The sequence below is a fragment of the Cinclus cinclus genome, chromosome 2 (genome assembly GCF_963662255.1).
Source record: "Cinclus cinclus chromosome 2, bCinCin1.1, whole genome shotgun sequence".
In the NCBI taxonomy this organism is placed as follows: domain Eukaryota; kingdom Metazoa; phylum Chordata; class Aves; order Passeriformes; family Cinclidae; genus Cinclus; species Cinclus cinclus.
This window is the reverse complement of record NC_085047.1, coordinates 30,961,510-31,105,688: the sequence shown is the minus strand read 5'-3', so window position 1 is coordinate 31,105,688 and position 144,179 is coordinate 30,961,510. Positions and strand designations below refer to the sequence as shown.

The window sequence follows — 144,179 nt, the reverse complement described above, 5'->3', positions numbered from 1 at the left end:
TTGAAAAAAATATGTAATTTCTTAATGACAGAAAAAATATAAGAAAGTGGCACATTCTCTCTCACCTAATATGTTCTGGAAATACATAAAAATTATGATTTATAGGTAGTAAATCCATGTGTGTACGTCTTATGAAGAATTACCAGCTTGGTGAGGAGGAAAAGGGAAATTACAGCAATCTAAACTACTGAAGATTTAAATTATAAGCAAATGTAAGGCATGTTTTTAAAATGGCATATGAAAGGTCATGTTCATTTTGTAGGAGTATGAGTTCAGGATGAATTTGAGCTCTTCTGTCTTTTTGATGCCAGGATTAAAAAAAATGAACACCAGCTACCTTAAAGCACAATGAACCCTGTAATATTTCCTGCAAATTATGGTGAAATAGGAGCATAAACCTTGAAGAACATTTTTAATGAGAAAGCATATTGAAGTTTCAAATGCCTAAGTTAGAAATACACACATGGTTAGAAGTAATAGATTTTCATCTTTTCTCTATCCCAAAACACTAGATGATTTTATCTTCAGGTTTTGTGATCTATTATATTAATATTTAAGTTAATCTATAATATTACTCTGCATTTCGGGGTGTGGATGATCAGCTGGCTGTACATGCCTTGTGTTGTATGTGTTTAGAGACAATATAAAAGTCTCCCTAAATGCAATGCATTATTTAAAGCTCTTCTATGTGGCACAAGAATGGGATAGACCACCCATATTACTTCATGGAGTAGCTTTGGACATAGGTTTTACAATAATATTTGTAATATTATTGTATCATATTACAGTGATATTTGGAATACCATTACAAGCTCACATAGACTTCAAATTAATAATCTAATAATGATAAACTGTAACTAATAATAATAATAATAATAATAATAATAATAAACTAATAATCTAATGCACTGCAGACCAAAATGTTTCATTATCCAGTACAATCTTAAAATTTACAGTAACAAAGGACAAGAAGTCCCCAAATTGTGGTTTGCAAGAGGAAGAGAACTGAAGAGATTGAAGATATGGTCAAGTCCAGGTAGCCTAATCATGATTACTCCATAGGGATGACTGTATTTCATAGAGATATTTTAAAAATTATTTTTTCTCTCTGAGTGATTGTTTTGCCTCTCTGCTACATTTAATAGCTATTTTATCTTCAGTACAAATACAGTAGTGAAAGACCAAAAACTTGGCACATCTGAGAGTACCCCAAAAGAAAAGCATTCATGAATTCTCTTCATGGCAAGAATTATGGATTTTAAGTTTTAATTGTGATGTAAGATTGAACTTTGCATTTGACCTGTAAGTTTGGACTGTTGCAGAGACCTTTGAAAACTATAACATAATTGTACTAATCAGGATATTCCAAAATGGCTTGTACTGCTCTCTCAATCCTAGTCATCCTGGCCTCTGACCCATCAGGCCCATGTCCACTCACAGGAGTTTAAAATATGATTGTTAAAGACTAAGAGTTCTGTGTATGAAGTGATGATGATCAGTGTAGCAGAAGCACTGACTGTTGCCAAGAAGTGCGTTGCTGATGGATGAATTTAGGAAAAAATGCACTTTTCTTGTTTGAAACTGAAACTTCTTGTCCTGATCTCTGAGTTTTCTAAACATTGCCATGCCAGCAATTCCCTAACTGATATATAACATCCAGATATAGTAATTTGTGACAAGTTGCAGTCACAGTGTAGCTGTGTATCCTGGCTGTGCATACTCAGCACAATCACTAATTCCCTGGATGGCTGAGGAGCTCTACAGCCTGATCCTGCTGGCTGAGACAACTCATTTGAGATAATGGACTGACACGACATGAGGGGCCAACCGAACTCCTAGTTGGCTTCACAACAAAGTGACAAACCATTGCAGAAGCTCTCCAAGAGAGAATTTCAGCCAGTCCTGGGCGTTTTCTCAGGCGGTTCCTGATGTTTATAAGCTGATTGATGGCAACATTGTCTCAGAGATGCTCCCAGGTAATGGATGCTGCAGAATTGCCCAAACCATATATAGAGACTTGTAACTAGGTGTTAGAACCATTCCTGTAGTTACAGAAAAGATCAAACATAACACTTGAGACATTCAGACTAGATTTGCACATAAGACTGTTCACCAGATGTATTATAAAGATTCAGCAGAGAAGCAGATAATCTAGTGAGTCTCACTAGAGTCAGCTGAAGATGCTTTAACAAGGACACTTGCAACAGAGACTACAGGGTCACTGTTCAGATTCCAGTTGACCAACCTGTTTGAGAGATTTGATTTCCTATGTGAGTATTATCTTACGCAAAAAATGAAAATAATTTTTTTTAGCATGATTTTAAAGATTGTCTGTGCAGCCGTTCTCACGTACATCACTTCTGATGGAACCATTGGGGGGGGGGATTGACAGAGGAGGGAATGTGGGGCACTGAAACCCCATGAGAAACTGGGACTTTGTCTCAAAAGTGACCTTTCTTATGGAGAGATAAATCCCTACTGAGCTGACATAACTAGAATAATGAGATTGGTGTTGAAGGCCCAGAATTTGACCTTTGATATGCTGCTGTGTAGTTGTTAAGGATATAACTTTTACTAGTTAAATTGTAATTAGGTATTATGAAAACACATGTAAGTGGCAAAAATAATGGAACTTAACTATTAATATTTGCCTGGCAACTTGCTGCATTGATCAGCATGTCACACCTCAGAGCAGCCCATCAATAATAATGTTAAAAGTCCAGAATTTGCTCATCCACCTCTGTCTGAAGAGGAGAATTTCACCTTCTGGAATGCCTAACTCTGGATCCACTCCAGGGATACCTGGGACCAAGCTTATGTGGTCAGAATCTACTCTTAACAGCCCAGTCCTCCAGGACACTGACAGTCAGCTGCTGTCCTTGTCAACAAGGAAAGGGGAGATAGAAATAACCATAGCTCTGCAATGTTGTAGTGTTTTATGCATCAATAACCACTCTTTCACAAAGGCAGTTAAGTACCCAAACTCCTTCATGTGGATACAATTATTGCATAAGAATTAAAGAATGCTTTAGTCTGTCCTGACCTAAAGAGCAGCAAAATCCCATGCTCTGTGTTCTGAAGAAAGTGACAAGTTGGGCTTTTCTGTTTTGTTTTTGCAAAATATGCAGAAATTTTGGAGCAGCTCCATACTGATTTTTTTGGGGAAGATCTGTTTTCTGGAAAGATAAGAAATTACTTCCATTGAGACTCCTACTTCAACATTACAAGGATCAATTTGAGAGTGCATGTCAGAACAGAGGAGTGGCACAAGGAGTTATTAGAGGAACACAGTTTTAATCCCAGATCACAGACCTAGAAATTTCCTGAAGCGGGTAGTTGTAGAAGTAATCGTCCTCTAATGAGCATTTATGTGTACCAGTTTATGAAATTATTTGGTGAGTTAAAGATGCAGTTCAAGAGGGCAATTTTCTCAAAGCAGGATCTGTTGCCCATTGTTGCTGTTTTTTTGTTTGCAAACCCACTTGACTGTGTGGATGCAAGTTGATCCAGATCAGGGCACTGATTAAAATTACAAACCAATTTTTTTTAGGGAGTATGACACTGTTCTTTTGGAGGTTTTACTTTTATTCCACTTTTATTATTTCATTTACTAAACTAATTCATTGCATAGCTGAAAAAAAGAGCTGAACTAGCACAGTATTGAGGCTCTTGGAGGGTAAGCCCAATGAGAAAGGGACAGACATTTTGCCTTCAGTGCTAAAAAAAATATGATTAAAGACACAGCTTCAGTCCTGTGTTTATGGTGGAAGTAGTGATTCATGCCTGTATCAGCAATTTTGGTATCACAGACCAATCTGTGGTCTGACTCCAGTTGCTGCTCTCAGGGTTTCATACCAGTGGGGCTAATGGCCTGCCCCAGGAGAGGGTGTCCATTTCAGAGGAGTGTCATTTGTAGAGAAGAACCTTTGAAGGACTGCTGGCTCTCCCTGCCAGAGAGGCCACAGGCTGTAGTGAACACCCTTAATACTCGATGAAAGCTTTGGTGACTAGCTCCATCAGACTAGCTCTAATGTCACTGCTAGTCTACACTTGCTCTCACAAGCGACTCCTGTTTTACTTACAATTATTCCTTTATTACTAATTGTAATCACTTATTGGACTGCAATGTGCAATTATTTTGAAGGGATAATCAAGAGGTCAAGATCATGTAAAGATTCCAGGTGAAAAGATACTGAGCTTGGATGCTGGGCATGGAGGCAGCACAGCATCAAGGAGCATGGAGCACAGTGCTGGCCTGTAAGGTGTAGGAGTTGAGGGGGTCTGGGGCACCACACCATGCCCTGAAGACAAGGCAGTCTCAAAGGGAACTAGCCCACCTGCTAGGCCAAGGACACTGGGCAGCTTCCCCTAAAAGGAATTGATCCAGGAACAGAGCAGCCTTGAGGGAGGCAGTCCTTCTTGCTACAGCCTGGAGGCAGGGCAGCCTGGAGAACCCTGGAGGATAACGGGGCTCTCTGATGGAACTCAAGGCAGTGCATCCTGAATGGGAGCAGCACACCCCTCCAGCCTACCAGACCCAGAAGCAGGACAGCTAGGAGGAGAAGGGAACCACAGTGGGATTAGAGCACAATGCTAGCCCAAAATGCTCAGCCTTGAGGGGAGAGGGGCACCACTGGGTCTCAGAGGCAAGGTCCCCTGAGGGGCAGCAGAGCCCCATGCCAAGTTTCCCTGGCCAGGAGGGACTCTGAGGGGAGCAGTGCATCACGCCAGCCTTCCTGGTCCCACGGGTGGGAGCTGATCTTAAAGCTGGACCTCAGTTTGTTCATAATTACATGAAGGACTGTTTAGAAGATTGACAGAGCAAAACTCTTCAGCTGGGGTAGATGATACAAGGGCCAAGGGGTGGCTATTGGGAATTCCCAAAAACTTTGGGAAAGCAGTTTTTATCTTAGAAGAAATGAAAGCATTCACTGAGTAGGGCAGCACTAGAAGATGTCTCCCGGAGAGACTGGGTAATCTTCATGTCTGAGCACTTCCAAGATTCATCTCATAGTGTTGGCAACAGTCCCACTCCAATAATGAAATTTGGATGGAGGCAGGTTCATTCCATTCACTGCTTCTCTGGTTCTATAATTCTTGAATCATTAGCTGCTGTCTAAGTGCTTCTTTATTTCACTGATTCTTCTTGTTATATAACATTTATTATTAGTAGCTTTGAGCTTACTATTTTCTTATTTTGCATCACAAATTCTTGACAGAAGAATACTAGTCCGCTGAGCTTAGTGTGGCATGAAAAAATCATATTTGGTAGGCAGTGGTATAGACAAATTTTGCTTATGAAACAGAAATAAACAGAAAAATAAGGGGAAATAATTTTTGTAGTGTGAATGTGAGTGAATTACTAAATACCTTTGAGTATTAGGAAGATCTGGGCTACAAAGTGACCACTATTTACACATTTTAACATCAGGGTCTGGTGATATTTAACTTGTGTGCCTAAGCATTCTTCCTGATGCTTTAAAAAACAGTTTAAGGGTTATGGACTTAATCTCATCTTACCCTATTATGAATTTAACAGGTTTGTAAATGAGACACTAGTAGGCATCAGATCCACTGACCGTGAGGCCAATTTCATAAATCACCTTGGTCTTATTGTCCACATACAGTAAATTGAGGAACGTGGACTAAAATAAAAGTTTGGACACTGTAATGGGACATCTCTTTCAAACTGTTCTAGTCAGCTAACAAATTATTATGGAATACCATGGAGAGTAGCTACTAAAATATGGCTAATAAAGCAAGATATTCCAATACAATTTTAAATTGTATTATATCTACTTTGATTTCTTAATGCAAAACATTTTAAAATTTGGCTTTTTGTTATAGAACGTTTCAAAGGTTTTTAAGTGAAAAGAGTAATCAGCTCCTATGGCAGAATAAAAAATCTGCCAATCTCGCTACTTTCAATTTAGGAGTTTTCTTTGGCCAGGTTGCAGTTTATATTTCATATTGGTATCTTAGAACTCGGGATTCACATTTTCTTAATTAGGCACACTCTGCTGCTAATGTATATTAAATAATGTCAGTGTATATTTACCCCAAGAAATAATACCAGACCACTAAAACTGAATTCCCAGAAGTGATGACAAGTCAGTTTGCACCTTAACAAGAGAACATCACATTCCCAAAAGCAATGAAAAAATAACTCTGCTCATCGTGCCACATGCACTGCAAAGTAGAGCTATGTCATGGCAAATCTTATATATATTATCATACTATTTAATTGTATCACTATGATATTTTTCTTGATTCAGTCCAAGCCAGTAAGATATGTTTTTATTGCTAAATTTTGATGCAGACCCAATTTCACTCCCTTCAGCCCTGCCTCTTCTCTGTAAGACCTGCTAGGTATTTTCTGCTTGGGTGTCAGCCTCTGCTCCCTTCCTTTCTCCAAGCTGCCCTTGTTCCATGCAAAAACTCTACCACTTCCTAGTTTCTGTTCCAAAGGTAAAAGAATGCAGGTAGGCTGAACTTGAGCAGAAATTGAATTACTTCAAAGAAAAACAAATGTCAATTTACAGTCGATTTTAAATCTAAAAAGAGATAAATACAGCAATCCTAGTTAAACAAAAAGGGCCTGATTCTCAGATCCATTGACCTAAAGATCCAAAGTAGAGGTCAGACAGGACCAGAATTTTTCAAAGACAGCCCTCCTGAGGAAATGCTATCACTGAAGCTGATGAGAGGTAGGGCTACAAAAGCCTTCAACTAGAGGATGGTGAGAAAGCTTACTCTGTTTCAGAATTACCCATTTTAATGCAATATTTTAAACACTGACTACTGATTGCAAAAGGCCTTTTGCTTCATAGGGAGGATGAGGGCCCTTCTAGGTATCTTAAAAATTATAAACTACTATTTCTTTCTTATTTTGACTTTTTCATATTTTTGACTTACAGCTTATAAATCCTAAGAAATCTCTTTTTTTCAATTTATAAAGCATGATATTAAAATCTATGCTAGATAATGCAGACTAATTGATAGTTTCAGACATAGTAGATCTCTGTTTTGCTGATATGAAAGTTTAGTTCCGGGAAATTTTTTTTTTTTCCCCTAGGAAACTTCAATGGGAATATGTGTTTGAACAGAAAAAAAGGTCTAAAACTTAAGACTTGTTTACTCTTTGAAAAAAATGTAGGTACTTCTGTTCCTTCTTTTTAATCGTTTCTCAGACAAGCAAGGCATATTTATATCCTTCTTCATAAATTCTTTCTTCATAAATTAATCCCTCCAAACAAACCCATCAGATTTTTTTCCTTTCTTTTCCTTTAAACTCATCCTTTATGGGATTATCTGTCTCTAAGGACATGCCTAGAACTGCCCAGAGGAGTATTTTGTCAGCTTCAGGGAAAGTGAGACTACTGCTGTGTGTTATCAAAATTCAACACCACAGGCCTTTTTCACTGGCATACTCCTTTTAAAAAACTGCCTCACCTCTAATTCTTGACTGTAATATTCCCAAATTTAATAGTGTTAAACATTTTTTTATCTGAGTATTTCTTACCAATCAAGCATCTGCCTCTAAACTGAGGTTTTTTGAAACCTATTCCTTATCATAGTTCTAACAACTGTAATTCCCTTTAAAATATTTTAGTTTTATCAGTATCTCACAGCACATCATAAAGCAGATCTACTTTTAAATTTGACCAAACACATTGACCCCTTTCATATAAACATAATCAAGGATAATGAAGAATATAATCACAGTAATGAAAACAAAGTCACTCTGAGACTCTCTTGGCGATCCTTATCATCTTTCCTTTCAGAGCCTCTTATGTTTCCTTCCCACATTATTACAGTGCTTCCTTTCTATATTTTAATCTCCATTTGAATGGAGATCTGCTTCTTAAATAAGAACAGTGCAGAAGAATATACCTCAGAAGGAAAACACAAACATGGCAGAGAAAAATTCTAGCGTCTTAAGGGTTCTACATGCTGCTGCTAACGATAAAGCTTTGACAACCAAAGCTCATCCAATGAGCTGGGAAGATATACATTAAATTTCTCTCAATGTCTATGCTTTCATGGGAGTGAGATGACATATCAATGGTTGATCTTCCCAGGTCTTTGAAATTTGTGACTTGTACTCCTGACTTTATGATTTCAGCAGGGGAAGTTCAGCCATACTTCCAGTCTCTAATAGGTGCTGAGGAGAGTTTTTTCTTCCCACAATTTGAATACCTGTGTCGCAGTGCAATTAAAAGGCTCTGACTGCTATCTCACCTTAAACACAGCAAATGCTCTAGGTTGGGACAATTTCCAATCTGATCCCTTTTTTCATGTCAGAAATCATCACTTGCTGCAGGTGAGTGAGCAAACATGAATTTTAAAGAAATTAATATGCAGTTCTGCTCTAGAAATGGATATTGGAATATTGCTTTTCCCCAGCATATTCTTTTTGAGGATGTCACAGGAAAGAATGGGACTGTGATACTTTTGGCACAGATTTAAAATATAAAGCATGAAAAAGACTATAGATTCTCAATTCCTAAGACCCTTCAAGCCCTAAGTCAGAATCATTAGTCCCTTGGGGTATTTTAAACCCTTAAAGAAACCCCAACATAGCTTCAGCATTTTTGTAAATTTGCATATTTGACTACAAGATGAAATTTGAATTCTTGGTTCTGAAAGAAAAAGAGGGCTAATCCAAAAAAAGCTGAGTTAGTCCTTAAACTAAGCCAGTATGCGAAATAATACCTGAGACAGAGCATTTTTGTTCCTCAGTAGCATCATGGTACTGTGGTCTGTGTGAGGATTTTGAATACAATCATGGTTTGTGTATCACTGTCAGTGGGATGACTGCTGCAGATGATGATTGAACAAAACTTGCTTTTGCAGATGGAATTTACTATGTTTTTTTGAGAGTATGGGTTTCCATCATATTGTTCCATGAAAGAAAGCACATGACCCCAAAGGAATATAAATTTCTTAACGCAGCAAATGAGCTAATCAAATTAGACACACACCCACTTTGACATACTCAAGTGAATCTCAGAAAATTTTACGAGCACTTTGCTTGTTCCTAATGCAAATATGTGCATCTTTGCTTCCAAAAGCACTGTGAGTTCTGTTCAAAGAACAGAAGTACAATCTGCATTATTAAATATCTAACAAATAAACAAACAATAAAATTAACCTATGTGCCATAAAAATCATCAGCTGAAAAAAAGGAGAAGCTGGACAACCATAATGGAATACTTTATTTTTTCAAGTTACTACAAATGCAAAGTGACACATGGTTACAACTTAGTTAAAAACCTGGGTCTACATAAGCAAGTTCTGGTATTCCCTTTCTAAAGGAGCTTACAGTGTTACCCAGCTGCCTTTTGTCCTTGCTTCTAGAAACTTTCCATTCAACCACAGAACAGAAAGAAAACAACATGTCTGTTTTTCAAACTCTTCAGCCCACGGTGTGGTATTTCAGAACAAAACACTTTTCCTGGCAAAATGTGTTAAGTGATGAGATTTTTCTGCTGCAGTGGGTAATGTGAAGGCTTGTGCTCCCTGTCATCACCCTTACTCCCAGGACAGATGCAAGCAGCACAGTGGCCAAGAGGGAGAGACACAAGCTGCAAAACACTTAGCAGCAGATTGTTCTGTTGTAGACCTTAGTCTCCCCAGTGACTCATTTCTGGAGTTTTTCAGCTCATGTAATGCCACGTTCAGTGCAGCTTCAAATGCATTAACCTTTTCACTTGCATGTACTCCTTTGTTTTAAAAAGTCTGTTCCCAGGATATACTACCAGACATAAATTTAAGCGGTTTCTACCTGGAGAGTTATTAGGAGCTGTTCGTGACTCCAAACGTGTAAGAATTAACTAATGTGAATCGGAGAAATCTATTTCCTTTGTGAAAACAATTTAATCAATTAAAAATCACCTTTCTTGGGGAAATATGTCGGGAGGGGCTCTCTTTTTGACAAAAGGAAATTTTGCTTTTGACTATGTGTGTATCCCTGAGTATGTAACTCTTTCAAATGTTAAAGGAAAACAATTTCACAAAAGTGAAAGTCAGAAGCTAAATATTAAGATTCTGTCAGGAAAAAGAGCATTGAGATTATGTAAGCTAAATAATGTTTTGCTTACAATGTCATTAGAAAATGCATTTTCTTTTCAGGTGCAACCAGGCAAATTAAGCATTGATCCTAAAAATTTGCCCATGGCAGGGGGATTGGAACTAGATGGTGTTTAAAGTCTCTTCCAACACAAACCATTCTATGACCCTGTGATACTTTTTCCAGATTTACTCTTTGAATATGTCCCTAAAAATTAACTATGAAACAAAATCATTCTTCATGAGTGTTATGTTCTGCTTGTAACCATTTCAAAATGAGATAGATTTTCTCATAATCTCATAAAAATCCATCAAAGCCAGTGATGATTAGATTTTGTGTAGAATGCTTAAATGACAATGCACTATTCATGTGTCTCACTGTTTTTTTTCAGGTTTCTCCTTTTCCCATCAATCCACCAGTTGCCTTTAGCAACTAATTCCGTATCTTCTGGATACAGAAAGAACAGTCACTTCATTTGGGTTGATTTATCTGTGACTGCTTGATATTTGATTTATCAAAAATGGAAAAACTGACTGATGTTCCAAAAGAACAACAAAAATGATCTCCAAACCTAGTTTTTCTTTTCTGTAAGATCAGGCATGGTGATCCAAAACAATATATTTCTATCCTGTAACTGCAGCTAATAGTTATTTTTCTCACTAGAAGGATTCTGTTTCAGTGCAGGAAATTTGATAAGCTACTTTATTCTTGTATAGCCAACATCTTTACAGCAGCTTCACTAAAGAATAAAATCAATTAAAATATTTTTGAGTTTTGAGTTGAACTCCATTTCTTTACAAAAGGCTGCTTAACCTACACGATGAATGTGAAAGCTTTTCATCTACCAAATAGGAAAGTCACCATTTCTAAAGACAATAAAAGTGACAAAAGTAAGAATTTGATTTTTGTGCTTCATTAGTCATATTTTAATACACAATTGATTCAGCAAATTTATAAAGGCAATGTCTCATTTTTTCTAGTGAAAGGTCTGTATTATACAAATCTAGAAAGAAATCATCTTTATAAAAGAAAGTGGCTAAACAGTACAAAATGAATAATAAGATCATGTGAATCAAGCTTTCCCTCTTCCAGGTATTTCAGAGATACTCAAAATGAGTTGTTTGATTTTCCTGGATTTAATTTATTCTACTCTGCAAAATGAGATGAAACTGTCTTCTTTACAGGTCTCACTAAAGTGTTCTCAAATTTACTTATATGAGCCTGTTTATGCTGATGTTGCAATTCTTACATTAAGCAAATTTGACCATTTGTAGCTATGGATCAGCAACACTGTTAGATAGAAAAAAGCATGTTAAAATTGGTTGAACCTCTTCAAAGAACTGCTTTAAGGTTTCTTTGAGAGGCTGGGAAAAGGCCAACAAAGTTCCATGTGCAGACTCCTGATAAATATGTGGAACTGACACGGTGGAGGTGAGAGTTTGAACAGGAGTAGGGACTGAATTAAAATTTAAGTCTTGATTCTTATTAAAGTTTTAACCAGTAATCACTCGCAGGGTAAAGACAGATAGAAATCCATTTGTGTGTTCTCAGAAATTGCATATCGCTTTATTTACAAGAACATGATTATCTCAGCAGCAAACTTAGCACTCCCTACTCCCTCCTTAAGTCACATGCTTAAGCACAGCAGGAATCCTTGTGGTGACAGGACTAGACCTTGAGCAGTTCTCAAAAAAACCTGGTATGAAACAGGCTTGAAGAATGAATGGAGGTATCTTGGGAGAGCTCTGAGAGGATAGAAACAAAACAATTTTGCAGGAGGGAAGTAAGAAAATCTGCACAGTTGCTTACTTGTTTACTGTTGAGTGATTTCAGTCTCCAGAGCTGTCAGGCCAATACACGGCACAAATCCTAAATCCACTTAAAACAGCCAGCTGATTTTGATACAAGCATGCTTTTCCTTGACTTGCCAAAAGTGCTGAGAGAGTCACTTAATTAAGAGGCACAGTTCATTTGTTATACAAAGACTTCTGTGGTTTTTTAACACCTGCTTTGTAAAGTGTCTCTCTCTAGGGAAAATCCAGCCAAAGCATTTTGTTCATTTTGGGTTCTACTATAACAGTTTATGTATCACCTTGCAACATGCTGCAAAGTAACTTTTTTTAAGACATAAAAGTCTTCTTTCCACTCCATTCAATAAACTCCATTACAATATACTTGTTGGGGTAGTCATTAGCTAGTGGCTATATACTAGCTAGAGATCTTATCTTGGCATTTAACATTCCTACTTCGTTTGCTCATATTTTTTTTTTCTTTCTCATGCATTGAGTCTCTACTGTCATATGCATGCTTGATATAAGCATGAGAACAGGAAAGAAAATGAGGCTAAGGACATCAGTTTTCTCTTTTGATAGTTCCTCCAGATTTGCAAGGAATGTGAAAGCCATGAAGAAGTGAGCAACAGTTTAACTGAGAACACTCTCTGCTGTGAGAAACCTCCCATGTTATCTTCATTAGTAGAACCTCTTCCACATATTTGAGGATTTTGGGGGTTTATTATTACCTATTTTTTGCATATTCAATTCTGACGCTTTTAGGAATTCTGAAGTCATTATCATTTAAAACTTATTTTTGAGATGCACCAAAATTTCTCTCCCAAGGGCTATAAAATTTTGGATTAAGAGTCAAGAATCTTCTGCTTTAAGGACTCTCATCATTATCTAGGAACAAGAAGTAGTAGAAAGATGCTAACATTGATATCCAGAAGTAAAACCATCTGATTGTTGTGCTAAATGATCTTAGCTAGAAAATTAATACAATCTAAGTCTTTCATTCAACACTTCTGTTTGGAAATTCTCAGATATTTGGTCTTAGTACACTAATAAATTAATAAAAAACTTGTAATCATGCATAACTAATCATCTTAAAAAGTTACAGAATGGCATATAAAACTTGTTTTTTGTAATATAGCAAAATTTCCATGCTTATGTAGAAGGATATTCTGTCTCTATGTAAAAGAAAAAATCCCACTGGTTATTTAGGTCTCAATGCCTTTGAATGAGGCTTTGTGGACTGCCTTGAGAGTTCTGGAAAGTGTCTGAATTTATACAGTCTTTGCTATTTCAAAGAACATTTTTATGCAAGGTCTGGAAGCAAACATCTCTTGTCATCAACAGAATTTAAACTGGACTGATTTAGGCCAAAGTCAGGTTTCACAAAAGAGAGCAGAACAATTAAATACAAAAGGCAAGTACTTTTTCTTATGTCTTTGACTGATAATATGAGAGGGACATGAGAGGCAGAACTTTACTGTTAGAGACTGAACACGTGGTAAGATTTCAAATAAACATCACACAAAAGATCTATGAAGTATTTCTGCAATGTCTGATTAGCAATTCTATTTATTATGTCTAAACCTTTTTTATTTGCTCCCCAAAGTTTTTTAGAAACAACTGAAATTGGATGACTGATGTTATTTGTTGTGTACTCTGCTGGTGGATACTCCAGTAAGAAAGTGATGTCACAAAGACAAAGCTAATTAATGTTTAGAGAACCCCTAAAATTCTAAAAGCATAATTCTGCAAGATATTTCTGCAAATACACACTCCTCTCAGAAGGTGCAACTGTTGGAGGGTACTTTTAGTCACCTGTATGTCCCACAGACTTTCACTGAGGTCATAAAAATATCTGAAACATAAAATAAAAATAAAATAAACCTTGCTCCCTAATCTTTTGGGGTTCTCCCATAAGAACTTCTTGTGTACAGTTAGATGATATTAAGATATGTTCACCTGAGGTTATCTCCTACTTAAATTTATGTCTCTTCAATTGCAAACACATTTTTGTATAGCCTGAATTATCTTAATCACATTTTACTTGCATTTCCCTCCTAGTTTTGACTCTTCATAGTGCATCAATAAATATGTGTTGTTTCATTCTTAAAGTTACTTCTGTTCTAACATCTGGCTGCTCAACTGAAGTTAAGCACCAGTCATTTCGCAAGTAGCTCTACTTGGAAAGGAGAAATTTCCTCCTTCTTCAAAGGCTAAGGTTTTATCAGAGATAGATTGTCTGATTTGGATGTATACTGAGTTCCCTTTACAACACTTGTACTGTGAAGGAAAAACTGAAGAACTGCAGATACAAGAGATTTTTTTTACACTGCACAAAATCATAAGAATCAAAGGATGGTTCTTACTCCCCACTGGCCTGATGAGTAAAAAAAAAAAAATTGGAAAAGGGACAGGGAATAGAAAGAGCATAAAGCAAAAACTGCATTCATGAGCAAATAAAAAATAAGGAATTAATTCATTAATTCCAGTCAACAGGCAGACATTTTGACACTTAGAGGAAAGCAGGGTTTAATGACACAGAATGGTTATCAGAAAGACAAACACAGTAAATCTGAATCTCCACCCTGCCTCCTTTTCCCTGCATTGTTACACTGAGCATGATACCATATGTATGGAACATCCCTTTGGTCAATGGGGTCAGCTGTCATGGCTGTGTCATCTCCCAACTTCTTGCACACCCCCAAACTACTTGTTGGCAGGGGCTGTGTGAGAAACAGAAAAGGTCTTGATGTTGCATAAGTGCTGCTCAGCAGTAACAGAAGTTTCATGTATTATTGATGCTGTTTTGGTCACAAATACAAAGCACAGCACCACATAAGCTATTATGAAGAAAATTAGCTGTGTCTCAGCCCAAACCAGCACAGTGTGCCAACAGGTACCTGCATGTCCTTTCCATGGTCCTCACAGTGACTTGGACTGAGAAGGTAAAGGCCAACTTGTTCCCAGAAAAGACTCTATCAAGGTGCTGTCAATCATGGCCATGTGGTCTTCAGTTACAGATTGAGTGCTTTCATGTGTTTCAATGGAGCCTGTGTAATTTCTCCAGACTGCTAGGGTCACTTTGGCAGGCAGTTCTATCCACCATCAATCATAATGCTCTAGATAATCCTTGTCTAGGTTACCCACTCATGGAAGCAGAACTACTGCACAGAATTTTTTACAAAAAACACATCTAAATAAGAAACAAATAATTGCATTTACAATTTTAATTTATGTGTGTTTCACAGTGATTCTATGTTGTAACCTGGATAGCTGCTGAGATGGTAGGAAGTAAAGAAGCAGGAAGGGTCTTTGCATGGGTTCCACAGAGATGTTTATTTCAGCCACACACATGGACAGTCCAGGGTCAGAAGCAAGGGCAAAGGGCCACTCCTGCTGAGGGTCCAGGTTTAAGTACATGGGATGAGCGAGGCTGGGGGAGCATCAGAGACCAATTAATTACCAGGGGATATGGGGGTGGCACAAGGGTGGGGTTAGGGCATGGGAGCCATCAGGGGCACAGGGTGGGAGTGACCGAGAGACTGAGGGACAGGGAAGGGAGATGGGGCTGACCTAGGGAACAGAATGAGGCTACATTGGATGACAGAACAGGGTTTGCTATGAGAGAAGCCGCTTGTGTCTCCCTAACCAGGGAATGCCTTTCAGGGTTTCCACAATTCTAATACTCTTTGGCTACACAGAGTGATTTTAAACTGTATCAATAATTTAATTTTTCCCTCCAGAGAATTGTAGATTCCTTTGAGTAGACAGCAGGATAGATCAAAAGTATTTGGAATGTTTCATCTGGTAAAGGCACATCGAGAAAGGAATGGTATAAGCCTTGTTCACTTAAAAAAGCCTGAAAAACAAGAAGAAAAAGCCCGAAAAACAAGAAGAAGAAGAAGAAGAAGAAGAAGAAGAAGAAGAAAAAGAAGAAGAAGAAGGAGGAGGAGGAGGAGGAGGAGGAGAACAAGGAGAACAAGAAGAACAAGAACAAGATGCAGTAGAAGAGGAAGAAGATGCAGAAGGAGAAAAAGGAGCAGAAATGCATTAGAAGCAGATGCAGAATTAGCAAGAGGAGAAGAAAAAGAAGAGGCAGAATAAATAAAATAAGTAGAAGTAGAAACAAAAGAAGCAGGAGCAGATGAAGAAGAACCAGGTGCAGAAGCAGAAGCAGAAGCAGTGCATGAAGCACCATCAGAAGATGAAGAAGTGGAAGCAGAAGAAAAAGTAAAAGGAAAAAGAAAAAACAAAAGAAAAAGAAAAAATGAAAAACAGATATTGGAAATACTCCTGGAGATTGTTACATACTGGTTTTCATGTTCCCTTTACCAGACTAAATATGTATTTTGCTGATCATGTGCTCTAAGTCCTACACCATTTTAGCATCCCTCTGCCAGACCCTTTCAAAGTTTTTCTGCATCCTTCACTTATGAGTTCTTCAGCTCAAAACTGATTGAAGTTTCCCCAAGTAATTTCTCTATTTAGATATATTTTAAGTTGTTAGGAAAGCTAGGCAAGATCCTAGGGACCTAGCCTTCCAAGAGATGGATCTGGGTGCTGTACTTCATCCAAAGTAGTATGAGAAAAAGAAGTGGCTTAGCTCTGATAGGAGGGTTCTAGCTCATAGATCAAGATGGCATTTTCATAGGCTGATAGTAGCTAAAAAATGCAAGTGCCTAGCAGGGCTGTCACAGTTTCTTACAGACAGATCTACATGTTTTAACATAGAAGAGGCTTCACTTTCAAGATGGTTTTCTGGAACCAATATATGCTCCAGCAGTTAAAAGACTCTGTGATAGTAACATATATTTGTTTTTGTCAAATGAGAGAATTCTCATTGGATTTTCATGCTTTCCTAGCTTAACTAACCATCAAAGTAGAAGGTTTTGCATCATTTTCCCTTTGAAAAGCAGCATGTACAGGAAACATGGACCCCAAGTTTGGGGTTTTATCCATGTTGTGAATTTTTGATGCTTCTGCATTTTGCAATCAAACTGGACCTCTCCCCAGTTTGTACTGTTCCTGTGAAATGAAAATAATTTTATCTACAAACCTCAGTCACAAACTTAATGCACTGAAATAATCCACACTGCAAAAGCATTCCCCTTTTTTGTCAGGATCTGTTTTGTCCTGACACAAAATAGCTTATTACAGCCACAGAGTTGTCACCTAATTAAGCAAACAAGTGTCTGTAAGATAATGGTGAAATCTTTACCTTGGTTGATGCATGATTTTGTGTTCAGAGCAATGATGGCACTGTCACAGATTAACACATGTGACACACTATGAGTTGTACAAAGTAAGAGAAGGAGGTGGACATGTGGACCTCGTAGGAGGATTTTTGTGCTCACATTCAAAAAGAGTTCTGTTCCCCACCCTGGTTTGTCTATTTTGACTGTAAATTCTTCAGAGCTTGGGCTTTCTCTTACCTGGGGACAGTGTGCACTAGTATCATCTGATCTTCCTCAATAATGATTTAGAATGAATAATAAGCATAAGGAAGTATGCTTATGCAAAGTGTAGCTTGCTCAGGTAACCATACAGTGAGTGTTTTGTACAGCATGTGCTACTCCTTCAATGACTACTCTAAAGATGTGCATGATAGACACGAAGAGAATCCAAAGACAGACTTGCTGGTAGAGGAGAGAGATTCCTTCCATACTTAGCAGTGTGAGGGAGAACCTTGGAAGTTATTGGAGTACGTATGGTCTTTCTCATCTACACTGAGGAATGTTAGTGGGAAGCATCTCTTCAGGGGTAGCAAAGTTTTGGTGTCAAGCTCTGCTTCATTTATTACATTTGCTACTGATGTCAAAAAGTGAGTTTAGAACTTTTACATCAAAATTCCTCCAGGACATGGCTTGAAAAATCAAACAAGAGGACTTCACTTGTTGAAAAATAAGGATGTTACAGTAAAGAAGAAAAAGCAGAAAGGGGAAAATGGGGAACACTACCCAACCTGGAGAACATCTAGCTAATCTTAACAACATGAATTTTAATTAGAATATGATTTATTGCATTCTGTATTATTTAATTCTCAGAACAAATCCGGGGCACTTTAAAAAAATATCATTACTCCTTACAAATACTCCATGGACACAGAAACCAGGCACATGATTTACAAGTGATGCCTAAAAAATTTTGTGGACAGAAAATTGATTGTATGGTCAAAGTATAATGTAAGAGGAAAGAGGTGAAAGAATGTAATACTGAACAGCATTTTTCAAAGTATTATTTCTTACACAATTATGGACTATTTGTCTGCAAAGTTCATAAATATATGCTTAGTCTCCAGGCCCAACATAGCTTTGGCTAGAGTGGTATGTTAAAGTTTATCTGCAGTACTGAGTGCTGCAGTTTGTTTAAGAAGCAAGGAATCTTATGAGATTGAAACTCAACCACACAAAGCAAATAAACAAAATAAATATTTCATAGTGAGTGTAAGATCAGAACCCAGGCCATCACACAACCAGATAGACACTTCATGAGTAAGTTGGCTTCATTCTTGTATAATTTTGTAGAACACATAAGGGGAATTTTTTTTTGTAGAATACAGAAGAGAAAAGTGAAGCTAGAAGCATCACTGATATCACACGATAGTGATCATACCTGTCCTAAAGCTGTTAGCTATCTCCTGATTCCTGTTTCAAATGAAAAACTAAATAAGATAAACCAAACGAGAAACCCAATACAGATGAAACCAACAAAACCAACACCCAGACACATAGATACTCTCCTTGAAAACATGAATGTCACAATAACTTGAGGTTCAGAGATTCATTTTGCAATGCTCATACCACATGAACAGAGAAACAAATGATGTGATATAATCTGGTTACTATATTTTAAAGCAATGAGACTCATGACATTGGTTGAAAGAAATATGAAAAACTTGACAACTGAGAGAAGGTGGGACTTTGAAAAGATGCAAATTATCTGTCATGAAATATTAAATGTGGTTATCATCTTTTGAAAACCTCTGCATCAGTCAAGAGAAGTGCAGAGAATGTGAATTTTGATTCTACAAAAAGCTAATAGTCTAATGTTTTTAATTAAAACATTAAGATGGGCAGATATCCCCCAGTCATACGTCAGTATGTCAAGATGTTTAACGTAAGATTTCTTCTTGGCAGTTGTTTGTCACAAATTATAATGGTGAACAGCTCTTGCAGTTTACTGCAGGAAAATAGGGGCAGGCATACATGGGTGTCAGTATTTTTCCAGTCACAGTAAATGTTCACAACAACACTGTTCAGTGAGAGGAAATTCCATAGGACGTAGTGGCAAATTTGCATTTAAATGAATGCCTTCTATTTTTGCATTCTAAATAAAATGAACCATCTGCAGCTAGACAATATATCTAAAGTTAGCATGATCCAAAGAGCTCCAAGGTACAGGATAACAGCTCCCTTTGATAAAAACAAGCAGCAGACTAGGTTTGGTCAATAGTTAATATCTCTGATAGAAATGCAAAATCTGTTTGTCTGTTTCTCCTTTCTGAATGGGAGAAGAATTTTGCTCTTGAGGAACTGCTAGAAAAAAAGTCCATGAGTTTTGTAGAATATTCATAATTTGCAGATTCTCCACTAACAGCTAATAAGATTAAAACTTTGTAAGTACTGATTATATGGGATAAGGGAGAGTTAATTTTCTTCATAATAGGTTATGGTGCCATGCTTTGTATTTGTGACCAAAACAGTGTCAATAATACACCAAAATTTTCAATGCTGCTGAGTACTAATTGCACAATATTGACAATTTTTTTTGTTTCTCATATGGCCTTGCCCATGAGTAGGTAAAGAGTGTAGAAGTTGGGAGAGGACAGAGCCAGGACAGCTGACCCCAATGACCAAAGGGATGTCCATACCAAGTGGCATCATGCATGAGCAATAAGAGCTGGGGAAAGAAGGACAAATGGGAAAAGATCAGAGTGTTGGCATTTGTCTTCCCGTTATGTGTGATGGAGCACTGCTTGCCTGGAGATGGCAAAATATTTGCCTGTTGATAGGAAGTAATGAATGAACTCATTTTCACTGTGCATGCAGCCTTTGCTTTACCTATCAAGCCGTCTTTATCTCAACCTATGAGTTTTCACACTTCTACCCTTCCGTTCATCTCCCCCATCCCACTGCAGGGGATTGAGCGTGTGGCTGGGTGGTGCTTAGCTGCCTACCCAGGTTACACCACTACACTACATTTTTAGTTATCTCTTCCCCCTCAACACCAATATTTCTTTCATAACTGTTCCCAATCCTGAATTGTGTTCTTGCACCAAATATTCTTGGTATGCCACATATGCTTGGATAAGGACACTCATAAATACTGATTTATCAGATGTGCTACTGAAATTTTATCATGAAAACAAGAATCCTTCCAAATCCTCCTTCCAAGTTTATTGTATTAAGCACTGTGATTTCACAACTCCTTCTATAACTCTCTCTTCTAAGCCAAGTGGGTCTAGCAGGTTAACTGCTCCTCATAAAGGAATAATTAGCCTGTGGTTCTCAACACTCATTGTTTTTATTGCATGCCTCTAGATACTGTATATATGTTATTTTGGGGTGACTAAATAATTCCTGAGAAATGTACACCATCATACTCCAAAGAAACACTGTTGTCTCAAAGATGATCTTACAGATCAGTCCTGATTTTATGTCCCTTTGAGAGGGCAGAAGTAGAATATAACTTGAAATGCTGTGTGATCCTACATCTCCTATCTTACCAATTCCAAACCTTTACATCACATATTTTACACCTAAATAGAAATCCAAATCCATGTTCCTATCACTGCCACTCAACTCACCCAAAAGAAGAATTAACCTTATTCCCTTCTTTTATCCTGTGCTCCCCTGCTTCCATGACTGGAATACATGTTTCAATTCCATTCAGTATCACACAGTCACATGCTGCCCCCTCTTCTCTCAGCAGGATGGGGAGGGGATATGGAAAAAGGTAAAATTCACAGGTTAAGAACACTAATTACTGAAACAAAGTAAAAGTTGACAATGACGATTATAGTGAAAAATAATTTTAAAAGGGGAAAAGGAAAACAAGTGATGCACAGTACAGTCAGTCACCACCCACTGACCAATACCCTGCCCATTCCTGAGCAGCAACCAGTGGCTTGCAGCCAACTCCTTTCCATTTAAATACTGAGAATAACATTGCATAGTATGGAATGTGTCTTTGGCCAGTTTAGGTCAGCTGTTCTGGCCATGCTCCCTCCCAGCTTCTTCTGCACCTGCTTTCTGGCAGAGAATGAGAAATTGAAATGGTCTTGATTTAGAGTAAGCAATACTTAGCAACAACTGAAACATCAGTGTGTTATCAACATTATTTCACACTAAATCTGAGACACGGCACTGTGCCAGCTGCTAAGAAGGAAATTAATTCTTTCCCAGCTAAAACCTGTACTACATCACTTGTTCCATACAATGTATGTCATGCCACACTTTCAATACCCAATCATCTTCCCTGTTTTTTGCACACAGATGTATTCTCTTAGTGTATGGACCATTTATTGAGTTCATTTAGTCCATGAAATTGGGCTCCATCTGTCATAACAATCTTTCAAGGCAGCAAAGATGTTGTGTGAATTGTTGCATGTTGAAGTCAGTTCTGATTCCATCACTGCTGCGCTTGTCCAGTTTCATCAAATTTCAATTTTCAATAATGTGGCAATCAAAAGGAAGTGGGGTTCAGATCCCAGTGTGATGAGCATATAGCCACTGCACAGGTCATAATATATAGTGTTATCTACCAATTAACAACATACATTTTAATTGATCGGCTCTTCTTACCCCAGATCAAATCCCCCTGAGGCACACACCAGACCTCCTCATCCTCCCACTTCACCAAGGGCACTCAGGCTCCTGAGTAAAAGCAATCCTATACATGGGTCAGCCTTTGCCTGAGGCATGAATAACCCAGACTGTTTTCCCTGGAGTATTTTTTATGTACACTACAGGATCTTCATCTCATTCTACAGTCATAAAAGTTCCATCAGGGCCAGACAAATTGCCAGATTGTCTGGTGTTGACTAACCAGGTTGCCTTTGCCAAACGTGTAACCCAAGTTTGAAGGTTCCACCATCCATTGCTTTCAGTGTAGTCTTTAACACTCTGCTCCATTGTTCAATTTTTCCAGAGTCTGGTGCATGGGAGGGGATGTGATACACCCACTCAATGGATCATGGACCATGGATCCATAAGGTTCTGTCAGAAGTGAGTCCATTGTCTGGAGTTCTTTCTGGAGTATCGTAACACAGACATTTGCTTAACCCTAAATAGAGTCTGAACTGAATTCAACAGTATTTGAACAACAATTCAGCAGAAGGACCAGGTTTGTTTTGAGGTAATTCAAAGGATATTCAATACCTTTAAAAATCTTACACACTACTGTAAACAGCCTGGAGGGGGGGAAGGCAGAAGGACAGGTGTGAGGGATGGAGGGAGGAAGGAAGGAAGGAAGGAAGGAAGGAAGGAAGGAAGGAAGGAAGGAAGGAAGGAAGGAAGGAAGGAAGGAAGGAAGGAAGGAAGGAAGGAAGGAAGGAAGGGAAAGGTGGAAAGTGTAGTTATTACTAGTTCCCAGTAGATGGCTCCCGAAACACAGAAGTGACAGCAATGCTGAGCACATGGATCACACACCAGATTAGTTTCACAAGCAATGATCCTATCGAATCATAAGCCAGTATTTCATAGAACAACAAAATGACAACCTTAGCCCAGTCCTCAAGAAGGATAGACAGCACAACAGGGAACACATACATCAAGTGGAGTATTATATGAACACACATGCAGAAACTCTGAGAGCAAATAAATCAGCAGTGTAACCAGTGGCTATTGAACTAATAAAATGAACGCTTAAAACAATTTTGTTTTAACATGCTCTGGTCAGATCTGTTGTTTTGTCAACTCTTTTTGCCCCACACTGGGCACCAAGAAGGACTTTCATGGTTTAAGCCCTGCTGGCAACTAAGTACTACACAGCCACATGCTCATGCTTCTCCCACCCACAATGGAATAAGGAAGGGAATTGAAAAAACATAAAATTCGAGGGTTGAGAAAAGAACAATTTAATAATAGGCATGGCAAAAATAATTTAAAAAGGAAAAGGAGAAGGCAAGTTAAAACCCAAGAAAAACAAGTGATGCACAATACTCACCACCCACTGACTCCCCAGCCTACACCTGTGCAGCATTTGGTGGCTTCTGGCAAAACTCTTCCCAGTGCATGTACTGGGCATGATGTTCTCTAGTACAGAATATCCCTCGGGCCAGTTTGTGTCAGCTGTCCTGGCCATGCTCCCTCCCAACCTCTTGTGCATCTGCTCACTGACAGAGCACGGGAAAATGAAAAGTCCTTGATTTAGTGTAAGCTCTTCTCAGCAACGACAACACCAGTGTGTTATCAATATTATTCTCACACTAAATTCAAAACACAGCACTGTGCCACCTACTAAGAATATAACTCCGTCCCAGCTGAAATGAGGACAAATATCTCTCTGCCTGAACATGACCACTCTTTCCTTGCCTGGATGTTTAACACCACCTGAATTCCTGCAGAAACTTTTATGGATTTAGAGATATCAGCTCACATTGTGAAAGATTAACAATGACCAGAGACACTTCGTCTCTGAACAAGGCAACCCCTACACTTCAACAGCTGAGACAAGACCAGGTGATGGGGGACCAGGTTTGGGGGTTTTGGGACTTTTTGGACTTTTCCAGGAAAAATACCCTTGAAACAAACCAGAATTTACTTATTGCAATATTCTAACATTTTCCCTTCCTTTCCACTGACACTGTTACCCTGCACATGGGAGACATCAGTTAAAAACAAATTCACTGCATATCTTTGAAATTTCACACCAAAAACTAAACTAAAACCAACTCAATCAAACCTTTGTGAGAATTTTCTGGAATATAAATACTGGGAAAATGTAAATATTTTTGCTAACTAAGCCACTGACTAATTTTTTAGGATTTAAAAAAAAATGCCTGATTTGATATTTGGTCCAATAAAGTTTTGGGCTGTTTATAGTGAAGGTAGGAGGTGTTAAAATTAGTTTCTGCGCTGAAATTCACCAACTACAGAACAAAGGATCTTTGAATTCCTAGTAAGAGTTACATTGTCAGAAAACTAGAGAAAATTCTAGCAGGAATCCCTGCATGTATTGGCAAAGTTAGGAGTGAGGAAATTTATTTGGGTCCACAGGAAAGCCTAAAAACAGACTAGAAGTTACGGACAAGAGTTTTACGTTGAATTTTGTGAGGGGAAAGCTAGAATTCCACTGACAGTTTGTTCAAATTAGACCATACAAAATCAGTTAACGTTGCAATTAATAGAAAACAGGTGAAGTCAACAAAGTGCAGAGAAATGAGGCAGACAAGCAGATTCCAAAGAGGAATATCGTATGTCTTTGAGAGTTGTATCCTTGAACAAAATAAATGCTCAAAGTTAAATATGAACAGTTTCTACCTGTCAAAAGTAGTGGGAAAGAGGAAGAATTGCATGCAGCGGTGCACTCAGGTTTTTAACTTCTGATCTAAGGCACGCAGATCAGAGAAGGCAAGTGCAAAGAGTACTTTAAGAACAAAATGCTCTCAATCTCAATGGCAATTTGTTGTTCTGCATGATTTACGTGTTATTTGAAAGAAAAAGTGCACCTTCAGTGGGCAAACAAAAACCAGAGAGCAAGCCAAACAGAGGGATAAAGAAAGAAGAGAGATACACATTTATGTTAAACTCAAGAGATGCAGAGTCTTGAGAAGTGTTCAGGGAGAGATGACAGTGCTGAAGCTGTGAAACCCTAAAAAAGTTGACAGTAAAATTGAAATTGCTACTGTAAGAACAAGGAGATATGAGGAGAGCACTCATGTTTATACTGAAAATTCAAGTGAGAATGTTGAATGTATTATTTTACATAAAAGACTTTAAATGGACATTAGGAACTTAAAGTGAGATTGTACTCACTTAACTAAAAATTGGATAACTGGATAGAATATTGGAAGTTCTATTCCAAAAGTGATTACATAAAAATTGCACCTTCCTACTCAACAGATTTGATTGCTGTGTTTATTCAGAGTCAGATCTATTTACCTCAAGAACAAAAATATGCCTTTGCCACTTTTATTCCTGTCCTGTCTCCTTGCAGAACCCACATAATTCAGCCACAGCTCTAGATGTTTTTCATTCTTGTGCAACAGCTAAATTACTTCACAAGTTTCCACCAAATACACATGTAAGAGCAATCAGAACAGATTCAGTGCACATATCAGTAAAATAATTTTACATTCTGCATTTTGGAGTAGACCACAAAAAATTTTATTGGTTCCTTCTGGTATTAAAAATCTGAGTAATTTGACTAAATATTATTTTAAAATACTGACTTCCCTAAAAGTCATGTGGTTTTCCACTGACTTCATTCAAACCTAAGTCTGTGCAGACATAAACTAATTCTCAATAATTTTCTGTCTTTTGTTGGCGTGAATACAATTGACATCTAGGAAACAAAATTCTTTGGTTGGTGCTGTTGCTGTTAAAGAGGTTTCATCCAAATTCTCAAACATCCTTCATTTTATAATGTTATAGAAAGGAATATATACATTTATATACATTTGTTATACAAATGTATTTACAGAAAATACCTAGAACTGACATCTCAGCAAGCAATTCTTAAATTCAGATTGTACTCTCATATTTAAGTTAAAACTGGATAAGATGTAAGTACTCCAACTATTTATGCAATGTGAACTATAGAGAATTAGCCCTTGATTCTCTCCATTATTCTCTGTTCAGTCTTTTAATCTTCCCAAAATCAAAAGTGAAGTCTTTCAATTCAACTTACACAAACTTCTGGTAGCATGATATAAGCTGAAATTAAAGGTGAAGAAATTTTGGCTCTTTCAGAGAAAAACTTTGGCTTAAGTCAGAACAGGTCAAAGAGAGCAAATAGAGTATCTCAAAATATTCTCCCAAGAGCTAAAAAAAAAAGCTAATAGAAAAGCAAATCTAAAAGGCAAACAGACTGTTCTCCCTCAACAGTACAGTAGAATTGTGTGCTTAAATGTAATCTATAGCCAAAGATATTATAATTTTAATGAAAAAGGAAGTTTAAGAAAATTTCAGTGAGTTTCCAGAAACAGGCATCTTTAAAGCAAAGTGAAGAAAAAACCTGTATTAAAAAGCTGTCATATAAAATAGATCTGAATTTACCTTTAAAGATATCTGAAAAGACCCTTGGTCACTGCTTCAGTGATGCAAACTGGTACAGTACTACTAGGAAGCCAATCCGTTGCTATTTTTAAATATATCCTATGTAGCGTGGTATGATCTATCACTGCTAAAGGTTTTAGGCTGTGTATAGAGAGCATATGTATGAAGGGACCACGATGACCATAATACATTTAAATGAAAATATCTTATAGCTGATAACATCTAGGCTTTAAAATACATACATATATATATATATATATATATATATATATAAATTATGAACTCAGAGAATATTCTAGTTAAAGAAGAATAGACACAAGTTCTACAGGATGGTGCAAATACACATCACAGCTAAACAGTAAACTCTGCCAGCAACATGTAGGGACACTAAATATTGTTTAATGGAAACTTTACAGTAGTAGGGCAGGAATAACAAATACCATTGTGATGTCATAGTCAAAATGGAATCTCAAAATTTTAATAATACCCTAAGATGAATTTGGGGCAAATAAAAAGGGTGATGATTTTAAACACTGTTTTAATGTCAGCACCAAGCATTTACTATTTTATAGCACTCAGTTTAGACAATAAAATCAGGGCAGTGACTCAGTCTTCTTTATCTTCAGCCATTCAATGGTGCAAAAGTTCTGTTCAAAATGCCTACAGAAAAAGGCTGAAATTGAACAAAACAGTGCTTTTTAGCTTGATTACATGCATCTCTGAAGATATATACCTTTTCAGAAAATCAAAACCAGATGAAGGAAATGAAGAGATAAAGAAAAGGAAAAAAACCTAAAAACATTCCTGTCCTAAAAATGCTATATTCTCCTTTTTAAAGCTTCTTTTTAACTGACTGCCTTAGCAACTGTTTTCATTTCATAGGGACTGAACTGGGAAACATCAGGGCTTATAGTCACCACGGATGGTATGAAAGCAGGATGTGTTTAACAAACAAAATTATTGTGGTTTAACCCCAGCCACACAGATAGATGAGGTACCACACAGCTGCCCTCTCACACCCCAGATGCCTTGGCCCCACCGTTCCCCTGGGGGAAGAAGATAAAGAAAAAATGAGATAAGAAAAGTTTTATAACTGAAACACAATGAAATTTAAACATACTACACGTGATGCACAGTACAGTCATTCACCTTGCTGATGGATGCCCAGCTCATCCCATTGGTCAGCAATCAACAGCTCCTGGCCAGCACTCCCCAGTTTGAAGGCTGAGCATGACATTCTATGGTGTGGAATATCCCTCTGGCTAATTCTGGTCAGCTGTCCTGGTCGTGCTCCTTCCAGCCTCTTGTGCATCTCCTTGTGGGCAGAGCATGGGAAGAAGAAAAGTTCTTGATTTAGAATAAACACCACATAGCAACAACTGAAACATCAGTGTGGTATTAATGCTTTTCTTATATAAATCTAAAACACAGCACTGTGCCAGCTACTGAGGGGAAAATGAACTCTTTCCCATAGGAAACCAGGACAAGAATTCATTTACAAAATGTTATACACTACTGTGGTGTTGCTGAGTAACTGAAGACATTTAATTAATAACATAATAAAGCTGAACTCTGCACATCGTTGGAATAATTTAAAGGAATTTAAAAAGAGCATAGCTTCAATCAGCAGCCTTTGGGATTGGGCAGAGATGAGTAAAAACCAGCAATTTAATCTAATACTTAAAATCCTCTCAAGTCAATAAATAATGGTCAGCGTACTGAAAAGAGTAATAGGAAGTATACTGTAGAGAAAAATGCTGTAACATTGAAGAACGGAGTAATCCTCATGGTTTTGAGTTTTTCTACATATGATTTGTGTTATTCTATATCAAATGGAATAGTGGATTCTGGATTCTTGGCCTAGAGCTGCAGCTCCTTGTAGACAATTCACTGACGCAATACAACTTCTTTGTCTCAACACATTCAACTTCCAGTACTGACCAGAAGGCATCTAAGATGCCAGGAAAGCTCAGTCTTTCTGGAGTCAGCCTGTTGCCATCTTCACACAGTAGCTCATCCAATAAGGATGAGAAGAACACGTATGCATTTTTTTTAATTATGAGGGTGGCACCAAGCTGAATATCACACACTAAGAGTGGTCAGTTGCTCATTGTTGACCTTGTGAGAAGCTACAGGTGATGTTCCAGCTACCTGTCAGAAGCAGTTCTGATGCAAACTTACACAGAAACCTTGGTTAGAAATATGTTTTCCCTGAAGACAGGTCACAGGGAAGACTGCTGTTCCTTGCTGCTGTCCCATATTCTGCAATCACCTCAAATTGTCAGTCATCATGCTCAAAATCCTGGTTCTTAGAATCATGGAGCTGTAGAACCACAAAGGTTGAAAAAGACCTTTAAGTCCATCAAGTCCAAGCCTGCACCACCACCATACTGACTATTAAAATGTGTTCTCAAGTGCCATATTCACACATTTTTGAACCCTTCCAGGAGTGGTGACTTCACCACTTCCATGGGAAGTCTGTTCCAGTGCTTTAAATCTTTTTGGTAAGGTTTTTTTTTTTTGTCACTAATATCTAGTCTAAGCCTCCCCTGATGCAACTTAAGGCCATCTCCAATAGTGGCAACACTTGCCAGTATTGCTCTTTTTCTTTTTTTAGTTCTGCTGATTTAGTATCTCGTTCTTTTGTTGGCCATAGATAAGCAAACTGCAAAAACACTCCTTGGAGGGCTCAGAGACCCTTATAATCTACACTGCCAACAGTGACAGTAAACAGATAGCTACTTCCTGTCAGCACTCTCCCTGTGCTCTCTCACAGATGGAGCACTGTTTTCACCACAAGGTATAGAAAATTCACCATATGTGAGAAAGTTTTCAGGCATGAATCATGAAGTCAGAACAAAACAAACAAACAAACAAACAAACAAAAAAGAACTTTTGCTCTTCTTTTTGTCTATTAGAAGCTTGTATGGGCAGGAACAAAATGAGTAATTTCCACTACTAGATGTGTCCAAGAGTGAGCTGTCTGCAGAGGAAGTTCCACCTGAACATGAGGAGGAACAGCTTTGCTGTGCAGGTGATCAACTGCTGGAACAGATTGCACAGAGAGATTGTGGAGTCTCTCTCACTCAAGATATTCCTGATCCATCTGGGAGCAATCCTGTGCCATGCTCTCTAGGATGACTCTGCTTAAGCAGAGTTTTGACCAGATGACCCATTCTGTTGTCCCTACCAAATTGACCCATTCTGTGATTCTGTGGTTCTTTGATTCTGTGAACCTGTGTCATTCTTGTGAAGTGACTTGTAGAATGTTCTTCTTTTGCTTTTCCATTGCCAGGCAGAATGGGTGGGAAAAGTACAGACTTCTCTCCTGGACTCTATAAAGGGCTATATGTATTGGTAATACGATACATTAACCAATATTAAAAACTACTGATTGTTTGAACTATTGTTCATAAAGCTTTGTTGTGTTCTAATTGCACAAAAAATGGATGAAGTACCAAGCTTAAGCTTTAGGTGAAAGAATAGTCAAAATAGCTTTTGCTTATAGTTTAAGTGTCACCCCCTGAAATACAATCTGGAGTGTAAGCCAAACAGAATTTCCTTTCTATTGATGCAAACAACAAAATTCTGCAGAATAAATTAGGATGCTCACTGGCATCTATGTAAATGTATTAAAGAAATGTCTTCGCTGTAAGTTTCCCACAGCAGAGTCTCAGATGTCTGATACCAGGAAGAAATAATTTAATATATGAGTGGTACAACAGTAGGGTTGGCTCAAGCTGAGTACCCCAAACAAAGGAATCCATAGGAATTAAGCTGTTACAAACTAAGTTTCCCACCCCTCATGTGACAGTTTGGTCCAATATTTGTATTAGGATCTGGGGTCTTCTTGTTCTCTGCTGGTTGTCTTCACTGCCTCTAGGCAGACCATTTTTCCTCCTATCTCTAAGGCTGCAGCCTCTGCTGATGGAGGTAGTGACCTTCCTTGCTTCCTTATCTTCCACTGTAGACTAGCTGTGGAGCCTCCCTTTACCTAAGTAGACAAAAAGCTCAGCATATTTAGGAAAAAGTTTGCAACTTGTGGCCTGAGGCTTCAGCAAGTCCACCTACTAAAGTTAATAAAATTAACTAATTAACTAAAGTTAATAAGTCATGGGAAGAGACTAATTCCCTTTCTTCCTTTACAAATGTACCGCCTCAGTCCCATTCTTGTAACAGCTCCCAGGGAATTCTATTTAGCTTCTGCAGTAATTTTCTACTAGGTCAAAAAGATTGATAACATGAAAGAAAGCATGTCATCATTCTTTCCAAGTCTTCTCATTGCTCTCTTCAGGCTTTGAAAGAAAAACAGAGATAAAAACTAGCAGTAAGCGATGTTTTAGTAAAAACAGGGAGGAAAGGAATATACACAGGGAACAAGTCTATTCAACAAGAAATCACCATCTCCACATAGACATTTATCATTTAACTGAGGGACTCTTACAATGATACAATATAATGAGGCTGGTGGGAGGTAATGATTTGTAGAGCAACCAGGATAGATATGAGCCTCAGACACCCATGTCCATGGTCTGGTATAATAGCAAAATTCCATTTTAGGCTATATTTTAGGACGACATGCTAGACCATGAGACAAAGTGACTAAAATTGTGCTCATTCATTTTTACAGACTCTGTCAGAGAATGTTAATGTCAGTCAGAGAAGCATCCTGTGTAACAATTGGCATGTCACAGCTTGTTCATGAGAATTAGGAAAGGATGTTTCAGTCCTTGTCAGATGCTTATCTTGACAAGGTAGTAATTTTAGGTAGATTACACTTGATGGGTGAAGCCAAAGTAGTGATAATTAGTCAGAAAATTACTTCTGGAACCACTTAATTTAAAAATTATCAATGATGTCTGGACTTTTAGCTGCTATGTGCCATGAAAACTGGGCATAGATTAAGAACTAAATAGGATAATAAATAAGGAACCTGGAAGGTACACTGACAAGTGATGAACAGCCATAGAGCCAACATTTTGTTGCAAACTCTTTCAACAAAAACCTTATAGTGAACTTCTTTTTCACCATTAACACATCTTCTAGATAGCTCTTTATGCAGAGATTACCACTGATTTTTTATAAACTATCTCGTATTACTCTTAAATTTCATGAATACACAACAAACCCCTTTCCCAATCCTTTGAAAAGGTTTTTAAAACTTGTATACTGATTTTGTAAATTCTTGTAGGATCTTAAGGAATGTTTCTCTCAATATCAGTCAGGCCAGAGTACTTTTCTCTCTGACAGTAGTCACTGAAATTAATCTCCTCTGAGAAGACACTTGGCACTACCAGCCCCTCAAATGGCATATGAAGTTTTTCAGAAGACTCCCCTGCCACTGTCTTGATACTCTGCTGTGCTGGGCATTGCAAGGTTGGTCCAGGGTCCCAGCAAGATTTCATAAATGGGAACACCAGTCTCCAATTTACTGTTGATTTCATAATCATCCTTAGCATAAACACTTCACATAATGAACCTCTTTACAAAAAACTTAAATATAAGCACTATGATTGCAAAGCTGTCATGTTCCTGGAATACTGACTGCCCCCCATCTCTTTAAAAATAGTAAGGGAAGCCAGATGCAGTCACATTCCTCTCTGAATTTAGTGCTTGATTTAATCATAAGCAAATCATCAGACCATGATGAGCAAACCACCCTCTATACCAAATGATGTTATAATCATCAAAGCAATGTGAAAAATTAAAATCTCAAAGCAAAGACTGACTTATTCTAGTATTTTCTAAACATGCAGGGATTGTTGATTAATGTATCTTATACAACCACCAAAAGTAGACCAAAGCATATGATTCATTAAAGTCTGCTGGCTGGAACTGCTGAGTGATTGCACTCACATTCTGAGGATCACAAACATTCTGAGGATTTATGGCAGCTGACTAACTCATTTTTTAAGTGATAATATGACAACTTTATTGGGTCAAGGAATGAATACTCGATAGGCAGGAATACCAAAACACAGGCACTGACATCCAAGTATAATGAACACATATCAGCATCAATAAAGGTACATAAAAAGATTTTTAAGCAACTGAAGTACATAAAGGGTGTAAAAAAAGCTAGACAATTGCTGGTAGAAAGTATCAGTTATATGGCATTATGACAGCTGCCTTTCAGTCACTAGACCTTCAAGATGTTGCATTGGAATAATATATATTCAGACCTATATTTGGTGTATTTCAATTGCTGCAAAATTCAAATGCAGTGTAATCAAACTATGCTTTCCAAAAAGAAATAATTCAGTAAAGTTTTATTATGATTCAAGCTATTAGGAATGATGTGCATAAAGATCTCTGGAAAAGGAAAGATTAGAAACAAAAATTTGTCAGAACTCAATGTATGAGTAGACTGCCACTTTATTGGTCAGGCTAGCCAGGTTTGATGCAAAGCTAACCAATAAAAGGGCATCACAATGTGCAGAAATATTATATATGCAAATTTTTACAGATGGACAGACCTAGGAACTCTGCAGTTTTGTAATGGCTGTAGACCAAACAAGCAAGTGACCAGAGCAGAAATATAATGCAAGATTTCTTGCACTCCATTTTTTAGAAGCCTAACCTTCAGATTACTTTATTGTTGCTTATTTTTCTTCTCAAACAAACTCTTCTTTTGGTCTTTCATCACAGATTCATGTAACAAGCATATATTCATGTATCACAGCATTCTGCACAACTGTGTTTGGGCACCAGCACTTTCATGCACTACAAGAAAGCAGTGGTTGGTTGAGAAGATCTTTTCCAGAGAAGCTTGTGTTTTCATTTTGGTTGTTTGGAACACTCCTGCTAAGGAACAATCACTAGAACTTACCACAAAAATGATGAATACTCTACATTAATTTAAGCCTGCAGTCTGAATTAATTCTTTGTATTAATTTATATTAATACCTGATATTAATTAATGCCTGCATCAGATTCCCAACAATGCTGACTATGTAACATTCTTATATTCATAGGACACCCATGCTGTCCCCCCTTGTCTCTTGCTTTTAATACTTTTTGGAACCCACTGCTGCGAACTTAATTTTATCAATGCTAGTATTTTATCAATGCTTCACCATTTCATTAAAATGCTACTTCTCTGATCCCCTGTCTCTTTGCACCTCACTCTGCCCTGATTAGGAATTGCCCAAGTGTAAAAAGTAATAGGCTGCCCACAGGTCTTGGAAGTTAGGGCTGGCTTCTGGTTTCTGCTGAGCTATAAAGAGCAATCAAGCAAGGCGAAAAATTAAGCTTGGGACCTTCTCAGACTTTTTTTCAGATGAGCATGTGGCAAAAATCTTTCTGCTTGCTGTGCATCCCTCTTTTACCCTGTTGAGGCTGGAAAATGCTACCAAACAAAAAGAAAGGGGAGTATGGGGATACAGTACTGTTCTTTCCTGATTCTTCTGAATTACAGCACAAGGGGAGTATGGGAATCAGTCACATGGCACTTTCTGTCTAGTTGATATGCTGCAGGGGTTAGAGGGAATAAACAGCTGTTCTCAAATTTTTGTTTTTAAGCATACCATCCTGAATGAAGAAAGTAGAAGCATGGAATAAAGAGCTACATGAATACACATGGAGAAACATAGTTTGCCAAAGATATGGAAGCACAGTCTCCTCAATGCACAACCCCACTTAAAAAGTATGATAGTTCTCTTGGCTCCAGAAAGTAGCTATTAAGAAAACAACTATTGAAGCTACCAGGAGAATATCCCATTAGTGATGTGCTTAAAATTAATTTCAAGTAAGGTCTCTCTGTTTCATGTGGCAAGAAAACCTAAGGCACCAAATTATCCTTTTGTTTCTGATGAATGCCTTGAATCTCATATGGCCAGGCAATTGCAAACTGCCTATGCTAGAGAGCATGGAGTTCTGGAAGTCATAAAATATTCCTAGCAGTGGTGTCTGGAGCTTTGAAGAGGATCAAAATACAGGTGTTTTCTAAACATCCCCTGGGTTAATGGATCTGAAGCACAACATAATGGTTTTCATCTGCCTTCACTGCAAACTGAACATGGGCTACCCAGATAAATGCAGCAAGAATGAATGCAATTTTGCAGCAAAATATGTTTGGTCTTTATTTGTCTTTAACTCATACTTTGATACATGAAGTGTCAGTAAAGACAGTATATTTTTTTCTGTAATTAGGATGGTAAAGGAAGTAAATGCATGTTTCTTCCACTTCTTTTCAAACCTACAGCCAACCAGAAAGAGTTCATCACATTCTAAGGATAACAGAGGAGTGATAGACTGGCCTTGAGGCCAGTACCTGGTGATTCAGAAGGAGATGCAAGAAGTCTCAGATTAAACAGCTAAAGAGTAACTTTCTCAAAGGGAAAGTTACTAGATGCCCTGCAATTTTTCTCTCATCCTGGATTAAAGATAACTTTCATCCAGAAACACATTGTTTTAAAATTCTTTTTAGTTCTGTTTCTCAAACCCTTCACATGTGTTAATCAAAGCCACTGCTTATCAAAGAAACAAATTTAGAAATCCTGTAACTCTACGTTTTAGTTTGGTGGTTTGGGGCTTTTTGGTTGTTTAGGTTTGTGGGGGTTTTTTTGCTCTTTATAGTTAAAATCTGTTTCTGCTGGTCACTCTTGGCTGCAAATCTTGTGCCTTGACACAGCCAATTTTTTGTCCCCTGAGACACAATTCCTCTGACAGTTCCCTAGAACAGCTGCAGCTGTGCATACATACCTGTGAACAGGTATGTGAATATGTAAGTACATTGGCTCTGAAGACTGTGATCTGTTTCTGTAAACATGGATATTGTCTTTGAAATATTTTCATGCTTTAAAAATAATGAAACATGGAAAGAAATTCTGAATTCACTATCAGTGTTTGTGTTCTGCACTGGTATTAATCAGCTTATCCAGACTGCTTACCTGAACTAAGAAGAGTATATTCAGCCAAGGCAGGAGACTCAATAATCCTATCTGTCTGACTGCCAGATCCTCTTGCCAGAGACGTCTGACTGAGACGCATAATAGGTTGTTTCATTATATTCTAGTTTTCCAAATTAAAGTGAGAATTACTACTATTATTATTATTAATAATACTTTTTTTTTAATTGGCACAGGCTTGGGAAAAAACACCTCCCATAACTGGAGAAATTTATGAAAACTTCTCATTTGATGCCTGAAAAAGATACCAGTCATACCTGAGCTCTAAAAAACTGAGCCAGCATACAGTGGGCTTTGATTTTGCTGCTACTTGGTCCAAGGCAGCTTCTCTTCTATATTTGTCCAGGAGAAGACAAATTCTCCATTTGTAATGGAAATCAATGGCATCAAAAGAATGATTTTTAAGTAACATCAGTGACAAGATAAATACAAATCTATTTGATGTCCGCTTCCATGAACTTTAGCCCTGTTTTAGTTTTCTTTGTCAGCCAGACAATTCAGAAGGTACACAGAGCACATGTGTGACATGACTGTAAGATTTACAGGCATGAATGTCAGATAGCTAACTGAGCAAAAACCAAAGCAAAGATTTTCTTGGCTTCTTGAATTCATTCCTCTCTGGGGCTAGCTCGCAGCAGAAGTTTCTAGTGGCTCATTAGTATAATTCAGTACATATTAATAATTTCATAAGTCTCAGGTTTCTGTGAATTCTCTGAATGAGCCCATCTTGTTTAAAATCTCCGGAAGTCATTGAGTCAGCAAGGGAAAGATCAAAGACCGTGTTCTGAGAAAAAAAAAAATGAAATGCAGTTATAAACTAGCAGGAAACTGAGAAAAGAGAAGGGAAAGCCGTTCTTAAAGAATATTTGTCAATTCTCAGTAGGAACATATAAAGAGTGTCAGTGACCACTGTCAAAATCTGCATAGCGTTCCTTAGTTACATTAAAGGACTCTGTACTCCGCCAATTTCTGGTCTCAGTTTGACAAATGTAAAATGCATGCTATGAATGCAAGACGTTGCAAACCACCTATCAAAGCATGCTCTACCTGTAACTACTAATAACAAGTTGTGGTGCTAAGTGGTAAGTTCCGCCAAAAAATCATTGGCCATGCACTTTGCCATGGAGATGCATTTTATTGGGAGAGGTGGAAATATGATTATGCAAAATAAATTACTCTAAAATAAAGATATAGTAGCAAGACAAAGTTTTCATAATCAGATGGTTTTGAGTTAAGTCCCCTCTAGCTATGGACTGCCTCTGGATCAGAAGGCTTTTGCTGCAGCCTTGAGACTAAGAGTTTCTGTGATCAGGCTCAGTCCTATGTTAACATGTGTAAATGGCTCTGGGAACAGATTTTGTTTCATGTCCTGCCAAGAGTATGGGCAAGCCAAGATAATTTTTGACCACTTACATCCAGCTGTGCAGGAAGTCCACGTGAGTTTTTGTTTCAGTAAATCACCCTCCTACTCAGAGATCATCCAGAATCAATCACTATTCAATTTTTGTTTGGTTTTCAGTTACAAACAGATCCATTTTAGCATCCAGGAATGGGGAAATAAGTAGGGTAACAGAATGTAAAGGGAACACTCCAAAGACAAGTACACCCAAAATACTACCACATTAATTTTCAAATGCAATAAAACATCATAGCAGTGGCCTTGAGCTTGCCCTGAAGCTGCAGTGTGATGCACAATAAAATATTAAGTAATCATCGCACTTAATTTAAAAAAGGCTAGAATAACATCAAGTGAAAACCCAGTGAGAGCAACTCAAATAAGAAAAGGCTCTGAAATGACAGGATGTGATCCAGAGAGTATTTTTATTCCAAAGACACTGGTGTGTTGGTCAAACTGATTAAAGTATCATCTTCCTGCCACTGGCTTCCTATGGACCTCATATAACAAAAGTTCTGCCCAATGTGTTGGGTTACAATACCATATAAATCCAATTATAGAACCTTGAAATCAATACAGAGCTGTACAGAACTGTGTTGTCCAATAAGAATGATATTTCCAAGTCCCATGAGCTCTAGCTCTTAATATAGCAATAGAAAGAGATAGGAATAATAAATACCTTTGAGCTCGTTTCCACTGTTAACTGACCTGCACTTGCAGGACTGCAAATGGATGCTTTGCCCCCTTCACAAACTGGTTCTGCCAAAGCATTGTCTTTCTGTATCTTTTTTTGTCTGACTTCTGAGAGTGTTACCCACAACCTACCTGTTGAGAATATAGACTAGCTCTAAATATTAGCCTTGCAACTCAGGATGCATGCTAGGGCTGATACAGCTTTTATACATTAAGATTACTCTTATCTTGAAGACTGAAATTGCACTGAATTTAAACTATGGTCTTATTTAAGAAAATATGCATTCCTTTGGAGGACAGGGAAAAATGTCAAAAACTGTGTCAATCTTTCTTTTTCGGTGAAATTCATAGCATCAATCTGTGTCTGTAAGACTATGTATCAACCAGACTTTTTGACTGGGATATTCTCCTTATGTGGGGTGCAGATCATGAGATGTATCCCAAAGGGGAAGGATTTATTTCGCTGAGTTCAGTAGATGCAGAGGAGTTCTAGTCCCTTAATCAATTAGGTCTAATGAACAACCTTCACTGTGCTCCTGTTGACCAAGTCATGGAGCTTGAAATAATCTCATAAACACACTCTGGGGCTTGGAGTTGTGTGGACTAGGATAAATATGACTTGAATAAGATTGTGTAAAACATTTGGTCTGTGACACAGCTGTTGAAGCCATTATCATTTAGCAATTATATCATCATAAAACTGTCAACTGTGCAGGGCTTATGGGTAGCATTCCAGATTCTGGAAGCCCATGCCAAATACTTATCTTGCTCGCTTTTCCTCCGCAACGAAAATAATTTTGTGAGACTGTTTTCATGCAGTAGTTCATGTGGGAACTGCCCAAAGATACTTTTTGAAGAGACAGTGAAAAAATAGGGAATAGAAAGGATCAGAATGGTTGAGCTAGGATTTTCATATCTATTCCCACAGAATCTTTCCTTCAAACCCATCCTGGTTTCCTATGCTGTCTTCAGGAAACAGTGAGATGAATTCTTCTCAGCTCTGTTCCCTATGGGAAAACACGTTCAACTGTTTTTATTTTCCTCAGGAATTTTGACAAGATTAAAGAGGGAAAAAATGCAGAAGAGAAACAGAAAGGTGAAGGAAGAGAGAGTTGCTTAGTGAATTAATGGTGGCCCACAGGATAACTCCTCTGTCTGTTTAGAATTCATTTAGCTTTAATGGTTGTTAAGTGGGATTTGTATAATAGGTTGTGTCTTTTAAAGCAATTGATTTACACAAGCTTACAAATTTCAGAAGTAACCATTACAGACTTAGCTGTCTCTTCTGTTTAGCTTCTTCAAGAGAAAGTAAGCAGTAAATCAGCATTAGGATTTGAGGGGGACCTATAACTTGAAGTAGTTCTGGGCTGGGATAGGCATAGGTTCCAAAATTTGATGATATCTTGTATGTCTACAGGGTCAAGGATAAGTGAAGTTTTTATTTTGCAGTGCTCTATGTCATTTTTTTATAGGAATAATGGTGACAGAAATGGCAGTCTTGCAACTAAAATGGCACATAAACTCTCTCCTAGTTGACTTCAAAGTCAGTAAATGGAATATATATTCCTGGTAGTTTCAGCAAGTAACATAACTATTCCTATGAGACTAGGACTAGGATTTGCTTCTTCCAACTTAATAGGAGTACTAGAAGAGCAAGACCTCAATCATAAACCCATATAGTTTAATGGAACAATTTTATTGTTTTAAATGTATCTTCCTTTAGTGCACTGCAGGAAGCATAACAGCAACCTCCAAAAGGAAAGTTGAAATGTAGTGCAGATACAAAGAATAAACTTATTTGATGCAGAAAAACATATCTTCCTTTTTCTTGGGTGTGTGGGAGTCAATTTAGAAATTATCATATATTTATGCAAACATCTCAAAACTTAAAAGAATATTTAAGACTCTTCAGCTTTGAGATACCATTTTTGGAATCACAGTGAATATCTTGAGTTTGGAAGGGATCTCTGGAAATCATCTAGGCTGACCTTTGCTCTTGAACAATAGTCAGCTAGAGCAGCTTGTTCAGTATTCAATCAGGTTTGAAACATCTCCAAAGGTATTCAATATCCAAAGATATTCAAGAGTCGTACAACATAGCTGGGCAACTTGTTCCTGTGTTTGACTACCCTTACAGTAAGAAAATGAGGGGGGTATGTTTAAACAGAATTTTCTGGAATTGAATTTATGTCTCTTAACACAACTGAGAATAGCTGATGTTGTTTTCTTTATTCAGACATTCATACCCATCAATAAGGTTCTTCCTGAACCTTCTTTTTTAAGGCTAAATAATCCCAGATCTCTCACCCTCTCCTAGGAAAGGTGCTCCAGTCCCTTCATGATCTTAGTGGCCCTTTGTTGGACTTGCTCCAGCATGTCCATATAATTCTTGTGCAGAACTGAATACGTATCTCAGATGTGATCTTGCTGGTGCATAATAGGGGTAATAACTTCCTTGACCTGGGAATACTTTTCTTAGTGCAGACAGAAATGCTGTCGGCCTTACTTGCTGCAAGGGCATGCTGCTGACTTCAACTTTTCCTTGAGGACTCCTACATCCTTTTTTTTTTGTGCAAAGCTGCTTTCCAACTTTGGTACATGAGGTTATTCTTTCCCACCTACAGGATGATCCCTTTCTCTCAACAAGTGTATCAATCAGTCATCCCAGTTTTGTATCATCTGCAAAGTAGCTGAGGGTGCACTCTGTCCAACTGCCCAACTCATTATTGAAAATGTTAACTTGTGCTGTACAAGAGATGGATGGCATCAATCATCATTTTCAGCCACTGCAGTGAAGAATGATAGGTAACAATGGCAAAGGTTTTCCATAACAGAGTATTTTAGCAAATCTATCACCTATTTTACTGGCAAACATGTCTTCCACAGTGACAGAATTCTCTTGGGAACAGTCTTATTTATAAGGACATGTTCCTCTCAGGAAAAAAAAAATAAAGCAAAAAAAAATCCACAAAGCAAATAGGTGGGTGCAAAATAAAGAAACTGTGATAAAGAATTTACTTTGCAGAAAACTAGGAGTCAGCAACAACTCTTCCAGGCACTGATGCCCTGTGCCTACTTATGTTATCTACACCAAAAAGGTATAAAAATTAACTAATGCTTACTCAAAATGAACTTCTCTGCAAGAGCTTCATTGCGTGAGATCGAGACAAGACTGGACTGCTGCTGGGGAAGCCTGGCTGACTCCAGACTCTGTGACATTGGTAATCTTTAAAGTGAGAGTTCTGTTCTTGATTAGCCTCACTCCTGAGAGTGTCTTGAGTGTCATACTAGTAACACCTCATATAATATATAGTAAGTAGAAAGCAATCGTCTGAGTCTTTAATTCATAGGCCTTAGAAAGTTAATAACGCATTTGGGTAGGGGGAAGAAAATAGTGAAAAGCTCTCACAAAGCCAGAATAGTTTTCTGAATTAATTAAAAGCTTAGGAAATTTGTCCTGCCGGAATTCTTCCTAACCTCTCTGCAGATTTACACGCTATAATAAATTATGAGCTGCATCTGAAAAGTCCCCTCTACAATTGTAAAATGCCATGTTATAGTTTTACTAGAACTGAGACATCAATGTTAAGTGCAAGGTCCACAAAACCCTTGAAGTTTCACCTCTAATTTATGTTGAAACCCAGAACATTTCAATGCCACATTCATTTGCTGGTCTATAGCAAGACAACTGGCTAATGAAGAGGGATCAGTCATGGGCATAAGAAGAGGCTGCGTGAATAGCATGAGAACTAAAGTGCTAAACTAGTGACCTAGAGATATGATGGGGGATGAAAAGGGGTTGGGACTACATGGTCTTTAAGGTCCATTCCAGTCCCTTAATATTCTATGATTGTATTATTCCATAATTCTATGATTCTGTGTTATGTTTCACTGGAATTTATCTGGTCCTTGATTTCAGTCAAGAACCGTACTTCCAGGCCATAATTTTTTTCACTAGAGTGAAAACTCTAGTTTTCACTTGCCCTAAGTGAGCTGGTGGCTTACTTACATTTTCCTTCAGAGACAGAGGTTCCCCTGAAGCACCTGCAGGGAAAATGCATGTGTGCTCCTCTCATTCAGATGCAGGTGTATCCAAGAGGATGGATTTTTAAATCAGCACAATACATTTCAATGAAAATCTCCTGGGCATGGTACTTGATGTGCATTTCAAGGAATGATTTAGTTTTGTGTGTGAGTAACAGTAACAACAGACTTTAGTAAATTATTTGACTCTTACCATATTGGCTAATGAAAATGATCGTACAACTGTCAAAGAATTGGGACTTGGACCTGCCCATTCTCTCATGCATTCCAAACACCAATGTTACTGGTCAACAAGCACACACTACAGAAATAATCTAATATGCTAAGATGCTGTAATTATTACTTGAAGATAAAAACCTCACATGTTCCAGGACGCTTTTACTCTACAACAATTTAAGTTTCTGGGAAAAATGCAAAATTATTCTTACCTTGCTTCCTAGGCTAAGAAAAATAGTTAAATTTCTCTTGAAACACATAAAACTAGTGAAAAGATTATCTGTCTCTTTGATAATTAAGGGCAAGATGGATCATAGACTCTTTATCATTGCTAGGTCAATAGTACATCTATTATGCCATTAGCAAAAAGTATTTTTTATCCATTTGCTGCTTGATCTGTGTTACTGACTATGATGACTAACCCCTTCTCCTCCTTATGGACAGCTGATTATTGTAAAGGGCTGAATAAAGTCCACTTTTGTTCACACTTTCCCCTCCATGCAAAAGAAGTGTCAAATACCTGAGAATTTCCAACAGATGGCCAACAAGTTGATTAGTTTCCAAGATGATTAGGTGGCACGTGACATACTAGAATAAAGAAGAGACCTGCTATTCTTCGGCTTGGAGAGAAAAAAGTTAAGGGCAGGTGGGGATAGGGGAGGTGTAATTCCAACCTTTCACTACCAAAAAAGGCAGCTTTAGAGAAATTGGGACAGTGCATGCTATAATGACAAGATGAAATGGTTACTGGTTGCAGGAATTAAATGAAAAGAATTTGCCCTTAAGGTTCCTGCTGTACCAGAACAGAGAGTGGCCAGAAAGATTGCAGAAACTCCCTCCTTGGAGGTTTCCAATTGTCAAACAGCTAAGCCCCTAAGCAACCTCTGCTAGGTTATAAACTGGAATTGCTTTAAGTTGGAGGTTGGACCACAGACCTCCACCTCCTGGATGTTCCTTCAGGCAAAAAGTATTCTGTGATTCTATGAAATCATCTCCTGATTGTCAAAGAGCACAATGCATATAGACACTAAAACTGGATATGACACTTCAGTACCACTTTTTGCTATAAACATCCCATTGTATTTCTTTCATGAAATGAAAAGTGAAATAAATATAAGTGAAAATAACTAATGTAAAATGTCCCTTGTCTTAAGACCTCCAGTATGTATAGCTAAGACACACAAAAACATCAGGAAGATAAATAGATAGAATGGTGAAGTTATTTACTCAAAGATCAGTGAAACAGTACAAGATTACTGTCAGAGGCAGAGTTAGGACCTGTACCACTGAGCAATATTCTAGGGGGAAAAAACTTTTTTCTTTATGCTGTTAAAAGACAACACTTCTCTCATAATTATAATTAAAAATACAAGTTTTCCAATGTAATCATTTGCCAATGAGTTGACACAGACGTTCCTATACAGTCATTAACACCTACAGTTACGATTATTGGACTTGCCAATTACAGTTTCTCTAGGATGTATTGGAAATGTAGAAGAAAATGAGGAAATTATGGAAGAGCTGGCAGAAGCAAGGAGTGGCAGCAGACAGCAGAAGGCCATGGAGGTGCAGAAGGAGGAGGCAATGGAGAAGGTGGCAAAAGAAGTTGCAAAGGGCTGCAGCAGAAGCAGACATGGAGGAGGTGACAAGAGGAAGTGATGTAAGAGAGGAGGTAGAAAAAGGTGGGAAGAGAAGAAGATGGTGAATGAGATGACAGAGTAGGTGACAGAAGAATCTGGAAGAAGGTGGTGAATAAAGGAAGGTGGAAGGAATGGAAAGTGGAGGAGGCCAAAGGTGGCAGGATACATTGGCTAAAGGGTGGAATGGTATGGTGGTGAAATGCAGAGGTAAAGGCAGTGAGACAGAAGGCAGCTTTGGCATATGGAGGCAGTGACTGATTAATTCAGCAGTGGAAGGTGGCAGTAGTAGGAGGTGGCAGAAGACAGCAACAGGAGGCAGTGACGGAATGTGACAGCAGACTGCATTGACAGGAGCTGGTGGCAACAGAAAGCAGTGGAGAAAGACAGCAGAGACAGGCAGTGCATGAAGGCAGTAGTGGTGGAAGGAGACATCGAAAAATGGTGGTGGAAGAAGACAGAAGAAGGTGGAGGTGGTAGAAGGAATGCATTTGTGTTGGAAGGTGGCTGTGGCAGATGAAGGCGACAGAACCAGGCAGAAAAATAGAAGGAGGAGGCAATGGTGGAGGGAACAATAAAAGGCAGAGAAAGAAAATCACAGAATAAAAAAGAAGGAAATAGAAGAGGTGGAAAAAAATGTAAGAAGAGAAGGAGAAGGCTACAGACAAGGCAATAAAGGAAGGTGGCAGAAGACATTGGAAGAAGAGAAAAAGGAGGCTATGCAAGAAGACAGTGAAGGAGAGGAAGGAGGAGGCTGTGAAAGTAAGGAAGGAAGAAACAACTAATGAGGAAATAGAAGACAGTGGTGCTATAGGCAATGGAAGAAGAAGCAAGAGACAACAAAGGAGGTGAAGGAAAAAGGTTACAGAAGAAGTGGAGGAGGCAATGGCAGTGGTGAAAAAATGCAGTGAAGGAAGAAAGGGCAGATGTAACAGAATGCAGCAAAAGTTTGTGATGGAAGAAGAAAAGGAGGATGTGAGAGAAGGCAATGGAAGAAGATGCTGGAATTAGGAAAGAATGAAGTGATGAAGAATGTGATGAGGTAAGTGATGGAAGAAAACACCAGAAAAAGGTGGTAGAAGAAAAGGAGGATGTGGTGGTGCAGGTGACAGAAGAAGATGGCAGAGGAAAAGAAGGTAGAGGGAACAGAGAAGGTGGTAGAATAAAGCATCGGAAGAAGACAGCAAAAAAAAAAGTGGAAAACTTGATGGAAGATGTTGGTAAAAGAGCCAGAGGCAAGGGAAGAAGCCAGCATGAGGAGAAGGCCACAGAAGAAAGCAGAGGATGAAAGTGGCAGAAGATGGTGGTGTAAGAAGAAAAGGAAGAGGAGACAGAAGAGGTAGAATAGAATAAGTCAGTGGAAGAAGATAGCAGCAGAAAGGAAGGAAGAGGCAATGGAAGAAAATGCTGGAAGATTAGGAGAAGATGAAGGAGGAGACGGAGTAGGTGACTGTCCTTATTTTGGCTGGCAGAGGTAATTTTCTTCTTAGTATCTGGTACAGCACTATGTTCTTAATATGAGAATAATATTGATAACACACTGATGTTTTGTTTGTTCCTATGTAGTGCTTATTCCAAGTAAAGGACTTTTCAGCTTTCCATGCTCTACCAGCAAGGAGGTGAATAAGAAGCCGTGGGGACTACTGACACTAACTGGCCAACAGGATATCCCACACCACAGAACATCATCCTTAGAATATAAACTGGGTGGAGTTGGACAAACAGAACTAATCACTGCCCAGGGACAGGCTGAGCAATGCTCAGCAGGTGGTAAGCAACTGCACATTGTGTTTCTTGTGTTTTCTTTTTCTGTTACTGTTATACTTCGTTTTAAGAATTAAAGAATTCTTACCTAAACCTACAAAGGTTTTTCACCTTAAAGCCTAATGATACTTATTTGGTGCCAGTGTGGGAATGAAGGGTTGAAATAACTACAGATCTGACCAAAGTGTGATGCAACAAAATAATTATTGCGTATTTTCAAAACAAAAGAGAAAAGCATCCATTTTTATCAGCTTATGATCTGATAGAATCACTAGTCTTGAAATTAATCTGATCTGTATGCTCAGCATTGCTGTCACCTCTGTGTTTTGAGAGCCATCTATTGGGAACTATTAATAATTACATGTTTTGCCTTTTCTTCTTGCAGAGCAAACATGGGGGGAAACTCCCTTCCTTCCTTCCTTCCTTCCCTTCCTTCCTTCCTTCCTTCCTTCCTTCCTTCCTTCCTTCCTTCCTTCCTTCCTTCCTTCCTTCCTTCCTTCCTTCCTTCCTTCCTTCCTTCCTTCCTTCCTTCCTCCCTCCCTCCCTCCCTCCCTCCCTCCCTCTCCCTGCCAATTACAGAAGCATTTGAGGCTCCTATCTGAAGCCTCTTCCAGAGCCTCTAGCAGACCCTCTTGCAGAAAGCATTAAGGGACACTCAAAGTTGATCTCTAGGCTTTTGGATTCAGGGATACTGATATAGCCTGTGTGCTCCACCCAAAAAAGATATACTGGCAGTAGAATAATATGAAGGAGTTACAGTGGAAGAAAGTGGCAAAAGAAGGGTAAGGAAGATGGAAGCAGTAGAAGACAACGAGAAGGGGATGAAGAACAGAGTGGAATAAGGTAGCAGAAGAACATGTCAGAAGATAGTACTGGAAGAATAGGAGGAGGAACAAGGCTGTGGATGATGTGCTGTAGAAGATGACAGAGGAAGGGACAGAAAGAGGCAGCAAAAGGAGGCAGTGGAAGAAGAAAAAGAGGAGGCAGCTGAAGAAAGTGGCAAAAGAATATGGCAGAAGAATAGAACATGGCAATGGAAAAGTTGACAGAGGATGTCAGCCAAAGGGCTGACAGTGGTGAAGAAAAGAAGCCTAACTAGGGAAGGAAGAGACAGAAAAGAAGACAGTGGAAGAAGGTAGCAGAATTTTAAAAAGAGGAGTCAATGGAATAGGTAGTGGAAGAAGATGACAGAAGAAGAAAAGGATGATTACATGACTTAAGGAGACAATAACAGGTTGTGACAGTAAATGGTAGTGCAAGAAGACAAGGAGCTCTCCTTGGGGAATGTTTCTAACCATCCCAGAGCCTCTCTTTTCTCTATGACTCTGCCCTTCCCTCTCCTATTTTCCCAATTCCTTTTCCGCCAAAACTGGACACTGTATCTTGGTCACCGCAGACTTGCTTGGCCACACTCCTCTCTAGATGCCTGGTTTCTCTGCCTTGGAGAAGGAAGCAAGAAGAGGACAGTAACAAATTACACCAAGGGAACTGGAGAATTTCCAGGACACAGGGAAATTTTCTCAAAGGCTGGAGAAGAAAATGCGCATCACCACGAGTTGCTTTCTGGATCAGATTTAAATCATGATGCAAGCAGTACAAGAACAAGCTTTAGGGGAAGGAAGACATAAGCATCTTTATCTAGGTATCCTTTCTGAGAGACAGAGAGAAGAGAAGTTGTACGGAAAGCAGTGTTCTCAGTAGCCTTTATGTTTCCCAGGAAAGACAGGTATTTTACTCCCTCAGCAAACCCTTTATAACTCAGAATCACTAGGGCAAGTGTTCCCATCATTTAAGCCCTATCTCTACTTCCATATCTGCCTGAACAAGAACAGCCCAGCAGCACTGTCAGATAAATCTGCCTTCTAACACACATCTTTGTCAGGTCAGACCTGAACTGTGTCCTCCCATCCTGCTCAAAATGGGCTCCCAAGAGATCTTCTATGCTGCAAATGTAGGCATTAATTTGGGTAACTCTCCAAACCTTTCCAGGACTTAAGCAGCTCTGACTGTCCTTCTTTGGGTGACTGGTGACACACTGGCAGAAGGGTGAGAGTCCAGAGAGAGATGTAATAATCTTTGGTCTCTTGCTGAGCTGTAGTAGCAGGGAACATTCCAACACCAGGCCATTCCTGGGAGATTGGATCAATGTCCTTCAACCTCATAGCCCACCAAGGATTTTTATTCCATGTATCCTTTCTATTTTTGAGGCCATGTAAATATTGTGCATCCACAATAACCTGTGGAAAGAACTTCATAGCTTTCCTAAAGTAGAGGAAATAGCCTTTGCTTACTCTGAACAAGCCACCCCCACCAAGTTTTGGATGCTATTCCCTAAGGGACAATAAGCAATCTATTGCTCCCCAGGCAATCCAGGCCACTCATAATTTTATAAATCCCTGTCACGTCCTACATCCTCTTTCTCTCTAGGACACTAAGAATCCATGTCTTTGGCAAGGAAAGAAATAGAAGAGAAGCATTGTGGCCATCAGTGAAAGAGAAATACAGGCATAGAGAACAAGGCAATAGGCTGTGACAGCAGTTTTGTTCAGGTGTGGAGAACTGGAGAATAAGAAGCTTAGGAAAATGTACCAGCTTCTCCCAGAAAAGAGGCAGGTGGGAAGAGAGAATCAATGCCATCCCCACCACCAAGTTCTGTGAGGTATAAAAGGACTACCCTAAGAAACTCCTCCTGATTTATGTTCCTAGGAAGCTTTATCTCTGTCAGCCCAACGTTTTAACAGGTTTCTTTTTCCCAGGATCTTGCATCAGCCTGGACAAATGTATTTCCTTTATCTGAGTCCAGTGTTGATACACCTGACTGAAATATTTGAACTAGGAACACGAAGTTCTAGAAGTATAAGCTGCCATTGCTTGTTCATAAATAATACCTAACACAGCTGCCCTTCACTCATCAGACCTCCCAATTCCTGTGCCCCTGGGGCCACCAGCTATCTACTGCAGCAACAATACATGAAAAGAGAAATTCATATCCTTAATAGTATTCTTTGAAAGACCTGGCAAAAAACATTACAATGGGTCTACTTAACGTTGAGCAGCATTCATCAACATCTGATGATATCCATTTGCCTGTGCCAATGGTAAGTTTTGGAAAAATAAATTAGAAATTTCAAACTAAACACTGTTGTAAACTGGAAAATTATCTTGCTCCACTTACTTACAATGAGATGGGACAGCTTTGGCAATTTTTGACCCTCTTAGTCCTATTATGGACATTTTCCTTTCCCACAGGAAGCTTCTAATCCTTCTTTCTTTCACAGGATAAAACGTGCTTGTAAGAAAGCTGTGCACTAATACCAATTTAAAGGCCACAGAATTCACGCATCCATTTGGAGGAGTCCCCAGCCTTGGACTTGAACTTCAACATGAACAAAAATTTCCATCTGGACAGTCACACAGTGCATATCAGTCATCCAGAGCCCACAAAAAAATTTAATCAAGAAATGGAGTAGGAAGAGTATTCCTATTTAGTCTCTCAAGTTATTCCAGCATCTCCAAACTTATGGCTTCTCTTTATGTCTCTGGAGAGAATCCTGTGTCCTTCAGGCGCTAACATGATGAAGTTGGCAGCTGCTTGGGGAAGGAACATGATTATTCAGCAAAGCATTAGGCTTTAGTATACTTTGTGTCATGACAGAAATCCCCACTCCTGCAGAAAGAGATTTCAGAAGATCTCACTATTTGTGTTCACAGGATTATTGCTCATCTACATTACACTCATAAACATCAGCACCGTACTAAAACACTTGTGCAGTAAAAGTGAGTCTCTGTAGAACATTCCAAAGATGAATAAGTCATGGTTTGGTACTTAGGCAGATATTTTAATACAGGGTAGGAGAGAGAAATTAGAAAAGGGAGATGCTGAGCATTCTCACATTGGAATTATTTTAACTTGCGAAGCAATGATGGGGAGGTACAAGATAGCTTTATTATCCACCCCTTTGAAATTACAGTGGAGGAAAATATTTATTTAGGAAAACACATGATAAAACCACACATTATTCAGGTAAAGGGATTTGCTAAAATAAACTTAACAAAGTTAACCACTGGGTTTGCTGGATTTTCATTTATTTGTCAAATAAGTGCATTGTATAATTTTGTCCACTACCTACAGTATGCAACTTCAGGTAAAAACATGCATTTTTAAGAAAGATGCAATCAGCACAGAGGAATCTGAAAGAGGCCTGAGAGTTGAGGTGCTGGGTATAAGAATGACACAAACAACTACACATCTTCCAAAGCCAAAATGTATTTTTAGGTTGAAGGCTACCTGATGGAATAATTAAAATAGCTCTCTATCTTAGCAGAGGTTTATGATTAACGAGTATGTTATTTGTACATTCTACCAATGCCTGCTAATGCCCACATTTGGATCTTCAAATTTTCCACTGTGTACTTTTTGTCTGGAGAAAACCTTGGACTAGAGATAAGGCCATTACCAAAAACGTATTTCTAGCAGCTCCCACATCCAGTCATCCACTCTGTGCTTGAGGCTGAATCAAGACCATGAAGTGTCTGCTGCTTCTCGCCTTCATTGGGGTGGCTGGTGAGTATACTTTTATTTCTATTTCTCTCATTTAATAGGAAGCTGATTTTCTGAGCAAAACTGCAAGGTAGCCTAATGAGGGAAAACCAAGTCCAGTGTCAACTTGCAGAAGATTGAAGGCAGAGCCTTGCAACTTCCATTTTCTGTCCGTTCATAATGCCTTGTGCCACAAGGTGGGGAATGAATGCCTTCACAGGGGGTCCTGACCCAGCTGTAGAGATGGGGCCATAGCTTCAGAAAAAGGCTGCCTCCATCTTCAGGACTAAGGAGTGCACAGGGAATACTTCTGGCCTAGGAAGTCCTAAAGCAACTGCAAAATTTTGGACCCTGGGTAGGTGCTCCAAGGAAATATCACTGCACACTTGCTCTTACTTTTTCCCTCAGTCAAGCCGTGACTGTTTCAGTGGACAGGATCCTGGGAAAGACACACCCGTGATCCGATCCAACAAGGACATTTCTACGTCCTTATGTTCCCTCGGCGAGTAGCCAGCAGGGCTTCAGTTACAGAAACCCGAGGCACCAGTGTAACTCTGATCCCTTCTTTCAGGCTGCAGCAAATGCACGTGCCTTAGTCCTGCCCACCACTGCTGCCCTGAGTGTCCATAGCGGGGGAACCTACAAGTGAGGGACTTCTGACAGGCAGTCACAGGGCACGGGACAGGCCACATTACCTTAGGCCAGCTGTTGACACATGGCACTGCTTGTCTCCCAGTTGCCTTCCCCACCTTTGCTGAAGAGGATGATGACAAGATTGTGGGAGGTTACCCCTGTGCAAAGAACGCTGCGCCCTATCAGGTGTCCCTGAATGCTGGATATCACTTCTGTGGAGGCTCCCTCATCAGCAACCAGTGGGTCGTGTCGGCTGCTCACTGCTACAAATCGTGAGTGCAAGAATTACATCCCTCTATAACCCACTTCACTTCTAGCAGGAATTCTGAGCTACGAGATAGAAATATGTTAAGTGCCTCCATTCTGACCGGAGACAGCCAAGGGATGGGTGGATCACTCAGGATGCTGGGACAAGGCATCCTGAGGGGTTTGCCACTTCTGCAAATGTTTCTGTGAAAGCAGAACACTTCTGAAATAACAATGGGATAATCAAGCAGCGAGTTCTGGGCTGTGATTTCTTATCAATTGCATGAATCTTGCTAAAGCATTGTCCCTGGAGAACAGGAAGAGGAATGAGGTCAGGCTAGAGCAGTTTGCCTGGTCCCAGAACATTTGAATAAAGTGCTGCTCTGTATTCAACTGCTGTCATGCATTCACAAACCTGCAGAAATTCACCACCTGTACTGGGAGTGGGTTAAAATCTCGGTGTGGATCCCCAGGGCTCCCTGCAGGACAAGAAAGATCCCCTGCCCCAGAAGGCTTCTGTGGCAGTGATGTTGGAGCGAGTGCACTCTGTGACTGGGAGCTTTCTCTCAACCTGCCAGTAGCAGTAAAGAACACGCTGTGCCTTCTCTTTTCCAGTCGCATCCAAGTGCAGCTCGGGAAATACAACCTGGGACTCACCGAATCCACCCAGCAGTTCATCAACTCTGCTAAAGTCATCCGCCACTCTGGCTACAGCCCCTACACCCTGGACAATGACATCATGCTCATCAAGCTGTCCACCCCAGCTGTGCTCAACAGTGCTGTCCAAACCATTCCTCTGCCTACCAGCTGCGCAGCCACCGGCACCACCTGCCTGATCTCCGGCTGGGGCAACACTCTCAGCAGTGGCTGTGAGTACTCTGGGGGAATGTGCAGACCCTTGGGGGTGCGGGACAGTCTCCAAGACATCGCCATTTATCCCCAGCAGGACAGGCTAAACACAGGGTAGTGCTGCGGGACAGGTTTATGAGCGATGGGTCAGTGTAGGGACTGCACAGTGGATTCAGCTAATGTCAACAGAGTTCTCCCCTCTCTGAGAATAAGGGGGAAACCCGGGACTGTGTGTGGATCTACAGTTCCTACTAGAGACCTCCATTCTCTCACACCAAAGATCAGGGATGTGCGTGGTGAGTGGTGTCTATTCCACTGAGGAGATCTAAACCTAGACAAGAGGAGAGGAAGCTTCTCCCGAGGCTCAGGTTTCTTCCAGTGTATGTATGACAAGAGTGACCCCACTCTTGCCAATTGATGAGCTTCCAGGTGCCAGGAAAGTTAAGGTGGCTGCAGTGTAGAATGGTAGGCCCATGGGTAGAATTTGTTCCATCTTTACAGAAGGAATCCATGCCATGCTTACTGTTGAGAGGAAGCAGGATGGCTGCTAGAGCAGGGTGTCCAGCATTTGCTTTTCTGCCGAGATCTTCTGCAAGCTCTGAAAAGGACTCAGCAATGCCATCAACCATCTCTCTCTATTTCCTTGTAGCTAACTACCCAGACAAATTGCAGTGCCTGAAGGCTCCAATCCTCTCTGCCTCCGACTGCTCTAATGCCTACCCTGGGCAAATTACCAAGAACATGATCTGTCTGGGATTCCTGGAGGGAGGAAAAGACTCCTGCCAGGTAAATCATCTGCCCTTCCTTTCCCAGTCATTTCTCTCCTGCCTTTTCCCAGCTGAAGCGGCCTTCACATTACAGAGTCAGCTCTACTCACTGCACTGGCAAATCTGAGTTTTTGAATGACAGCAGAGGCTTCAGGCACACATATCCGGAATGTTTGCCAAGCTCCGCATCCGGCAAAAACAGGCAGCTGGCTCACCCTTAGCTGTGCTGCCCTTGGAGCTCAAGTCAGGCCTGGTAGCATCAGGTGGAGAGTGTGAATCACAAACAGCCTTGGTAGAACTTGTGTGCACAGGAACCTGACAGGGCTTCTTCCAAAGTCAGCGATCTCCGGGATCTCTGGCTCATTGCTTAGGCTGATGCCATTGGCTGAATGTCCATATCCTTTGTGTGCACAGGGAGATTCCGGCGGTCCTGTGGTCTGCAATGGACAGCTCCAGGGCATTGTTTCCTGGGGTATTGGATGTGCCCAGAAGGGCTATCCCGGAGTTTACACCAAGGTTTGCAACTACGTCTCCTGGATCCAGTCCACCATGGCTGCCAACTGAGACGCTCGTTTGGTGTGACCTGTATTTTATCATAATTGTTTCTGTTATTTTGGATTTGGATAAGCAAAAATTATGAAAAATTAATAAAGGCTTTCAGGTACCCCTACTTGGTGCACTGTTTCTTTCGGAACTTCCATAGGCTGTGATATGGAGCACAGCAGCAGTGAACATCACTCATGGGAAAACATTTGTTTTTAGTGCCCCTCAGTTGACAGGGCCTTGGAACACTTTGCAGAGTCTTTTTTAGAAGTCCTTTATTCATTTATGTCAGCTCCTGCAAATTTCTCACAATGAAACGGCTACTTCAGGTTTCTGCCACCTCCTAGTAGCTGTCCACTCCCCCCACTACAGAGGATTGTGCTTGCTGCAAGACACAAGGCCGGCCCTAACTCACCTACACTTTATTATTCTCAGTATAAAATAGATTGAAAGACCCCATTGGAATCTAATGCTTTCATAAATTTTCGTAAAAGAACAGAAACTTTAAATCCATTCCTGCAGTGAAAAGTGCAGTCTTGGTCAGGGGAGCTGCAGCCCATGCCATAGCTGTGGGGACACAGAGATGTTGTCTGCTGCTCAGGTGGTTGTGGTTTAAGCCCAGTCAGTCACAAGCTGTTACAGCCACTCACTCAAGACCCCTTTTCCCTGGTGGGATGGGAAAAAGGGTAAAACTTACAGGTTGAGATACAAACTGAGCCATAACAGGAGTAAATAAAAAAGGAGAAGAGAGAGCTGTAAAAGTCAAGTAAATCCTTGTGAGGCACACTCCTGTCACTCACCAGCCACTGAAATGGTGCCCAGCCCGTCTCTGAGCTGTGATAGGCAGCACCTGGGCAGCTCCCCTCAGTTTCCATACTGAGCATGAGGCTGAGTGTTAGGAAATACCCTTCTAGCCAGTTTGGGTCAGCTGTCCTGGAAATGCTCCCTTCCAGCTGCTTGTGCACCTGCTCACTGACAGAGCATGAGACACTGTCAAGTCCTGGATTTGGGGTAAGCAGTGCTTAACTGCATCTAAAACACTGTTATCAACATCATTCTCTTAGTGTATTCAGAACACAGCACTGTGCCACAGTTCCACCTCGTAATCCTGCCTCCTGCTTGGCACCTGCATACCGTTCTTCTCAAGACTTCCACTGAAATTTCTCCTTCAGAGAAAGACTGAGTTGAGTGAAACCCCACAAGCGTTCTCCTCCCCAGCAGTATGAGGCAGAAGTTCCACCAGGGATCCTAGGCCATTTCCACTTGTTTCTCCTTCCCTATTGTCAGGCAGAGCTCTAGGCACAGGAAGGAGAAGGATGAGGGAAATGTGCTGCCAGCAGTCCTTGGCAGAATGGCCTGTCCCTCCTTCCCTGTGTTCCTTTCACCCTTTGCCACTGTCCCAGATGTTATCCCTGTGCTCATCGGGTTCCCCAGCTATCCCGAGCAGATTTTGTCCCATGCAGGAGAGCACACAGGGATGTTCTTGAGAGCAGAAACACCTGAGGGCGCAGTGGAGAGGCTGTGGTGGTCTGGGTCTCCTCAGCCTGTGAGCAGAGCAGCAGAAAGGTGTCACTGGCAGAGCATGAGTGAATGAAATTGCAAGGTACAGCTCCTTTTAGACGCCAGTGCTCTCACTGGCTGAATCCCAGTGGCAGCATCCATGCCCCACTGGAGGACAAGCTCAGTCCAGCCAGGAATGCAAGTCTCCTTGTAGAGGTCATTTCTCAGGGCAATGGCACAGATGCTCCCTGTCCCTGAGCAATTCCCAGATTTGCCACATGAAGTGTGTTCCTGAAGCCAAACCTCCAGAAGCACTTGTGCCACAGGCAGCACCAGCCTGAGCCACTCTGGGCTCCCCTGCTAGGTCCCAGGGAGAAGCCATCTCTGGAGGTACTTAGCCTATTTCCTGTCACCAAGGAGAGCTCACCCTGACCCCCATGCTCAGCACCTTGTCACCCTCATGGCTGTCCCGGTGGGTAACACCCTATCCCTTCTCTCCTCCCATGCCAGGCCCTGGCTGTCCCTCAGCTCTTCACAGGTATTTACCTTCCTCTCCTACAGCAACGTCCATGAGCGCCCTCACAAGTCTGAGTGCTTGGGCTGCTGTGGTGGTGTCTTTTGGAGTTCTGCCTTCTTCTCACTGATGTTATTTGCTCTGCTCCCAGTGCTGCATAGACAAAAGAGCTGTAACACAGCTGGGTGGGACATGGGGTGGCCAGGCAGGATCTGAAGCAGCCATGTCTGGGGAAGACGGGGAAAGTGCATGGGAAAATTCAAGGGACAGCTGTGTGGCCTTTATCCCTCATTGCTCCATCTCCCAAGGACTTCAGAAGCAGCAGGGGAGCAGCCAGCATTCCTCTGCCTTGGCCCCACTCAGCCTCCCGTGCAACCTCAGCACAGTTGTGTCCATACAACCCCATCCTTCCCTCCTCACCCACACACGCCCTGTCCTCCCCTTCCACCTGCTGCATCTCTGCAGGCTTTCTGCTTCCCTGCCACCGTTTGTGTCATTCCCCAGGGTTCCCAGCCAGCCAATGCCTTCTCACATTTCTTGGCCGGCCCCACCCCAAGACGTCTCACCCTCCCTCACTGCTCTCTCTTCACACATCTTTGGGCAGCTACAAGAGGCAGGTTGCTGAGAGGGTGGGGCCTTTTCTTCATGGTTCCCTGCTGTTTCTTTGTGGCCATGCTGGCCCCTCTGGGTAAGTGAACTTCACTCAGCCCTGAGCACCTCCATCCATCCCCTGACTGCCCTCCCAGCTGTGTTGCCATTTCCTGGCACTGCTTCCTTCTGCGGAGCTTCCTGGGTTGAGGATAGGCAGGGAATATGGTGGGAAGGAATCCATGAATCTTCTGCAATGGCTGTCTATTTGTCATTCTTTGTGCAGCCCACAGATGGTTCCCTGGTTTTGGACACAATCTGCCCAGGACTGCATCTTGCCTATTGAAGAGAGATTGGAAAGTCACTTGTTGGTCTAAAGAGCTTCTTTCCCAGGCCTTGAACTCCTCCCTTGGCTGTCCTATGTCTTCTCAGCCTTTCCCTACCAACCCACAGTGCCTACTTCAAAGTTTTCCCATTTTTTCCTTCTCCTCACTGCTCCTGTTTTCCTTCCCAGCGTTAGCCCTGGAACAGTCTCCAGACATGGTGATAAAGGAAGGCCAGTCCGTGAATCTGGAGTGTTCCAAAAAGAAATCCACCAGCACAGCTATGTACTGGTTCATTCTGCCTACAGAGAAGAATTCCAGCCTGACCCTACTGGCTTCTGCATTACAAGGTGGTAACGCAGCAGTGGAGAAGGGTTTTGAGAGCCATTTCAAGAGCAGCAAGATAAAAGGAGACAGTATCACCCTCTCAATAGAACATGCCTTTCTCAATCACTCTGGCACATACTACTGTGCTGAGGGCGAGCACAGTGGTGAGACTGCTGAGAGATCTGAGCACAAACTTCTCCCTGTGCATACAGGACGTGCTTTCCACTTGTTGGTTGCTGAACAAGGCAGGGTGATCACTTCTCAGTCATTAGCTCCTCTGCTTCCTAGCCCTGCCTTCCTCCTCTTCTCAGATGCTGACACTTTATTTGTCCATCTGTGTTCTCCTTGCCACTCCAGGCCTCCCTCTGCATTTAAGTCTTACTTGCACTACACTTACTTCTGCCAGCCCTTCTTCTCCTCTCTGTCTCCCTTCCCTTCCCCACCTTCTTCTTTCTGTCTTCAATCTGCACTCCACTGACTTCCACTTACTTAACTCCAGTCACCCTTGCCCATGATTCTCACTGTCAAACAGAACGAGTGCTTGTGTGGGAAGTTCTTGGTGCACCTGTAGATAAAGGCAAGGCCAGGCAGGTGTTTGAGTAGCCAGTACCATGTGGGAGCTGCCCACACGCTCCTGAGTTCCAACGACTTGGCTGTGGTTGTTCTGTGGCCAAGGAATACGTAGAGCACAGCACAAGCCTGTGCTTGCTCAGGTAAAGTGTTATGTGGATCACTAAGTCCTCCATGTGGAGTGCTCTCTGGGGCAGGATCCACCTGCCTTCCACCCTTTGATCCACATACAATTCATCTTCAGCAAACATCTTAACAAAAAATTGCAGGTGACGTGAGCAAGCTGAGCAGCTAATAGAGACTTCCCATAGGTTCCAGTGTTCTGCTCATCAGTGACTCAGATGAAAGGGGTAGAGAGTCTCCTCATCAAGTTCATTGATAACACCAAGTTGGGAAGAATTGCTGATAATGAAGAGGGCTGTGCAGCTCTTCAGAGGGACCTCAAGAGGCTGGAGAGATGGCCAGAGAGGAACCTTCTGAAATTCAGCAAAGGCAAATGCAGGGTTTGGGAGAGAACTAACCTGGGGAGAACTAACCCCATGCAGCACCAGGACCCCATGCAGCAGCAAGGGATGGGGACTGGCCCACTGGGAAGCAGCTCTTCAGAGAAGGAGCTGGGGGTCCTGGTGGACAAGAAGCTCCCCATGAGCCAGCAGTGTGTCCTGGTGGGCAAGAAGGCAGTGGTGTCCTGGGGTGCATTAGGAAGAGCATTGCCAGCAGGGCAAGGGAGGTGATCCTGCTGCTCCACTCAGCCCTGGTGAGGCACATGTGGAGTGCAGTGTCCAATTCTGGGCTCCTTGGTACAAAAGAGACATGGAGCTCCTGGAGAATGTCCAGGAGAGAAGAAAGATGAAGAGAGGAGAGCACCTCTTTTGTCAGCAAAGGCTGAGGGAGCTGGGCCTGTTTGGCCTTGAGAAGAAACAACTAAGTGGCCACCTCAACAATGTCTGCAAGTATCTGAAGGGAGCATTCCAAGATGTGGATCCAGGTTCTTCACTGTGATGCCAAGCACTAGGACAAGAGGCAGTGGGCAGAACAGGATGCACGGGAAGTTGCACCTGAATCTGAGGGAAGAGCTTTGCAGTGTTGGTGACCGTGCACTGGAAGAGATTGCCCGAAGAGTGTCTCTCTCTGGAGATCTTCCAGAACCACCTGGATACAGTCCTGTGCCATGTGCTCTGGGATGTCTCTGCTTGAGCAGGGAGGTTGTAGCAGTGACCCGCTGAGGTCCCTTCGTAGCTCACCCATTGCGTGATTCCGTCCTGCATAACACACACCTGTGTACAGCACAGGCCTGCACAGGGCACTCCAGGTGATTCCCAACCTGCAGATTCCCATGCTAATGTACAAGCTTCTCAGGACCTAAACACAGGGCCCCTACAGAGCAGCCATGCCTGTTCAACATCACTAACTCCTCAAATACCGTGTCTTCTGCAGGGCTCCCTATGCACTGCCCTGCCCTCTGCACACCCCAGGGAATTGGACAGCATTTCCAGGGATACATCAGGGCCAGCCTCCTCTGTGCTGAAGTTCTGCTGGTCTTGCAACGATTTGGGGTTTAAACGACATAGCCCACTGTCTTTGCTTTTTTCCTCCTACTTCTTTAGAAGGAATCTAGGGTCTTTGCTGAACCTGCTCTGGGCTGCTGTTGAAATGAATCCAATAGGACCTACTCAGACCTGCAGCAGCGGATTTGGGAGCTGGAGGTAGTGCTGCTCTCCTCTGCTGACAGGATACAGGGAAATATCTTCAGTGCAAAGCCCATGACAGCCTTGAGCAGATGGATCACTTGGTGCCTTGAATGGGCCAGCCTTACACTGCCGTGCATTGGAGGGCACAGAGCACAGCACGGATGTGCAGAGTCTCTGTCAGACCTCTGTACCCAAACTCGGAGCACGCAAACCACGAGTTTCTCTTTGTGCACACAGGGATTTCCCACTGCCTTGGGCAGATCAACAAGGCTGTGTGCAGAGAAGAAGAAGAAGAAGATACGATTTTCTCCAGCTTTGTCCATTTGTGTCCTGGAGCTGTTTTGCAGAGTGCCGCAATAAAGAGGCGAGGAGAGTATCCGTTCTTCTGTGACATGGAGAAGGTCAGTGTGTAGCTGCACATCCTGTGGGGCACACCCTTCTCCTCAGAAATCTCTCTGAGCTGCAGTCTCTCAAGGGGCAGTCCCAGTGCAGAGCCAAAACCAGCCAGTTCTCTCCTTAAGATCCCACCTTGGAGTTAGAGAAATACAGTTACAGAACTCTTCTCTGTCATGCTGCAAGAGGCACCAGGTTGGCAGGTCAGCAGCTTTTCCTATACCTGGCCAACACGCCAGGCCAGACTGGGATAAGCAGAGATTCCACACTGCAGCTTGCAGGGTTGAGAGTCTCTGAGCGTGAGGGTGGCTAGAGAGGAGACAAACAGGGGGACACAGACACTAGCATGCATCCCTGAGATCTCCTTCTCTTCCCACGATTTTCTGCCATTTTGTGCATTGCCGTGCACACGCTCAGGCTGCCACACAGCCCCATCCTGCTCCATGACAGCACTGAACTATGGCACCTACTGAACTCCTGCCTCCTCATGCTCGCCCACACTCACACACAGCAGGAAGCCAGAGGAGCAGAGTACAAGCACCTCATGACTGCCTGCAGGTGTCATTCCCCACCGTTCCTGGACAGCCAACTGCCTTGTGACATTTCAGACTCCCTCTCACTCCCCTGCCCACCCACAGAGAGACGTGGCTCTTCCTCTGCACCTCTCCTCTTTACACATCTCTGTGTCTGTGCTGTGCCCAGGGGCAGCTTGCTGGAAGGAGGGAGCCTTTCTCTATGGATTCCCACGGGTTCCTTGTGGCCATCCTGCTCCCTGTGGGTAAGTGGCCTTCCCTTCCTCTTGAGCAGCTGCACTGGACCTGCTGCTGCCTCCTCAGCTGCGCTCCCAGTTGCTGGGAGTGCCCTTCCCCATGGCTTCCAGAGGGAGGATGGGCAATGAACCAGGTGAGCTTTTCCACCACCTATTCAATCAGAAAACTCTGCAAAGCTGCAAATCCGTTTTTTTCCTGTCCCATTTTAATACTTCACTTGAGAGTTACAAACTTGCTCACTTCCCAAAACAGATTAACTCTGGCATTTGAAGCTGGTTTGTTTGGGGTTTTTTGATCCCATGTGTCTTTTTCAGAGAAGCAGGACACTGTCCCAAAGCTTTCGGATATCATGGTGGTATTCCATGCCATGAGATACTTCAAGGATGTGTATTTTTGTCCTCTTCAATGCATTTCACTTCCCACATTTCATCTCCTGTCTTTCCAGGCTGGGCCCTTCAGCAATCACCACATACAGTTGTCCGGGAGGGAGACCCTGTGACTCTGGAATGTTCTGCATCTGGAAAAGATTTCATATACATGTACTGGTACAAGTTAGGTGTGGAGAAGAATGCCAGTATGCAGTTGGTTGTATATTCAATGGAAGGTAGCAAAGCAGATATTGAGAAGGAATTCAAAAATCGCTTCCAGAGTAATGGGACCAAGAACAACCATTTATCTGTGAAGATAGAGCATGCCCTGCTCAATGACACAGGCACCTATTTCTGTGCTGAACAAGATCCACAGCCACTCAAAGGCTGGTGCAGCATAGCACAAACCTTTCCAGGCCAACAGGGAGCTGCCACCAGCACATACTGAGCCCTGTGTTTGACAGAAACTTGTTTCCTTCTCTTGCCCTCCAGCTCTTCAGGAAAGATGTATGGAATGATATGTCTGTCCATCAGTTCATCTGTCTGCCTTTTGCAAGGTCTCTAGCTGCTTTTCTATTCTTTCCCATTACTGAATCACCTTATGACTCTCATTTCTTAATGTTCTCAGTCTCTCACCTGATTTCTCTGCCATTCAGAGACTGCTCCTCACTTTCTTCCTTTCATGTCTTTCTGTCTGGTCCCCTGGCTTTTCTTCTCTGTCCTCTTACTCCTAGTCCTTTCCTATTTCCTCTTGCCTTCCTCATCCATCTCTCCTTCCTTTCAATCTGTTGCATCAGTCCATGCCATGGGAAGCACAACGTGGGACAGTTCACACAGCGCTTTCTCTCTCCACCTGCTGGAAAGACAAGCCCCACTAGTCCTTGGTCCCACTGGTCTCCAGGGAGTGGGCACACTGCTGTGCACCAGGGACCCCAAGTTACGCCACTACCCTGTGACCTGGACACTCTGATGTTTGAGAATTGTCCCTGCTCAGAGCAGGAGACTGCCCAGGTTGGCATCAAAATGTCCCTGGGGACCAGGACAAGGACCGGGAGGAAGAAGTCTGAGTGGAGTTTTCAGCAGGGCTTGTTGGTATTTCCGAGCATCTTGTCTGTCCCATCCACTACAACCTCTGCTGCTTGCTGCAAGACATGGAGGCTGCCTTGACTTGCTTGTTCCTCTTTATCTCCTTTAAAACAGAGTTCAGAGGCCCTGAGATTTCATAACTTTCATAATCCATCAAGAACTGTAGCTGGAAATTCCTTACTGGAGTGTGAATTGCAGGCTTGGTCAGGGGAGCTGCAGCCCATGCCATAGCTGTGGGGACACAGAGATGTTGTCTGCTGCTCAGGTGGTTGTGGTTTAAGCCCAGTCAGCCACTAGCTGTTACAGCCACTCACTCAAGACCCCTTTTCCCTGGTGGGATGGGAAAAAGGGTAAAACTTACAGGTTGAGATACAAACTGAGCCATAACAGGAGTAAATAAAAAAGGAGAAGAGAGAGCTGTAAAAGTCAAGTAAATCCTTGTGAGGCACACTCCTGTCACTCACCAGCCACTGAAATGGTGCCCAGCCCGTCTCTGAGCTGTGATAGGCAGCACCTGGGCAGCTCCCCTCAGTTTCCATACTGAGCATGAGGCTGAGTGTTAGGAAATACCCTTCTGGCCAGTTTGGGTCAGCTGTCCTGGAAATGCTCCCTTCCAGCTGCTTGTGCACCTGCTCACTGACAGAGCATGAGACGCTGTCAAGTCCTGGATTTGGGGTAAGCAGTGCTTAACTGCAACTAAAACACTGTTATCAACATCATTCTCTTAGTGTATTCAGAACACAGCACTGTGCCACAGTTCCACCTCGTAATCCTGCCTCCTGCTTGGCACCTGCATACCGTTCTTCTCAAGACTTCCACTGAAATTTCTCCTTCAGAGAAAGACTGAGTTGAGTGAAACCCCACAAGCGTTCTCCTCCCCAGCAGTATGAGGCAGAAGTTCCACCAGGGATCCTAGGCCATTTCCACTTGTTTCTCCTTCCCTATTGTCAGGCAGAGCTCTAGGCACAGGAAGGAGAAGGATGAGGGAAATGTGCTGCCAGCAGTCCTTGGCAGAATGGCCTGTCCCTCCTTCCCTGTGTTCCTTTCACCCTTTGCCACTGTCCCAGATGTTATCCCTGTGCTCATCGGGTTCCCCAGCTATCCCGAGCAGATTTTGTCCCATGCAGGAGAGCACACAGGGATGTTCTTGAGAGCAGAAACACCTGAGGGCGCAGTGGAGAGGCTGTGGTGGTTTGGGTCTCCTCAGCCTGTGAGCAGAGCAGCAGAAAGGTGTCACTGGCAGAGCATGAGTGAATGAAATTGCAAGGTACAGCTCCTTTTAGACGCCAGTGCTCTCACTGGCTGAATCCCAGTGGCAGCATCCATGCCCCACTGGAGGACAAGCTCAGTCCAGCCAGGAAAGCAAGTCTCCTTGTAGAGGTCATTTCTCAGGGCAATGGCACAGATGCTCCCTGTCCCTGAGCAATTCCCAGATTTGCCACATGAAGTGTGTTCCTGAAGCCAAACCTCCAGAAGCACTTGTGCCACAGGCAGCACCAGCCTGAGCCACTCTGGGCTCCCCTGCTAGGTCCCAGGGAGAAGCCATCTCTGGAGGTACTTAGCCTATTTCCTGTCACCAAGGAGAGCTCACCCTGACCCCCATGCTCAGCACCTTGTCACCCTCATGGCTGTCCCGGTGGGTAACACCCTATCCCTTCTCTCCTCCCATGCCAGGCCCTGGCTGTCCCTCAGCTCTTCACAGGTATTTACCTTCCTCTCCTACAGCAACGTCCATGAGCGCCCTCACAAGTCTGAGTGCTTGGGCTGCTGTGGTGGTGTCTTTTGGAGTTCTGCCTTCTTCTCACTGATGTTATTTGCTCTGCTCCCAGTGCTGCATAGACAAAAGAGCTGTAACACAGCTGGGTGGGACATGGGGTGGCCAGGCAGGATCTGAAGCAGCCATGTCTGGGGAAGACGGGGAAAGTGCATGGGAAAATTCAAGGGACAGCTGTGTGGCCTTTATCCCTCATTGCTCCATCTCCCAAGGACTTCAGAAGCAGCAGGGGAGCAGCCAGCATTCCTCTGCCTTGGCCCCACTCAGCCTCCCGTGCAACCTCAGCACAGTTGTGTCCATACAACCCCATCCTTCCCTCCTCACCCACACACGCCCTGTCCTCCCCTTCCACCTGCTGCATCTCTGCAGGCTTTCTGCTTCCCTGCCACCGTTTGTGTCATTCCCCAGGGTTCCCAGCCAGCCAATGCCTTCTCACATTTCTTGGCCGGCCCCACCCCAAGACGTCTCACCCTCCCTCACTGCTCTCTCTTCACACATCTTTGGGCAGCTACAAGAGGCAGGTTGCTGAGAGGGTGGGGCCTTTTCTTCATGGTTCCCTGCTGTTTCTTTGTGGCCATGCTGGCCCCTCTGGGTAAGTGAACTTCACTCAGCCCTGAGCACCTCCATCCATCCCCTGACTGCCCTCCCAGCTGTGTTGCCATTTCCTGGCACTGCTTCCTTCTGCGGAGCTTCCTGGGTTGAGGATAGGCAGGGAATATGGTGGGAAGGAATCCATGAATCTTCTGCAATGGCTGTCTATTTGTCATTCTTTGTGCAGCCCACAGATGGTTCCCTGGTTTTGGACACAATCTGCCCAGGACTGCATCTTGCCTATTGAAGAGAGATTGGAAATTCACTTGTTGGTCTAAAGAGCTTCTTTCCCAGGCCTTGAACTCCTCCCTTGGCTGTCCTATGTCTTCTCAGCCTTTCCCTACCAACCCACAGTGCCTACTTCAAAGTTTTCCCATTTTTTCCTTCTCCTCACTGCTCCTGTTTTCCTTCCCAGCGTTAGCCCTGGAACAGTCTCCAGACATGGTGATAAAGGAAGGCCAGTCCGTGAATCTGGAGTGTTCCAAAAAGAAATCCACCAGCACAGCTATGTACTGGTACATGCTGCCTACAGAGAAGAATTCCAGCCTGACCCTACTGGCTTCTGCATTTGAAGGTGGTAACGCAGCAGTGGAGAAGGGTTTTGAGAGCCATTTCAAGAGCAGCAAGATAAAAGGAGACAGTATCACCCTCTCAATAGAACATGCCTTTCTCAATCACTCTGGCACATACTACTGTGCTGAGAATGATCACAGTGGTGAGACTGCTGAGAGATCTGAGCACAAACTTCTCCCTGTGCATACAGGACGTGCTTTCCACTTGTTAGTTGCTGAACAAGGCAAGGTGATCACTTCTCAGTCATTAGCTCCTCTGCTTCCTAGCCCTGCCTTCTTCCACTTCTCAGATGCTGACATTTTATTTGTCCATCTGTGTTCTCCTTGCCACTCCAGGCCTCCCTCTGCATTTAAGTCTTACTTGCACTACACTTACTTCTGCCAGCCCTTCTTCTCCTCTCTGTCTCCCTTCCCTTCCCCACCTTCTTCTTTCTGTCTTCAATCTGCACTCCACTGACTTCCACTTACTTAACTCCAGTCACCCTTGCCCATGATTCTCACTGTCAAACAGAACGAGTGCTTGTGTGGGAAGTTCTTGGTGCACCTGTAGATAAAGGCAAGGCCAGGCAGGTGTTTGAGTAGCCAGTACCATGTGGGAGCTGCCCACACGCTCCTGAGTTCCAACGACTTGGCTGTGGTTGTTCTGTGGCCAAGGAATACGTAGAGCACAGCACAAGCCTGTGCTTGCTCAGGTAAAGTGTTATGTGGATCACTAAGTCCTCCATGTGGAGTGCTCTCTGGGGCAGGATCCACCTGCCTTCCACCCTTTGATCCACATACAATTCATCTTCAGCAAACATCTTAACAAAAAATTGCAGGTGACGTGAGCAAGCTGAGCAGGTAATAGAGACTTCCCATAGGTTCCAATGTTCTGTTTATCAGTGACTCAGATGAACGGGGTAGAGAGTCTCCTCATCAAGTTCATTGATAACACCAAGTTGGGAAGAATTGCTGATAATGAAGAGGGCTGTGCAGCTCTTCAGAGGGACCTCAAGAGGCTGGAGAGATGGCCAGAGAGGAACCTTCTGAAATTCAGCAAAGGCAAATGCAGGGTTTGGGAGAGAACTAACCTGGGGAGAACTAACCCCATGCAGCACCAGGACCCCATGCAGCAGCAAGGGATGGGGACTGGCCCACTGGGAAGCAGCTCTTCAGAGAAGGAGCTGGGGGTCCTGGTGGACAAGAAGCTCCCCATGAGCCAGCAGTGTGTCCTGGTGGGCAAGAAGGCAGTGGTGTCCTGGGGTGCATTAGGAAGAGCATTGCCAGCAGGGGAAGGGAGATGATCCTGCTGCTCCACTCAGCCCTGGTGAGGCACATGTGGAGTGCAGTGTCCAGTTCTGGGCTCCTTGGTACAAAAGAGACATGGAGCTCCTGGAGAAGGTCCAGGAGAGAAGAAAGATGAAGAGAGGAGAGCACCACTTTTGTCAGCAAAGGCTGAGGGAGCTGGGCCTGTTTGGCCTTGAGAAGAAACAACTAAGTGGCCACCTCAACAATGTCTGCAAGTATCTGAAGGGAGCATTCCAAGATGTGGATCCAGGTTCTTCACTGTGATGCCAAGCACTAGGACAAGAGGCAGTGGGCAGAACAGGATGCACGGGAAGTTGCACCTGAATCTGAGGGAAGAGCTTTGCAGTGTTGGTGACCGTGCACTGGAAGAGATTGCCCGAAGAGTGTCTCTCTCTGGAGATCTTCCAGAACCACCTGGATACAGTCCTGTGCCATGTGCTCTGGGATGTCTCTGCTTGAGCAGGGAGGTTGCAGCAGTGACCCGCTGAGGTCCCTTCGTAGCTCACCCATTGCGTGATTCCGTCCTGCATAACACACACCTGTGTACAGCACAGGCCTGCACAGGGCACTCCAGGTGATTCCCAACCTGCAGATTCCCATGCTAATGTACAAGCTTCTCAGGACCTAAACACAGGGCCCCTACAGAGCAGCCATGCCTGTTCAACATCACTAACTCCTCAAATACCGTGTCTTCTGCAGGGCTCCCTATGCACTGCCCTGCCCTCTGCACACCCCAGGGAATTGGACAGCATTTCCAGGGATACATCAGGGCCAGCCTCCTCTGTGCTGAAGTTCTGCTGGTCTTGCAACGATTTGGGGTTTAAACGACATAGCCCACTGTCTTTGCTTTTTTTCCCCTACTTCTTTAGAAGGAATCTAGGGTCTTTGCTGAACCTGCTCTGGGCTGCTGTTGAAATGAATCCAATAGGACCTACTCAGACCTGCAGCAGCGGATTTGGGAGCTGGAGGTAGTGCTGCTCTCCTCTGCTGACAGGATACAGGGAAATATCTTCAGTGCAAAGCCCATGACAGCCTTGAGCAGATGGATCACTTGGTGCCTTGAATGGGCCAGCCTTACACTGCCGTGCATTGGAGGGCACAGAGCACAGCATGGATGTGCAGAGTCTCTGTCAGACCTCTGTACCCAAACTCGGAGCACGCAAACCACGAGTTTCTCTTTGTGCACACAGGGATTTCCCACTGCCTTGGGCAGATCAACAAGGCTGTGTGCAGAGAAGAAGAAGAAGAAGATACGATTTTCTCCAGCTTTGTCCATTTGTGTTCTGGAGCTGTTTTGCAGAGTGCCGCAATAAAGAGGCGAGGAGAGTATCCGTTCTTCTGTGACATGGAGAAGGTCAGTGTGTAGCTGCACATCCTGTGGGGCACACCCTTCTCCTCAGAAATCTCTCTGAGCTGCAGTCTCTCAAGGGGCAGTCCCAGTGCAGAGCCAAAACCAGCCAGTTCTCTCCTTAAGATCCCACCTTGGAGTTAGAGAAATACAGTTACAGAACTCTTCTCTGTCATGCTGCAAGAGGCACCAGGTTGGCAGGTCAGCAGCTTTTCCTATACCTGGCCAACACGCCAGGCCAGACTGGGATAAGCAGAGATTCCACACTGCAGCTTGCAGGGTTGAGAGTCTCTGAGCGTGAGGGTGGCTAGAGAGGAGACAAACAGGGGGACACAGACACTAGCATGCATCCCTGAGATCTCCTTCTCTTCCCACGATTTTCTGCCATTTTGTGCATTGCCGTGCACACGCTCAGGCTGCCACACAGCCCCATCCTGCTCCATGACAGCACTGAACTATGGCACCTACTGAACTCCTGCCTCCTCATGCTCGCCCACACTCACACACAGCAGGAAGCCAGAGGAGCAGAGTACAAGCACCTCATGACTGCCTGCAGGTGTCATTCCCCACCGTTCCTGGACAGCCAACTGCCTTGTGACATTTCAGACTCCCTCTCACTCCCCTGCCCACCCACAGAGAGACGTGGCTCTTCCTCTGCACCTCTCCTCTTTACACATCTCTGTGTCTGTGCTGTGCCCAGGGGCAGCTTGCTGGAAGGAGGGAGCCTTTCTCTATGGATTCCCACGGGTTCCTTGTGGCCATCCTGCTCCCTGTGGGTAAGTGGCCTTCCCTTCCTCTTGAGCAGCTGCACTGGACCTGCTGCTGCCTCCTCAGCTGCGCTCCCAGTTGCTGGGAGTGCCCTTCCCCATGGCTTCCAGAGGGAGGATGGGCAATGAACCAGGTGAGCTTTTCCACCACCTATTCAATCAGAAAACTCTGCAAAGCTGCAAATCCGTTTTTTTCCTGTCCCATTTTAATACTTCACTTGAGAGTTACAAACTTCTCACTTCCCAAAACAGATTAACTCTGGCATTTGAAGCTGGTTTGTTTGGGGTTTTTTGATCCCATGTGACTTTTTCAGAGAAGCAGGACACTGTCCCAAAGCTTTCGGATATCATGGTGGTATTCCATGCCATGAGATACTTCAAGGATGTGTATTTTTGTCCTCTTCAATGCATTTCACTTCCCACATTTCATCTCCTGTCTTTCCAGGCTGGGCCCTTCAGCAATCACCACATACAGTTGTCCGGGAGGGAGACCCTGTGACTCTGGAATGTTCTGCATCAGCGAAAAATTATGTGAACATGTACTGGTACAAGTTAGGTGTGGAGAAGAATGCCAGTATGCAGTTGGTTGTATATTCAGTGGAAGGTAGCAAAGCAGATATTGAGAAGGAATTCAAAAATCGCTTCCAGAGTAATGGGACCAAGAACAACCATTTATCTGTGAAGATAGAGCATGCCCTGCTCAATGACACAGGCACCTATTTCTGTGCTGAACAAGATCCACAGCCACTCAAAGGCTGGTGCAGCATAGCACAAACCTTTCCAGGCCAACAGGGAGCTGCCACCAGCACATACTGAGCCCTGTGTTTGACAGAAACTTGTTTCCTTCTCTTGCCCTCCAGCTCTTCAGGAAAGGCACCTTGAATGGTATGTCTGTCCATCAGTCCATTTGTCTGCCTTTTGCAAGGTCTCTAGCTGCTTTTCTATTCTTTCCCATTACTGAATTATCTTATGACTCTCATTTCTTCAATTTCTCACCACATTTCTCTGCCATTCAAAGACTGCTTTCCACTTTCCTCCTTTTGTGTCTTTCTGTCTGTCCCCCTGACATTTGCTTCTCTGTCCTCTTACGCCTAGTCCTTGACTATTTCGTATTCAAGGTGAGAAATTTGCAGGAGCTGACATAAATGAAAGTTTTCAGAAACAACTGAAAATAAGTGAATAAAGGACTTCTAAAAATGACTCCGCAAAGTGTTCCAAGGCCCTGTCAACTGAGGGGCACTAAAAACAAATGTTTTCCCATGAGTGATGTTCACTGCTGCTGTGCTCCCTATCACAGCCTATGGAAGTTCCCAAAGAAACAGTGCACCAAGTAGGGGTACCTGAAAGCCTTTATTAATTTTTCATAATTTTTGCTTATCCAAATCCAAAATAACAGAAACAATTATGATAAAATACAGGTCACACCAAACGAGCGTCTCAGTTGGCAGCCATGGTGGACTGGATCCAGGAGACGTAGTTGCAAACCTTGGTGTAAACTCCGGGATAGCCCTTCTGGGCACATCCAATACCCCAGGAAACAATGCCCTGGAGCTGTCCATTGCAGACCACAGGACCGCCGGAATCTCCCTGTGCACACAAAGGATATGGACATTCAGCCAATGGCATCAGCCTAAGCAATGAGCCAGAGATCCCGGAGATCGCTGACTTTGGAAGAAGCCCTGTCAGGTTCCTGTGCACACAAGTTCTACCAAGGCTGTTTGTGATTCACACTCTCCACCTGATGCTACCAGGCCTGACTTGAGCTCCAAGGGCAGCACAGCTAAGGGTGAGCCAGCTGCCTGTTTTTGCCGGATGCGGAGCTTGGCAAACATTCCGGATATGTGTGCCTGAAGCCTCTGCTGTCATTCAAAAACTCAGATTTGCCAGTGCAGTGAGTAGAGCTGACTCTGTAATGTGAAGGCCGCTTCAGCTGGGAAAAGGCAGGAGAGAAATGACTGGGAAAGGAAGGGCAGATGATTTACCTGGCAGGAGTCTTTTCCTCCCTCCAGGAATCCCAGACAGATCATGTTCTTGGTAATTTGCCCAGGGTAGGCATTAGAGCAGTCGGAGGCAGAGAGGATTGGAGCCTTCAGGCACTGCAATTTGTCTGGGTAGTTAGCTACAAGGAAATAGAGAGAGATGGTTGATGGCATTGCTGAGTCCTTTTCAGAGCTTGCAGAAGATCTCGGCAGAAAAGCAAATGCTGGACACCCTGCTCTAGCAGCCATCCTGCTTCCTCTCAACAGTAAGCATGGCATGGATTCCTTCTGTAAAGATGGAACAAATTCTACCCATGGGCCTACCATTCTACACTGCAGCCACCTTAACTTTCCTGGCACCTGGAAGCTCATCAATTGGCAAGAGTGGGGTCACTCTTGTCATACATACACTGGAAGAAACCTGAGCCTCGGGAGAAGCTTCCTCTCCTCTTGTCTAGGTTTAGATCTTCTCAGTGGAATAGACACCACTCACCACGCACATCCCTGATCTTTGGTGTGAGAGAATGGAGGTCTCTAGTAGGAACTGTAGATCCACACACAGTCCCGGGTTTCCCCCTTATTCTCAGAGAGGGGAGAACTCTGTTGACATTAGCTGAATCCACTGTGCAGTCCCTACACTGACCCATCGCTCATAAACCTGTCCCGCAGCACTACCCTGTGTTTAGCCTGTCCTGCTGGGGATAAATGGCGATGTCTTGGAGACTGTCCCGCACCCCCAAGGGTCTGCACATTCCCCCAGAGTACTCACAGCCACTGCTGAGAGTGTTGCCCCAGCCGGAGATCAGGCAGGTGGTGCCGGTGGCTGCGCAGCTGGTAGGCAGAGGAATGGTTTGGACAGCACTGTTGAGCACAGCTGGGGTGGACAGCTTGATGAGCATGATGTCATTGTCCAGGGTGTAGGGGCTGTAGCCAGAGTGGCGGATGACTTTAGCAGAGTTGATGAACTGCTGGGTGGATTCGGTGAGTCCCAGGTTGTATTTCCCGAGCTGCACTTGGATGCGACTGGAAAAGAGAAGGCACAGCGTGTTCTTTACTGCTACTGGCAGGTTGAGAGAAAGCTCCCAGTCACAGAGTGCACTCGCTCCAACATCACTGCCACAGAAGCCTTCTGGGGCAGGGGATCTTTCTTGTCCTGCAGGGAGCCCTGGGGATCCACACCGAGATTTTAACCCACTCCCAGTACAGGTGGTGAATTTCTGCAGGTTTGTGAATGCATGACAGCAGTTGAATACAGAGCAGCACTTTATTCAAATGTTCTGGGACCAGGCAAACTGCTCTAGCCTGACCTCATTCCTCTTCCTGTTCTCCAGGGACAATGCTTTAGCAAGATTCATGCAATTGATAAGAAATCACAGCCCAGAACTCGCTGCTTGATTATCCCATTGTTATTTCAGAAGTGTTCTGCTTTCACAGAAACATTTGCAGAAGTGGCAAACCCCTCAGGATGCCTTGTCCCAGCATCCTGAGTGATCCACCCATCCCTTGGCTGTCTCCGGTCAGAATGGAGGCACTTAACATATTTCTATCTCGTAGCTCAGAATTCCTGCTAGAAGTGAAGTGGGTTATAGAGGGATGTAATTCTTGCACTCACGATTTGTAGCAGTGAGCAGCCGACACGACCCACTGGTTGCTGATGAGGGAGCCTCCACAGAAGTGATATCCAGCATTCAGGGACACCTGATAGGGCGCAGCGTTCTTTGCACAGGGGTAACCTCCCACAATCTTGTCATCATCCTCTTCAGCAAAGGTGGGGAAGGCAACTGGGAGACAAGCAGTGCCATGTGTCAACAGCTGGCCTAAGGTAATGTGGCCTGTCCCGTGCCCTGTGACTGCCTGTCAGAAGTCCCTCACTTGTAGGTTCCCCCGCTATGGACACTCAGGGCAGCAGTGGTGGGCAGGACTAAGGCACGTGCATTTGCTGCAGCCTGAAAGAAGGGATCAGAGTTACACTGGTGCCTCGGGTTTCTGTAACTGAAGCCCTGCTGGCTACTCGCCGAGGGAACATAAGGACGTAGAAATGTCCTTGTTGGATCGGATCACGGGTGTGTCTTTCCCAGGATCCTGTCCACTGAAACAGTCAAGGCTTGACTGAGGGAAAAAGTAAGAGCAAGTGTGCAGTGATATTTCCTTGGAGCACCTACCCAGGGTCCAAAATTTTGCAGTTGCTTTAGGACTTCCTAGGCCAGAAGTATTCCCTGTGCACTCCTTAGTCCTGAAGATGGAGGCAGCCTTTTTCTGAAGCTATGGCCCCATCTCTACAGCTGGGTCAGGACCCCCTGTGAAGGCATTCATTCCCCACCTTGTGGCACAAGGCATTATGAACGGACAGAAAATGGAAGTTGCAAGGCTCTGCCTTCAATCTTCTGCAAGTTGACACTGGACTTGGTTTTCCCTCATTAGGCTACCTTGCAGTTTTGCTCAGAAAATCAGCTTCCTATTAAATGAGAGAAATAGAAATAAAAGTATACTCACCAGCCACCCCAATGAAGGCGAGAAGCAGCAGACACTTCATGGTCTTGATTCAGCCTCAAGCACAGAGTGGATGACTGGATGTGGGAGCTGCTAGAAATACGTTTTTGGTAATGGCCTTATCTCTAGTCCAAGGTTTTCTCCAGACAAAAAGTACACAGTGGAAAATTTGAAGATCCAAATGTGGGCATTAGCAGGCATTGGTAGAATGTACAAATAACATACTCGTTAATCATAAACCTCTGCTAAGATAGAGAGCTATTTTAATTATTCCATCAGGTAGCCTTCAACCTAAAAATACATTTTGGCTTTGGAAGATGTGTAGTTGCTTGTGTCATTCTTATACCCAGCACCTCAACTCTCAGGCCTCTTTCAGATTCCTCTGTGCTGATTGCATCTTTCTTAAAAATGCATGTTTTTACCTGAAGTTGCATACTGTAGGTAGTGGACAAAATTATACAATGCACTTATTTGACAAATAAATGAAAATCCAGCAAACCCAGTGGTTAACTTTGTTAAGTTTATTTTAGCAAATCCCTTTACCTGAATAATGTGTGGTTTTATCATGTGTTTTCCTAAATAAATATTTTCCTCCACTGTAATTTCAAAGGGGTGGATAATAAAGCTATCTTGTACCTCCCCATCATTGCTTCACAAGTTAAAATAATTCCAATGTGAGAATGCTCAGCATCTCCCTTTTCTAATTTCTCTCTCCTACCCTGTATTAAAATATCTGCCTAAGTACCAAACCATGACTTATTCATCTTTGGAATGTTCTACAGAGACTCACTTTTACTGCACAAGTGTTTTAGTACGGTGCTGATGTTTATGAGTGTAATGTAGATGAGCAATAATCCTGTGAACACAAATAGTGAGATCTTCTGAAATCTCTTTCTGCAGGAGTGGGGATTTCTGTCATGACACAAAGTATACTAAAGCCTAATGCTTTGCTGAATAATCATGTTCCTTCCCCAAGCAGCTGCCAACTTCATCATGTTAGCGCCTGAAGGACACAGGATTCTCTCCAGAGACATAAAGAGAAGCCATAAGTTTGGAGATGCTGGAATAGCTTGAGAGACTAAATAGGAATACTCTTCCTACTCCATTTCTTGATTAAACTTTTTTGTGGGCCCTGGATGACTGATATGCACTGTGTGACTGTCCAGATGGTAATTTTTGCTCATGTTGAAGTTCAAGTCCAAGGCTGGGGACTCCTCCAAATGGATGCGTGAATTCTGTTGGCCTTTAAATTGGTATTAGTGCACAGCTCTCTTACAAGCACATTTTATCCTGTGAAAGAAAGAAGGATTAGAAGCTTCCTGTGGGAAAGGAAAATGTCCTAATAGGACTAAGAGGGTCAAAAATTGCCAAAGCTGTCCCATCTCATCGTAAGTAAGTGGAGCAAGAAAATTTTCCAGTTTACTATAATGTTTATTTTGACCTGTAGATTTCTAATTTATTTTTCCCAAACATACCATTGGCATAGAAGCAGACCAATGTTTTAGAACAGTGTTTTTCCTGATCTGTAACTCTCATATTCTCTAAGGTAATTTGGTTTAATATCCACACAAATTTAATGTGAATTAGCAAGTGAACTTTTGAATCAGAAAGCTTGATCATACCTCCCTTTGTCTTGAAATGTTTTATTGTTTTTCTTTGTTATTTATTTAATCTTCTCTGATCTTTAACTTGTATGTTATTAACAGGAAGTGTATCATACAGGGCTGGCTAATCACCAAGAAGAACATGATCTCTGAGGTTCCCTATGCTACTCTCTTAAATCAGGGAGAGGAGACTCCTGACCTCTTCCCAGGCTACTGCTAAAACCCACAGCCAAAGATCTGGATCCTAGTTCCTGTGGCTCTTGCGTACCTAAGGCCTTGATTGTAGGTATCTAGTGAACATGCCTCACCCAAACCCCTTTCATTCTCCTAACAGCCTCTCTGGCACCTCTTCTAGAGGTTCCCATGAAGCCCAGAACTCCATGGAGTGTGCCCTGCTCATGGGGCAAACTGATTGTCAAATGAAGTCATATGGTGTTTCTGATGCATGATTCAGAGGTCATCCAGCAAGCAGTCTCAGAGCAGCCCTTCAGGCCTTTCCACGAGAATCGTGGAGGATGAATAGACCCCTTTGAATTATAGCTGAGATTAGAACACCCTCTGATGACCTTTCTTTCTTTAGGAGGAGAAATCCCTGTCTGAAACATAACTAACTCCTGTTCAGTGCTGCTGAACATCCCACAGACCCATTGAAAGATTTTTTATATTATCCTTCAAAGTGCACAAACCATTGCTCAAATCCATTACTCAAGAGTGTACATCCATTGCTGCAAACAAGTTTCTCATTTCATGCAGTGATGATGCAGTAGAAAGCTGGTGGCCCCAGGGGCACAGGAAGGGGGAGGACTGGTGAGTGAAGGGCAGCTGTATTAAGTATTATTAATGGACAAGTAATGGCACCTTGTTTTTCTGGAACTCCATGTTCTTTGTTCAAATATTTTGGTCATCTCTATCATCACAGGACTCAGATAAAGGAAATAGATTTGTCCAGGCTGATGCAAGATCCTGGGAAAGAGAAATCTGTTGAGACTATGGGCTGACAGAGGTAAAGTTTCCATGAGCATAAAACATGAAGTTTCTTAAGTCCTTTTGCATCTCAGTCATGGGTTTGATCCCTGTATGAACCATTCACATATGAGTTGGACTTGATGATCCCTGTGGGTCCCTTCCAGCTCAGAATATTCAGCGATTCTGTAATCTCACAGAGCTTTGTGGTGGAGGAACAATTGCTCCTCTCTTCCCAAGTGTCTCCTGCCAGTAAAGTGTCCCTGGACAGGCACAGCTAGGACTGGGAACGTCAACTCCTCAGTTGCCAGGGGACAAGGAGAGTGGTTAGTGAAGGGCTGTGCATCTTCTACACTTTGCACTGAATCCATATTCAGTGACAGGCTGCTGTCTTATGATGTTCCTGTGCAGGAGTCTTCGAAGTGAGGTGCAAGACGATACACTGAGGTGTGAGGTGGAAGCATTAGAACTTTAGTGTTACACATATCTAGTTATCAGCTACTAGCTGTGCATATACTGGGCATATGTGTTTAAAAATACTTTACTGATAAGGATGTTCAGTGAAGAATTTCTGGAGAACACTGTTCTAGTACTGTCAAAAAATATTTCACATGGGGTTTCTTACATTTTGCTATAACATCCTGTGTTCAAGTGTCCAGTTCTGCAGAACCTTCTTGTCCTCTCTGATTTCTTCACTACCTTGCAGCCATTCTGGTTTTTGTTAATTTTTCGGGGGGTGAAGAAGTAAAGTTATGACTTCAGAGTGCCCAAGCTCAGGAACTGGGAAGGGATCTGGATGACTCTGGCCAGAGGCACTGAGGGAATAAAAAGTAAGAAAAGAGCATGGTACTGGGAATCAGGGTAGGAAAATCCTAAGAACATGCTCCTACATCGAGACAGATGTGGATATAAAACCTCAGCCTTTGAGGTGGGAAACAGTCTGTGTCCCAGTAATCTTCAGCAAATGGCTGGACCAGAAAGGAAGGGCCTTGAAAGCATGTACCAGATGGGGGACATCAGATTTGAAAGTATTTATTTAATCCATCTCATCCAGTGCACAATCTACAAGAGAGCAGCCTGAAGAACCTTCCCTGGAGGGCCTGTGTACCCCAAGCCTATACAAACCAGACAATTTTAACATCTTCAAACCTAGGAGCTGACTCTTTGCTATAAAAATACGGGATGGAGAGTTTGGGAAACAAAAAGGAAGACAAAGAAGGACTGGGTAATAATGTGAAAAGTTAGATGGTCTGAAAAGCTTGGGAAGACATCTAGAGGTGGCAGCCAGGAAGGCTGGCACAGTGAAATAGAATGGATGAGGAAGAGGAACTTTCATCAAACAAGCAGACAAGCTGCTTCCAGCGGAAATAGAATTCGACTGGAGTGGTTGGGGGTGAGAGCTGTAAAGGAGCAGCATGGATCTGACTGGGCAAGGGATGACAAGCCTGAGGAGGAAGGATTTCTCTAGGAATTGTCTGCATAGACTTGGCCATGGAGAAACCTTCTGTACTAGTGTAGACTACTGAAAGGAGCTGGCCTGAGATGCCTTAAATCCCCTAAAACTAAAGAGCCATCTGATACTCATAGTATCTGATACACTGGCTTGGAGGCAGTCCTAGTCCAGACCTTATGCACTAAGCCTACATGTAGGTCTGATAATGGGTTGTCAGTGCCTTCCTCTCGTTGCAACATTTTTCTCTATCATTTGGAACAGGGAAGACCACCTTTGCCTGATGCTCTGTTTCATGACATTAGTTTCCAAATCCAGCACAAACCCCTACTAAGGCAGTGCTAGAAACACCCAGTTTATGTTAAACACTCTTCAGTAGGAATCTTTTCCTTATTCCCTTGGTTCTCTTCCATGTGGCAATGTACCTCAGCCCTTTCCTCAGCGTCCTAATTCTTCTATGGTCTCTTTTACCCTTAGGGAAGAGATCTCATAGATTTCCCCCAAGGCTCACTGTTTGGCTGGGCTGACAGAGGGGAGGCTGCCACAGCTCCAGGCTCCCTGGCCCAGCTGGCAGTAAGAATGAGCATGTCTCCCCAGTCTTTATACAGATAAATACCAAGTACACATACATGTATACGCAGCTGGATCAACACAGATGCACACACAGAAACAGCACTGATGGCCTCATCTTTTGTCCCTCTCTGGCTGGGGTTCACAGTGGGAAATCAGAGTTCTATACAACGGTTCAATAGTGGGAAATGTTATGTATATACGTGTACAGTGTGCAAGCTTTCCACAGGTTTTCATGCTTGGACACTGAGTCCAGTGGCTGCCACTGGATCCCAATCACCACATGTGCCAGCCCTTGGACCTCTGAGCCCCCAGATGCTGCAGCACCACTCCAGTCACCATTATATCCACACACACACACCTCTCACACAGCTCCCTCTCCAAAAAATGCCTGGGACTTGCACGCTCCCTCTGGTTGCCAGCTCTCACTTTTCTTACCATTAGAGACATGCACCTGGAGCCCAGGTCACCTCACTTTACATGACAGGTAGTCTGGCTTCACGTTCACTAGTGATCACACACTCACATACCCTGTGTCTCCCCAGCTGCCAGCATGGGGAACACATGGCCCCTCTTTCCTATGGCCCTACTCCAGTGTCTGCTGCTTAAGTCCATCCACTCTGGTGTCTCCAGCTGCTGGTGCCTGTGGTCTGACTCCAGTTCCTTGCCCTTAGAAGTCCAGACACAAAGCACATGCACATAGAATAGTTCCTCCCTCGGGTAAATACTTAGAAATGGAGCTTAGTAAAAGAGGGATTACACTAAGCTAAGCCAGTACAAAGCATAACCAGACAGGCATACTCACTAGCATCATGTTTTTCTGTGAGTCACCCATTTTATAACTGTATTCCTTCACTTTTCTGCATCTATTCTTCCCCAAGTACAGTAGTTCAGAATCTTTCCTGGGAAGATTGACCATATCTGCCTTTACCTTGGTATTTTTTTGTTTTCCCTTGTTTAATCTTTAATCTTAAAAGAAAATAGCCTGAAAGAATTAGACATCTTGAACTGAAAAATGAAAGGGTTGTCAATTTAGCTACTCTTCTAAAGGCAATAACATATAAAGCAATTCCCAAGAGACACACTAGAGGTCCTGAGTTACATCTTCCAGATGCTTCCTTCCTTTGAAGAGACTGCAATCATCTTTTGTTTCCTGAGACAGAAAAGCTAATCTGAATAAAAATCTTCATCCTGGAATGAGTAATAAATTCTAACATAAGTGATTAAAGAAGAAGGTGTAGCCCAGCTGCACTGAAATGATTTTGCCTTGTCTGAGAGTTCTTACACAGAACAATCTTAGAATTAATTCCCACAGTCTCCACAATCTGTTTCGTTTCCCATCAAGTCTTTGAAACAGATTCTCCCTCCAGGATTTAAGGTCTGATTACTACTGGAAAAAAAGGTTTTTAACAGGTTTGTCATGACCGACAATAATCAAACTAAAAATCCTGTACTGTCTTAATGCAAAAGGCATGCATCTTGGGACATTGATCAAAGCAGCAGTGTCCTATGGAATTGTCTCAGCAGGGTCCATGCAAGTATCTAAAAGTGTCCCATCCTAGCACTAAGGTGAAAGGGCAAAATGTCATTAAAATCAAATTAAGAACAAGTAAAATCTAAATAAACCTTCCATAAAAATAAGAAAAGCTTGTGAGGAAAAAAAGCTAAAAACATGCATCAAAGAATAATCAGTATTGAAACCTAAAAGGATATGGAAGTATATTAAATTTGTTCAAGTTTATTTGCTAACTGAGGTATTGACTTTGAAAAAAGAATAAAAATTCAAAGAAAAATATAAAAGTTACGGAAAGTATTAAAAAACCAAAACGGTCCATAGCATCTGCAATTCCTTGACAAGTCACTGAAACTGTAATATCTCCAGTAAAGGGCTCAATCCCATGGCAGTACAGGTAAGGAATAATTTCTCCTGAGAAAACCCAAGAACTGGCCAAAACCCTATTTCATAGATGCAAAGTGTCCAGAACAGTGGAGATCATACAATATTTTTGTACCTCATATGAAATGAATTTTCATTTCTGACAGGGAAGAAGCTATGGCTTCTCAGGTAATTTCTGTTAACTCCCTTAAAAAGAAGGATTTAAAAATTGAGACAGTGAACATTCACTACCAAATTTTTGAGATTTCTACTGCTCTGAATCCTGGAGGATTCAGGAACTAAGCCTCAGGCCACAAGAAAGTACAATATTGCCAAGCTCATAGACAGAACATGACTTTCATATAAATGTTTAGAAGCCAAGGGAAGACATAAATCTCTCTAGACCATGAGGCAAATTTGGGAGAGGGGATAACAACAAAATGTGAAGAAAAAGAGAAAACCTCAGAAGTATCCCACAGGTTTTGGAAGCTGCAATACCAGCATAAGTGAAGGTCATTGGAATTTAATGTGTGTGTTTCATTAAAAGTACTAGGGAGAAAAGAAGCAGTTGCCATAATCATTTTGAATCTTACATATTCAGAAAAGAATGGAGAGTGAAATAGGTTCTATATAGAGAGAGCTGAATAGAATAGAATATATTCTATATATAGAATAGGGTAACTAGGATGTATCTGGCAGGCTAGAAACAAACAGAGTGTTCATGAAGTTTATGTTTAAGTACGGTTCTTGCTTTGAGAAAAAACGGCTGGCAGAGATGTCTTGTTTTTTGAAAAAGTGAATTAGAGATCCCGGGAAGCTTAACTGGCGGGGAATATGCATCCCTGGCTGGAAAAGTGAAGAAATTAAGATATGATTAGACACAATTTTAATTCATTTTGTGACCTTGATCTATCATCTTTGCTTCTGACTAACAAGTTCTGGGCTGTGAGATACCATGCTCCAGATACTAAGAGCAACTCTTCAGAATGAGACAATGCAGGTGTACTTTTGCTGGAAATCCTTCTGCAAAGATGGCCCAAGTTACATCCACTGATGTCAATGGGTCAAAGGAGCATGTATGAATCCATTGGTCCAAGGTTTCTGTCTGACCTCCAACACCCAGACCCTCTCAGCCATGGAATGGCAACTCAGCATTCAGCCAGCAACATACTGACTGGTCTGCAAGAAATTCCACATTTGTGTCAGGAGCTCAGAACTCTGTCTTGTGGGAAAGCTAAAGCAGAACATGGAGGCACGTGAATTTTTAGCTTTGCTATTACTGGCTCATCAAAGAAAGTATCAAAGCTGGACAGTCCCTTCTCTCTTCTCTGCCCAAGCTTGACAGACAAATGTGGGCAAGGGGAGGGGCATCGGTCTCTCTTAACTCTTACCTCACAGTGAGCAGGAGCACACTGTCCTGGGAGAGCTGGAGGGCCATGCTGGCTGTTGTGCTTGTTCTTTTACCTGGTGAGAGACAACAGATCTGTCTGCAGCAGGGCTTTCATCCAGGCCATGCATGGCTAATGTTAGTACCCTCTGTACTCCTGCTCCTCACTGTCTCTTGTTATCTCTTATTATTACAGGTGTTGGGATTGGTGCTTACATTGCACAGTGGCCAGACAGAATCCATCAGAGAACTGGAGACTCTGTGACCATCTCCTGCTACCAGAGTTATAGTAAACTTGGCTATATGTTCTGGTATCAGCAGCCTCCAAGAAGCAGTTTAAAGTTAGTAGTCAGTAGTACTTCATGGAATTATAACTCTTATGAGGATGGTTACAGTGAGGCCAAGTTTGAAGTAAACAGACAGAATACTGATTACTCTCTGATGACAATCAAGAATCTGACACCCAAGGATGAAGCCACGTATTTCTGTGCTGCGAGTGAACACACGGTGCAGCGAGGGGGTTGAACACTAAGATAAGATCCCTACCTCTCTGAGTGAGAGATGGAGTCTTTGAAAAATGTGAGACAGTCAGGAGAGGCATAGAGGAATAGGAGGAAGAAGACTAGGTAGAAGTTGGGGCAATAGTCCTAGGATGTTTTGAAGGGGAGACAGACAGAGCATTGCAGCAGCCTCTGTCTTCGAAGGCGAAGACCTTCAGAAATACAAACCCATTATCAGCATAAAGAATTGAGGCATGGCTGGTATGGTTTGATAAAGCAGCAGGTATTTCTGATGATCAGTACTACAGAAGCACAGTCATCTTCCAGGCCACTAGATCCTCATGAATACCCCTACAGCATCAGGAAAAGGGTACAAAGCAGCCAGAGAATTAAAAGTTCTTCCATATAGTCATGATCCACACAGAACTGAAGTGCCCAGTGAGAAATTGATTGGTGTGTGAGGACAGAGTTCACTGATTATGGACTTTGGAGGACGGGACCAATAACAGTGGAAGAAGACACACCCAGGGGACCAGGAATAGCTCCCTTTGTGGATGGAACATGTTTGGCATCTTTACAAGCAACAGTGTGCACTGCAGCATTTTATTCTTCCCACACTGCTTAATTGCAGAGTGCCTTTCTTCCCTGCAACAGGAATGCATACAGTTCTGAGATGGACCCAGGCATCCCTTCAGGGCAAAAGCTCATAGGCAGAGAAAAAAAACCACAAAGAGCTGCTGTTACTTGTGAGGAATAGCTGAAGGCACAAATTTCCTCCTATTGTATCTCTGTCTCCATTGCTTTCAGAGCTGAACTTTTGATGAACTGATTGTTCTTCTGTGATGGACATGGGAAAGCTGAGGGCAGGGTATTATTAGGATTCCCTCACCTGCCATTGCCTGTCCATGCTCCTGTTTTTATTGCATAATCTAGGACTTACCTTTTCTTCAAAGGAAGGCAAACAGCACATAAAAGAGCAAAAGGTGTTTTTAAGAAAAGTGTGGCTATACACCTGTGTATTTTGGGTTCTGTTTTTAGGCTGTGGCCCTGACCGTCTGCATTCCTACCACTGAGCATGAGCCGACTCTCATGTGTTCGTGTGGACAGCACGGCACTTGGCTATCACAGGTAGCAAATGTACTGTGCTGCTCCATGGTGTGGCAAAGCTGGATATGCTGAAATGACACACACTGTGTGATTGCAGCAAAAAGAAAGGAGTGGGAGCTGATAACAATGGCTGGTGAGAGCAAGGAGCAGGAATCAGCTGGGAGCATGTCCTGTTAGAAGATCCTCACACTCCACGTCACCAACATTGCTGGGAGACTTCTGCAGTGCCAAGATTGATAACTCAGTTTCCTGGTGGCATCTAAGTCTCCTGATCAACCATGTTAAATAAATATACCTGTGCTCTGAAAGACAGTACAGTGTTCTGGGCCAGGGAAATCCAGACGTGTGACACCATTGTAGCCAATATTCTCCTGACTTCAGGGACTGCTCAGCAGCAGATGTAACACACCACTCCTTGCTCTCAAGGAGCACTCCTCTGCTCCTCAGAACACCCTCAGGTCCATGATTTCCTCCCTGTTCATGTCAGTCTACTGACAAACAGCAGGAAAGCATGGGGCAAGTGTTGTCGCTCATATAGCAGAGACATCATGAGTTCCTTTTTTTCTCCAGCCTCCGATCATTTGTAGAAATCATCTTCCTAAAGCACATTCATATTGATGTTGTCTGGAATTATTGAATTACTACTGCTGATCCAAGTGCTCTCTGAAAGTTTCCAGAAAACTAGTTCATTGTGGAATCATGAAGGAATATAAACAATATAGTGGTCATTTTTGGGTAATTTTTTAAAATTTTATTTTATTTTTAGTATTTTATTTGTGTTGTTTTTTGAAAATTCTCTTTCAGTAAGTTACCTGTTTCTGAAAATCATGATACAGTCCTAGCTCAGACCTTTTTCATAAGCACTGCAAAGCATCTTTTCAGCCCTGGTAATACAACAGAGGAACGATCCTTTCTATTTCTCAGCTCCTGAGCACTTTTAGTTTTGAGTGGCAAAGACAATTTTTAGGCCTTGTGGTAATGAACTTAGCAGTCACCTTCAACACACAGAAGTTTAATGAGATAGCTATTGAGTGCTCACAGCTGTGCAATTTCCAAGTGGCAACAGCAAACCAGAGATCTCTAGGTTTATTGGCATTGTGAATTCTGTGGTTACAGTCCCCTGTCCTAGCTCTAAGGGACATTTTTCGCCGATGCAGTACTTCTTTGGACAGCCTGAACTGTGTCTGCACAAAAGGCCACTATTCCAAGGAGTTTCTCATGAAACAGCTACTCTCCTTCCTTTCTCATTGCTTGTCCTCAGATTTGTTCAGATCATTAACCAGAATCCTCCTTCCACTGTCTTAACTTTTCAGAGCAAAGATAGACTGTTAGAAAAACAAAGTGAGAAAAAGAGAAAAAGGGGATGAAGAGAAAACCTCAGAAGTATCCCACAGTTTTTGGAAGCTGCAATACCAGCATAAGTGAAGGTCATTGGAATTTAATGTGTGTGTTTCATTAAAAGTACTAGGGAGAAAAGAAGCAGTTGCCATAATCATTTTGAATCTTACATATTCAGAAAAGAATGGAGAGTGGAATAGGTTCTATATAGAGAGAGCTGAATAGAATAGAATATATTCTATATATAGAATAGGGTAACTAGGATGTATCTGGCAGGCTAGAAACAAACAGAGTGTTCATGAAGTTTATGTTTAAGTACGGTTCTTGCTTTGAGAAAAAATGGCTGGCAGAGATGTCTTGTTTTTTGAAAAAGTGAATTAGAGATCCCGGGAAGCTTAACTGGCGGGGAATATGCATCCCTGGCTGGAAAAGTGAAGAAATTAAGATATGATTAGACACAATTTTAATTCATTTTGTGACCTTGATCTATCATCTTTGCTTCTGACTAACAAGTTCTGGGCTGTGAGATACCATGCTCCAGATACTAAGAGCAACTCTTCAGAATGAGACAATGCAGGTGTACTTTTGCTGGAAATCCTTCGGCAAAGATGGCCCAAGTTACATCCACTGATGTCAATGGGTCAAAGGAGCATGTATGAATCCATTGGTCCAAGGTTTCTGTCTGACCTCCAACACCCAGACCCTCTCAGCCATGGAACGGCAACTCAGCATTCAGCCAGCAACATACTGACTGGTCTGCAAGAAATTCCACATTTGTGTCAGGAGCTCAGAACTCTGTCTTGTGGGAAAGCTAAAGCAGAACATGGAGGCACGTGAATTTTTAGCTTTGCTATTACTGGCTCATCAAAGAAAGTATCAAAGCTGGACAGTCCCTTCTCTCTTCTCTGCCCAAGCTTGACAGACAAATGTGGGCAAGGGGAGGGGCATCGGTCTCTCTTAACTCTTACCTCACAGTGAGCAGGAGCACACTGTCCTGGGAGAGCTGGAGGGCCATGCTGGCTGTTGTGCTTGTTCTTTTACCTGGTGAGAGACAACAGATCTGTCTGCAGCAGGGCTTTCATCCAGGCCATGCATGGCTAATGTTAGTACCCTCTGTACTCCTGCTCCTCACTGTCTCTTGTTATCTCTTATTATTACAGGTGTTGGGATTGGTGCTTACATTGCACAGTGGCCAGACAGAATCCATCAGAGAACTGGAGACTCTGTGACCATCTCCTGCTACCTGAATTATAGTAAACTTGGCTATATGTTCTGGTATCAGCAGCCTCCAAGAAGCGGTTTAAAGTTAATAGTCAGTAGTAGTACATGGAGTCATAATGTTTATGAGGATGGTTACAGTGAGGCCAAGTTTGAAGTAAACAGACAGAATACTGATTACTCTCTGATGACAATCAAGAATCTGACACCCAAGGATGAAGCCACGTATTTCTGTGCTGCGAGTGATCACACGGTGCAGCGAGGGGGTTGAACACTAAGATAAGATCCCTACCTCTCTGAGTGAGAGATGGAGTCTTTGAAAAATGTGAGACAGTCAGGAGAGGCATAGAGTAAGAGGAGGAAGAAGACTAGGTAGAAGTTGGGGCAATAGTCCTAGGATGTTTTGAAGGGGAGACAGACAGAGCATTGCAGCAGCCTCTGTCTTCAAAGCCAAATTATTGGTCGGATCCCTCCTTCCACCATCATATCTTTTCAGTGCCTGGATATGCCCTGAAGAATAGTTTATTCTTAACTTTATGGGGTTGTGGTCAAAAGCACTGGATTATGGGGTTGTTTCAAAAGCACTGGAAAGCTACCTAGTGTCTCTAAGAAAAAAATCTGTAAATCTCAGTGTAGTAAATTTCTGTAGTATGGCCCGCTTCTTTGTACTTGGTGCTTGTGTAACTCCAAAGAATGCAGGACAGGTATAACTGTTGTGATCTCTAATTTCCTGTGAAATTCTCCCCTTAAATGAATATAATCATTAGAAAATATATCCCTAAATCTTCCTTATATGTTCTTGTTTTTCTTTGTCTGAAGTTTTACGAAGCTTGGCCTCCGAAGCCCAAGAAACCTCCTATGAATGACTTGGAAATGAAAGTCAAGGACCTGTCTCCCTTTTTTCTCTCACTCACATTTATTTGAATTCATGGCCTGCAAGTCCTTTCCTTTTGAGAGGTTACAAAGAAACATTAAGGTGCGACAAGACTGGTCTCTGCTGGCATGTATTAGAAATTGCCTTTTGAACATGACCTGAGGAGCTGATAGCACCACATACTCCTTCAAATCTAGTAGAGAGGTGATTACCTTGTTTTTAAATGAAAGACACCTCATGGAAGAGTCTGTAAGTGACAGTAAGGACACTAATGGACTACAGATGAAGACAGAATAATCTTAAATGAATTTTAGTCCAATGGGTAAGACCCATGTTGAGATCACAGGCAGACTAAGACCAAGGCAGGAACATAATATTCCTCTATTAGTTTTTTATTATTTAGGCAGTGATAGCCGAAAAAACCACCAAAATCTAGATGTATTTTTTGAAATAATTCTATATATGCAAACAAATATTCTGTATAAACAGGCATAATTAGTGACTTAAGTACTCTGTTCAACTTCTGTTGTAGAAGAGAAGACAACCTAGGGGCATTGTGAGATTACCTGTCTGAGATCTTGTGTTCTGTTGTTCAGTCTCTTGGTGCTGCATTTTACACCTTAGTCTATGTTTCTAATTCCCTTCTCTGGGACACTAACAGCTTTTTCCAGCTAAACAGGCTGTATCAGAAAATATGTGTACTTCCCTAATATCTGAAAAATAACAGAAAAAAATGTGTTTTTGCTAGCAGCATAACCTTGTTTTGAAGGATTTTGTCCTGTGTTTCAGTCTATTTTTCATTTCAATAAAGATTTGAATGAGGCCATTAAAGAGCAATATAAAAAACGTGTTTACTGAAGGTACTTGGTTAGGTTAGCAGCTATATGGTGACATTTTGTGAGAGAAGGCTATGCTACTTATATGTAAGGGAGGGAGAAAAATGTAGCCTGTTACCTCTCCCCATCAGTTGCCATCCCTTCAGATAATCTGCAAAATAAAGGTTTGCTCTTACTCCTAGATGAAGACAATTCATAGGCAGAGTCACAAGCCATGGGAGGATGGTCTCAAACACCAAGCTACAAACACCAAGCCCATAGTAAAAAAATTACTCTGTTTTCAAACCAAAAATTGCAAACTGTGAGCTTGACGTTTGTTTGCCATCCTGGGGGCAGAAGAGAGAAAGAGAAGGGGAAAAGCAGCATGGGCACTGCCATGATACTACCAAGTAAAAAATTACTGTGTTTAAAGTCAACCTACAAAACAAACAAACAAAAAACAAAAGTGTTACCTTTTTGGGTATAAGAAAAAAATCCTGAGATTATAAATTGAGGGATAATGGGCACACTGAGAGGTAATTGGACTATCCCATAGAAACAGCAATGGCAAAGGAAGGATGTGGTCTGTGGTTTTGTCATGGTTTAGCCCCAGCCAGGATCAAGCCCCACACAGCTGCTTGCTCATCCCCCAGCAGCAGGACTGGAGAGAGAATAGGAAAAGCACAAGTGAAAAACTCATGTCTTGAGATAAAGACAGTTTAAGAGGTAAAGCAAAAGCTGTGCACACAAGCAAAGCATGACAAGGAATTCATTCGCCACTTCCCATAGGTGGGCAGGTGTTCAGTCATTCCCAGGATGGCAGGGCCCCATCACACGTAACAGTGACTAGGGAAGACAAACACCATCACTCCAAATATCTCTCTCTTCCTTCTTCTTCCCCCTTCTCGCCCCTTTCACATACTGAGCATGATGCCATAGGATATGGAATATCCCTTGGACCAGTTGGAATCAGCTGCCCTCCCGTCCCTCCTCCCAGGTTCCCATGCATCACCAGCCTCCTTGCTGGCACAGTGGTATGAGAAGCAGAAAAGCCCTTGAATGCTGGGTAAGCACTAAAGCAATAACAAAACCATTCCTATCTTGCCAACAGTATTTCTATCTTGTCTTAGTAGCCTCTGTGAAGGAAATTAGTCCAAACCAGCACAGGTACTCATGGCAACCCTTCCTGGTTGACAAAAATGAGGAGGTGGAGTCAGGGGTGGTATTGTTTTTGTAGGAGATTGTATCATTGTGGGGACAGGGGGATCCACGATGATACATTCCCCAGGAAGCCTTTACAAAAACCCATATGTGCATGAGCCTTGTGGCAGAGTGTGTTAAGGCAGCTGCAGAGAATTCTGCAGCAGAGCAGATGTGCTCTGCCTTGCTTTCTCTTGACAGTCCTTGTATGCTGGGACTTACTTTCAGCATCTGAGAACTGAGCCTGGCCTCTGTGGGAAGCCAGCTAGGAAATTCTGAGATATTGAAATTAATTTTCAGCAACCAAACTGGCTGCAGGTGCACCTAAAGCCTATCAGCTATGCAAAGCTGGAATTACTAATTTTTCCTGATGCACCAATGCCTGCAATAGGTGACAAAATGGTTCTTTCTGAATTTGATACAAGTGTAAGCAAAAGAATTCTGACGTGTAGCAGGTGTCTCTCAGAGGCACTACATGGAATGTGTTGGGATTCTCTCTCTTAAAAAATAATCCTCCAATATCTGCTGACTGCCTCATGCCTGTGAGAACAAGGCTTGCCTCTAATCTTTCTCCCCAGTCTCATTGCAGTTCTTCCTAAGGGCTATGAAGGGTTTGTCTGGGACCAGTCAACAGATTCTTCTGTGCTCTCCTTGTGTGGATTATTTTAACCTGTTAGAAAATTGAACGGGATCCTGTAAGACTGTTGAAGACAGCTGTGTTTCCATAGAAGTGAAAACAAAGGGATTTGTTTTAGTTTGCTGCCAAAGTTGAACCACCTGCATTTGACTATGAAAACCACAAAGCAAGTATCACTTGATTATTAACTTCACAAGTTACAGAAAAGAAGGCGTCACAATGTTTGGAATACAAGACTGATAGTGAGGAAGTTCTAGTTACAGAGGAGTTCTATTCCTAGATAATGACAACCTTTGGGTGTGTTAGCTTGTTTTCAAGGTGTGCAAAATGAGAATAGCAGATAAGATCGGTGATATAACATGGAGATTAGAGAAAGGTGGCAAAAACAACTTGGGGTGAAATGTAGACAAAATATCAAACAAACCTTTGAAATGTTTTTTTATGAATTCTACATGTTATACAACTGATTTCAAGCTGGTTTTCTGTCAAAAAACATCTCTTTAGACAGAGATTGAGTGACGCTTGGAATTCCAAATGCAGAAATTATTTCTTAGGCTTCTGCTTGTAGCAAGCCAGCTTCAGTGCATCCCTTCTCATAACTTATGATACAACACTTCTTCACTGTGAAACTCTGGTTTGTCCTTCGGCAGTGGCACAAAACTTACAGTAATGGGTAAGAAAAATTTTTTTCCTCCTTTAAGTCACTTCTAATGCTATGTGTTCTCTTTAGAGAATTGAATTATTATTCTCTCTTTCATTATTAAGCTGGTATTCTCCTGGTGTGCTAGTAACTCTGTCTACTTCAGAGAATAGACTAAGTTGGGTCCTCTAGTAGGGGTACACCTTTCATTTGGGAGAATTGAACGAATGCATTTTCAGTAAAGAAAAAGCTGTCCCTAGAAAGAATTGGGCTAAGAAATTAATTTAAATATGTGTGCATGACATAGAAAACAGTTTTCCTAATAAACCAACACATGCAAAATCCTTGTTTCCCAAAGTATAGCTGGTCTCTATAATGCTGGTTCTGCTGGGGCTACACATGATTAAGGACAAGTCAGTGAAAAGATGTCTATCTATCTGGAAAGAACTGACTTAGTGTTACACTTAGAAAACAAAATCAAGATGATACAAACTCAAATGGGTTGTCCTGGGTAAATTTAAGAATGTGTTATCTCAGATATCCGGAGAAAAAACAGGTGTTCTAGCATTTTTTGGTTGATAAAACTGAAGGCACAAATAAATACTCAACTTTATGACAAGCAATACTAAAATCTCTCTGCAGCTTTTTAAGTCCTTGTTGTTATAGAAAGTAGCTCTCCACAGCACAGCCAATTTATTTCCACTGAGCAGGCTCACCAGGATGGTGATACGAAGATCATTAAGGACAACAGTCTTAACTATTTCAGAATAGATGCTCAACATCCACTGAAAATTACAAAAGAAGAATATAAGATTTGTTTTGAAGGAAAGGAGCTTTCAGGGAATTTTTCTTTCTGAGCCACATTTATGGATTTGGACTGTCCAAATCTGGGGAAAACAAGGCTGCTGCTCAGACATTATTAAATGATGATTATTTCTTCTTGTGCTGCTCCTGGAGTTCAAAAAATTGGTACCTCATATATTTATACCGCTACAGAATAAATTGATAAGAAGTGCTAAAATTCAGTCTCCATAGGAAAAAAATCAGTGACCAGCAGACTTTTTGAAATCCAAAGTTTCTCTGAGGAGCCTGAGCTTATGAAAATGAACACACTACCCCTCATTGACCATAGTCATTTATGCAGTGAACTTCAATAATCACCAAGGGACCACAGACAATAAAAACAGTTACTTCCTTCCAAGGAAAGCCTTCCAGGGAAATGGAAAGGGAAAGGGAAAGGGAAAGGGAAAGGGAAAGGGAAAGGGAAAGGGAAAGGGAAAGGGAAAGGGAGCATGTTTAGGAACTTCTACAAAGGGCAGAGTGGACCAGGACGCTGTGCTACATATTAAAAATTATTTTGCAAATTAAAAAATACATTTATATTACAAGGGAAAAATATTCAAAATGTTGAAAAGAAATTAAGAGGAAATGTGTCTATTTACCTAAGAATAAGAAATTACTCAGTCTGCATATGGGAAATATTTTCTAATATTTTAATATGACACCTGGATAAATAGATAAATATCCTCTAAAGACATGGTGGAAGCTCCAACAACTGATTGAGCCTGAAGCTAAAGGGCTCTGGATGGGGTATTTCTGATGTTGATCTCAGCTCTTTAGACACAGATTTGGTGGTATTCCCCTACACATGCGTTTTTCTGGGAATTTGAGTACCTGATGTTTCTTCTTTTGCTGGTACCACATGAGGGGAGGGCTAGTCCACAGGCTTGGCTCAGAGGTCTGGGAGTAGAGGAGAGGTTTTTCTGCAGCTGCAAAACGGTGTGAATACTGAGAAATTATTCTTTGGCAGTGGGACAAAACTTACGGTCATAGGTAAGTAAGAAGTCAGTTCTCTGTGATCTATGTGATACTGGTTTAGGGGACAAGAACATTCTTAATTAAAAGCTTAATAATGAAAATTTTTAATGCAGCCATGAGAAAAGGATTAATGCTTTATGGGTCGCTTATTAAAATGAGATGTGACAATATGGAAGTGTAGGATTTACAGGCATAACTCTCTATGTTATACAATCTCTAATGTAATATATGGAAAACCCCCTGGCTTGTAGGGTCACTGCCTGGCTTCTGAGTAACTTCTCATGGCTGTCCTGTACAATCTTTAGACTGAAGTCTGCTCTCATTAATCTTACAAGTAGGTATCAAACATGAGAGGACAGGGAACGTTTTTTGATTTGTGATCATATAGAACCTTGCATCATTTTGGGAAGGCAGGGATCAGAACTTCTCATACCTACAATAACCTAAAAATTAAGTTACATAAAGACATGGCTAATGTTATTAAAAATGGATGTCAAGTTAAGACCCAAGGCAAAAGCTGTCCCTGGCATATTCAAGTTACCTGCCTCAAGTGTTTTTCACTTCAGACAGTGAGAAGGATCAGCTCCTTCCTTCCTTCCGGGTCATCTCGTAGATGGGGGGCCAAGTAGAGTATCCCATGACAGTATAATTCTGAACACAGGAATGACCACCACGTCTTAACTCCATTTCCAGGAATGTAACTCAGTTTGTTGAAGATATTTGTGCCTTAGAAGAGATCCCTCATCTGTTAATACAGTATTACAAAGGCAGGCCTTACAGCAAAACTGGGGACTTTTCTGCTTGCCTCTTTGCTCAGCCTCTTTTTAGCTTTCTGTTCTTCTGACAGAGGCAATGCAAGAAATTCATGTGCTCATGCACTCCTGTGGCCAGACCCTTCATGTTTGTGCGTAACGAGTGAAAACAAAACCTTCCACTTTGCTGGTGTGTCATATCCACTAGACATTAATTGTCCGATAGGCAGCTGTTAGAACGCCAGGCTTTTTAGGAGTAACGCGGCACAAACTCGGGACCATTTTCAGGGGTTCCTGACTGAACAGAGGGATGGAGGCTCTGGAGCATGTTGCTTTGTCTTTCAGGGAAGAATGATGAAATCATACCTCCAGCTGTGGCCATCTTTTCCCCATCAAAGCAGGAGATCCAGCAGAAGAGCAAGGCCACGCTGGTGTGCCTGGCCTCTGGTTTCTACCCTGACCACCTGACTGTGGTCTGGAGGGTGAATGGCGTGAAAAGGACCGAAGGGGTGGGGACAGACGAGTCCTCCACACAGAATGGGAGCACCTACTCACTGACCAGCCGCCTGAGGATGCCAGCCTGGGAATGGTTCAACCCTTTGAATCGCTTTGAGTGTGTTGCCAATTTTTTTCAGAACGGAACAACGCAATCAATAAGCAAATTTATCCATGGTGATGCTGGTGAGTAAAAGACATCTCTCACCACGCTGTGTAAGATAGAAATCACAAATCCAAAGAGCATGTATTATGGTATAAACCACATCTACGTGTAGATTCCATTCAGGGTGTTCTTGTGGCACAACTACATACCTGAATATGTAGATATTAGCATATGTCTCTTCCCATTCCTGGGCCTTTGCACCTACATTACCACTATACATCTGGAGTTTCTTCAGGCTTTCCACTGCAAAATCTCTGTAGTAGAGTAACCTGTGCAGTGTGGTAAAACACCTAGTAGGGTCAAGTGAATGAGGCAGTGTTTTGTAAACTGAAACCTCTCCAATCGATATTCTATCTGTTTTGAAGAGAAACATGACTTTCAGTTCACTTTTGTCTTTCAGGTTGTGCGCTCACAGAAGGTACGTGTGGCTTCTCACGAAAAGAGAATTTTGCCTCTTCTCTCAGGCAATTATCAGTGTGTATTTTAATTCCAGCGTTACTGATGCTAAGTACAACGTGTGGGAGAGGTCTGCTGTATGAATAGCTTCTCCTTTCTCACCTAAGCGTTTTGTAGGTGACATTAAGAAACAAAAAAGGAGAGGAAGAAATGTTTTTGGAGGGTTGTTTGTGCATAGTGTATGTAGACTGCTTTGGAGGTTAGCTCTCCTATATGATTCCATTTTGAAAAGAGAAGAAATCATGATACCTTCCTGTAGACTGTGATTTGCTCTTCATTGTCTCCTCCAGTCCTAGAAACTGACTTCCATTGGGAATATTCTTGCTCAGCCAGGAAAGAAATGATCCTTACTTATCCAAGTGATTCTGACCTCAAGATTCAGGATATGTTATTCTGAGTATTTCTTAGTATCAAACTCAGAACACTTCTCTTGACAAGTCACCTTCCCTTCCCCACTGCTGTCATGTATGGAGGATATCTGTATAAAAAATTACATTTCCTTCCTCTTTGTATACATATTTGCACACTCCTGTTTTTCAACAACTTCTTTCATGCTTCGGGAATCTTAAGTCTGAACCAAGACAGAGCTGGTATCTCAATACTATGGCAACCCCTTAAGAGTGAAAACTCTACAGGAACAAAATTTTGAGAAGCCATGTTATTCTGGGCTTGTAAAACTTTCCTGATACATCAGCAGCACTCATAAGGCCACTGACAATTATGAGACAAAATAAAAAAGTTGTATTCTTGTGATTCAGCCTATTTTGTGTCCTTAAGAGGGAGCTCAGATGAACAGCTCACTTCATCAGTAAGTGTGGCAACTCAGTACTTTCCTAGCATAAAGCCAATCTCTGCCTTTCCTTGACTTGCTTTCACTTTCAGTGCTTGGAGTCCCTATCCTCTGTCCCATCCCCTGCACTCTTGTGTCAACAGAGCCACTCATTTGGCTCTAGGTCCTTTATGTCACTTAGCTAAAGATTTCAAGGGCTCTCATTTCATGAAAGCTCCATTAGAACCAGCATCTCGTGATGATGATGATGGTAATTGGATACACAAATGGTGTTTGACTTGCAGAGTCGTATTTGCGGTATGGAAATTCTCTGAAGCTCACTTACCTCATCCTGTGTGGCAAAGCCTTGGTCTACGCAGTTTTGGTGAGTGGTCTGGTGTGGACAGCCAAGGTAAGTCAGAGTGCCCTGGAAGGCTGGGCTTAGTCACTACTCAAGGATCAGTGGATGCAGGATAAACCTGTTCTCAGAGGTGTGGTTGTTCTGCGGGAGCTCTGCCAGGCTTTGTGCAGTCCGGCTTGAAAAATCACAAGTGGTGGCTTTTCTATTACTGTTTTCCCAGAACTCAAATACCATCAATGCTACCTAGCTGAGAAATTCCGACTCACAATCCTCTTTAAACACATGAAAAAGATGAGAATTAAGTACAAGTTGCCCAGAGAGTGAATAAGGGCAACATCAGATATATCATGCATTTGTGGAACCATTGTAAAGGAGTTTATGCCTGCAGTGAAAATAATAAGCGGGTTTTTTGAGGTGATGCAGGGGATAAATCTGATCAAACATTTACAAAGATTGACAAAGAACAGTGGGAACAATCTGAGAAAATGGGATAAATTGAACTAACTGCCAGGAAATGCTTTTTATTAGTAAATATTTCCTATGGCTGAAAGATACACCCAGTGAGAGCAGCGGAAGCCTCAGCACTTGTCCCTTTAAAAGCAGAACTGGGAGATGTGTTTGAAAAGTGACCTTGAAAAGTAGAGTTGAGGGCAAGGATCAAGGCAATCTCAATTCTATTTTTTTATCTTTTTGCGTGCGTATACTGGAGGGGTAGATTTGTCCTTTTTGGCATCATAATCATGGAGTCACTTGGACTGCTTAGGTTAGAAAGAACATTGAAGGATAATCTAGATCCATCCCCCCACTGAAATGGGCAGGGACACCTCTCACTAGACCAGGTTGCTCAAAGCCCCATGGAACCCGGCCTTAAACACTTCCAGGGGTGGGACATCCACCTCAGGCTTCTCTGGGAAACCTGTTCCACTGCCTCAGCACCCTCACCTGGACAAATTTCTTTGTTTAATCTGAAGCTACCCCGTATGAGTTTAAAAGCCGTGCCCTTTGTCCCGTCACTGCAGGCCTTGGTAAAACATCTCTGTTTTTCTTAGAAGTCCCGCAGTGCCATGTATTGAAAGCTCTCAGGCAGCCTCTCCAGAGGCTTCTCTGCTCCCCTGTGAAGATGGGTTGCTCCCTAAGCCTGTCTTCATAGCCTGAAGCCCTGTGACTATTTCTTGTGGCCTCCTCTTGACGTGCTCTCGCACACCCATGAGTTTCCTGTGCTGGCATCCAGGGCTGGACACAAAACTGCGGGTGGGATTGGTGGGGGTCGCATGGGCTCTCTCTCTAAGTCTGTCCACGTCCCTCTGGATGCCATCCCTTCCCTCAAGCACATCAATGGCCACTCAGCTTTGTGTCATCTGTCAATTTGCTGAGGCTACATTTGATCCCAGTATCTATCAATGACATACTGATGAAAGATGAAAAAATGCTTTTGCTCCCAATACAGACCCTTGAGGGAAACAATTTGTTACTGGCTACCACTTGAACATTCCACCACTGATGGTAACTCTTCGGGCAAGGTCATCCTGCCAATTCCTGTATTTGCTTCTGTCCTTTGGTGGTTGTTGTTGTCATCGTTGTCATTATTATTTTATCGTTCTTATTATTTTATTCCATTTTGTCTTCAATTAGACTGGTGTCAAGTTATCTAGAGAATAAATGAAGAGCCCTTGGCATCACATCAGCAGGAGCACAACTAATCCTCTGGCTTTCCACAGCAAAGTATCGGTGCTTTTAAGAACTCCTGAATACAATTTTTTAAATAATTGTCTCTTGCCATCCTGTTCTTCACTCTGTTGTAATCACTGCTGAGCTTTTCCTGTACTTCTGTATCAAAATGTATCATACTGTCTTGTAATATATGTTTAAAACTAGCACTTTCTTAATGCTCAGAAGCTGAGAGCTCATCTCCTCGATTTCGGAATAAAGTTTTCACTTCTTTTCTTCTGAAAAAGCATGATCTGTTGTTTTTAAATTTGGTCTTCTGTAGTAATAATGTCCTACCACACAACTTTCCGTGATGAATAGTGCCATAAGCAACTCTCATTAAAGATCATTCAGTGACAATCCCTGTAGGAATAACTTATCTCTTATGGGAACAGTAGAGACCCATCCAGTACTTACACTGTGTAGCAACAAGTGGAGCAAGGCTGCAGGCTTTGGAGGCTTGCCCTCACCTGGGGCTGATTTTGAGCCAAAATAGATGCATAATTCAAAGGTGGTAGAGAAGGAAACAGCACTCCAGCCAGATGGGAAGTGACACTATCTGGGGAGAGGCCTGGGAGCTGCTTTTTTTTCCACTTTGTTCTTCTGTGGGATTATCATGGTGATGACACCAGACTCACTGTGGTAGTGAGGAAAAATGTGTTGAATAGATTAAAAGTCACCTGACACTCAATGTGTTTGTTTCCAAAGGATCCAATGACAAACTTGGGAGGAATCTGTCATATCTCTTTTAATGTCATTAAAGAAAAAGCTGTATCTTAGTGCTAGAGGATAGATTGGTATAATGATGTAAAATGGAGTTATTTTTTCTGCTCTGTGCTTGTCACTCCTTTAATCTCCTCAAAACACTTCAGAACACGAGAAAACATCCTACTCAGTGAAGTAATTTATTTGGTGTTCTGAGTACAGAAATTACTTAAGTAGTCTTTTGACTAGTTCAAACAAAGTGGAGAACTGTTTACTGGGAAATACCTTTTGCAATAGTGCTTCAAAAGGTCTTGCTTTCCTAAGATATGAACAACGTGGTGTGGGTATAGGTGTCCCCTTCCACTTTGGTGAAAATCCAAAAGTAACAGTTCTCAGCAGGTGGAAATCATGAGAAGGTTGTACAAATGGGCATATTTCAGGGTGTGTGACAAAGATAATCAAAGAGAGATGGCTTTGGATTCAGATGATGGGCTCTTTTCCCAATATGTGTCATTATTCATGCTCTATGAAGTTAGAATAGACTGGAACACAGCAGAATTGAATATTAAAACATAATTCTAGCTCAGTCTGAAACACGTTAGTATGAATATAATTTATTAGGACATTTGATGAATATGGCTGCATTTATCAGGGCTGTCAGAAAAAACCCAGATCAATCTTGTCCTCATATACAGAGACTTTCTGAGTGGTCATGGCAGAACTTGCTTAAAGTGAACAAAGGACAAACTTAGGCATAGGCGTTTTGGAGCAGGCAAGCTACGTAAGAAAAGAATTTGGCAAATGATAGACACTTCCCTTTTGATTCCTCAATAAGAAGATTGTTCCCACACTGAATTCATAACTCTCAGTCACTGGAAATTGAGACCAAGCACAGCAATCCAATCCTGTTCTTTTCCAAGTTTTCCAGCTTTCCAATTGTAAGTAATGTAATTCTCATGCACACGCACTCCCACTATTACACAGGTGATTGTGCAAAGAGAGCACTTTAAAAGAGAGACAGATACATATCTGGGCTCATATAATATCTGCCTTTTTTTTTCCCCTTTTGGATTGAAGTGTGTTAAAGGGAAAACTTTTGTCCAACAAGCTCTTTTTCAAGAGTGATTTGGACAGAGGATGTTTGTGATGGGGCTGATGTTTAGGTCCAAGGATATAAGCAGAATTCTGCTCTGCACACATTTGTTGTCACTCATTTGAGCCATACAGGAGATGACATTGAACAAAGTGATGTCTTCAGGGTGATATTTATGCAAGTCTATTTTATTACAATTACACTGTATCTCTTAAAATTTTCAAGAGAACCAGCTAGTGAGAAGGAAGAAGAAAGTTTAGGAAAAAAAGAAGTGAAATTTCAAGGGAAATACTGCATAAGAGAATCAATGAAGTATGATTAAATTATGTTGACCTTTTAAAGAAAAAAGTAAAAAGTAAAAATAGGTAGAGTAGAAAATAAGAAAATAAAGACCAAGAAAACAAACCAAGAATGAAAACAAAGACACAATAGAGAAATAGGGTAAAAAGGGCATAAGGACAAAAAAAAAAAGCCGTAGTAAGCCAATTACTCTCATTGCAAACCAGTTACTGTAGGCCTGAAGTTTTTGTCAACCTGGGGGCAGAAGAGAGAAAGAGTAGGAGAAAAGCAGCATGGGCACTGCCATGATGCTACCAAGTAAAAAATTACTGTGTTTAAAGTCAACCAATAAAACAAACAAACAAACAAAAAAAAGTGTTACCTTTTTAGGTATAAGAAAAAAATCCTGAGATTATAAATTGAGGGATAATGGGCACACTGAGAGGTAATTGGACTATCCCATAGAAACAGCAATGGCAAAGGAAGGATGTGGTCTGTGGTTTTGTCATGGTTTAGCCCCAGCCAGGATCAAGCCCCACACAGCTGCTTGCTCATCCCCCAGCAGCAGGACTGGAGAGAGAATAGGAAAAGCACAAGTGAAAAACTCATGTCTTGAGATAAAGACAGTTTAAGAGGTAAAGCAAAAGCTGTGCACACAAGCAAAGCATGACAAGGAATTCATTCACCACTTCCCATAGGTGGGCAGGTGTTCAGTCATTCCCAGGATGGCAGGGCCCCATCACACGTAACAGTGACTAGGGAAGACAAACACCATCACTCCAAATATCTCTCTCTTCCTTCTTCTTCCCCCTTCTCGCCCCTTTCACATACTGAGCATGATGCCATAGGATATGGACTATCCCTTGGACCAGTTGGAATCAGCTGCCCTCCCGTCCCTCCTCCCAGGTTCCCATGCATCACCAGCCTCCTTGCTGGCACAGTGGTATGAGAAGCAGAAAAGCCCTTGAATGCTGGGTAAGCACTAAAGCAATAACAAAACCATTCCTATCTTGCCAACAGTATTTCTATCTTGTCTTAGTAGCCTCTGTGAAGGAAATTAGTCCAAACCAGCACAGGTACTCATGGCAACCCTTCCTGGTTGACAAAAATGAGGAGGTAGAATCATGCGTGGTATTGTTTTTGTAGGAGATTGTATCATCGTGGCTCAACAGTGGGGGGGGGCCACGATGATACATTCCCCAGGAAGCCTTTACAAAATCCCATATGTGCATGAGCCTTGTGGCAGAGTGTGTTAAGGCAGCTGCAGAGAATTCTGCAGCAGAGCAGATGTGCTCTGCCTTGCTTTCTCTTGACAGTCCTTGTATGCTGGGACTTACTTTCAGCATCTGAGAACTGAGCCTGGCCTCTGTGGGAAGCCAGCTAGGAAATTCTGAGATATTGAAATTAATTTTCAGCAACCAAACTGGCTGCAGGTGCACCTAAAGCCTATCAGCTATGCAAAGCTGGAATTACTAATTTTTCCTGATGCACCAATGCCTGCAATAGGTGACAAAATGGTTCTTTCTGAATTTGATACGAGTGTAAGCAAAAGAATTCTGATGTGTAGCAGGTGTCTCTCAGAGGCACTACATGGAATGTGTTGGGATTCTCTCTCTTAAAAAATAATCCTCCAATATCTGCTGACTGCCTCATGTCTGTGAGAACAAGGCTTGCCTCTAATCTTTCTCCCCAGTCTCATTGCAGTTCTTCCTAAGGGCTATGAAGGGTTTGTCTGGGACCAGTCAACAGATTCTTCTGTGCTCTCCTTGTGTGGATTATTTTAACCTGTTAGAAAATTGAACGGGATCCTGTAAGACTGTTGAAGACAGCTGTGTTTCCATAGAAGTGAAAACAAAGGGATTTGTTTTAGTTTGCTGCCACAGGTGAACCACCTCAAGTAGAGAATGAGTGATAATTGGTATTCCAAAAACACTAGTGTTTTCTAAAGCTTGTGCTTGTTGTAAGCCAGCTGCAGTGCATCCCTTCTCTTAGCTTATGATACGTCACTTTGTCACTGTGAACAGTGCTGATATGCGTTTCGGCAGTGGAACAAAACTTACAGTAATGGGTAAGAAAATTGTTTTTCCTCTTTTAATTCACTTCAAATGCTATGTGTTCTCTTAAGAGAGTTTCATAGTTACTCTCCCTTGCATTATTTAACTGGTGTTCTCCTGGTGTGCTAGTAACCCTGTCTACTTCAGAAAATAGACTAAGTTTAATAGTCTAGGTAGGGACACACCTTTCATTTTGAAGAACTGAATGAATGCATTTTCAGTAAAGAAAAAGCGGTCCCTAGAACTAATTGGGATAAGAAATTAATTTAAAAATGTGTGCATGACATAGAAAACCATTGTCCAAATGAATCAAAACATGCAAAAAATTCCCCAAAAGTGTAACTAGAATCTATAATGCTGGCTCTGCTGGGACTACAGATGATTAAGGACAAGTCAGTTAAAAAAAAAAAGTCTGTCTATCTGTCTGGAACGAACTGATTTACACTTTGAAGGGATCTAGAAAACAAAATCAAGATGACACAAATTTAAATTACCCTGGATCGTCCCAGGGTAAATTGAAGAATGTGTCATCTCAGATTACTGGGGAAAACAAGTCTGCTAGCATTTTTAATTTATAAAAAAGAAGGCAAAAATGAATACTCAGTTATATAATAAACAATACTAATAACATCTCTCTGCAGCTTTTTAAGTCCTTGTTGTTATAGAAAGTAGCTCTCCACAGCACAGCCAGTTTCTTTGCACTGAACAGGCTCACCAGGATGGTGATACAAAGATCATTAAGGACAACAGTCTTAACTATTTCAGGTGCTAAACAGCCACTGAAAACCACAGAAAATAAAATATGAGTAAAATATGATTCATTTCAAATAGAAGGAGATCTTAAGGAATATCCACGTATGGGAAATATTTTCTAATATTCTAATATGACAGCTAGATAAATAGATAAATATCCTCTAAAGACATGGTGGAAGCTCCAACAACTGATTGAGCCTGAAGCTAAAGGGCTCTGGATGGGGTATTTCTGATGTTGATCTCAGCTCTTTAGACACAGATTTGGTGGTATTCCCTTACACACTTTTTTTTTTTCTGGGGACCTAAGTACTTGGTGTTTCTTCTTTTGCTGGTACCACATGAGGGGAGGGCTAGTCCACAGGCTTGGCTCAGAGGTCTGGGAGTAGAGGAGAGGTTTTTCTGCAGCTGCAAAACGGTGTGAATAATAATCGACTGAACTTTGGAAGTGGGACAAAACTTACGGTCATAGGTAAGTAAGAAGTCAGATCTCTGTGATACTGGTTTAGGGGACAAGAACATTCTTAATTAAAAGCTTAATAATGATAATTTTTAATGCAGCCATGAGAAAAGGATTAATGGTTTATGGGTTGCTTATTAAAACGAGATGTGACAATATGGAAGTGTAGGATTTACAGGCACAACACTGAGGTCCTTGTGTCTGCAGCCTTTGTCTTTCATTTCTGGGAACTTCATGAAGGAAGAAGGGAATAAATAATTTTGTTTTCATCCATTCGCCAAGGAAAATATTGTAGAGGTTGGGAATGAGAAATGCTTCTCTGGTCTGCAGGATTTTGCCCTTCATCTATGTAATGATCCAAAGCAATGTTTTGGAGGTAGTGTCTGGATTCTCTCGTGTGCTGAATCATGGAGAAAGACTAATTTTGCTGGCACTTTGCTTGCCTCTCCATCAATGGTTGGAAGGCTGTCTAAAGTTGTTTTGGAATGCTGGGTTCTGCTAACAGTCATTCTCCCAGCTTCTACTGCTCAGCTTGAAATGTATTATTTTTCTGTCAGCATATCTTTTTCCTCTAGTCTTTTTCTTTTTCCCCATTTTCTTTCTCGGTTCTCTCCCATCCCAGAAAAGGATTTAATACCATTAATATCAGGCTATATTGGAATCACAGGGCAAAGTTTTTCCACCTCTTACTTCCCCATCTGCTAGGAAACTGTAGAAACACTCACTGGTGCCTGCTCCTTTAAACAGAACTATTTTAAGGATCTATATGGCTGGCGGGGAGAGCATAATGACACTGGGGTTACAGCCTGACTTTGTACAGCTGTGCAAACCAGCAGCTTAATTTTGGAGTCGGCACTGTGCTCAGAGTTATAGGTAAGGAGCTATTCTTAACCCAAGTGCTCAGTGTGGAGGGCACTTGAAAATTTCCCTTGAGTTAATGATTTGTAGCATATATACAGGTGATTTAAAACTGAGAGTAGGAGTGAAATATAACAAGAAATTATGAAACTGATCTTGCCATGATGGGAATGGAGGAACTGTGGCACCTTTTCTTTCAGGTGGGTGATATCTGTGTGACAGGGAATGCGTGAGTTTATGCATGGAAGTGATCAAATTTTGTGTAAGTGTCCACAATGGGCAGCGTGGAAGAACACAATGGGCTGCTGATTAGACTTTTTTTTTTCTAGTTCTGGCTTTTACCAATCCCTTTATTCCATTTCAAGCATGCTAATTTTCCTCTAGTTTCAGTAGTTCTATCATTTTTTCTTTCTATCTCCACTTTTCACCTACCTTCCTCTCTTTCTTCCTTTCTTCCTTTCTTCCTTTCTTCCTTTCTTCCTTTCTTCCTTTCTTCCTTTCTTCCTTTCTTCCTTCCTTTCTTCCTTTCTTCCTTTCTTTCTCTCTCTCTCTTTCTTCTATTAAATCTCTCCCTTTTCATTTGTCTTCCTATCTGTTTCCATCTCTCCACTCATTAGCCATTAAGGCTATTAGCCAAATAATTTGTCAGAGATTCTTCTAGGATAGGAAAAAAATCATAAGACCAAATGCTAGAAGGGAGACGTACTAACCATCAACCTCTCTTCATACCCACCAAAAGGAAAGCAGAGCAGTGTTAAATCCTCTAGGGAGTTATCTCTATTTAATACCCAAGTCATCTAAAGTCTGTGCAAGCTCATACAGAAGCAGCCCCGGGATCTTTGCAGAGCAAGCATTGGAGGTCACAATTAAGGCATCAATTGAATGCAAACACAAGGGCTGAGGAGACCAGACCTCTGAAAGATACTAATTTCTGCTAATTCGGCTACCTCTCTTCCTCTGCAAAGGAGAGTCACCAGGCAGCACATCTACAATTCATAGTGCCTTCATACAACAAAAGCAACCTGGAGTAAAAATTTTCTCTTTGGCTCCATAGTTTACTCTGCATTTCTTTTCTCAGCAGCACTCTACCTCATGGGTTTCTCATGCTAGATGAGCAAAAAAGGCACTCTAATGTAATATATGGAAAACCCCCTGGCTTGTAGGGTCACTGCCTGGCTTCTGAGTAACTTCTCATGGCTGTCCTGTACAATCTTTAGACTGAAGTCTGCTCTCATTAATCTTACAAGTAGGTATCAAACATGAGAGGACAGGGAACGTTTTTTGATTTGTGATCATATAGAACCTTGCATCATTTTGGGAAGGCAGGGATCAGAACTTCTCATACCTACAATAACCTAAAAATTAAGTTACATAAAGACATGGCTAATGTTATTAAAAATGGATGTCAAGTTAAGACCCAAGGCAAAAGCTGTCCCTGGCATATTCAAGTTACCTGCCTCAAGTGTTTTTCACTTCAGACAGTGAGAAGGATCAGCTCCTTCCTTCCTTCCGGGTCATCTCGTAGATGGGGGGCCAAGTAGAGTATCCCATGACAGTATAATTCTGAACACAGGAATGACCACCACGTCTTAACTCCATTTCCAGGAATGTAACTCAGTTTGTTGAAGATATTTGTGCCTTAGAAGAGATCCCTCATCTGTTAATACAGTATTACAAAGGCAGGCCTTACAGCAAAACTGGGGACTTTTCTGCTTGCCTCTTTGCTCAGCCTCTTTTTAGCTTTCTGTTCTTCTGACAGAGGCAATGCAAGAAATTCATGTGCTCATGCACTCCTGTGGCCAGACCCTTCATGTTTGTGCGTAACGAGCGAAAACAAAACCTTCCACTTTGCTGGTGTGTCATATCCACTAGACATTAATTGTCCGATAGGCAGCTGTTAGAACGCCAGGCTTTTTAGGAGTAACGCGGCACAAACTCGGGACCATTTTCAGGGGTTCCTGACTGAACAGAGGGATGGAGGCTCTGGAGCATGTTGCTTTGTCTTTCAGGGAAGAATGATGAAATCATACCTCCAGCTGTGGCCATCTTTTCCCCATCAAAGCAGGAGATCCAGCAGAAGAGCAAGGCCACGCTGGTGTGCCTGGCCTCTGGTTTCTACCCTGACCACCTGACTGTGGTCTGGAGGGTGAATGGCGTGAAAAGGACCGAAGGGGTGGGGACAGACGAGTCCTCCACACAGAATGGGAGCACCTACTCACTGACCAGCCGCCTGAGGATGCCAGCCTGGGAATGGTTCAACCCTTTGAATCGCTTTGAGTGTGTTGCCAATTTTTTTCAGAACGGAACAACGCAATCAATAAGCAAATTTATCCATGGTGATGCTGGTGAGTAAAAGACATCTCTCACCACGCTGTGTAAGATAGAAATCACAAATCCAAAGAGCATGTATTATGGTATAAACCACATCTACGTGTAGATTCCATTCAGGGTGTTCTTGTGGCACAACTACATACCTGAATATGTAGATATTAGCATATGTCTCTTCCCATTCCTGGGCCTTTGCACCTACATTACCACTATACATCTGGAGTTTCTTCAGGCTTTCCACTGCAAAATCTCTGTAGTAGAGTAACCTGTGCAGTGTGGTAAAACACCTAGTAGGGTCAAGTGAATGAGGCAGTGTTTTGTAAACTGAAACCTCTCCAATCGATATTCTATCTGTTTTGAAGAGAAACATGACTTTCAGTTCACTTTTGTCTTTCAGGTTGTGCGCTCACAGAAGGTACGTGTGGCTTCTCACGAAAAGAGAATTTTGCCTCTTCTCTCAGGCAATTATCAGTGTGTATTTTAATTCCAGCGTTACTGATGCTAAGTACAACGTGTGGGAGAGGTCTGCTGTATGAATAGCTTCTCCTTTCTCACCTAAGCGTTTTGTAGGTGACATTAAGAAACAAAAAAGGAGAGGAAGAAATGTTTTTGGAGGGTTGTTTGTGCATAGTGTATGTAGACTGCTTTGGAGGTTAGCTCTCCTATATGATTCCATTTTGAAAAGAGAAGAAATCATGATACCTTCCTGTAGACTGTAATTTGCTCTTCATCGTCTCCTCCAGTCCTAGAAACTGACTTCCATTGGGAATATTCTTGCTCAGCCAGGAAAGAAATGATCCTTACTTATCCAAGTGATTCTGACCTCAAGATTCAGGATATGTTATTCTGAGTATTTCTTAGTATCAAACTCAGAACACTTCTCTTGACAAGTCACCTTCCCTTCCCCACTGCTGTCATGTATGGAGGATATCTGTATAAAAAATTACATTTCCTTCCTCTTTGTATACATATTTGCACACTCCTGTTTTTCAACAACTTCTTTCATGCTTCGGGAATCTTAAGTCTGAACCAAGACAGAGCTGGTATCTCAATACTATGGCAACCCCTTAAGAGTGAAAACTCTACAGGAACAAAATTTTGAGAAGCCATGTTATTCTGGGCTTGTAAAACTTTCCTGATACATCAGCAGCACTCATAAGGCCACTGACAATTATGAGACAAAATAAAAAAGTTGTATTCTTGTGATTCAGCCTATTTTGTGTCCTTAAGAGGGAGCTCAGATGAACAGCTCACTTCATCAGTAAGTGTGGCAACTCAGTACTTTCCTAGCATAAAGCCAATCTCTGCCTTTCCTTGACTCGCTTTCACTTTCAGTGCTTGGAGTCCCTATCCTCTGTCCCATCCCCTGCACTCTTGTGTCAACAGAGCCACTCATTTGGCTCTAGGTCCTTTATGTCACTTAGCTAAAGATTTCAAGGGCTCTCATTTCATGAAAGCTCCATTAGAACCAGCATCTCGTGATGATGATGATGATGATGGTAATTGGATACACAAATGGTGTTTGACTTGCAGAGTCGTATTTGCGGTATGGAAATTCTCTGAAGCTCACTTACCTCATCCTGTGTGGCAAAGCCTTGGTCTACGCAGTTTTGGTGAGTGGTCTGGTGTGGACAGCCAAGGTAAGTCAGAGTGCCCTGGAAGGCTGGGCTTAGTCACTACTCAAGGATCAGTGGATGCAGGATAAACCTGTTCTCAGAGGTGTGGTTGTTCTGCGGGAGCTCTGCCAGGCTTTGTGCAGTCCGGCTTGAAAAATCACAAGTGGTGGCTTTTCTATTACTGTTTTCCCAGAACTCAAATACCATCAATGCTACCTAGCTGAGAAATTCCGACTCACAATCCTCTTTAAACACATGAAAAAGATGAGAATTAAGTACAAGTTGCCCAGAGAGTGAATAAGGGCAACATCAGATATATCATGCATTTGTGGAACCATTGTAAAGGAGTTTATGCCTGCAGTGAAAATAATAAGCGGGTTTTTTGAGGTGATGCAGGGGATAAATCTGATCAAACATTTACAAAGATTGACAAAGAACAGTGGGAACAATCTGAGAAAATGGGATAAATTGAACTAACTGCCAGGAAATGCTTTTTATTAGTAAATATTTCCTATGGCTGAAAGATACACCCAGTGAGAGCAGCGGAAGCCTCAGCACTTGTCCCTTTAAAAGCAGAACTGGGAGATGTGTTTGAAAAGTGACCTTGAAAAGTAGAGTTGAGGGCAAGGATCAAGGCAATCTCAATTCTATTTTTTTATCTTTTTGCGTGCGTATACTGGAGGGGTAGATTTGTCCTTTTTGGCATCATAATCATGGAGTCACTTGGACTGCTTAGGTTAGAAAGAACATTGAAGGATAATCTAGATCCATCCCCCCACTGAAATGGGCAGGGACACCTCTCACTAGACCAGGTTGCTCAAAGCCCCATGGAACCCGGCCTTAAACACTTCCAGGGGTGGGACATCCACCTCAGGCTTCTCTGGGAAACCTGTTCCACTGCCTCAGCACCCTCACCTGGACAAATTTCTTTGTTTAATCTGAAGCTACCCCGTATGAGTTTAAAAGCCGTGCCCTTTGTCCCGTCACTTCAGGCCTTGGTAAAACATCTCTGTTTTTCTTAGAAGTCCCGCAGTGCCATGTATTGAAAGCTCTCAGGCAGCCTCTCCAGAGGCTTCTCTGCTCCCCTGTGAAGATGGGTTGCTCCCTAAGCCTGTCTTCATAGCCTGAAGCCCTGTGACTATTTCTTGTGGCCTCCTCTTGACGTGCTCTTGCACACCCATGAGTTTCCTGTGCTGGCATCCAGGGCTGGACACAAAACTGCGGGTGGGATTGGTGGGGGTCGCATGGGCTCTCTCTCTAAGTCTGTCCACGTCCCTCTGGATGCCATCCCTTCCCTCAAGCACATCAATGGCCACTCAGCTTTGTGTCATCTGTCAATTTGCTGAGGCTACATTTGATCCCAGTATCTATCAATGACATACTGATGAAAGATGAAAAAATTCTTTTGCTCCCAATACAGACCCTTGAGGGAAACAATTTGTTACTGGCTACCACTTGAACATTCCACCACTGATGGTAACTCTTCGGGCAAGGTCATCCTGCCAATTCCTGTATTTGCTTCTGTCCTTTGGTGGTTGTTGTTGTCATCGTTGTCATTATTATTTTATCGTTCTTATTATTTTATTCCATTTTGTCTTCAATTAGACTGGTGTCAAGTTATCTAGAGAATAAATGAAGAGCCCTTGGCATCACATCAGCAGGAGCACAACTAATCCTCTGGCTTTCCACAGCAAAGTATCGGTGCTTTTAAGAACTCCTGAATACAATTTTTTAAATAATTGTCTCTTGCCATCCTGTTCTTCACTCTGTTGTAATCACTGCTGAGCTTTTCCTGTACTTCTGTATCAAAATGTATCATACTGTCTTGTAATATATGTTTAAAACTAGCACTTTCTTAATGCTCAGAAGCTGAGAGCTCATCTCCTCGATTTCGGAATAAAGTTTTCACTTCTTTTCTTCTGAAAAAGCATGATCTGTTGTTTTTAAATTTGGTCTTCTGTAGTAATAATGTCCTACCACACAACTTTCCGTGATGAATAGTGCCATAAGCAACTCTCATTAAAGATCATTCAGTGACAATCCCTGTAGGAATAACTTATCTCTTATGGGAACAGTAGAGACCCATCCAGTACTTATACTGTGTAGCAACAAGTGGAGCAAGGCTGCAGGCTTTGGAGGCTTGCCCTCACCTGGGGCTGATTTTGAGCCAAAATAGATGCATAATTCAAAGGTGGTAGAGAAGGAAACAGCACTCCAGCCAGATGGGAAGTGACACTATCTGGGGAGAGGCCTGGGAGCTGCTTTTTTTTCCACTTTGTTCTTCTGTGGGATTATCATGGTGATGACACCAGACTCACTGTGGTAGTGAGGAAAAATGTGTTGAATAGATTAAAAGTCACCTGACACTCAATGTGTTTGTTTCCAAAGGATCCAATGACAAACTTGGGAGGAATCTGTCATATCTCTTTTAATGTCATTAAAGAAAAAGCTGTATCTTAGTGCTAGAGGATAGATGGGTATAATGATGTAAAATGGAGTTATTTTTTCTGCTCTGTGCTTGTCACTCCTTTAATCTCCTCAAAACACTTCAGAACATGAGAAAACATCCTACTCAGTGAAGTAATTTATTTGGTGTTCTGAGTACAGAAATTACTTAAGTAGTCTTTTGACTAGTTCAAACAAAGTGGAGAACTGTTTACTGGGAAATACCTTTTGCAATAGTGCTTCAAAAGGTCTTGCTTTCCTAAGATATGAACAACGTGGTGTGGGTATAGGTGTCCCCTTCCACTTTGGTGAAAATCCAAAAGTAACAGTTCTCAGCAGGTGGAAATCATGAGAAGGTTGTACAAATGGGCACATTTCAGGGTGTGTGACAAAGATAATCAAAGAGAGATGGCTTTGGATTCAGATGATGGGCTCTTTTCCCAATATGTGTCATTATTCATGCTCTATGAAGTTAGAATAGACTGGAACACAGCAGAATTGAATATTAAAACATAATTCTAGCTCAGTCTGAAACACGTTAGTATGAATATAATTTATTAGGACATTTGATGAATATGGCTGCATTTATCAGGGCTGTCAGAAAAAACCCAGATCAATCTTGTCCTCATATACAGAGACTTTCTGAGTGGTCATGGCAGAACCTGCTTAAAGTGAACAAAGGACAAACTTAGGCATAGGCGTTTTGGAGCAGGCAAGCTACGTAAGAAAAGAATTTGGCAAATGATAGACACTTCCCTTTTGATTCCTCAATAAGAAGATTGTTCCCACACTGAATTCATAACTCTCAGTCACTGGAAATTGAGACCAAGCACAGCAATCCAATCCTGTTCTTTTCCAAGTTTTCCAGCTTTCCAATTGTAAGTAATGTAATTCTCATGCACACGCACTCCCACTATTACACAGGTGATTGTGCAAAGAGAGCACTTTAAAAGAGAGACAGATACATATCTGGGCTCATATAATATCTGCCTTTTTTTTTCCCCTTTTGGATTGAAGTGTGTTAAAGGGAAAACTTTTGTCCAACAAGCTCTTTTTCAAGAGTGATTTGGACAGAGGATGTTTGTGATGGGGCTGATGTTTAGGTCCAAGGATATAAGCAGAATTCTGCTCTGCACACATTTGTTGTCACTCATTTGAGCCATACAGGAGATGACATTGAACAAAGTGATGTCTTCAGGGTGATATTTATGCAAGTCTATTTTATTACAATTACACTGTATCTCTTAAAATTTTCAAGAGAACCAGCTAGTGAGAAGGAAGAAGAAAGTTTAGGAAAAAAAGAAGTGAAATTTCAAGGGAAATACTGCATAAGAGAATCAATGAAGTATGATTAAATTATGTTGACCTTTTAAAGAAAAAAGTAAAAAGTAAAAATAGGTAGAGTAGAAAATAAGAAAATAAAGACCAAGAAAACAAACCAAGAATGAAAACAAAGACACAATAGAGAAATAGGGTAAAAAGGGCATAAGGACAAAAAAAAAAAGCCGTAGTAAGCCAATTACTCTCATTGCAAACCAGTTACTGTAGGCCTGAAGTTTTTGTCAACCTGGGGGCAGAAGAGAGAAAGAGTAGGAGAAAAGCAGCATGGGCACTGCCATGATGCTACCAAGTAAAAAATTACTGTGTTTAAAGTCAACCAATAAAACAAACAAACAAACAAAAAAAAGTGTTACCTTTTTAGGTATAAGAAAAAAATCCTGAGATTATAAATTGAGGGATAATGGGCACACTGAGAGGTAATTGGACTATCCCATAGAAACAGCAATGGCAAAGGAAGGATGTGGTCTGTGGTTTTGTCATGGTTTAGCCCCAGCCAGGATCAAGCCCCACACAGCTGCTTGCTCATCCCCCAGCAGCAGGACTGGAGAGAGAATAGGAAAAGCACAAGTGAAAAACTCGTGTCTTGAGATAAAGACAGTTTAAGAGGTAAAGCAAAAGCTGTGCACACAAGCAAAGCATGACAAGGAATTCATTCACCACTTCCCATAGGTGGGCAGGTGTTCAGTCATTCCCAGGATGGCAGGGCCCCATCACACGTAACAGTGACTAGGGAAGACAAACACCATCACTCCAAATATCTCTCTCTTCCTTCTTCTTCCCCCTTCTCGCCCCTTTCACATACTGAGCATGATGCCATAGGATATGGACTATCCCTTGGACCAGTTGGAATCAGCTGCCCTCCCGTCCCTCCTCCCAGGTTCCCATGCATCACCAGCCTCCTTGCTGGCACAGTGGTATGAGAAGCAGAAAAGCCCTTGAATGCTGGGTAAGCACTAAAGCAATAACAAAACCATTCCTATCTTGCCAACAGTATTTCTATCTTGTCTTAGTAGCCTCTGTGAAGGAAATTAGTCCAAACCAGCACAGGTACTCATGGCAACCCTTCCTGGTTGACAAAAATGAGGAGGTAGAATCATGCGTGGTATTGTTTTTGTAGGAGATTGTATCATCGTGGCTCAACAGTGGGGGGGGGCCACGATGATACATTCCCCAGGAAGCCTTTACAAAAACCCATATGTGCATGAGCCTTGTGGCAGAGTGTGTTAAGGCAGCTGCAGAGAATTCTGCAGCAGAGCAGATGTGCTCTGCCTTGCTTTCTCTTGACAGTCCTTGTATGCTGGGACTTACTTTCAGCATCTGAGAACTGAGCCTGGCCTCTGTGGGAAGCCAGCTAGGAAATTCTGAGATATTGAAATTAATTTTCAGCAACCAAACTGGCTGCAGGTGCACCTAAAGCCTATCAGCTATGCAAAGCTGGAATTACTAATTTTTCCTGATGCACCAATGCCTGCAATAGGTGACAAAATGGTTCTTTCTGAATTTGATACGAGTGTAAGCAAAAGAATTCTGACGTGTAGCAGGTGTCTCTCAGAGGCACTACATGGAATGTGTTGGGATTCTCTCTCTTAAAAAATAATCCTCCAATATCTGCTGACTGCCTCATGTCTGTGAGAACAAGGCTTGCCTCTAATCTTTCTCTCCAGTCTCATTGCAGTTCTTCCTAAGGGCTATGAAGGGTTTGTCTGGGACCAGTCAACAGATTCTTCTGTGCTCTCCTTGTGTGGATTATTTTAACCTGTTAGAAAATTGAACGGGATCCTGTAAGACTGTTGAAGACAGCTGTGTTTCCATAGAAGTGAAAACAAAGGGATTTGTTTTAATTTGCTGCCACAGGTGAACCACCTCAAGTAGAGAATGAGTGATAATTGGTATTCCAAAAACACTAGTGTTTTCTAAAGCTTGTGCTTGTTGTAAGCCAGCTGCAGTGCATCCCTTCTCTTAGCTTATGATACGTCACTTTGTCACTGTGAACAGTGCTGATATGCGTTTCGGCAGTGGAACAAAACTTACAGTAATGGGTAAGAAAATTGTTTTTCCTCTTTTAATTCACTTCAAATGCTATGTGTTCTCTTCAGAGAGTTTCATAGTTACTCTCCCTTGCATTATTTAACTGGTGTTCTCCTGGTGTGCTAGTAACCCTGTCTACTTCAGAAAATAGACTAAGTTTAATAGTCTAGGTAGGGACACACCTTTCATTTTGAAGAACTGAATGAATGCATTTTCAGTAAAGAAAAAGCGGTCCCTAGAACTAATTGGGATAAGAAATTAATTTAAAAATGTGTGCATGACATAGAAAACCATTGTCCAAATGAATCAAAACATGCAAAAAATTCCCCAAAAGTGTAACTAGAATCTATAATGCTGGCTCTGCTGGGACTACAGATGATTAAGGACAAGTCAGTTAAAAAAAAAAGTCTGTCTATCTGTCTGGAACGAACTGATTTACACTTTGAAGGGATCTAGAAAACAAAATCAAGATGACACAAATTTAAATTACCCTGGATCGTCCCAGGGTAAATTGAAGAATGTGTCATCTCAGATTACTGGGGAAAACAAGTCTGCTAGCATTTTTAATTTATAAAAAAGAAGGCAAAAATGAATACTCAGTTATATAATAAACAATACTAATAACATCTCTCTGCAGCTTTTTAAGTCCTTGTTGTTATAGAAAGTAGCTCTCCACAGCACAGCCAGTTTCTTTGCACTGAACAGGCTCACCAGGATGGTGATACAAAGATCATTAAGGACAACAGTCTTAACTATTTCAGGTGCTAAACAGCCACTGAAAACCACAGAAAATAAAATATGAGTAAAATATGATTCATTTCAAATAGAAGGAGATCTTAAGGAATATCCACGTATGGGAAATATTTTCTAATATTCTAATATGACAGCTAGATAAATAGATAAATATCCTCTAAAGAGATGGTGGAAGCTCCAACAACTGATTGAGCCTGAAGCTAAAGGGCTCTGGATGGGGTATTTCTGATGTTGATCTCAGCTCTTTAGACACAGATTTGGTGGTATTCCCTTACACACTTTTTTTTTTTCTGGGGACCTAAGTACTTGGTGTTTCTTCTTTTGCTGGTACCACATGAGGGGAGGGCTAGTCCACAGGCTTGGCTCAGAGGTCTGGGAGTAGAGGAGAGGTTTTTCTGCAGCTGTAAAACGGTGTGAATAATAATCGACTGAACTTTGGAAGTGGGACAAAACTTACGGTCATAGGTAAGTAAGAAGTCAGATCTCTGTGATACTGGTTTAGGGGACAAGAACATTCTTAATTAAAAGCTTAATAATGATAATTTTTAATGCAGCCATGAGAAAAGGATTAATGGTTTATGGGTTGCTTATTAAAACGAGATGTGACAATATGGAAGTGTAGGATTTACAGGCACAACACTGAGGTCCTTGTGTCTGCAGCCTTTGTCTTTCATTTCTGGGAACTTCATGAAGGAAGAAGGGAATAAATAATTTTGTTTTCATCCATTCGCCAAGGAAAATATTGTAGAGGTTGGGAATGAGAAATGCTTCTCTGGTCTGCAGGATTTTGCCCTTCATCTATGTAATGATCCAAAGCAATGTTTTGGAGATAGTGTCTGGATTCTCTCGTGTGCTGAATCATGGAGAAAGACTAATTTTGCTGGCACTTTGCTTGCCTCTCCATCAATGGTTGGAAGGCTGTCTAAAGTTGTTTTGGAATGCTGGGTTCTGCTAACAGTCATTCTCCCAGCTTCTACTGCTCAGCTAGAAATGTATTATTTTTCTGTCAGCATATCTTTTTCCTCTAGTCTTTTTCTTTTTCCCCATTTTCTTTCTCGGTTCTCTCCCATCCCAGAAAAGGATTTAATACCATTAATATCAGGCTATATTGGAATCACAGGGCAAAGTTTTTCCACCTCTTACTTCCCCATCTGCTAGGAAACTGTAGAAACACTCACTGGTGCCTGCTCCTTTAAACAGAACTATTTTAAGGATCTATATGGCTGGCGGGGAGAGCATAATGACACTGGGGTTACAGCCTGACTTTGTACAGCTGTGCAAACCAGCAGCTTAATTTTGGAGTCGGCACTGTGCTCAGAGTTATAGGTAAGGAGCTATTCTTAACCCAAGTGCTCAGTGTGGAGGGCACTTGAAAATTTCCCTTGAGTTAATGATTTGTAGCATATATACAGGTGATTTAAAACTGAGAGTAGGAGTGAAATATAACAAGAAATTATGAAACTGATCTTGCCATGATGGGAATGGAGGAACTGTGGTACCTTTTCTTTCAGGTGGGTGATATCTGTGTGACAGGGAATGCGTGAGTTTATGCATGGAAGTGATCAAATTTTGTGTAAGTGTCCACAATGGGCAGCGTGGAAGAACACAATGGGCTGCTGATTAGACTTTTTTTTTTCTAGTTCTGGCTTTTACCAATCCCTTTATTCCATTTCAAGCATGCTAATTTTCCTCTAGTTTCAGTAGTTCTATCATTTTTTCTTTCTATCTCCACTTTTCACCTACCTTCCTCTCTTTCTTCCTTTCTTCCTTTCTTCCTTTCTTCCTTTCTTCCTTTCTTCCTTTCTTCCTTTCTTCCTTTCTTCCTTTCTTCCTTTCTTCCTTTCTTCCTTTCTTCCTTTCTTCCTTTCTTCCTTTCTTCCTTTCTTCCTTTCTTTCTCTCTCTCTCTTTCTTCTATTAAATCTCTCCCTTTTCATTTGTCTTCCTATCTGTTTCCATCTCTCCACTCATTAGCCATTAAGGCTATTAGCCAAATAATTTGTCAGAGATTCTTCTAGGATAGGAAAAAAATCATAAGACCAAATGCTAGAAGGGAGACGTACTAACCATCAACCTCTCTTCATACCCACCAAAAGGAAAGCAGAGCAGTGTTAAATCCTCTAGGGAGTTATCTCTATTTAATACCCAAGTCATCTAAAGTCTGTGCAAGCTCATACAGAAGCAGCCCCGGGATCTTTGCAGAGCAAGCATTGGAGGTCACAATTAAGGCATCAATTGAATGCAAACACAAGGGCTGAGGAGACCAGACCTCTGAAAGATACTAATTTCTGCTAATTCGGCTACCTCTCTTCCTCTGCAAAGGAGAGAGTCACCAGGCAGCACATCTATAATTCCTAGTGCCTTCATACAACAAAAGCAACCTGGAGTAAAAATTTTCTCTTTGGCTCCATAGTTTACTCTGCATTTCTTTTCTCAGCAGCACTCTACCTCATGGGTTTCTCATGCTAGATGAGCAAAAAAGGCACTCTAATGTAATATATGGAAAACCCCCTGGCTTGTAGGGTCACTGCCTGGCTTCTGAGTAACTTCTCATGGCTGTCCTGTACAATCTTTAAACTGAAGTCTGCTCTCATTAATCTTACAAGTAGGTATCAAACATGAGAGGACAGGGAACGTTTTTTGATTTGTGATCATATAGAACCTTGCATCATTTTGGGAAGGCAGGGATCAGAACTTCTCATACCTACAATAACCTAAAAATTAAGTTACATAAAGACATGGCTAATGTTATTAAAAATGGATGTCAAGTTAAGACCCAAGGCAAAAGCTGTCCCTGGCATATTCAAGTTACCTGCCTCAAGTGTTTTTCACTTCAGACAGTGAGAAGGATCAGCTCCTTCCTTCCTTCCGGGTCATCTCGTAGATGGGGGGCCAAGTAGAGTATCCCATGACAGTATAATTCTGAACACAGGAATGACCACCACGTCTTAACTCCATTTCCAGGAATGTAACTCAGTTTGTTGAAGATATTTGTGCCTTAGAAGAGATCCCTCATCTGTTAATACAGTATTACAAAGGCAGGCCTTACAGCAAAACTGGGGACTTTTCTGCTTGCCTCTTTGCTCAGCCTCTTTTTAGCTTTCTGTTCTTCTGACAGAGGCAATGCAAGAAATTCATGTGCTCATGCACTCCTGTGGCCAGACCCTTCCTGTTTGTGCGTAACGAGTGAAAACAAAACCTTCCACTTTGCTGGTGTGTCATATCCACTAGACATTAATTGTCCGATAGGCAGCTGTTAGAACGCCAGGCTTTTTAGGAGTAACGCGGCACAAACTCGGGACCATTTTCAGGGGTTCCTGACTGAACAGAGGGATGGAGGCTCTGGAGCATGTTGCTTTGTCTTTCAGGGAAGAATGATGAAATCATACCTCCAGCTGTGGCCATCTTTTCCCCATCAAAGCAGGAGATCCAGCAGAAGAGCAAGGCCACGCTGGTGTGCCTGGCCTCTGGTTTCTACCCTGACCACCTGACTGTGGTCTGGAGGGTGAATGGCGTGAAAAGGACCGAAGGGGTGGGGACAGACGAGTCCTCCACACAGAATGGGAGCACCTACTCACTGACCAGCCGCCTGAGGATGCCAGCCTGGGAATGGTTCAACCCTTTGAATCGCTTTGAGTGTGTTGCCAATTTTTTTCAGAACGGAACAACGCAATCAATAAGCAAATTTATCCATGGTGATGCTGGTGAGTAAAAGACATCTCTCACCACGCTGTGTAAGATAGAAATCACAAATCCAAAGAGCATGTATTATGGTATAAACCACATCTACGTGTAGATTCCATTCAGGGTGTTCTTGTGGCACAACTACATACCTGAATATGTAGATATTAGCATATGTCTCTTCCCATTCCTGGGCCTTTGCACCTACATTACCACTATACATCTGGAGTTTCTTCAGGCTTTCCACTGCAAAATCTCTGTAGTAGAGTAACCTGTGCAGTGTGGTAAAACACCTAGTAGGGTCAAGTGAATGAGGCAGTGTTTTGTAAACTGAAACCTCTCCAATCGATATTCTATCTGTTTTGAAGAGAAACATGACTTTCAGTTCACTTTTGTCTTTCAGGTTGTGCGCTCACAGAAGGTACGTGTGGCTTCTCACGAAAAGAGAATTTTGCCTCTTCTCTCAGGCAATTATCAGTGTGTATTTTAATTCCAGCGTTACTGATGCTAAGTACAACGTGTGGGAGAGGTCTGCTGTATGAATAGCTTCTCCTTTCTCACCTAAGCGTTTTGTAGGTGACATTAAGAAACAAAAAAGGAGAGGAAGAAATGTTTTTGGAGGGTTGTTTGTGCATAGTGTATGTAGACTGCTTTGGAGGTTAGCTCTCCTATATGATTCCATTTTGAAAAGAGAAGAAATCATGATACCTTCCTGTAGACTGTGATTTGCTCTTCATCGTCTCCTCCAGTCCTAGAAACTGACTTCCATTGGGAATATTCTTGCTCAGCCAGGAAAGAAATGATCCTTACTTATCCAAGTGATTCTGACCTCAAGATTCAGGATATGTTATTCTGAGTATTTCTTAGTATCAAACTCAGAACACTTCTCTTGACAAGTCACCTTCCCTTCCCCACTGCTGTCATGTATGGAGGATATCTGTATAAAAAATTACATTTCCTTCCTCTTTGTATACATATTTGCACACTCCTGTTTTTCAACAACTTCTTTCATGCTTCGGGAATCTTAAGTCTGAACCAAGACAGAGCTGGTATCTCAATACTATGGCAACCCCTTAAGAGTGAAAACTCTACAGGAACAAAATTTTGAGAAGCCATGTTATTCTGGGCTTGTAAAACTTTCCTGATACATCAGCAGCACTCATAAGGCCACTGACAATTATGAGACAAAATAAAAAAGTTGTATTCTTGTGATTCAGCCTATTTTGTGTCCTTAAGAGGGAGCTCAGATGAACAGCTCACTTCATCAGTAAGTGTGGCAACTCAGTACTTTCCTAGCATAAAGCCAATCTCTGCCTTTCCTTGACTCGCTTTCACTTTCAGTGCTTGGAGTCCCTATCCTCTGTCCCATCCCCTGCACTCTTGTGTCAACAGAGCCACTCATTTGGCTCTAGGTCCTTTATGTCACTTAGCTAAAGATTTCAAGGGCTCTCATTTCATGAAAGCTCCATTAGAACCAGCATCTCGTGATGATGATGATGGTAATTGGATACACAAATGGTGTTTGACTTGCAGAGTCGTATTTGCGGTATGGAAATTCTCTGAAGCTCACTTACCTCATCCTGTGTGGCAAAGCCTTGGTCTACGCAGTTTTGGTGAGTGGTCTGGTGTGGACAGCCAAGGTAAGTCAGAGTGCCCTGGAAGGCTGGGCTTAGTCACTACTCAAGGATCAGTGGATGCAGGATAAACCTGTTCTCAGAGGTGTGGTTGTTCTGCGGGAGCTCTGCCAGGCTTTGTGCAGTCCGGCTTGAAAAATCACAAGTGGTGGCTTTTCTATTACTGTTTTCCCAGAACTCAAATACCATCAATGCTACCTAGCTGAGAAATTCCGACTCACAATCCTCTTTAAACACATGAAAAAGATGAGAATTAAGTACAAGTTGCCCAGAGAGTGAATAAGGGCAACATCAGATATATCATGCATTTGTGGAACCATTGTAAAGGAGTTTATGCCTGCAGTGAAAATAATAAGCGGGTTTTTTGAGGTGATGCAGGGGATAAATCTGATCAAACATTTACAAAGATTGACAAAGAACAGTGGGAACAATCTGAGAAAATGGGATAAATTGAACTAACTGCCAGGAAATGCTTTTTATTAGTAAATATTTCCTATGGCTGAAAGATACACCCAGTGAGAGCAGCGGAAGCCTCAGCACTTGTCCCTTTAAAAGCAGAACTGGGAGATGTGTTTGAAAAGTGACCTTGAAAAGTAGAGTTGAGGGCAAGGATCAAGGCAATCTCAATTCTATTTTTTTATCTTTTTGCGTGCGTATACTGGAGGGGTAGATTTGTCCTTTTTGGCATCATAATCATGGAGTCACTTGGACTGCTTAGGTTAGAAAGAACATTGAAGGATAATCTAGATCCATCCCCCCACTGAAATGGGCAGGGACACCTCTCACTAGACCAGGTTGCTCAAAGCCCCATGGAACCCGGCCTTAAACACTTCCAGGGGTGGGACATCCACCTCAGGCTTCTCTGGGAAACCTGTTCCACTGCCTCAGCACCCTCACCTGGACAAATTTCTTTGTTTAATCTGAAGCTACCCCGTATGAGTTTAAAAGCCGTGCCCTTTGTCCCGTCACTGCAGGCCTTGGTAAAACATCTCTGTTTTTCTTAGAAGTCCCGCAGTGCCATGTATTGAAAGCTCTCAGGCAGCCTCTCCAGAGGCTTCTCTGCTCCCCTGTGAAGATGGGTTGCTCCCTAAGCCTGTCTTCATAGCCTGAAGCCCTGTGACTATTTCTTGTGGCCTCCTCTTGACGTGCTCTCGCACACCCATGAGTTTCCTGTGCTGGCATCCAGGGCTGGACACAAAACTGCGGGTGGGATTGGTGGGGGTCGCATGGGCTCTCTCTCTAAGTCTGTCCACGTCCCTCTGGATGCCATCCCTTCCCTCAAGCACATCAATGGCCACTCAGCTTTGTGTCATCTGTCAATTTGCTGAGGCTACATTTGATCCCAGTATCTATCAATGACATACTGATGAAAGATGAAAAAATGCTTTTGCTCCCAATACAGACCCTTGAGGGAAACAATTTGTTACTGGCTACCACTTGAACATTCCACCACTGATGGTAACTCTTCGGGCAAGGTCATCCTGCCAATTCCTGTATTTGCTTCTGTCCTTTGGTGGTTGTTGTTGTCATCGTTGTCATTATTATTTTATCGTTCTTATTATTTTATTCCATTTTGTCTTCAATTAGACTGGTGTCAAGTTATCTAGAGAATAAATGAAGAGCCCTTGGCATCACATCAGCAGGAGCACAACTAATCCTCTGGCTTTCCACAGCAAAGTATCGGTGCTTTTAAGAACTCCTGAATACAATTTTTTAAATAATTGTCTCTTGCCATCCTGTTCTTCACTCTGTTGTAATCACTGCTGAGCTTTTCCTGTACTTCTGTATCAAAATGTATCATACTGTCTTGTAATATATGTTTAAAACTAGCACTTTCTTAATGCTCAGAAGCTGAGAGCTCATCTCCTCGATTTCGGAATAAAGTTTTCACTTCTTTTCTTCTGAAAAAGCATGATCTGTTGTTTTTAAATTTGGTCTTCTGTAGTAATAATGTCCTACCACACAACTTTCCGTGATGAATAGTGCCATAAGCAACTCTCATTAAAGATCATTCAGTGACAATCCCTGTAGGAATAACTTATCTCTTATGGGAACAGTAGAGACCCATCCAGTACTTACACTGTGTAGCAACAAGTGGAGCAAGGCTGCAGGCTTTGGAGGCTTGACCTCACCTGGGGCTGATTTTGAGCCAAAATAGATGCATAATTCAAAGGTGGTAGAGAAGGAAACAGCACTCCAGCCAGATGGGAAGTGACACTATCTGGGGAGAGGCCTGGGAGCTGCTTTTTTTTCCACTTTGTTCTTCTGTGGGATTATCATGGTGATGACACCAGACTCACTGTGGTAGTGAGGAAAAATGTGTTGAATAGATTAAAAGTCACCTGACACTCAATGTGTTTGTTTCCAAAGGATCCAATGACAAACTTGGGAGGAATCTGTCATATCTCTTTTAATGTCATTAAAGAAAAAAACTGTATCTTAGTGCTAGAGGATAGATGGGTATAATGATGTAAAATGGAGTTACTTTTTCTGCTCTGTGCATGTCACTCCTTTAATCTCCTCAAAACACTTCAGAACATGAGAAAATGATGTGTTCAGTGTGATATTTATGTAAGTACCCTTCTCTGCAATAACATTGTGTCTCCTTTAATTTTCAAGAGAACCAGATAGTAAGAATGAAGGGGAGGTCTTTAGACAAAAAAGAAAGAAAGAATTCTATGTGCACTAGACAATGTATGATAATGTTGTGACCTGTCAGAGAAAAGAGTAAAACGTAAAATTAGGAGGTGTAAGAGAACAAGACAATAAAGACCATGGACATCAAACTAAGAATGAAAATAGAGACACAATTTATGAGATAGGGAAGAAAGGATACGATTGAGAGATAGGAAAGAAAATCTAATCTGTGAAGGAGGAGCAAAGGGAGCCAGGGTGTGTTTCTATCAAACTGTGTTTTTGGGACCTTTTCTGTACACCATGAGCTATAAACCCATGGGATTAGTGAATGTGGAAAGTTTTTCTGGAGATGTTTCCTCCATTTTGCCTATGATTTTTATCTCACACCACAAATTATACCATTGGTATTTCAGTGGGAGCTCACACAGTATTAAATGAAGAATGGAGTCATACATTTTATGTGTTAATGTTTCTTGCATAGATGCAGCAAAAATGCAGACCAAAGTAGGGGAGCACTTTTGGAGCTTTGGAAGCAGAAGACCTGAGAATGTACTAGCAAGGCAGGAGTAGGTGGCTTAGAGCAGAGGCCCTAAAAGGAGTTTCTGTCTTCAACTCTATGTTGACATAGAGTCAACAGCAGAGGAAAACGTCTTTGAAGGCCTCAGCAGAAAATGGTGCCTCAGAATGAGAGCAGGTGATGTGCCAAAACGTGCTGGAAAATATCTCTTTAAGGGAACAGCAGTTAAATTTTAGCAAAACAGGATGTGGTTTGACATTTACTCAACAAACCATTTTGGTAATGCATCTGCCTCTCTTGCCACAACACCACCCCATGCTTCTCGGGACGAGGCACAGGATGTGGCTTTCTCCTTCACCATTTTACAGTTGGGCAGAAAAAGTGACACATAAACGGTCTCATGAAAGCTGTTGGGTTTTCTGCCTCAAGTTATCACACAATCTTCTTGTTACTCAAGTCTGCAGATGGGTCCTGCATGTGCAGCTGCTCTTTCTGTTGTGCCACATACCAAAAAAAAAAAAGAGAAAAGATTTGTGTTTTTGGGGGAGTTGCTGACCTGCTTTTACGAATTTAAAAAACTCTAATACTTTTTTTTTTTCTAGAGATCTCAAATCAACAAAGGAAGATAATAAAAATCATAGTCTTATAAAAAAATTGATGGGGGGGTGGGGGGGGGGGACTTCTGGAGGTGTCTCAATACAAATTCCTATTCAAAACAGGCCTAACTCCAGTGCTCCAACTCATGTTGCTCAGAGCTTTGTCCTGGTGATTTCTGAATATCTTCAAGACAGAGATTTGCCAAGATCTCCAAGAAACATGTTCCAGTGTAGAAGCATCATCAAGAGAAAGTACTTTTTGTTTTGTCGAATCAGAGTTTATCTTGATGCAGCTTGTTTCCACTTGATTTCACTGTGGCTCTCTAAGACTACAGCTCTGGTTAGGCATTTGGATTCATGCAATTACTAATCTTTTAGCCTTCTTCTGTCCATGATGAACAAAATAAATTCCTTCTACTTCTCTTATGTTTCTGCTCCAGTCCCTTGATCATCTTAGTGACCAACTCTCTGCTGCACTCTACAGTTTTTGATATCTCTGTTGTACTGGGGCTGGGGCAGGGCAGGAATGTGTGTGGACTAGAGAGGTGGTATTCCAGATGTAGTCTCAAGATTGCTTTAACATGCTAACTGCACCCTTGGTAATGCAACCAAAAATACAACTAGCCTTCATTGCTGAAAGAGCTTGCTGCCTATTCATGCTGATTTACTTTTCTGCAAAGTTGTTCTCCTAGCCAGTCAGCTGATATTTAAAGGATTCTCATGAAAGTTCTTTCATCTTTTCTCCAGGGATGTGCCTGTAGTCCAATTATTCCCATCCCAATGAAGAAACACTGCACAGTAGTAACAAATTTAAAATTTCCTTTGAAGATCAGCATGGTTATCCTGCATGTGTGGCAATACTCCTTTGCCCTAAAACATTTACAATGTAATCTGACATGGTTCAGTCTGGGATAAGAATAATATGACAGTGTAGATTCTATGTCTAATTATGGAATGTTCCCACTCTACATCCTTTATTTAAACCTTTCCAAAACTGGAAACACATTATTATTCTTTATTTCAGAACTACCAAATTTTGCAGGTAACTTTTATACAAAACAAGAACCTTGCTTAGTGCTTTTTTGGTTTAGAACAATTTGAGACAATTATCATCATGAAAGGCTTACACCAAAGAGTTTCTCAGGCTATAACTACTCCCACTGCATCAATTAAACTGTCTGGAAGAATGGTGGTGATGGAAAGACACTGGTAAGTCTTTTTGTGTGACATGAAAGAGTCTTCATGCTAAACCAGAAATATCCTGTCAAGGAGGGGATATGCAGTATATAAATTTACATTCACATCCTGTTTGTTCATCCCTCTATATTTTTGTCTTCAAAATACTGATGCCCTCTGAAGCAGTGTTCATATCATGACTTAGCTCACAGTCAGAAAGATTTACAAGGCCTTGCAAAGTTGCCTTGGATAAAAAAACCCCTCAGAACTCAGCCACAGATAAAAGGAATCAACCAGGTTAATACTGAATATTGCTGCCTATTGAGTTGTGAGAGAGACAGTTAAAGAGGTAGATGTGACACGCATCTAGTGGTGGTATGGGATTCACTATGCAGCCAGAAATAAACTCCATAGTCAGAACAATTTCTGAACAAATGAAAATCTGCATGCTCTTTTTTCTTGAATGTGAATTCATTCCACGTTTCATACTACTTTGACTACCTGCCTTTCCACTTTATATCCTCCATATACATACAGCTTTTCAGGATTATTACTATGTACTTGCAGGCCATGGTAATGACTCTTTTGTCATTTTAATCCAGTCAGCTGGATATTAGATTCTATTTAATTTAGATTCTTTAGATTCTATTCCTGCATCATCTTTTGTTCAGACTCCTTTTCATCACCGTTGAAACTGGTAATTCTACAGTTTTCCCGTGATTAGGGTAACCTTTCCAAGCATAGTGAAAAACATCATGTCTCAGGAAGGAATGAGAGTGCACATAGAAATCACTATCTCTAAAGTATTTCAGACTTGTATATGTCAAGCAACTGTTCTGTGTCAGGTAAGAAAATGTCTTAGGGGACAATAACTTGTGGCTGTGTCAACTACAATATAAATTTCCATTATTTTATATCTGCATTTGGTTAACTGTTTTTATTGATTGTTCTGATGAGATGAAAGATAAATGGCAGATCAGGAAAGAGGAGTTCAGCAAGTAGCTTGCATTTCAAATACCTATTTTGCCTAGGTCTTCTTTCTACCTATTCTTGTTCCACCTTCTCAGTAACATCTGGTTTGTCAGTAAGTGATTGCCCTACACACCCTTTTCCTGTGCTGAGAGCAGCTGCCTTCGGAGGGAACGTGCTGAAAGGGGAGAGGTTTATGTAAAGAAAGCAAGTGACTTTGAAGTGTTGTGTCCAAACTACTGGCACAGAAATAGATGGCTGAGTTGTTCAACTTCACAGGCAAAATATCCAAATAGAAATCTGCAAGATTTGGCCGGTTAACTTGGAATCCAGCTGGAATGTCACCCACTTGCTTTTGATTGACACCAAAGGAATAATAAATCAATTGCATCGCCTTCCCTGGCTGCTGCAGATACCAGTACATAGAATTGTGATTATCATTTTGACTGCATTTTAGAGTAACATTCTCATCTTCTCGCACCACAAGACCTGGGGTTTGGGTGATTTCAGCTCCTGCAAAACAGAACAAAATGAAAACACAGTAAAACAAATAAGCCACATTCCCCCAGCAGCAGAGCAGATATTATGGCTCTACTGATTCCTTACTTGTTCTGAAGAAGAGCATTGCCACACACAGAGTCGTCCACATCCTCATTTCTGCCTCAGGAGTCAGTGGACCTCCCCTATACAGAACTTATATAGATCCGTTTCACCTGCTTCCCCTAAACCAATAGCAGATATCTCTGCAACAGCTACATCTACGCTGAAAAACAAGCGCCTTCCTGCAAGGTTTCAAGCAGACACTTTATATGAAGTGCATGTGTTGAAAACACGCAGAAAATTTTAAACTGACTCATCTGGAAGCTTTTCATACTGTACCAATGACAATTATGGTTTTATTTACCCTTGCATGTCTTTTTTTACCTTTTGATATTTTGTTTCCAGAATGAACCAGAAAATGTTTAGTGCAACCAAATAATGTGGTTTCATTTTGTATTGGTAACTGATGGATCTTTTCTTTCGGGAAAAATACAATACCTATGCTCAGACCTTATTTTATTTTTTTTCCTTCTCCACCTGTTAGAGCAAGCGTGCATGATGTTATTTTGGGAAGAGATTTATATGGGACCCTGTTGCAGCCTTTGCACGCAGCAAAAATGAAGGAAAACTGGGTTATTCCTGAAGCAAAGACCTAACAACTTCTTGGCCAGCAGTACCTGTACTAATTATAAGTGCATCTTGCAGGATCCAGAGTGATGCCACTGATTCTGACACAATCTTTTAACCTGTATTAAGAAGACTGATTACTGTCCCACCATGGTGTTTTGGGAGCACAATGGGAGCCATCACACTCCTCATAATTTGCCATTTATGCTCTGAAGTGTGACCCCAGAGGCCAATGTTCATATCAAACAACACAAGACCTGTGCCACTGAAAATATTCTTTCTTATTTAAGTGAAAGGATACCATCTGGTGGAGTGAGGGGGTGTTTACAGTGATCCTTAGAAGATTATTCTTCACAGATCTTTATTTTTGCATTGGCAGATATTAATGGAAAAGGGACTGGAACTAATGTACTAGAGATATATATGTCTGTCGTTAAATGATGAATTGAAAGCATTGACTCACAAGTACACAGGTTCTTTATCTGGACAAGAAAAATCTCACAGATGATATTGAGAATGGGATTCCAGAAACATAATGCAGATGAGGAGGGGAACTAGTGTGTGTAGTAGCTAATAAAGTTCCTTACTAGATATGCTGTAAAAATTGTCCTAAGATGCAGGTAAATGGGATGGGAAGAGAAACCTCTTTTCACTCAGAACACAGTTTTCCTCTGGGTTATACAGGGTACAGGGGGAAGAGGAGGGGTCTACAGCAATGTTACAGGTAAAACCTTTCAGAACAATATCTAGATTCAAATCCCATATTGTTTTGAGACAGGATCTGAATCCAGGCAAACCAGCTCTCTAGTGCACTACAGCACTGTGCTGTAGGGTATCACAAAGTGATTAATGACTAATGCTTTTCTACTGTATAAAAAGCACAAATTTACAGCTTAGACTTCAGATTCTATGTTCGATCAATAAGTATTTGAGTATTTAATACAAAGAGAAAGAAATTCAGGAGGAAAATCTGACTCACAATGTGCTGTCGCACACCAGTGGCTAAGTGTAAGTGATTAAGTGAGGGCAGTTGGAGGGAGAGACCTCATCACCTAATCCTGGCAGTGAGATTGGTGGGAGGTTGGCCTTCCTGATGAAGCTGTAAAAATAAAGGCATCAAAATGTCTTGCTGGTACTCTGAGCATAACATGGCTGATAACCTATCCACCTAATCATCAGCTCAGTGCTGTGATAGACTTACTTTCTTCTTAATGGAAATGAATACTGGTAACACAGGCTTCACTCTCAACAAATGTCATGATTAACCTTTAATCATGTTTTTTTTATTTAATTTTCGTGTGACACTGAAATCACAAGATGTGAAAAAAGTTATTACTAGCAATATTAATAGAAATGATCCAGTAAATACAAATACATATTTCAGGAAAAATATTACAGTATTAATTTTTAAAAATTAAATTTAGGAAAAGTGCTGCCCTGGGTTTTTTCTTCTCTTTTCTTCTTTTTTCTTCTTTTTTTTTTCTTTTTGGTGGGGAAAAATTGTTTGCTCAAATGCCCTGACTATTATCCTGTCAGGAAAAAAAAAGACGAAATAAAATGTAGAAAACAGTTTTTTCTCAATCTGTCAAATTTATTTAAAAATTAGTTACATTTGTCAACTTCCAGTCATGAGTATCAGGAACATTTAACATGAGAGAATATTCCCTCCTATCTGTAAGACAGCTGTTTCAGACTTGTGCTGTGACATTATTTTTATTTGAAGATACTATAATAGTATTTAGCATAATTTACATGTTCCATAATCTCTTCTCTGGTCAGTTCAATTTCACACAGCACTTTTGGTGAGGATGAGTTACACAGAGAATGATTTCAGTGTGGGTTTCAGAGTAGATTTCATAACATCCAGAGGTGATGCAAAAATATTTATCACATAAATCAGAGGTCTCTTAGCTCTTTTCACTGTCAGAAATTTGAATGTTACTATTATTCAGGGCTGAATGATAGCTTTTCTTTCAGGGGATCCCAAACTCCTTGGTGGTGTCTCTGTTTCAGAACCCTGTGTGTTGCTCAGTGAGGGTGGTGGAAGTTTCAGCACAATACAACATTGTTGTCATTGCAGTTAAGCCACTGGCAATGTGGGTTTGGTACTCTAGACCTCCTGCTCAGGCCTAGAATTTCAATTTTTTTAGGAGGGCTTCTTTGTTTTTTTCAATTTGAATCAGTTCTGAATTCTTATTACAAATATAACAGAATTAAGGAATGGACTCTTTATTACAAGAACATCCATGGGTGAGGGTGGAAGGGAAAGAACCTGGCCTATTCAGAAAGTTAGTTTGTTCAGCTGATTACAGTGAAAGTAAAGATTATTTTTTTGTTGCAGGACCTGCATGTGTTAGGTCATACTGAAGGCTCCTGGCATGGTAGTGCACCCCTGTGTTTTGGGCTTTCCTTTATTTCTGATAAAGCGTTTTTATGCTCAGTCTAAACTTCCTCTTCTTTTGCTGCCTTCACTAAAACATGCTGGTTCAACTCCCTGAACTGGTTGTTGGAAGCAGTAAATGGAAGATTGTCTCTGTGCCCCTCCTGGTGGAGAATAAGAGAATCCGCCTCAAGAAGGAAGGAAGGAAGGAAGGAGAAGAAAGAAAGAAAGAAAGAAAGAAAGAAAGAAAGAAAGAAAGAAAGAAAGAAAGAAAGAAAGAAAGAAAGAAAGAAAGAAAGAAAGAAAGAAAGAAAGAAAGAAAGAAAGAAAGAAAGAAAGAAAGAAAGAAAGAAAGAGTAAAACAAACAAAACCAGAGAAAGGAGAAAGTCCTCTCTTGCACAGCAGATCATTTCTGTTCACGTATTAAATGAATGTCATGATAAAAAAAAAGAAGCAATGGCTACCCAGGTATCTTTCTTTCCTTAAACATTGCTGATCTCAGATAATTTTCCTGCCTTCAGGCAGGTAAAAGCTACAGACCAGTTGAATAACATACCATTTCAGACTTGCTATCTTCCACTGCCATTTATCTTAACCTTAAGCTATCCCTTATTTCCTCCAAAATTCGCATATAACACTCTTACAGGTTACTTCCATTCTCCTCTCTTCCCATCTCCTTCCTTTTCCTCTTCCTCAATTAAAACTCATAATTTCTAAACAAGTTTGCTGTGCCTATGCCAGCTACATGGCCCTTTTGCATCAAGGCCTGCCAAACCTCACAGCAGTGATCAGACTGCACTTTTGTTAGTCTCCAGATAACAAAGCAGCCTTTTAAAATTTCCCTTACTAGACCTTCAGATGACAACCTTCTGTCATTTTGTAGGTGTTCAAGAACACAAGAAACTCTCAGGCTACTCCCACCCACTCATCTGGTCTACACAACCTTGTCGTGCAAATTCTACTCTCTGTTCTTTCAAACACACAAACAGAGTGAGAAGAATTATACTGAAGGTCTTCTTCTGTTTGGCAATCAACACCAGAATAAAGCACATTCTCATGTTCATCCAGGTTTAGTCCAGGTTTAGTCAGAAGCCATGAATATCCTGTCCTGCAGGACTGATGACTCCTTGGGCAGCTGATCACAACTCTCATTAGTCTGCCTCCTATTTTTGCTGCCAGCATGAAGCATGTTGCAGCACTACTGATCTTTTGCTTCTCACTAATAAAACAGCTTGTGAGTGCTTTAGGAAGGAGAGCCAGTGGGAGAACAGGCAGCATTAGGAGTAAAATAATAAAAGAGAAAGGCTGGCATAAAGGTAAGTCTTGTCTATTAACAATGCAATTACTTTGGGGAGAGGGAGGATAGAACTGGAAATAGCAAACAGGAGACCAACAGATGTATTACCTCAGCCAGAAGAGACATAGGTGGAGGCTGAAATAAAGAGAATAGAAAGTCAAGGAAAGGATGTTTAGTCTGCTTGCAGTGCTGAAGACCAAGATGCAGCACTTAACAGCTGCTTGTCCTTGCCTAAGCAATGCCTAACATTCAAGGTATTGATTTTGAGTATATTTGCTGTCAATGCAGTCAATAAAATACTTTGCAGAGAAAGCAAAAGCTATAGACCTCTAAATTCTCATGTAAGTAAAGAAGCATGCTTTACAGCACAGCTGCAAATAAAACCTAAAGGATGCTAGCTGCCACACATTTTTGAGTAGAAGATACTGCTCATTAACTATTCAACAGTTTGCTGAAAAACCAAGGAAAGAAGACAAGTCAGCAAAACCTTAAAACCAGCCTGAAACTATATTTTATCACATGGTGATAAAAGTATTTAATTGCAGGGTTTTCTTTCTGGCACATCTGTAGAAAATATCACATATAGCCACCAAATGAAATTAATTTCTGTGCTGCCAATCTTATCCATATGATTAAAAAAAAAAAGAAAAACAAAAAGAGAAAAAAAAAAACAAAAAAACCCAACAAAAAACCCCCACAAAAACTAAAAAAAAAAAAATCCCAAAGCATTTGACTTTGCAAACAACATAAAAAATAAAGTGGCATTTTTTATAATAATTTTTATTATTATAAAAAATAATAGCCAAGCACTGAATAAAGTGAGAGTTACATATTGACAGGACCAAGAAACTCAGCTTGCATTTTACAATGCTAGCAGGACTGTATGGAAGAAGGAAGAAATCTTTCTGGATGATAATATTACAACACAGAGGTATAACCTTATATTAGTAGTTTTAATTAATGATATAACTATATATTCAGTAATAGGATGTGATTGAGAAAGAGAACTACTATGTCTACATCTGTCTATCCATTTTTTCACTGTTCAGATTATTTAAAGAATACATACTGGCTAAAATTGACTAGATGCTGATTCTGTGAACAGTTAAACATGGAGGGGAAATGGGGCTGAATCTGAGTGACATTAATTACTTTTTGTAGTTTGAGGAGTATGATCTATCAGGCTACTTTCACTGTGCAACAATGTACACAAACCCTGTTATATATCATAATTTTTGTCACATCCTGAGAAAAGAACTCATGCAGTTATTTATACTTCTTTGAACACACTTCTTCTCTGGGAAAGAAGATGGGAACCATAGATAACAGGTCCATAAACACCCTTACTTCTGGTGATATTTGAAGTTTTGTTGGTAATCAAAGTACTTCTTGCAAGGAAAAAAAAATCTCACAACACTCTGGTTGGATCTGTCCTTATCTCAACCCTTCATGCCCCACTTTGGTGAAAAGGACTGTTGTGAGTTTAAGCTCAACTGGAGATGAAACAGCACATGGCCACTCACCCCCACACCTCCCCCCGTGGAATGGGGAGGAGAATCAAAGTAAAACTTGTTTATTGAGATAAGAACAGTTTAATAAAGTAATTTAATTTTAAATAATTTAATTTAAAATATAATAATAATAATAATAATAATAATAATAATAATAATAAACAAACTAGTGATGCACAATACAATTTCTCACCACCCTCTGACCAAATGCCAGACCTCACTTCCCAACCCAGACTGGCTATGGTTCCATGAACTTCCCCCTGTTTAAATACTGGGCACTCTGTGGTGTCAAATATCCCTCTGGTCAGTTTGGGTCCACTGTGTACAGATGTGCTCCCTCCCAGTTTCTTTTGTGTATTTTTTCATTGGCAGAGCATGAGACATGGAAAAAGAAAGAAGTCCTTTACTCAGGATGAACACGACTTGGCAAAAAAACAAAACATGAATGTGTTACCAACACCATTCTCTTTCCAAATCCAAAATGAAGCACTGCTAAAGCTAGGAAGGAAATTAACTCTATCTCACCTGAAACCGGGACAATAAAGAATAAATGAAATTTACTATTCCATTTGAAAACTTGAGTATCTAGACTTTCTCATAGAGAAAGATAAAGGATAAGCTTTTATAAACTTCCATAATTAAGATATATGTGAACTTCTCCATTGCTTTAACAATATTGACTTTAACAAATATACTTGAATCCACAGAAAACTCTTATTACATTTTCTTTACAAACTTTTGAAGCTGTTTAATGAAGCTGCAAAAGGGTTTGGGGAGCAATGTGATTATAGGAATGAACTTATGTAGAGGTGCATTCAAAATGTGATAACACAATTTCTCTCAAACCATGATATAAAGTTGGCATCAAATATATGTCAATACATTAGCATATGCAGACAAATAGGAATATAAAAGACTGGAAATCAATTAATCTTGTATTTCTGCAATTACATAAGATGATTTAAGAAGAACTAGGCTGAATTTCTACCAGCAGTAAGGCTAAAGGATGTTTTCCTATTCGTATTATTCATCATAGTTAAATTTGTATTAAGATACTCTAAAAGAAAGCAGAAGACAAAGTTTATTTATGTTTAAAAACTGTTATAATTTTCAGGAAAATCCACAAACGCCAGAGGTTTATGTCCAAAACAGAGACAAAGGAATCCTGCAGCTTTATTTGAATAAAGGGAGAGAGTCCTCTGGGGCAGACGGGGTTTTCTCTCTCGAGGTTTCAGAGGGCACAGCCTCCTTTGATCCTAAACTCCTGGCTTCATGCTGCCTCTTCCCCATTGCTGAGGCACTGGGAAGGTACAGCCTTCCCGAACCTCCTGCCGCATATTCCCCCGTGAGCCTCCTGTTTAACCCCAAAGCTCACAAGTCCAGGCCGTGCAGACCCTTGTCTGTTCCAGGAGCCGGGGTGTCAGGGCTCTGCAATAAAGGCAGGAGAGACATTGAGAGCCATTTCAAACACCTTAACACCATCCCTTCACCCATCAAACTGTTGGTAAAGGCATCAGCTTTCCTCTCATAATGCAGAACAGGGAAGATGTTATTTATAGACTTGTTTTTTCTACTTGAAAATTCTCAACATTCTTCTGCCCCTTAAACAAGTTCTTACACATCATTTACCCTTTTGTTTTCCTCGACCTGAGGGAAGATGTCAAAATCTCTAGAAAAGACTGCAGATGGAGCAGCATTAGGATATACTCAGTGTTTTCAGATGCTGTCAAATTAAATGCCTGGCCATGGTCCACTGGGATACCTCAAATTTACAGGATAACATACCTGTGATCTAAACTTTATTTCATGAGCTCATAAAGAAATACAGCCAGTCTGATAAACAGGGGCCCAACCCCCTTTTGCCTAGACTAGTCTATCACAGGAATTCACTTATTCAGCATTCAAATCACGCGGTCTCATATCTTAGAACCCAAAATTGTTAATTCATGCCCTTACAAGGCGAAAAAAAAATAAATTAGTCATCTAGCAGACAGTGAATGTTCATCCTTCCTCTTCCATCACACTTTGGGCATCCCTTGTGAAACACCGGGAAGCACGAAAGTCTCAGCAATCCAGCTGCTATTGTGTCTGTTCCAAGTGCATTCTGAGTAAGCTGATGGTTTTGCATCTTCCAGCCTGAAGGTTTGGTCTAAATAATTTTCATAAATTAGCAGACTGTGCAGAAAGTGGCAGAAGGAGAGGATGGCTGCAGGTGCCAGAGATCTACAGGTGACAATGGCTGCATCACGGCCCTTTGCACCTTTCTGGGCATCTGTCCTGCCTACTGTGATCTCTCTTTGACCCAGTGTCTGCCTCCAGCATTCATCAGGCCTCACAACGAGCTGTGCCAGCCAGCCCCTGAGCAGGATTTTAGTGAACAGGCACAGCGCCTAAACAAGATTTGAAAACAACCTGCTCCCTGTTCATTAATAAAATCTCAGTGCAGGGTGAGTCAAAAGTAATTGTACCTCGCATACGTAATTAAACTGACTGTGAGCTGATCCTATTTCCCCTCCCCCTAGGGCATGAACACACTTGAGGGCTCACTTTTCCGTGGATTTCTCACTGATGAGCATCCCTTAGACTGAAGTGGTTGAACCACATTCCATACATCCTGAAAAATGCAGATTTTAAGAGCACTCTCAAGGAGAAGGCGGTTTTATATTTCCCAGTGAGTCTTATTTTTATATGTAAAATAGCAACGAAAAATGTACAAAACTTCTCAGAGATATTGGGGGAGGGGGGAAATCAATAAAAAGCCTTTTGATTAACTCAGGATTTTCTTTGGAACTTGGGAGTAATGGTACTCGTGATCTGAAATAAAACCTCTGAAAAGGCTTCACTAATGAGGAGTTCCTTTTCCATTCGGCTTCCAGGATTAACAAAAGGTAAACAGCCTGTGTTTATCAGGAAGCAGAGTCCGGGGCACCTCCCTTCAGAGAGGGTGGGAAGTGCCAGCTGAACCCAGCACAGCTCTGCCCAGCTGGTAAAGGGCCCTGTGCTTTGTGAGAAAGAGCTGTGCTTGCGGGGCTCAGCGTGATGCTCCAGGCACCGCTGACACACCTCTTGTGGCACCGCTGATCCAACTCCTTGTGCTCTCTGGGAGATGCTGCCTCTTCTGCAGGATGCCCGCAACTATCCTGAGCAACACACGCCACCAGCGCTGGGAAAGCTTCCTCCAGGGATGGCTGCCGGTTCATGGGAACATCGCTGCTGCAGCTTCCCAAGAAGCTGGACTGATGATCCCTGGAGCTGAAAAAACTAAACAGGGAGGCTACCAAGATGTCTGAGAGAGCCCATCTGAAAGGAGGAGGGGGAAAAAAGAGAAGACACAACTCTTGGTCCTGACAGCTCCAGTGTGTTCTTACATTCAGCAGCTGTAAAGGCAAACAACAACAACCATGTCAGCATTTTCCTGTCCTGCAACTGCACTGATGTCAGCAAGACATATCAGGCACTCTGAAGCCAGATGTTCTATCTGTTGCCTGGATTTTATTTTTTCCCTACAAAACCATGCTTTTTCCAGTCTCCATTAATTCCTTAATCTGGATTTGTTATTTGGTCATGCTGTGGCTTTTCCTTTCCCTCCCCTTATTCTCAAGTTCCCCTCTTTAATTATTTTTATAATTTCCTGAAAATCTGAAGTTAATACTTTTCTTATGGTGCTTTATTCAACATTCTACTTCCACAGAATCGTTCTACCAGAGAATTACTGAAAAATTGGTTATGAAATCAGTCCCATTTTCCTGTGGTATTTCTTTTAATGAGTTATTGAAAGAAAAGATAAATGCACCTTAAACATTAATTTCTCACATTAATTTCTGTTGTTTACATATGAACTTGAGTATAGGATGCTGAACCCTGAACTTACTATGTGAACCTCTTTGCATGTGGCAACTTCCTCTCCTCTTAAATGATTGGCTCAAAACATTTATTGATTTAGTTTTGCTCAGGCAGTAGCACAGTCCACAAAAATGAAAAATTTCAGCAGTTCATTAAAAAGCACTTCATATCAAGGGAATGACAGAAAGTCAGTAGGTAGAAATATCAGACTGCCTGATTAGGCTATCACAGACTCGTTGTAAGGCAGGCTAAAACACAGGCTGTGTTTTAGGAGAAATGTGAATGAGAAAGAAAAATTGACTTGTAGAAAGCAAAAGACAGGTAATTTGGGATTAAGGTCTGTCCCTAGAATGCTGAGGTAGAAGCAAGGCATTACACTAGTTTATTTATGGAGAAAAAAGCAAACCCACCTTACTGTGGACAAAACAGCCTTACTTTATTTACAGGCCACAGTCTAAGAACTGACCCTCAAAATCAGACTTGCATTTATCTGAACCCACAGTGTTTTCTTGAAGCTATTTTTTTTTCTCTTAGCTAGAGAATTCTTAGTCAAGGACACAAACTTTCAGTTACAGACAAATCTTTCAACCACATCCTTGTTCATCTTGCTGAATGTGAAACCAGAAAGCACCTCACTGCAAGCAGCCTACACTAGCTGCTTTGGGAGAGGTGTCCTCTTCCTCACCTGCATTTTGTGCCCAGACAAGCTGTTTGCTATGTTGTCTCAGAGCAGACACATAATCAACTGTAACAAAACAACAGCTTTACCACATGTTTTGCCTGCACACAGCATATTTCATTTATTTATTTATTTATTCATTTATTTGGATGGCCTGTCCAATCTTGCTGCAAAGTACAGCAGCAAGTTCCCCATCTTTTTTTCTTTTTTGTTTTCTTTTTTGTTCACTTCGTTATGCAGTGAGCTGCAGTACAGGTGAGATCGAAGTACATATGGGTCCTCACAAGCCTGACCCTAACTGATAGACCTTGCAGAAGTAGTTCCATGACACTTTCCATAAAACATATGGGTTTTCTGTTATTTTTTTAAGATGATATTTCCCTGCTCTTGCCTGTAAAAGGGCTGATTCATTGTCTCCATAATACTAATGAGATCTGAAAAAGAAAAACAGTCTGCATTTTGGCAAAGTAACATAGCCATTTGTGTCAGTGGCAAAAACCTTAACCTGGCATTTCCTGAATGACACTCTGCCTTTAAGATGCTCCCAAGCATTTATGCATCCGTCCAGTGGTCACTAAGTAGGAGAGAAAGCCTTTAGATATGCCAGCAGAAGACTGCCTACATGAGAACAGGCAATTTGTAAATATGGTCCATAAAAGATCTCTGGAGCTTTTTCTGACAACAAATGCAAGGCAGGATCCATAGGTCAGTGGTGCATTTCACCCATCTTACCAACAACACAGGTGAAGACTTGCTCACAACATAGCTTAGACAAGGAACGTGTGCTGACCTTTGGGTTTAAATATAGCTTTTGGGGCAAGAGACAGAAAACTGCATTGTTGGAGAGTACAGGTGAGCTTGTCTGGAACAATTAAAGCTTATTGGTGCATCCAGGACCCTGACTGTCTTGGATGAAGGAGTACAGCTTCAACAAGCATCACAGAGGGGAAGACAGACTCAGAAAAGACAGACTTACCTAAACCACATGTAAGCATCACACTGTGCCAGTAGCATAATGATTAAACAGCAAGCACCCATTGCTTTGAGATACTTTCTGCAGCAGAGAAAAACCCATCAGGGTAGTAGTTAATGATTAGTGATCACTTAGAATTCATGAAATGCTAGACATTAGGTAGTAGTTTCAAGTTTCTTTCCCTGCCAAGTCCAGTACCCTGAACTGTGCAGTGCCAGTAAGGACCCAGAAAAGGAGAGGGTTAGTACTTTCCCATGGGGGTTTTTTGTGTTTTTGATGTTTTTTTGTTGTTGTTGTTGTTGTTTGTTTGTGGGGCTTTTTGTTTGTTTGTTTGCTTTTCTTGTGAGTTTGGGGGTTTTTTGTTTGTTTGATTTCTTTTTCTTATTTCATGGAATTTCTAACACATGAGTATGCAATGGTTTTGGACCGCTGGCTCTGGTAAGCTCCAGGGATGAGCCAGAGTGAGGGGTTTGGGGGATGAGCCGGAGTGAGGGATCTGGGGGATGAGCCGGAGTGAGGGGTTTGGGGATGAGCTGGAGTGAGGGGTTTGGGGGAGGAGCCGGAGTGAGGGGTTTGGGGATGAGCCGGAGTGAGGGGTTTGGGGATGAGCCGGAGTGAGGGGTTTGGGGGATGAGCCGGAGTGAGGGGTCTGGGGGATGAGCCGGAGTGAGGGGTTTGGGGGATGAGCCGGAGTGAGGGGTCTGGGGGATGAGCCGGAGTGAGGGGTTTGGGGGATGAGCCGGAGTGAGGGGTTTGGGGATGAGCCGGAGTGAGGGGTTTGGGGATGAGCCGGAGTGAGGGGTTTGGGGGATGAGCCGGAGTGAGGGGTTTGGGGATGAGCCGGAGTGAGGGGTTTGGGGATGAGCCGGAGTGAGGGGTTTGGGGGATGAGCCGGAGTGAGGGGTTTGGGGGATGAGCCGCCGGTTCGGGGGCTCGGGTGTTCCGGCCGGTGGTCAGTACCAGCCCTGGCCACAGGGCGGCGCTGTCCACCCGCAGACCGGCGAGGCCGCAGCCTCGGGAAGGGGAGTCCCGACCTCGCCGGACACGGTGATTTTACACCCGCCCCAAACAACGTTCCCTGCCTCCTTCTCCTGAGAGAACCGGGGAAACGCTGGGCCCTCCACCTAGTATCTTCACCCTGTGTTCAGACTTCAGCGAGAGGAAACATTTGTTACTCGTTCTCGAACACGTTCGCCGCGTCTCTACTCTCCTGAGCTCTAGTTCAGAGTAACCCTCCCTATTTCCTGGTTTTCTTCAATTCTTTCCTCGTAGCTTTTTCACAAATCTTAGTCCTCTCTGTTCGCAGCTTGAGCCCCAATACGTGCAAAGTAGGAGATGAGAGGCTGGAGAGCCCTGTGGAAAGGGATGTGGGGGTTTGTGTTGATGGCAAGTGGAACACGATTCAGCGCTGCCCCGGCAGCTAAAAGGGTTAACTGTGCCCAGGGGTGCATCCAGTGCAGCATCACCAGCCAGGCAAGGAACGTGATTGTCCTGCTCTGCTCTGCATTGATGTCACTTCACCTCAAATTCCCTGTGCAGTTTTGGGCACCGCAATGTATCAGGAACATCAGATTGTTAGGGTGTGTCCAGAGAAAGGCGACCAAGATGATGAGAGGTCTCCAGAAGAAGAGGTCACTTGGTTTGTTCAGCCTGAAGAAGGCTGAGGGGTGACCTGCAGCTTCCTCACTAGGTAAATAGAATGGGAGGTGCTGATCTGCTCTCTCTGGTGACCAAAAATAGGACACAAGGAAATCTAGAATAATTAAGGTTGAAAAAGACCTTTAAGATCATCAAATCCAACCATAAACCCAACACTGGCAAGTCTGTCTCTAAGACATGTCCCTAATTGCCACATTTGCACGTCTTTTAAATGCCTCCAGGGATGGTGACTCATCCACTTTCCTGGACAGACTGTTCCAGTGTTTGATAAACCTTTTGGTGTACAAATCTTCCTTAATTTCCAATCTAAACCTGCCCTGGCACAATTCAAGGTTGTTTCCTCTTGCCCTGTTGCTTGTTGCATGGAAAAATAGACTCACCCCCACCTGGCTACACCCTGCTTTCAGGTAGTTGTGGAGTGTGACAAGGTACCCCTGAGCCTCCTTTTTTCCAGGCCGAACACCCCCAGCTGCCTCAGCAGCTCCTCACAGGACTTGTGCTGCAGACCCTTCCCCAGCTCTGTTGCCCTTGTCTGGACTCGCTCCAGCCCCTCAATGTTTTTCTTGTAGTCAGGGGCCCAGAACTGAACATAGGATTTGAGGTGTGGCCTCAGCAGTGCCAAGGAGATAGGGGATGATCACTGCCCTGGTCCTGCTGGCCACAGTATTGATCATACAAGCCAGGTGCCATTCTTGGCCGCCTGGGCACACTGCCAGTTCCTTCCTGTTCAGCCACACCCTCAGGTCCTTTCACACACTGGGTCACATTCCTTTCACTTTGTTACAAGCCTGTAACTCTGCATGTAGTGACCGAAGGGCAGGACCCAGCATTTTACCTTACTGAACTTCACACAATTGGCCCCAACCCATGGATCCAGCCTGTCCAGATCCCTCTGCAGAGCCCTCCTGCCCTCCAGCAGATCAACACTCCCACACAGCTTGGTGTCATTTGCCAGCTGACTGAGGGTGCCCTTAATTCCTTTGTCCAGATCATCAGTAAAGATATTAAATGTCCTGGCTCTGATACTGAGCTCTGGGGAACACCACTAATGACGAACTGCCAATTGACACAACTCCATTCACCACCACTTCCTGGGCCCAGCCATCCAGCCAGTTTCTAACCCCGTGAAAAGTACACCTATCCAACTGATAAGCAGCCAGTTTCCCCCTCAAAAAAATGTTGTGGGAAATGGTGTCAAAGGCTTTACTGAAATCTGGATAGAAGATAACCTCCAAAGCCTTTCCGTCATCCATTAAGCAGGTCACCCTGTTGTGGAAGGAGATCAGGTTGGTCAAGCAGGACCTGCCACTCCTGAATCCATCCTGGCTGGGCTTGAGCCCCTGGTTGCCCTGCACATGCTGTCTGATGGCACTGAGGATGAGCTGTTCCATGACCTTCCCAGGCACTGAGCTCAGCCTGACAGTCTGTAGTTCCCTGGATCTTCCTTCTGGTCCTTCTTTTGGATGGCCATCACATTTGTCAACGTCCAGTCAACTGGGCCTTCCCTGGTGATCCAGGTCTGTCAGGTGGATCCCGTCTGGATCCAAAGACCTGTGTGTGTCTGAGTGGTGCAGCAGGTCACTGAGCATTTCCATTGATTATGGGGAGTGCATTCTGCTCCCTGTCCCTGTCTTCCATCTCAGAGAGCTGGGTACCTGAAGAACAAATGGTCTTGCTATTAAGGACTGAGGCAAGGAAGGTCTATTATTACCTTTTCCTCATCCCTTGTCACTGTGTTTGCCCCTGCAGCATCCAGTAATGGATAGAGATTCTCCTTAGCCCTCCGTTTGTTGTTGATGTTTTTATAAAGACATTTTTACTGTCTTTTCATTCCACTGAAATTATATGAAGCTGTGTTAGGGGAAGTTTACATTGGACATTAGGGAGAATTCCTTCACTGAGAGCACTGTTGATCACTGGAACATGCTCCCCAGGGAAGTGGTCTTGGCCCCAGGCTTGTTGGAGTTCAAGGAGCACTTAAGTCATATGGTTTAGATTTAGGCAGTCCTGAAGAGCAGGAGATTGGAGTCAAGGATCCTTATAGGTCCCTTTCACAGAACAGAATCAAGATATCCTGTGATTCTATAATTCTATGATTCAGGGTGATAAGCAGGAGAGCTGATGTGATTGCAATAGATTACTTATTCCCAACAATCTGAAAAGAAGCAGTTGTTCACTGCTTTTGTTACCTTCAAGGTGCTTACTCACCTTCTGCAGCTGTGCTGCCTAATGCATAGGGGGTTTACTCTTTGCATGTTACCCTGTGGCTAAATCTGTGTGACTTCACGCCTCCACACCCTCAGTGTTTTCCAGATTTACTCAACAAGGGAATTTCAACAACTTCTGGAGGCATTTTCAGGTTTAGCTTTATTTTCTTGCATAGTTTCTTAGTGATTTTCTTTCTTTCTTTTTGCAGTTTTATTTTTGGTGGGAAGAGAACAGTTTCATACACAGACCGCAACAGCAAGGGGTACTGAAAACACATCCCTGTTATGGGATACTCAATTTCAAAGGCCTCATACTCTGGGGACTGGCATATGTCCACGTCAAACAAACATTAACTCCCTTGACTATCCCTCCCCAACCTGCACACCCTTTGCCTTCCCATGCATCTTCTAGCTGAAGCATTTTATTCAATTCCATAAAGTTGCCTACCTCTGCACCAAAACTGTGCATTTAATTTTTGGTGAATTAGTTTTCAAGGAGATCAGGTCCTTGATCCAGATCACTGCACAAATCTTTGCTGATCACTGGGAAGGTGATGAGGAAAGGGCAGAGAAAAAAAAGTGTAAGGTTATCTGTCTCAGTAGAGGTTCATATTCTTGTGGAGTTGAAATATCTGTGTGGCTACAGCCTTAGAAGTGAATTCCCATTTTGCACTACAGTGCTTTTAAACTGTTTTCTATAAATATGTTGTCACCTCTGGGCTCCTGAATATGCCAGTCTGTGCATGGGAGATTGAATGAGGCATTAATTTTTCTGTTGGGATGTTTCCATACCTTACAAGTAATTCAGCATTCCTTGGGGAAGACACCCAGGCAACAGACTGAGACCGAGGAACTGCCAGGATACAGACAGGTTCTGTTCATGAAACCCTTTTTCTGTCAGGAGATGTATCCAGCCATTCATTCCTTTCTCTGAAAAACTCTTGAAATAATTACATTAAGTGGAGTTTCATGCTAAACAAAATTGTTTTAACACTTCCCACGTTCTTTTTCTCTCTGAACAAAAATAAATCATTTTATTCCCAACTAAATTTGTAGTTGTCCTTTCCTACTCACTTTTCAGCCAAGAGCTAAATGAAAAAAGCAGTCATTTATGTAACCCCTTGCTGCAAGTTTGAGCAGGTTCACAGATATTTACTGATGGATCTGGACATAGGGTGGCACCAGTTACCCTCTCTGGCAGCCAAAAAGAAAAATCTTGTGGGTACCTTATGTTTTCTCACAGAAGCTCAGCTCCATTCCTTTCAGCTTCCTTAGGATGTCAAGCCTTCACCTCTCTGCCTTTCAATGCCAGTAACTTAATGTCCTTATTTTTCTACTGGGCTTCCAAGAATAAGTTGTATGTTATGTGATCTTTTTAGCAGGATGACTTTGCTTAAATCCCAGGGCACTTAGGAAGTACAACTTCCCTTTCCATCTATGTAACTGTTGGTCCATTTTTTTCCACTGGAGCATAAGCATGCAACTGAAAACAGAGCTTTTTGGAATCTTCTGCTGCTTTCTGGAGTCATTCTTTGGATAAGCAACAGTCACCCAAATCTAGAACAGACCTCCTTAAAGTATGGAATATTTCCAAATACTCTTATGGAAGCAACAGAAGAGTTTACTTGAGTCCTTCTTCCTTCCGAGTCAAAGATAAAACACTGAAAAAAAATACAGTGGTACTTTGTCTGTGCTGTTCCAAAAGGAGTTTGCAGTTTCTGGTTTTCACAAGGAGAAAGTAGAAATTTCAAGCTTGGTCAAGAACTGCAGCGCACAACCAAAGGAAGTGAGTGAAGCTTGGATCAACTCAGATCAGCAGATAGACAGGGCTAGTCTCAGGTGCTTGACAGAATAGAGGAGACTGCAAAACATTCAAGTTCACAACTTCAATACCTTTATAAAAGATATACCTATGCATTCTTACTTTCTAGGGAATTCATAGGACTTAATAACAATATATAAAAAATATATATACATCCTTCGAACTGCACATTTCTGTTCCTGGGCCATGGCTTCAGCTCTCATGAATTTTACTTTTTCTCCCTTTGGCAGCTTCAGAAACCCTGTAGTGTCTCATGTTCCAGTAAGCAAAAAATTAATTTACAAGGCCTGGGCATTCAGGTAAAACCTAGTAGCAGTATTGAACTTACACAGCTGGATTGCAGGTCTGCACAGAATTGACTAAATAGTGTCCAGTCCCAGCAGGGAACAAGGCTTAGTGTAAAACCAGTCATGGATTCCCAGGCAGCCACTTCTCTTTTTAAAGATGCCCCAAATCCTGGTCTACAGTGTAAATGACTATTTTTCCACTGGGTGTTAGCATGGTGAACACTGGCACTCAGTCAGTGTGATGAGTGTGTCAGAACGCTCAGGTTGCATGGGTAGGATGCTGGAAAATGGATGGATAAGCAGACATTTAGACTGTAGCTCTGGTGAACTGGCACAAGTCTAGTTGTTTCTTCGCCTTTGAGACTGTCATGAAAATTTGCAACTGGTCTGTGCCAAGTGAGGAGAGAGGTTAGGATGCAAAGCATAGAATTACAATGGGCAAATGTTAATTCACGTGCAAGAGGTGTCCCAGCCAAATTGGGGCAACCTGAATGTGGTTTTACACACAATTCTTATACCCTTCAAACATTCAGGTAATACAAGATTTGACTAATCACTTACACCCACACTACTGATTATTAATAACAGTAAATCTCTGCAAAGTACCTGCATTTTTGCAGATTTCTTACTGCTTATCTGTTGATCCAGACATCCCTGGAGTCAGTCTTGCTATAATTACTTGCTCTGATGCCAGAAGATGCTGGGAAGATGTGGTCTAGGATGCTGCTGTAATCTTGGCTGTCAAAATCTGTATTTCCTGGACTAGGTTACCTTTTGGTTTCTTTTACTTAAGCAGGAGCAACACTAACTTCAGTAAAATTTCACAACTTTGTGATGATACAGTGTATAATGTGAACAAATATATGCTAACAAAATTAATACCCTGTTACACTATAAAGATTGGTTGATATAGTAGTCAAGGAAGATAATTTTCGTAACAAGTGATACACATACTTAATGAAAATAATAATTAAAAATACAGGTAGGTGAGTAGTCAGCTAATGTATATTGGGGTTTTTCTCCTCTATGACATTTATTTCCATTAAAGCTCATAAGCAAAGCCCTAAGCAGAAATGAATGATGGCAAAGAAGGAACAAGGCAGAGAATAAGCCTGGTCTGTAAGCAGAAGAACACTGCTTGCGTCAAGGGAGAACTGCGATTCAGAGGCCTTCTTACTAGTAAAAAAATCTCATTATTTGTGATAAATGTTTAAAAAAAAAAATAAAAGCATGACTGTATGCTGGTGGTTGCCAGGTAAAGTTGCAAGATCTGGTTTTTCACATTCCATCTTGAGCTGCTCCTCAGCCCTTTGCACTTCTGTGCTTCCCCAAATTATCTTCAGTTATCTCTTATGAATTTTCTGTAAGCTTCTCCTCTTTCTGTGCCAGGCTTCCTTAGGGAGAAAATACCTTTGTACTTCACCAAACACAGCAACAAACAAAACAACAAGTCTTTGGATGTAGGGTATCCAGAAGGATATTACAAGGTTTTAGTTTACTGATCTGTATGATTATTTTTCAGAAATCTGTGAAGGAAAATGTGCTATTTCAAACAGTTGAAGTGATAAATCTGCCCTTGAAAAAAATCTTCTTGAAGATTTTATCCACTAAATATTTCTGCTTCAAAACTGCTTGTCAAACATGTCCTCTCATGTATAAATAGTACCCTTCTTATTCTTTCCTCTGCCTGCTATTCTATTTGCTGTTCCCAGCTCCTCCCTTTCTTCTTCATATCCCTTTCTTTCCTTGTCTGTCTTTTATAGTCGCTCTGTGTGTATCTTGCTTTCTCTACCTCTGTCTCCCACCTCTCTCACTCTTACCCTCCTTCTTCTCTCCTTTTTCTTTGAAACTCTATTCCCCTTGTCTTAGCCTCACCCCTCCCTTTTATCCTCCTCAGCTATTCTCTCATGGGTGGTTTTCTTCTGTTTGGTTTGTGTGGTCTGCCCTGCACATTCCAATTCTTTTCTCTTCAAGACCTAACATGTTTCATACAGTGAGAAGAGTATTTGATAAATGAATTATGCTTTGCTGCTCTGACCATTGTTTTAATAACTGCAACTTTAAATATTAAGATACCTGTGTGTGTGTCTGGACATTTGAAACTCACTATTGTGTGGAATTGTGTCTATAAAATGAATGTCTGTCTGTGTAATTTGGAGTGCCTAATTGTCTTTATCAGTGTCTCCAAACTTTCTTGATCACTCATCGCTCTTGGTAAAAGGCTTTAGCATACACCCCTGTTATACATATATTTACTTAGTTATAAATTATGTACCACTGAAGTTCTATTACTTTCCTCCTGCACACCAATGGATTGCCTTGCAAACCCCTAGGGGTGCATGCAGCCATCTTTGGAGATCACAGCTCTGTATCATGCCAGCCACACTGCTGCATGAGATACGCTGATTTTGTCACATTTAAGATTCTCCTCAGAATCCGATCCATGCATGGTAGTTTGGGATTGAGAGCTTTTTCTTCTCTGTTTCTGTCATGTCAGCTGTGGTTGTTTATATATTGGGAGGGCTGAGGTTTTTTTGGTAGGGTGTGATAATTTGCCTAGCAGAGGGAGATTTCAGAAACTGGATTTTTTTTTTTTTTTAAGATACAAATTCTGCAGCATTGTAAAATGCTGTAACATTGGAGAAGAAACATTTAAACGCTGATGTAAAAATTAATCCCTCATAAAATATAGACTGTCAGCTCGCCTTTTACCAGGTGAGGTTTTAAAGAGGGCTTGGATGTTGCATGTGCACGCGTGCACAGGAACTTTTCTCAGACTTCCCCATTCAGTGTAGCAGTTTGCTCATGCTTGGCTTTCATTCCACAAGAAGGAGGAGGAGGAGGTTTTGGGGGGAATATTCCGTTACCATAAAGGGGAGGAAGTGTTTCTGCAGCTATTGAACAAAGCAGCTAGTTAACCTCTTTCCCGACCCCGGTGCAATGGTACAGTCCCACTGCTCCTTTCTAGGGGCCAGATGCTCCTCATAGCAGTAAAAATGGGGAAGAAAGGAAAACATATGTGCAAAAATTTACTACCCAGCTGAGTAAGGACCAGATTCTGGGAGGAGCTGAATACCTGCAATTTCTCTTAAAGTAAATTTCTTTTAGAAACAGATGGGGGGTAGGAGAGGGAGGGAAGTTGGAAGGAAAGAGGTCTGTTGTAATTGGTGTCTAGAAACCCCCACAGAGAGGATTAAGAAAGAAACTATGCTGTCTGGGAAGAAGTAGGTATTTGTGCTACTCTGCATATATACAGAACTGCTAGAAAAGGCTGTGCTCTGTGGAAACTAGCCCTAGCTTTTTGAACACTGAGATGTGTCAGTGTCTGCTGATCGTACTTCTTTAAAGCAGAACTTTACTCAATGTGCTTTTCCTTTTGTATGTGTACCAGTGTCTTACACTGAAGGGAATCATGGTCAGTTTCTATTGTGCGTATTGTGAAGCTCATACTTCAAACCAAAGGAAGTTACTTTGGGAACAGAAGCCCAAAATTCTGCTGTGTTATCACAGAAGTATTTATGAATTGTAAGACGCAGAGTTTTGATATCTTTTCCATTCAGTCCTAATGCGCGCTGTGTTTAGCTCAAGGCACCCTCCCTCATTTTCTGCCACTCGGCTATGTACCTCACTGAATGGTAGGAACCAGCAGAGGGGAATGCTGTATGCCTCATCTGCTAGCATTTCTCTGTATTCAGCCCGGTGACATTTGCAGAATGAGTACACAGACTTTTGCTCTTACACTGGCAGGAAACAGGAGAAGCCCAGAAAGATGCTTCAAGAAACATGCTTTCATTCCTTTGTTTCCACATTGGAAGGTGAAGTTCTCCTTTGGAAGAACTGAGAAACCCTGTTTGATTCACCCACACAGCTGAGGTTTGTCAGTACCTAGAATCAAGGAAGCGCCTCACCTCTGCGACATTTTGCAGAATTACAGCATGGGTCAGCTTGGAAGGGATCATGGGAGGGGTCACCTGCTCCCACCTCCCTGCTCAAGTAGGGTCACCTCAGAGCACGTGGCACAAGACTGTGTCCAGATCTCATTGCATGTATCTCGAGAGAGGGAGACTCCACAACCTCTTTGGGCAATCCACTCCAGTGGTTAGTTACCCACACAGTGAAGAAATTCTTTCTCATATTCAGGTGGAACGTCCTGTGCATCAGTTTCTGCCCATTGCCCTGTATCCTAGTGCTTGGCACCGCGGGGAAGAGCCTGGATCCACCCTCGACACCCTCCCTGCAGATACTTCAAGACACTGGTGAGCCCCCTCTCAGCCATCTCTTTTGAAGGCTAAACAGGCCCAGCTCCCTCAGCCTTTCCTCATAAGAGAGGTGCTCCAGTCTGTTAATGATCGTTGTAGCTCCCCCACTGGACCTGCTCCAGGAGCTCCATGTCTCTCTTGGATTGAGGAGCCCAGAACTGGATTCAGCGCTGCAGAGGCACCTCACCAGGGATGAGTAGAGAGGAAGCATTGGAGA

At 41.9% G+C, this 144,179-nt stretch overlaps 2 protein-coding genes and 4 gene segments (V, D, J or C); 4 read left to right on the top strand and 2 right to left on the bottom strand.

The window, feature by feature from the left end:
* The first annotated feature begins 49,264 nt into the window (after positions 1 to 49,264).
* LOC134041124 (trypsin I-P1-like) lies at positions 49,265 to 52,339 on the top strand. The gene is made up of 5 exons (XM_062487413.1): positions 49,265 to 49,304; positions 50,017 to 50,185; positions 50,775 to 51,028; positions 51,658 to 51,794; positions 52,190 to 52,339. Exons 1-5 carry the CDS (start codon positions 49,265 to 49,267, stop codon positions 52,337 to 52,339), a joined length of 750 nt encoding a protein of 249 aa, XP_062343397.1.
* Positions 52,340 to 62,768: 10,429 nt separating this feature from the next.
* Positions 62,769 to 94,161, top strand: LOC134041121 (T cell receptor beta constant 2-like). The segment is given in 8 exon segments: positions 62,769 to 62,814; positions 67,233 to 67,511; positions 67,906 to 67,923; positions 87,421 to 87,468; positions 90,351 to 90,686; positions 91,067 to 91,084; positions 92,197 to 92,303; positions 93,885 to 94,161. Coding segments are annotated over 8 exon segments (876 nt in total).
* On the bottom strand, positions 68,225 to 71,299 carry LOC134041123 (trypsin I-P1-like). Its single transcript, XM_062487412.1, has 5 exons — positions 71,260 to 71,299; positions 70,379 to 70,547; positions 69,536 to 69,789; positions 68,770 to 68,906; positions 68,225 to 68,374 (listed from the first exon to the last, which is right to left on the bottom strand). Exons 1-5 carry the CDS (start codon positions 71,297 to 71,299, stop codon positions 68,225 to 68,227), a joined length of 750 nt encoding a protein of 249 aa, XP_062343396.1.
* Positions 94,162 to 98,031: 3,870 nt separating the features above from the next.
* Positions 98,032 to 105,984, top strand: LOC134057851 (M1-specific T cell receptor beta chain-like). The segment is given in 5 exon segments: positions 98,032 to 98,104; positions 102,168 to 102,503; positions 102,884 to 102,901; positions 104,020 to 104,126; positions 105,708 to 105,984. Coding segments are annotated over 5 exon segments (561 nt in total).
* Positions 105,985 to 109,854: 3,870 nt separating this feature from the next.
* On the top strand, positions 109,855 to 117,846 carry LOC134057850 (M1-specific T cell receptor beta chain-like). The segment is given in 5 exon segments: positions 109,855 to 109,927; positions 114,036 to 114,371; positions 114,752 to 114,769; positions 115,882 to 115,988; positions 117,570 to 117,846. Coding segments are annotated over 5 exon segments (561 nt in total).
* Positions 117,847 to 121,989: 4,143 nt separating this feature from the next.
* On the bottom strand, positions 121,990 to 122,532 carry LOC134057849 (T cell receptor beta variable 19-like). The segment is given in 2 exon segments: positions 121,990 to 122,390; positions 122,484 to 122,532. Coding segments are annotated over 2 exon segments (450 nt in total).
* Positions 122,533 to 144,179: the final 21,647 nt, after the last annotated feature.

What these genes read in the sequence shown, in the direction of transcription:
- LOC134041124 (XM_062487413.1), top strand. Translation starts at nt 49,265, where the DNA reads ATGAAGTGTCTGCTGCTTCTCGCCTTCATTGGGGTGGCTG. An exon ending in CAACACTCTCAGCAGTGGCT is followed by an intron (nt 51,029 to 51,657) that starts GTGAGTACTCTG and finishes ATTTCCTTGTAG; the next exon opens with CTAACTACCCAGACAAATTG. An exon ending in GAGGAAAAGACTCCTGCCAG is followed by an intron (nt 51,795 to 52,189) that starts GTAAATCATCTG and finishes TTGTGTGCACAG; the next exon opens with GGAGATTCCGGCGGTCCTGT.
- LOC134041123 (XM_062487412.1), bottom strand. Translation starts at nt 71,299, where the DNA reads ATGAAGTGTCTGCTGCTTCTCGCCTTCATTGGGGTGGCTG. An exon ending in GCTGCTCACTGCTACAAATC is followed by an intron (nt 69,790 to 70,378) that starts GTGAGTGCAAGA and finishes TCTCTTTTCCAG; the next exon opens with TCGCATCCAAGTGCAGCTCG. An exon ending in CAACACTCTCAGCAGTGGCT is followed by an intron (nt 68,907 to 69,535) that starts GTGAGTACTCTG and finishes ATTTCCTTGTAG; the next exon opens with CTAACTACCCAGACAAATTG.